General features: G+C 45.5%; 2 protein-coding genes across 6 annotated transcripts; both read right to left on the bottom strand.

The window, feature by feature from the left end:
• Positions 1-21,705: 21,705 nt before the first annotated feature.
• Positions 21,706-47,686, bottom strand: LOC135545763 (centromere-associated protein E-like). Of its 5 annotated transcripts, XM_064973606.1 has the most exons (20): positions 47,469-47,686; positions 46,665-46,880; positions 45,969-46,116; positions 44,750-45,649; positions 42,024-44,474; positions 41,792-41,911; positions 41,557-41,712; positions 41,361-41,477; positions 40,362-40,484; positions 39,920-39,973; positions 39,325-39,591; positions 37,589-37,699; positions 37,182-37,430; positions 36,218-36,797; positions 35,999-36,129; positions 35,804-35,857; positions 35,417-35,647; positions 34,943-35,077; positions 29,427-29,492; positions 21,706-22,622 (listed from the first exon to the last, which is right to left on the bottom strand). In XM_064973606.1, the coding sequence occupies exons 2-20, from the start codon at positions 46,844-46,846 to the stop codon at positions 22,122-22,124; spliced, it is 6,576 nt and encodes a 2,191-aa protein (XP_064829678.1). In that variant the 5' UTR covers positions 46,847-46,880; positions 47,469-47,686; the 3' UTR covers positions 21,706-22,121. The 5 variants fall into 5 exon arrangements, with proteins under 5 accessions (XP_064829678.1, XP_064829679.1, XP_064829681.1 ...); XM_064973607.1 differs by lacking the exon at positions 37,589-37,699; XM_064973609.1 differs by lacking the exon at positions 40,362-40,484.
• Positions 47,687-47,709: 23 nt separating this feature from the next.
• LOC135545764 (janus kinase and microtubule-interacting protein 1-like) lies at positions 47,710-97,972 on the bottom strand. The gene is made up of 23 exons (XM_064973611.1): positions 97,616-97,972; positions 73,483-73,769; positions 72,859-73,191; positions 72,337-72,498; positions 68,934-69,143; positions 67,799-67,915; positions 67,480-67,626; positions 61,501-61,659; positions 60,738-60,800; positions 58,251-58,379; positions 57,933-58,061; positions 57,185-57,268; positions 55,937-55,999; positions 55,735-55,833; positions 51,701-51,802; positions 51,581-51,634; positions 51,359-51,424; positions 50,801-50,869; positions 50,596-50,673; positions 49,556-49,762; positions 48,607-48,672; positions 48,215-48,259; positions 47,710-48,130 (listed from the first exon to the last, which is right to left on the bottom strand). The coding sequence occupies exons 2-23, from the start codon at positions 73,618-73,620 to the stop codon at positions 48,023-48,025; spliced, it is 2,628 nt and encodes an 875-aa protein (XP_064829683.1). The 5' UTR covers positions 73,621-73,769; positions 97,616-97,972; the 3' UTR covers positions 47,710-48,022.
• Positions 97,973-107,081: the final 9,109 nt, after the last annotated feature.

Below are 107,081 nucleotides of genomic sequence, written 5' to 3'. Positions count from 1 at the left end.
ATCAGGACCACAATGTCCTAACAATTCACCAGAGTGTGTGTGTGTGTCTGTGTGTACTGTGTGTGTACTGTGTGGATGTGTTTAAATACGGGACCACTAGTGTCCTCCCACCCACATCACCCCATGGGATAACTAGTGTCCTCCCACCCACACCACCCCAAGGGACCACTAGTGTCCTCCCACCTACACCACCCCAAGGGACCACTAGTGTCCTCCCACCCACACCACCCCAAGAGACCACTAGTGTCCTCCCACCCACACCACCCCAAGGGACCACTAGTGTCCTCCCACCCACACCACCCCAAGGGACCACTATTGTCCTCCCACCCACACCACCCCAAGGGACCACTAGTGTCCTCCCACCCACACCACCCCAGGCTCTCCCAGCCACCATTGGGCCACCATTGGGCCTCCCGTCCTCTCCTAGTGACATCGTCAGGGCTGCTATGGTATGAATCTCTGATCATAGCCGTGGAAAGTATGGGGTGCTGATGGTGCTGCGGCAACCCCCTGAAAAATCACAATGTAAAACAATTACACTTCTATGGAAAGATGAGCTTCTCACAAACACGATGGTGTTCTCCATTTTGGCCTCGCAATTCTCGTCTGAAGTTACTCGGTACCTGTTGGAAAAACGAATAGATGTATATATAGAGACTGTTAAATGCCCAAAATAAGGGGTTAAATGTAAAAAACGTTTAAAAAATACTATTATCCTGATCTTTCTTATATCTCTCAGATATAGGACAGACACTTCAGGACAAACTTCCTTTAGATTTTTTTTTGGGGGGGGGCTGTCTGGTGTTCCATGTAGTATATATCATTTGTATGTGGTAATATCAGTAATGCCAAATAAAAATGCTAATCTAATAATTTTTGTCTTTTTTATATATATATATATACTTCAAGGATCTTAAAATACAAATAGAAAAATGATCTTAAAATAATCTTAAAACAATTCCATATAGCTTGGTAGAACCCCTTCCCCCGGTTTAGACAGGGATTAGACTCTAATGGTGTTAAAGGAGAGGTCCTCAGTGAGACCAAGCATAAAATGGCAGTAATACAGTCATTAGGGCAGCACTCTCATTAAAAACACACTGCTCCCTCAGCACAGGTAGTCAATCAGGACAGGGAGGGAGGGAGGGAGGGACGGAGGGAGGGAGGGAGGGAGGGAGGGAGGGAGGGAGGGAGGGAGGGAGGGAGGGAGGGAGGGAGGGAGGGAGGGACTCGTGTATAATGAAACATGACATTTCCTTCTCTCTCCCTCTGCCCTCCTGGCTCAGTGAAAGTGATATGACAGCATTTTTAGATCTATCCTTATACAGAGGTGCAGCACACCCACACACTGTCTGTCGCTGTCTCCATCTCCCTGGAATACACAGGAGGGGAGTGAGGAATACAAAACAGTATGTTTGATCAGACATGCCAGGCAGGGCAGCAACAACCCTGAAGAGACATCACACCACCAGCCATTCAACACCAGCCATTCAGCACCAGCCATTCAGTACCAGCAGCACCAGACATTCAGCACCAGCCATTCAGCACCAGCCATTCAGTACCAGCAGCACCAGACATTCAGCACCAGCCATTCAGTACCAGTAGCACCAGACATTCAGCACCAGCCATTCAGTACCAGCAGCACCAGACATTCAGCACCAGCCATTCAGTACCAGCAGCACCAGACATTCAGCACCAGCCATTCAGCACCAGCCATTCAGTACCAGCAGCACCAGACATTCAGCACCAGCCATTCAGTACCAGCAGCACCAGACATTCAGCACCAGCCATTCAGCACCAGCCATTCAGTACCAGCAGCACCAGACATTCAGCACCAGCCATTCAGCACCAGCCATTCAGCACCAGCAGCACCAGACATTCAGCACCAGCCATTCAGCACCAGCCATTCAGTACCAGCAGCACCAGACATTCAGCACCAGCCATTCAGTACCAGTAGCACCAGACATTCAGCACCAGCCATTCAGTACCAGCAGCACCAGACATTCAGCACCAGCCATTCAGTACCAGCAGCACCAGACAATCAGCACCAGCCATTCAGCACCAGCCATTCAGCACCAGCCATTCAGTACCAGCAGCACCAGACATTCAGCACCAGCCATTCAGCACCAGCCATTCAGCACCAGACATTCAGCACCAGCCATTCAGCACCAGCCATTCAGTACCAGCCATTCAGTACCAGCAGCACCAGACATTCAGCACCAGCCATTCAGTACCAGTAGCACCAGACATTCAGCACCAGCCATTCAGTACCAGCAGCACCAGACATTCAGCACCAGCCATTCAGTACCAGCAGCACCAGACAATCAGCACCAGCCATTCAGCAACAGCCATTCAGTACCAGCCATTCAGTACCAGCAGCACCAGACATTCAGCACCAGCCATTCAGTACCAGCAGCACCAGACAATCAGCACCAGCCATTCAGCACCAGCCATTCAGCACCAGCCATTCAGTACCAGCAGCACCAGACATTCAGCACCAGCCATTCAGCACCAGCCATTCAACACCAGCCATTCAGCACCAGCCATTCAGCACCAGCCATTCAGCACCAGCCATTCAGCACCAGCTACAACACACATCAGACATCAGGGTCAGCACTGAGCTTTTAAACACACTGAAGTGGAGAGACAAAGCAGTGTGTTGCTGTTTGTTGCTCTCTCTGTTGTCTCCTGGCACTAAAATAGCAAACAGGAACAAAATCAAGTGGTCTTGACCCCCTGCTATTCGGTATACCTGAACATGTCGAAAGCAGAGAAGCAATATACATGTGTTGTGTTCCTAATTGAGGACCGATAAAAACCAGTTTAGCACAGTGAAACACTAAGCCACTGTAGGGTAAGTGGAGAACTGAGTCTGGATGAATCTGGATGGTGTCTGTCACTGGGATGATGGAAACACCAACAGCAAGGTTGACAAATGACCAGAACATTCACATATACTGTACTAGTTCCTTTCTGTCATGTTTTACCACAGGGGCCCAAGAATTACACCGCAATCTCTTTCTAGGCAAGAAGACCAGACAAAACAATGGCTAACCTCTGATAAGGAGACAGGCCAACCTTAGATGGAGACGAGGACAGTGAGAGAGGGAGAGAGAAAGAGACGAGAAAGAGAGACAGAAAGAGAGAGAGTCCAAGCTGAGACAGTGAATAATGCAAACACTTTGTGCATTTGGACGTTGGAGATCCTCCATGGAACACTGTGTCTGTAGTACTGAAAAATGAATGGAAGTAGAAATGGAGAGCGTTAAGTGCCAAAAATAAGAGGTTAAAATACATTATCCTGGTATTTCTTATATCGCTCAGATATAGGACAGACACTTCAGAAAAGTGTTAGATTGCATTTTTATTTGCAGTACTGCTATTAGCCCATACAAACACATTGAATAACAGATTCACTACATGGAACAACAGATAGTCCCCCCAAAAAAAATGGAAAGGAAGTTTGTTCTGAAGTGTCAGTACTACAGACACAGTGTTCAACAGAGGAACTTCAAAGCCCAAATACACAAAGTGGGCTGTTGCCGTGACCGTATTACTGCCATACCAGCGCTCACGAGTCTCCAAGCTCTGATGCTGCTGCTGGTCATTAGTAGCATTCCAAACTTGCTCGCTGCCTGGTACTTTGCACTCTATTGTCCCTCTAATCACTGTGACATCAATGCAAATGTATTCAAAAATCGAATCAAACACTTCATGAGCTCATGTTGCGCAACATTTCTATAGGCAATGCACTTGCACGAGAAAATAGTGATGGCCACTAATAAAAAGATGAGGATCCCATCAGCTTTCTATAGGCTTTAATATACAGCTATTTATTTCTCAACTTTCCTAATATTTAGCACATAGCTTATATTTACAACAGGGGTATCGCCGACCTGGCTGGCATGAAAATAAACCACTGGGATAAGTGTTCTCCATTCCCTATGTAAGTATATAGATGACATGTATTTCTCCCGCTGCCACTGTTTCAATACAGGTGCATAATAATGGTCTAAATCAAAACAAATGTCACACATATATTATTTAGTATATATAAAGACAATATTAAATCAAGAAAAGCTGATCCACCCCCTAAAATAATTATATAATAATAATAAAATATTTGTAAAAACCATTTAAAAATATATATAAATAAATCAAGAAAAGTCTGATGGCTGACAATACTGTCACAGTCGCACACCTCATGTAGCCTAGCCCATAGGCCTATATGTTTTAATAAGGTTTGTATTACAACTAATGTGGCCAAATAACTTCTTAAAATGAAGCACATTAATCCACTTTACAAGGGGCGTAGAGCCTAACTGGCATATATAAGCAATGCGTGAATTTCATGTTTGGGGAAGATCATTTTCACCATTAAAAATGCACCTTTATAATTGAGGTCACTTTTGATAATGGTGTTTTCCGCAAATGGAACATTTGTGCTTATAGTCTACTGCCATGTGCGCATTGCTATGCTTTTAATGTGAAGAAATATCTTAATAGTTTATCAACATTTTAAGCTAAACGTTCTGATCTGTTGCGGCAGCCACATTACATAAAAACGTTTTTTGGATGCTAGTGGTTGTATTCATTTGGGATCAATCGCATCCCACAACTGTCCCAGACTATGTCTGGAATATTTATTTCTCACACAGAAGAGTGGACTTTTGTACCATGGGGGATAGTAGATTGACATAGGCTAGTGCTTTTGCTGTTCGTTAGGCCTACTCATCTTGTTGGTTGACGAAAAGTACATGTGGACAGTTCTTCCAATATCTTCTATATGTACCTAGGAATTGGATAAGGACTCGTGCCGTTGCGTCCCTGATGTGTCTGTCTTAACCTGTAGCCTGTGAGAAGACTGAGAGAAGCTTCGAATTGGCAGTACACTCAGTGAGAAGGGCACAATGCAGCACTCTACAAACATCTGTTTAGTTTGGCAGTTCTGCCACATAGTTGGACCATGTCACAGTCCAGTCCTGGAGTCAGAACAAAGCAAACACAGGGTCCCCTTGCAGGCAGGCAGTCATTTTTCATCTGGGATGAAATACTGTTCCATATGAGTGTTTTACACGCACTAGTTTCTTCCTCCCTCTCTGTGTCTCCACATTGAATACAACAGCACAGCCACCTCTCATTGACTTTATGGAAGGGCAGAGGCAGTTGAATGATGGATTTATTCTGGACATTTTTTATTAGGCACTCTTGCAGAACACCTGAAGCAGAGGACCAAGGAGTGAGGAAGGACCTTGTGAAATTGTTGAATCTATCAATCGGAGTCAATAATGGTTTGGCTGAAATCGCTTTATCAGCAAGTCTTTTGCAATTCTTAGAATCAATGGTGTAAAACACTTAAGTAAGTATACTTTAATGTACCATTTAAGTCGTTTTTGGGAATATCTGTAGATTACTAGTTATATTTTTGACAATTTATACTTTTACTTCACTAGGTTACTAAAAGAAATCATGTCATTTTTACTCCTTATATTTTCTCTGACACCCAAAATTACTCATTATATTTTGAAAATTGTCCAATTCATGCACAAAATCTCTGGTCATCCCTACTGCCTCTGATCTGGCAGACTCACTAAACACATGCTTTGTTTGTAAAAGAAGCCTTAGTGTTGGAGTATGCGACTAGCTATCTGTAAAACAAAATGGTGCCATCCGGGTTTGCTTAATATAAGGAGTTTGAAATTATTTATACTTTTACTTTTCATACTTCAGTATATTTTAGCAATTGCATTTATTAAAGTATATTTACTAAATTTACATATATATTTACTATATTAAAGTATATTTACTTGAGTAATTTCTATTAAGGTATCTTTACTTTGACTCAGGTATGACAATTAGGTACTTTTTCCACAGCTGGTTTGAACATGTGTGTGCACGTGTGTGTGTGTGGGGGGGGGGTTATGGCACAGGGTTGCATTCATGGACCATAGGTAAGGTTTGAATGGATTGGATATTTTCTGTTTAGACCAATTTGGCAAACTGCTTCGAATAAATTGTCCATCAACATTAAAGAGTATGACTTCTTCTATTTTATCAATATGAATCAGTGGACTATCATGAATCAGAATTGGACTTCTATCGCCATCTGCTGTTCACTAGAGGGACAGTTGAGACTAGTGTTGAATGGTGGGAACCTGGTTAACAAGATTTCCTGCCCGAAACCACTCCCTTTTCCTGGGATAAATAACTGTTTTAAAGCAGCCTATCACTGTGACTGCCGAAAACTTCAGAACTAACGTGACTACAAATACAAAGTTGGCAATGTCTTTGCAATTGTTAGAAACCAGCAAAGGAGCATACCTCTGCTGTCTTTCTTCTGAAGCTATGCAGGGTTGATCCTGGTCAGTACCTGGATGGGACACCAGGTGGTGGTGGAGGGCTAGTAGGAGGCACCCGTTCCTCTGTTCTAAAAATAAAGATCCCATGGCACTTATTGTAAGAGTAGGGCTGTTAACCCTGATGTCCTGGCTAAATTCCTAATCTGCCCCTCATACCATCATGGCCACCTAATCATCCCCAGCTTACAATTGGCTCATTAATCTCCTGTAACCATTCCCCAGGTTGTTGCTGTAAATGAGCACGTGTTCTCAGTCAACTTACCTGGTTAAATGAATATAAATGTGGCTCAAAAGAAAAAACGGAGATGACCACAATAAAAGACATGCACAGGTTACATATACCTCAAATACATGTGATGTTAATCGAGTTGTATTTAGCTTTTTTTATACACTACTGTCTAACGTGTGTGCAAATGAATCTTGGTTTAGTGAATTATTATAGGGTGACAATTAGAAAAAGTTCCTCAATACAATATTTGTAGCCATAGGTGATATATCATAGGAGTTGATCCGTCGTCAGTATTGTGGAAAAATTCTAATGTTGAGGTAAGTTTTGAAAGGGAGAACGCTGATCTGAGAGCAGTGCTGCCTGCCTTTCTTTCGATCCTATCAGTGTTGTTGACACATGCCTCATAACGCACTTATAGAGCGTTCTTTCCGAGTCGTGTTTTGGGGAACACATATATCTTGGCCTGAAAGGGTTTTGATGGATGAACAAGTTGTGGGCGTGTCAAGGCTTGGCCCCTCACTGGTCAATCAGAATCAAATCAAATGTTATGTCACATGCGCCGAATACAATAGGTACAGGTACTTACAGTGAAATGCTGACATACAAGCCCTTAACCAACAATGCAGTTAAGTAAAAATAGATGAGTAAAAAAATAAGAAATAAAAGTAACAAATAATTAAAGAACAGCAGGAAAAATAACAATAGCGAGGCTACGTACAGGGGGTACCGAAAAAGATTCAATGTGCGGGGGCACCTGTTAGTTGAGGTAATTGAGGCGATATGTACATGTAGGTAGAGTTATTAAAGTGACTATGCATAGATAACAAACAGAGAATAGCAGCAGCGTAAAAGAGATGGGGGGGGGGCAATGCAAATAGTCTGGATTGCCATTTGATGAGCTGTTCTGGAGTCTTATGGCTTCGGGGTAGAAGCTGTTAAGAAGCATTTTGGACCTAGACTTGGCGCTCCGGTACCGCTTGCCGTGCGATAGCTGAGAAAACAGTCTATGACTAGAGTGGCTGGAGTCTTTCGGGCCTTCCTCTGACACCGCCTGGTGTAGTGCCAGGTGCTCAGATGGGAGGCGTAGAAATATTCCGCAGTTAAAATTCATGACATAACCGACTGAATTACCACTAAAACCAGCTTTTGGTTGGTCTTAAATATCCCTACCAGCGCTGCCTGAAATTAGCCCTTTGGATCATGTGTTTAAGGACACGACTCAAATATTTCCACCCCTCCCATCACAGCACCTACGTGCTGATGTTAGACAGGTAAATGACGGGTAAATTGACACTAGTGCCACCTTAAAGCCAGCCGAAAACAGAGCCCTTTGAGTGCGTCTGAAAGTGGGTGTTGCAAAAGAAGTGGGTGGATCACATCAATGGGTGGATCAACAGCGATGGGTGTAACATCAGCACTCCATTATTAGTTAGACCGGCCATAGCCAGGTGCACCGCAGGTCAGCTTAATGTTTACATAGCAGGTTAAGAGAACTCATGTAGCAGGTTAAGAGAACTCATGTAGCAGGTTAAGAGAACTCATGTAGCAGGTTAAGAGAATTCAGTAGCAGGTTAAGAGAACTCATGTAGCAGGTTAAGAGAACTCATGTAGCACGTTAAGAGAAATCATGTAGCAGGTTAAGAGAACTCATGTAGCAGGTTAAGAGAACTCATGTAGCACGTTAAGAGAACTCATGTAGCAGGTTAAGAGAACTCATGTAGCAGGTTAAGAGAACTCATGTAGCACGTTAAGAGAACTCATGTAGCAGGTTAAGAGAACTCATGTAGCAGGTTAAGAGAATTCAGTAGCAGGTTAAGAGAACTCATGTAGCAGGTTAAGAGAACTCAGTAGCAGGTTAAGAGAACTCATGTAGCAGGTTAAGAGAACTCATGTAGCAGGTTAAGAGAATTCAGTAGCAGGTTAAGAGAACTCATGTAGCAGGTTAAGAGAACTCATGTAGCAGGTTAAGAGAACTCATGTAGCAGGTTAAGAGAATTCGGTAGCAGGTTAAGAGAACTCATGTAGCAGGTTAAGAGAACTCATGTAGCAGGTTAAGATAATTCAGTAGCAGGTTAAGAGAACTCATGTAGCAGGTTAAGAGAACTCATGTGGCAGGTTAAGAAAACTCATGTAGCAGGTTAAGAGAACTCATGTAGCAGGTTAAGAGAACTCATGTAGCAGGTTAAGAGAACTCATGTAGCAGGTTAAGAGAACTCATGTAGCAGGTTAAGAGAATTCAGTAGCAGGTTAAGAGAACTCATGTAGCAGGTTAAGAGAACTCATGTAGCAGGTTAAGAGAACTCATGTAGCAGGTTAAGAGAACTCATGTAGCAGGTTAAGAGAATTCAGTAGCAGGTTAAGAGAACTCATGTAGCAGGTTAGGAGAACTCATGTAGCAGGTTAAGAGAACTCATGTAGCAGGTTAAGAGAACTCATGTAGCAGGTTAGAAGAACTCATGTAGCAGGTTAAGAGAACTCATGTAGCAGGTTAAGAGAACTCATGTAGCAGGTTAAGAGAACTAATGTAGCATGTTAATTAAGAGAACTAATGTAACAGGTTAGGATAATTAATTTAGCAGGTTAAGAGAATTCATATAGCAGGTTAGGATAACTAATTTAGCAGGTTAGGATAACTCATGTAGCAGGTTAAGAGAACTAATGTAGCAGGTTAAGAGAACTAATGTAGCAGGTTAGGAGAACTAATAAAGCAGGTTAGGAGAACTCATGTAGCAGGTTAGGAGAACTCATGTAGCAGGTTAGGAGAACTCATGTAGCAGGTTAGGAGAACTCATATAGCAGGTTAGGAGAACTCATGTAAGCAGGTTAGGAGAACTCATGTAAGCAGGTTAGGAGAACTCATGTAGCAGGTTAGGATAACTTATGTAGCAGGTTAGGAGAACTCATGTAGAAGGTTAAGAGAACTCATGTAAGCAGGTTAGGAGAACTCATGTAAGCAGGTTAGGAGAACTCATGTAGCAGGTTAGGATAACTCATGTAGCAGGTTAGGAGAACTCATGTAGAAGGTTAAGAGAACTCATGTTGCAGGTTAATTTAAGAGAACTCATGTAGTAGGTTAAGAGAACTCGTGTAGCAGGTTAGGAGAATTAACTTGTCAGGGTTAGATGAATTAGCGTAGCAGGTTAGGAGAACTAACGTAGGTAGCCGGTTGAGATAATTAACGCAGTAGGTTAAGAGAATGGTTAGGGAAAAAGTTAGGGTTGTGCTCAGCTAAAATGCTACAGTTGTCAACAATCGACTTGCATGCAGCCCAATCAGCTACGCAAAACAGTCTTGAGTGGCAACAAATTTTCCCAATTAGCTGATCCATTTTCCTTACACCCACTTCTGTCGATCCTTCCCCTTCTGTTGACACTTTCAGACACAGTTCCATACGACCGGCCCTGAGAGTTAAAGCGCATCTCTTACAGTACGGTTTTGGAAACATAAGAAACATCTCACTGGGCACACACTGGTTGAATCAACATTGTTTCCACCTCATTTCAATGAAATGACGTTGAACCAACGTGGAATAGACGTTTAATTGACGTCTCTGCCCAGTGGGGAATCTTTCATATCAGCGAGAAATAATAATTTAAAAGGTTAAATTAATACACACCTTTATACGGTTAAGGTTCCCAAACAGCTCCGTGTTACAGTGCTTGTTTGCGGAAAACAGAAGCGACTACCTGTGCTAATTAGTTATCTGCGTCTCCGAACACCTGTGTGTAAACGGAAGGCAGACGCCACAAACGTGTTGTCACTGAAAAATACTGACGGCTGCAACTGTGTTTAAACAGTCTACAGTAAGTGTATATTTAGCATGTGTACATATTTTTGGTGCGATATGAAAGCAGAGGTCCCCCACAAGTTATTCCTTATTTATCCACATACGTCGCAGGTGCAGAACTTTATTTTGACATGAGGTAAACAGGGCGGGAGTGGGTCAACAACAGACCCACGTTTGGAAAGTCTGTTTAATAGGATGATCCTTGACGTTCTGTCTCAAACCCCCCGTCATAATGACCAACCGTCCTGCCCACCTGCACTAAGTTGAAATGGAATTACTAGTACAAATAACATAAAGCACAGGTGCCTTTGTCCAAAACCAGTTGTTAGTGTCAGAATACTCTACATATATTTTAGTCGTTAATAATTTCCAGTTTGAAACTATGGGAGATGATTGAGAGAGAGTGTCAATTCGTTAGAGGTGAGAAGTGTCCTCCTCGGCTTGATAGCCTCCTCTTGCAAAGGATATTGAAGCGCATTCTGTGTTTTGAAATCGGCTTCAGCCCCTTTGAATCAGCTGTTGTTTACTCAGAGGAGAAAAGCATGCAAACATTTAAAAACGATATGCTACTTATCCTTTTCTTTATAACATGTCTGGCACAACTAACTAAATTCGTTTTTATCCCTTCACACATTTATTAGGATCCACCTCTGTAAATGTCATTTGCCTGATGGCACATGAGTGGAGAAGAGAGGCGATAGGAGTCGAGCAGAACCAATTGAGATTCTCCCAATGACTGTAAGCAATGTTGAGTGTGAACCTCAGCCCAATAGCAAACCAAAGAGGTCCTCTCGTGCAGTGGTTCCCAAACTGTGGGGCGTGCCCCCTAAAGGAACAGTCCGGCTTTAAAATTACTCTTAAAATTTGTAATAGTAGCATGCACCAATTTCGAAATTGGGTAGTGCCTCATCAGTTCCTCTTGTCATGTCAGTCATTGCATACCGTAGAGAGCTATTTATAACCTTTCAGAAATGTCCACATCAACTGGCCCATGTCAGCTAACATTTTTCTATTTCAGTTTTTTAGCCCATAGATATTGTTGTCATTTTTTTGTCACTCAAATATCATAGGAATACACACTAGACATGGCAAAATGTATACAATTGCAAGAAAATGTGCTTTAAAAATGCAACATTTGACAAAATGTGTAGAATTGCAGGAAATAAGCTTTAAAACTGCAAAATTCTCTCCACCAACAAGAGGGGTGTAAACAGTTTGTTTCATGAACAGTGCTTGTGCACATAGAAATAGACGTGGCGCGTGCGCAGGGGGACGCGGGATGCCCCCCAAAGCTGGAAGTGGGGCCCGGGTGAAAAAGTTTGGGAACCCCTGCTCCAGTGGGCATGAAAGGAACGGACAGAGCTACACTGCTACCAGCAGAGGTCAGTGTTACTCTGTCAGTGACTCCTCTGTGAGCCAAAGCCCAGACAGACAGGATTCACTGCTTTCTCTCCACCATTTTAACTGAAATTGGAAGCAATGGGCACTTTCTACCGAAGCATAAAACTCTAATTGGAAAGCAATGTGCAGTAAAAACAAAGTCTAATCAATACATTCTGAAAATATTCAGACCCCTTGAATTTTCCACATTTTGTTACATTACAGCCTTATTCTAAAATGTATTAAATTGTTTCCCCCCTCATCAATCTACACACAATACCCCATATTGACAAAGCAAAAACAGGTCAAAACTTTTTTTTGTACATTTAAAAACAGAAATACCTTATTTACATAAGTATTCAAACCCTTTGCTATGAGACTCAAAATTGAGCTCAGGTGCATCCTGTTTCCATTGATCATCTTTGAGATGTTTCAACAACTTGATTGGAGTCCACCTGTGGTAAATTCAATTGATTGGACATGATTTGGAAAGGCACACACCTATCAATATAAGGTCCCGCAGTCAGAGCAAAAACCAAGCCATGAGGGCGTAGGGATTGTCCTTAGAGTTCTGAGACAGGATTGTGTCGAGGAACAGATCTGGGGAAGGGCACCAAAACATTTCTGCAGCATTTAAGGTCCCCAATAACACAGTGGCCTCCATCATTCTTAAATAGAAGAAGTTTGGAACCACCAAGACTCTTCCTAGAGCTGGTCACCCAGCCAAACTGAGCAATTGGGGGAGAAGCGACTTGGTCAGGGAGGTGACCAAGAACCTGGTGGTCACTGACAGAGCTCCAGAGTTCCTCTATGGAGATGGGAGAACCTTTCAGAAGGACAACTATCTCTGCAACACTCCACCAATCAGCCCTTTATTGTAGAGTGGCCAGATGGAAGCCACTCCTCAGTAAAAGGTACATGACAGCCCACTTGGAGTTTTCCAAAAGGCACCTAAAGACTCTCAGACCATGAGAAACAAGATTCTCTGGTCTGATGAAACCAAGATTGAACTCTTTGGCCTGAATGCCAAGCATCATGCTGTGTGAATGGTTTTCAGCAGCAGGGACTGGGAAACTAGTCAGGAATGAGGGAAAGATGAACGGAGCAAAGTACAGAGAGATCCTTGATGAAAACCTGCTCCAGAGCGCTCAGGATGTAAGGGTTGCGTAACTGGTGGCAGCGAAGTCAGACGCAGGAGAGCAGAACTGGGTAATAACTGGAGCAGTTGAATATATATATATATATATATATATACACACCGGCATCCAGAATAATAAATAATGGGTACAAAACCTGACGCGCACCAGACAACAAATGTGCACAAGCACTTACAACAAACAATACCACACAAAGACATGGGGGGAACAGAGGGTCAAATACACAACACGTAATGAGGGAATGAAAACCAGGTGTGTGGGAAAACAAGACAAAACAAATGGAAAATTAAAAATGGATCGGCGATGGCTAGAAGACCAGTGACGTCGACCGCCGAACGCCGCCCAAACAAGGAGAGGAAGCAACTCCGGTAGAAGTCGTGACACAGGACCTCAGACTGGGGTAAAGGTTCACCTTCCAACGACCCTAAGCACATAGCCAAGACAATGCAGGAGTGGCTTCAGGACAAGTCTCTGAATGTCCTTGAGTGGCCCAGCCAGAGCCCAGACTTGAACTCGATCGAACATCTCTAGAGAACTGCAAATAGCTGTGCAGCAACGTTCCCCATCCAACCTGACATAGCTTGAGAGGATCTGCAGAGAAGAATGGGAGAAACTCCCCAAATACAGGTGTGCCAAGCTTGTAGCGTCCTACTCAAAAAGACTCTAGGCTGTAATTGCTGCCGGAGGTGCTTCATCAAAGTACTGAGTAAAGTGTCTGAATACTTATGTAATATGTGATATTTCAGTTTTACATTTTGTATACATTTGCACAACAAAATAAATGTTTTTTCTTTGTCATTGGGGTATTGTGTGTAGATTGATGAGGGGGAAAAACAATTTAATCCGTTTTAGAATAAGGTTGTAATCTTACAAACATGGAGAAAGTCAAGGGATCTGAATACTTTCCGAAAGCACTGTACCTACAAAGATAAAACTTTCAGATTCTAATGACTGTGTGTGTTTGTATCTTGGCATTAGCCTTTATGACCATTGTGTAATCTGATGTTCTTAGATGTAGCTCTCATTCCCTGTGGAGCACTGAGACCCTGAGACCCCCAGACCCAGAGACTCTGAGACTCCGAGACCCAGGGACTCCGAGACCCAGCGACACTGAGACCCAGGGACACAGAGACCCAGGGACACAGAGACCCAGGGACACAGAGACCCAGGGACACAGAGACCCAGGGACACAGAGACCCAGGGACACAGAGACCCAGGGACACAGAGACCCAGGGACACACAGACTCTGAAACACTGAGACTCTGAGACCCGGGGACACTGAAACTCTGAGACCCTGAGACCATTAGACTCTGCGACCCTGAGACACAGACACTGAGACACTGAGACCCTGAGACAATGAAACTGAGACACTGAGACCATTAGACTCTGAAACACTGAGACAGTGAGACACTGAGACCATTAGACTCTGAAACACTGAGACACTGAGACACTGAGACTTTGAGACACTGAGACTCAGACTCTGAGACTCTGAGACCCTGAGACAGTGAGACACTGAGACCATTAGACCATTAGACTCAGACACTGAGACCCTGAGACTCTGAGAGACTGAAACACTGAGACAGTGAGACAGTGAGACACTGAGACCATTAGACTCTGAAACACTGAGACAATGAGACCCTGAGACTTTGAGACATTGAGACCCTGAGACTTTGAGACACTGAGACTCAGACTCTGAGACCCTGGGACTTTGAGTCAATGAGACCCTGAGACTTTGAGACTTTGAGACTTTGAGACACTGAGACACTGAGACACTGAGACTTTGAGACACTGAGACTTTGAGACACTGAGACTCAGACTCTGAGACAGCCCAGTGAGATTGTGTGTGTGTGTGTATTTGATGTTATGCAGACCCAGATCTCTTATATTTTCCTCTTCATTTCCTTATTACTTTGTGTGTGCCTGTGTGTGTGTGTGTGTGTGTGTGTGTGTGTGTGTGTGTGTGTGTGTGTGTGTGTGTGTGTGTGTGTGTGTGTGTGTGTGTGTGTGTGTGTGTGTGTGTGTGTGTGTGTGTGTGTGCTTTCAGTTTTTAAGGATCCATTCGTTATGCCAAATAACCTCTGCAGGACCCCCTAATAGAGCCCTGGACAGGCATGAATTTTAACACTTACCCGTTGCCCTCAATTTTCAGGCCCTACCCTACCCAGACCCGATTGCTTCTGCCAAATTTAAGGCCCTGCCCGAAACCAGAAATCATAAATAACTTCCTCCGTTAGTAAATCAATTAGCCGGTCCTCTCTGCTCATTGGCGGCTCGGAGTCTGCGAGTAGCCATGGCAATGGATCCGCTTGGGCTGCTCTGCTCAATGACGAGACACGAGAGAGCAGTTAGCTGTTAGCTACATCTGTCACTCTAAACTCTATACATGATTATTTTCTATGAAAGAATCTCTCCAGTCTTATATTTGACGAGGTTGATGCACTTGACACCTTGTTATCATCTTAGTCAGATATGACTGTGTTGTGCAGAAGAGCACGAGTAAATGGCTCAGCTTCAAAATGTTAGTGATCAAATTAGTGATACCCGAGCCCTGCCCGTATCCTATTGATGAAAAACCAGGCCCAACCCCGTAGTATAATGTTGGGCCCCTCAGGCTTGGGTCTGGTGCCAGGGCTCTATCCCCTAACAACACCCGTTTACCCCCTCCACAGAGCCGGCTCTAACACTAGTGTGTGACTGTGCTTCCTTCAAACACAAAGTCAATAGCAGTATGCCTGTGCGTGTGTGTTGGTTTGTGTGCGTACGCTGTATATCCTCCAGTCTCATAATGTACTGTACTGTACTGTACTCAACTCCACTCTACTCTATTTGAGATTCAGCTCATTTTGTTTAATCCTGCACTGCTTTCCTCCAGCAATAGAGGCAATATAATGAAATCATGAATCACACACACACCACACACACACACTAGAAAGCAATGAATCACAACAGTAAAGATTTTCCTTCTATATTGAGAGTTTTTCCCTGTTTTTCCCAGCCACTGAGTTGCCACATATAAATGTTATTACACACATTTATCACACTGTCAAACACATTCTGCTCTCTATCAAGTTTATCACTCCTCTATTACCACACCCTCCCTCCCTCCCTGCATCTCCCCCTGCCTCCCTGCATCCCTTCCTCCCTCCCTGCATCCTTCCCTCCCTGCCTTCCTCCCTCCCTCCCTCCTTCCCTCCCTGCATACATCCCCCCTCCCTCTCTCCCTGCCTGCCTCCCTCCTTCCCTCCCTGCTTACATACCTCCCTCCCTCTCTCCCTGCCTGCCTGCCTGCCTCCCTCCCTCCCTTCTCTCTCTCTAAAGTCAGATAGTGACACACACACACACACACAGCGAGAGAGAGAGAGAGAGAGAGAGAGAGAGAGAGAGAGAGAGAGAGAGAGAGAGAGGGATATACATTGTTTTGGACACTCAGGGCTAGCCTTGTAACTTACGTGTTGGTTCAATAGTTTAGATGGAGCTTTAGATGAGTAGCCAAGCAAACTCTATAAAACTGATACACAAGCACAATGTCATGTAACGATGGGGTGAGGTTCCTACAACGCATACAACTCCACAACAGATAGTCAAACTCAGAGAGAGCAAATCTAACCCTATAGCTACGTACTCCTATACAGTTCACACGCATTCTTCTTTATGCTGTATAAACAGTATGTTCACATGCCCATGCTCAAATTTGTCCTTGGATGCAAACACTCACACACCGCCCAGTGACGTACCTTTGTTGAGAGTCCCTGTGACTAGTTTGTACAAGGACAGGACACATTTCACTAATCCCTGTTTACAGCGCTTAGCACAGCCTGCCATCCTGACTCCAAGCTGGGCCAAAGCAGGCCAAGACGGACCCAAGGGTGCCAATGTGTCTGGAGCTGGAGGTGCAGTCTATGGCACTAGCCTGAGTCAGATGTCTAAGGAGTTGAGAAGATACGTTGTATTAAAGGAGGACCACTCCTGAATCTCTCTTCCTGGGCTGAAAAAAAACTGTGATCTCACCCTCTGTTTCCCAATCTCTCCCTCCCTCCATCGTGTACCCCTCCTCTTTCCCCCTAAATATGTCAAATTCTCTGTCTCAAAGAGAACGAGGGAGCGAGAGAGAGAGCGAGAGAGAGCGCGAGAGAGAGAGCGAGAGAGAGCGCGAGAGAGAGAGCGAGGGAGAGAGCGAGAGAGAGCAAGAGCGAGAGCGAGGGAGAGAGCGAGAGAGAGCGAGGGAGAGAGCGAGGGAGAGAGCGATGGAGAGAGCGAGAGAGAGCAAGAGCGAGAGCGAGGGAGAGAGCGAGAGAGAGCGAGGGAGAGAGCGAGGGAGAGAGCGATGGAGAGAGCGAGGGAGAGAGCGATGGAGAGAGCGAGGGAGAGAGCGAGGGAGAGAGCGAGGGAGAGAGCGAGGAGAGAGCGAGGGAGAGAGCGAGGGAGAGAGCGAGAGAGAGAGCGAGAGAGAGAGCGAGGGAGAGAGCGAGGGAGAGAGCGAGAGAGAGAGCAAGAGAGAGAGAGCGAGAGAGAGAGCGAGAGCGAGGAGAGAGCGAGGGAGAGAGCGAGGAGAGAGCGAGAGAGAGAGCGAGAGAGAGAGCGAGAGAGAGAAAGCGAGGGAGAGAGCGAGGGAGAGAGCGAGAGAGAGAGCGAGAGAGAGAGCGAGGGAGAGTCAGAATTATCACAGATAAAAAAAACTGACACCATTGGTAAGCGATAAAATCCAACTTTTGACAATCATACATCTACTCCCCAAATGACTCCAAACTTCAAGGGGAAACCTTGAGTAGACAGTCCAGTGTGCTCTGAGTGTCCAATAATATCCTGCTTTATTTTAGTCCTCTTTCTTCCATGGTCTCTTTCACCCTTTCTCTCTTCCTCTGAATTAACACAGTGGCAATCCACCTATGCCACCACTACTGGTGGGCAGCTCCCAACAATGCAGGACAACGCAGACATACTGTTCAACCCTTTTGCTTTCTCTCTCCTCCCTCTTCCTCTACCCCTCACACACACAACCCCCTACACTGTGCTCACATATGTTCTGCCTCTGTATAATTCCAGTCCATTATCACACTAACAGCCATGAAGTCAGGGGATGGATGTTCTCCAATCTGTACTTAAGCAACAAATATCATACATACTCAGTCTAAAATCTCACTTCACCTTCAATCGGTCAGCCAATCATAATAGGGTCTAATTAAGCCTGCTCTTACAAGAGATCAGGGACCTTAAAGTGTAGGCTCTGCCTCCTCCTTCTCCACCTCTCAGATTCAGACCCAGTAGCTCTTCTTCCTAAACTAACACACTTCAGCTATATGAGAGAGAGAGAGAAGGACAGAGAGAGACAGAGAGAGAGAGAGAGAGAGAGAAGCGTTCGGGAGCATGGGAGAAAGGATGGAGCAGTAATCTTGTAACATGGAGAGCTTCCATGCCTGTACTATTGAAGCTTCATTATTAATCCCCAGAGGAAAATGATCTCAACACAGCTGAGTCATTAGTCATACAACATTAAAAAAAATAGGAATAGCAGGTGAATGAATATTGAGTGAGGAAATGAGCTCAGGATAGTAGAAGCACCAATGCCGGTGGGGCTGTATAATGTGTCCAATGCTCCATAAACCCCCGTAGTTTATACACACTCAGGCTCGATATCTGCTTATACACAGAACAAGCCCTGACTGTACACTAAAACGAGTTTACTACCTCTGTGACTATCCTGGAGGAGAGGAGAAGAGAGGTGAACATTTAAGGAGAGATCTCATAAGGTTTCAGTTAAAGAGGAGGGGTAAAGACCAGAAAGTGGAGGAGAACAGATGAGTGGAGGAGAACAGATGAGTGGAGGATAACAGATGAGTGGAGGAGAACAGATGAGTGGAGGAGAACAGATGAGTGGAGGAGAACAGATGAGTGGAGGAGAACAGATGAGTGGAGGAGAACAGATGAGTGGAGGAGAACAGATGAGTGGAGGAGAACAGATGAGGGAGGAGAACAGATGAGGGAGGAGAACAGATGAGGGAGGAGAACAGATGAGTGGAGGAGAACAGATGAGTGGAGGAGAACAGATGAGTGGAGGAGAACAGATGAGTGGAGGAGAACAGATGAGTGGAGGAGAACAGATGAGTGGAGGAGAACAGATGAGTGGAGGAGAACAGATGAGGGAGGAGAACAGATGAGGGAGGAGAACAGATGAGTTGAGGAGAACAGATGAGGGAGGAGAACAGATGAGTGGAGGAGAACAGATGAGGGAGGAGACCAGATGAGGGAGGAGGACAGATGAGGGAGGAGGACAGATGAGTAGAGGAGAACAGATGAGTGGAGGAGAACAGATGAGGGAGGAGAACAGATGAGTGGAGGAGAACAGATGAGGGAGGAGAACAGATGAGGGAGGAGAACAGATGAGGGAGGAGAACAGATGAGTGGAGGAGAACAGATGAGGGAGGAGAACAGATGAGTGGAGGAGAACAGATGAGGGAGGAGAACAGATGAGGGAGGAGAACAGATGAGGGAGGAGAACAGATGAGTGGAGGAGAACAGATGAGTGGAAGAGAACAGATGAGTGGAGGAGAACAGATGAGTGGAGGAGAACAGAAGCGTGGAGGAGAACAGATGAGTGGAGGAGAACAGATGAGTGAAAGAGAACAGATGAGGGAGGAGAACAGATGAGGGAGGAGAACAGATGAGGGAGGAGAACAGATGAGTGGAGGAGACCAGATGAGGGAGGAGAACAGATGAGTGGAAGAGAACAGATGCGTGGAGGAGAACAGATGAGTGGAGGAGAACAGATGAGTGGAAGAGAACAGATGAGGTAGGATAACAGATGAGTGGAGGAGACCAGATAAGGGAGGAGAACTGATGAGTGGAGGAGACCAGATGAGTGGAGGAGAACAGATGAGTAGAGGAGAACAGATGAGTGGAGGAGAACAGATGAGTGGAGGAGAACAGATGAGGGAGGAGAACAGATGAGGGAGGAGAACAGATGAGTGGAGGAGAACAGATGAGGGAGGAGGACAGATGAGGGAGGAAGACAGATGAGGGAGGAGGACAGATGAGGGAGGAGAACAGATGCGTGGAGGAGAACAGATGAGGGAGGAGAACAGAACATATGCGTGGAGGAGAACAGATGAGTTGAGGAGAACAGATGAGTTGAGGAGAACAGATGAGGGAGGAGAACAGATGAGGGAGGAGAACAGATGAGTGGAGAAGAACAGATGAGGGAGGAGACCAGATGAGTGGAGGAGAACAGATGAGTGGAAGAGAACAGATGCGTGGAGGAGAACAGATGAGTGGAGGAGAACAGATGAGTGGAAGAGAACAGATGAGGTAGGATAACAGATGAGTGGAGGAGACCAGATAAGGGAGGAGAACTGATGAGTGGAGGAGAACAGATGAGTGGAGGAGAACAGATGAGTAGAGGAGAACAGATGAGTAGAGGAGAACAGATGAGTGGAGGAGAACAGATGAGGGAGGAGAACAGATGAGGGAGGAGAACAGATGAGTGGAGGAGAACAGATGAGGGAGGAGGACAGATGAGGGAGGAAGACAGATGAGGGAGGAGGACAGATGAGGGAGGAGAACAGATGAGGGAGGAGAACAGAACAGATGCGTGGAGGAGAACAGATGAGTTGAGGAGAACAGATGAGTTGAGGAGAACAGATGAGGGAGGAGAACAGATGAGGGAGGAGAACAGATGAGTGGAGAAGAACAGATGAGTGGAGAAGAACAGATGAGGGAGGAGACCAGATGAGTGGAGGAGAACAGATGAGTTGAGGAGAACAGATGAGTTGAGGAGAACAGATGAGGGAGGAGAACAGATGAGGGAGGAGAACAGATGAGTGGAGAAGAACAGATGAGGGAGGAGACCAGATGAGTGGAGGAGAACAGATGAGTTGAGGAGAACAGATGAGTGGAGGAGAACAGATGAGGGAGGAGAACAGATGAGGGAGGAGAACAGAAGAGTGGAGGAGAACAGATGAGTGGAGGAGAACAGATGAGTGGAAGAGAACAGATGAGTGGACTAGAGAAAAGGGGAGGAGTTGTTTACATACAGCTTCTCTGTTTGTGGTTATTAACTGTAGAAATTGTTGACGGGGAATTTGCATAAAATGCATAAACATTTTCTATTACATCCTTAATTAATATTCATTAATTACGATTAAGGATACATTTACATACCAATTCAAGAAATATACATGTTTTTAAACATTTTGTTTAATATTATAATAATAATAAATATATACATAGGCCATTTAGCAGTCACTTTTATCCAAAGCAACTTGCGTGCATTCATTTTTATATATGGGTGGTCCTGGAAATCAAACTGAGGGGGTGGAAGAGGTGCTGAGGGGGTGAGGGGTGGAAGAGGTGCTGAGGTGCTGAGGTGCTGAGGGGGTGGAAGAGGTGCTGAGGGGGTGGAAGAGGTGCTGAGGGGGTGAGGGGGTGGAAGAGGTGCTGAGGGGGTGGAAGAGGTGCTGAGGGGGTGGAAGGTGCTGAGGTGCTGAGGGGGTGGAAGAGGTGCTGAGGTGCTGAGGGGGTGGAAGAGGTGCTGAGGGGGTGAGGGGGTGGAAGAGGTGCTGAGGGGTGGAAGAGGTGCTGAGGGGGTGGAACAGGTGCTGAGGTGCTGGGGGTGGAACAGGTGCTGAGGTGCTGGGGTGGAACAGGTGCTGAGGGGGGGGGTGGAAGAGGTGCTGAGGGGGGGAAGAGGGTGGTGGAACAGGTGCTGAGGGGGTGGAACAGGTGCTGAGGGGGTGGAAGAGGTGCTGAGGGGGTGGAACAGTTGCTGAGGGGGTGGAAGAGGTGCTGAGGGGGTGAGGGGGTGGAACAGGTGCTGAGGGGGTGAGGTGGTGGAACAGGTGCTGAGGGGGTGGATGAGAGGCAAGAAATTGGCTAAGGAATGGTTTGAAGGGGATGGATAAAAACAAAAAGGAGAACAGATAAGTTGGGGGAATGGGTAAGATAAAGATTGGAGAGGGAGGCGAAAAGGGAGAGGAATAGAGAGAGGGAGAGTGGGATCGTTAAACTATATATGGGCGGGAAGGGAATAGAAGGAAAGAGAGGGAGAGAGAGAAGAGATTGCTTTGAATGCAGTTGATCTGTTTGAGCAGAATCACACACAGCTGTAAGCTCCGATAGCATCCTGCCTCTAAATATAACACACGCCAAGATCGACAGTTAAGACTAGAACAAAACAGAGTGAGAGAGGGGGGGGGATGAGGGACCAAGAAATGAAGTCACTGCAAACACACACAAAAATACAAAAGAAGCCCATCACGACAGAAAAGCTTATTTACATTCTCAAAACACATATGGTATCGCACGCACGCACGCACGCACGCACGCACACACACACAGAGATTGACATGAAAAGAAATGATTGCTTGACTGAAAACAACATCAGAAAACCAATTAGCCTTTGATGCCCTACATGGAACCATGTTTATTAACAGTTTTTGTCCAAAAAACAACTTCCATCCAGCTGGGTGGCCCAGACATGCTGCAGGGGGAAGCACATTGTGGGAGCTGGACTGTGGGGTGTGAGCAGCGAGCTCTGCCTGAAGGGTTGGAACTGGAGCTCCAGACACCCAGTCTCCATATCCCCCTTGGGACACATCACTGTGGGTTTGATGGGGTGACAGGGTCCCTGTGGGACCTCCACAATTACTCCTTTCCTCGTACACCTCCCCCTCTTCCCCTCCTGGGGGCACCCTGCTGTCAGCTGTCTGTCTGCACTGCTACACACACACACAAATTGACAAAGATATGCTCTCGTTCATACAAACATATTTTCCAACATGTGCAGATAAACACACACACACTGTGAGGAAGGTTCCAGAGGGGCCTGTCTGCGTTATATAGCATGTCCCAGAATCCCTACTGGGGCCGGGGCCCAGATGTTGCCGTCACTCAGACACACACACACACGCACACGTGTCTTCAGAAAGCATTAATACCCCTGGACTTACTCCACATTTTGTTGTGCTGCAGGCTGAATTCAAAATGGATTCAATTGACACAATACCCCATAATGAAAGTGAAAACATGTTGGAAAGCAGACTGAACCAGGTTTTCCTCTGATTTTTCTGTGCTTAGGTCTATTGCGTTTCTTTTCAACCCAAAAAACTCCCTAATCCTTGCCGATGTCAAGCATACCCATAACATGATGCAGCCACCATCATGCTTGAACAGTGATGTGTTGGATTTGCCCCAAACATTACACTTTGTATTCAGGACATAAAGTTCATTTTTTTGGCCAAATTGTCTGCAGTTTTACATTAGTTCCATATTGCAAACATGATGCATGTTTTGGAATATTTTTATTCTGTAAAGGCTTCCTTCTTTTCACTCTGTCATGTAGGTTAGTATTGTGAAGTAACTACAATGTTGTTGATCCATGCACAGTGTTCTCCTATCACAGCCAATAAACTCTGTAACTGTTTTAAAGTGACCATTGGCCTCGTGGTGAAATCCCTGAGTGGTTTCCTTCCTCTCCGGCAACTGAGTTAGGAAGGATGTCTGTATCTTTGTAGTGACTGGGTGTATTGATACACCATCCAAAGTGTAATTGGTAAGTGTACCATACTCAACGGGATATTCAATGTCTGTTTGTTTTTACCCATATACCAATAGGTGCACTTCTTTGCGAGGCATTGGTAAACATCAACTTGGTGGGTGAGTCTGTGTTTGAAATTCACTGCTCGGCTGAGGGACCTTAAAGATACTTGTATGTGTGGGGTACAGAGATGAGGTAGTCATTCATGTTAAACACTATTATTGCACACAGATTTCATTAATGAAATTTATTCTGTGATGTGTCTAGGCCAGTGACACACAATCTCAAATGAATCAATTTTATATTCAGTCTGTTACAACAACAACATTTGGAAAAGTCAAGGGGTGTGAATACTTTCTGAAGGCACTGGCCATAAAAACACATGCACAAGGTTTTGCAAGAGTAGTGAAGCATACACAACTGACTTCATCCAGATCGCCACCAAATTCTCCTCTTCATCTCTCTCTGCCATCCTCTGACATTAACAAGCATGTCTTCATTAATCAGCCTTCATTAACTCCAGTCGAGGAGGGTTCTACACTGCTCTGTTGTCCCAGGTGTGTTTTATAAGGACAACATGATGACCCTGAGGTTTTCACTACGGGAGTCTCCATACAGAGAGTAAACAGCCTGTAAACAACACCCTTCAAACACACCCTGTGCTAGGAGTGTGGGATGTCTGTGTCACTAGCGTCTCCAGGATCTGGGGTTTCTCCAGGCTGCAACAGTGGAGTGCACAGCTCTACAGACAGCTGCACTAGTCTTGAACTGAGCTCATTAGGTATTTCTAAGTTAACCTCTATAGCAGTGCTTCCCAAACGTTTTATAGTCCCGTACCCCTTCAAACATTCAACCTCCAGCTGCGTACCCCCTCTAGCACCAGGGTCAGCCACTCTTAAATGTTAAATTAAATTAAATGTTTTTTGCCATAATTGTAATCCTGCCACACACACATTTATTAAACACAAGAATGAGTGTGAGTTTTTGTCACAACCCGGCTCGTGGAAAGTGACAAAGAGCTCTTAAAGGACCAGGGCACAAATAATAATATAATAATAATCAATAATTAACTCTTTATTTAGCCATCTTACATATAAAACCTTATTTGATTATCTAAGATGGTGAATAACTCACCACAGGTTAATGAGAAAGGGTGGGCTTGAAAGGATGCACATAACTCTGCAATGTTGGGTTGTATTGGAGAGAGTCTCACTTAAATCATTTCCCCCACACAGTCTGTGGCTGTATTTAGTTTTCATGCCTGTGATGGCAGAGAATCCACTTTCCACTTTCACACGTTCAAAGGCATCAGTGCGATTTGCCAAGGCAAGAAATTCTGAGCGCAGCCCTGTCCAGAAATCTAGCAGTGGCTTCTGATTAAATTCAATTTTCACAGAACCGCTTGCTGCAAGGCTCTATTGAGGCTCTCTTGTTCAGATATTGGTGAGTGTATAACGAATCCAGTTGTTTGTGTCATCCGTTTTGGGAAAGTACCTGCGTAATTGCGAACCCAGCTCACTCAGGTGCTTCGCTATATCACATTTGACATTGTCCGTAGCTGAAGTTCATTTGCAGACCAAAAAATCCAACAATGATGGAAATACCTGTGTGTTGTCCTTGTTAATGCAGACAGAGAAGAGCTCCAACTTAATCATAGCCTCAATTTTGTCCAACACATTGAATATAGTTGCAGAGAGTCCCTGTAATCCTAGATTCAGATCATTCAGGTGAGAAAAAACATCCCTCACCCAAATGTATAGCCCGTTGGAAAATATAAATGTACTGTTTGAAAATTTGAAGAAAAAAACAATATATATATATATATATATATATATATATATATATATATATATATACACAGTTGAAGTTGGAAGTTTACATACACCTTAGCCAAATACATTTAAACTCCGTTTTTCATTATTCCTGACATTTAATCCTCGTAAAAATTCCCTGTCTTAGGTCAGTTAGGATCACCACTTTATCTCAATTATGTGAAATGTCAGAATAATAGTAGAGAGAATGATTTATTTCATGTTTTATTTCTTTCATCACATTCCCAGTGGGTCAGAAGTTTACATACACTCAATTAGTATTTGGTAGCATTGCCTTTAAATTGTTTTACTTGGGTCAAACGTTTCGGGTAGCCTTCCACAAGCTTCCCACAATAAGTTGGGTGAAATTTGGCCCATTCCTCCTGACAGAGCAGATGTAACTGAGTCAGGTTTGTAGGCCTCCTTGCTCGCATACACTTTTTCAGTTCTGCCCACACATCTTCTATAGGATTGAGGTCAGGGCTTTGTGATGGCCACTCCAATACCTTGACTTTGTTGTCCTTAAGCCATTTTGCCACAACTGTGGAAGTATGCTTGGGGTCATTGTCCATGTGGAAGACCAATTTGCGACCAAGCTTTAACTCCCTGACTGATGTCTTGAGATGTTACTTCACTATATCCACGTAATATTCCATCTATTTTGTGAAGTGCACCAGTCCCTCCTGCAGCAAAGTACCCCCACAACATGATGCTGCCACCCCCGTGCTTCACAGTTAGGACAGTGTTCTTCGACTTGCAAGCATCCCTCTTTTTCCTCCAAACATGAAGATGGTCATTATGGCCAAACAGTTCTATTTTTGTTTCATCAGGGCAGAGAACATTTCTCCAAGAGGTACAATCTTTGTCCCCATGTGCAGTTACAAACCATAGTTTGGCTTTTTTATGGCGGCTTTGGAGCAGTGTCTTTTTCCTCGCTGAGCGGCCTTTCAGGTTATGTTAATCTAGGACTTGTTTTTACTGTGGACATAGATACTTTGTACCCGTTTTCTGCAGCATCTTCACAAGGTCCTTTGCTGTTGTTCTGGGATTGATTTGCACTTTCCGCACCTTTTCGCTCAGGTCCTGAGCTACAGGCAGTTAGATTTGGGTATATCATTTTAGGCTAACATTATAAAAAGGGTTCCTTCCTTAAATTATTCAAGAATGAATGGGTATATATCATTTTTTGACTTTATTTTATAACTCAACAAAAATGTATGCTGCAGTTCCTCCACAACCCATACCTCATTCACCAAGTTCTCTCTTTTCTGTTGTCGCCCGGCTGTGTGTGTGTTGGTGTATGGGTTTGAGGATGAGGGTGTACGTGTTCTTATCTCCTCTCCTCTCTGTTTCGGGACTATTGAGCAACTCTCTCCCCAGATGATTGTATATCAAAACTCCCACTGTGTGTTATGGACAAACACTTACATGTAGACGTGTTAGGGAATCCTCACATACACACACTTTCTTTCTGCTGAGCTATGGGGTTTTACACCTCGAGGAGTTCACACAGCAGCAGACCACAGCAGGTGGTTATTAAGGCACTCTTGCCACAGATTTATTTGGTTATTGAGAGTAGCATGTTGGAAAGTTTGCGATGACTGCCCTCTAGTGGTAAAATCAAGATTGTACACCGCAGTATAATCCAGAAAATACAGGACACACTACTACTATATCTGATGTCATCTCAACATGTATTCTCTTAATACAGTCTAAAGAAATCATTAGGAAATCTAATGACATCATATGCACAGAGTGATACAGAAATACATTTGGGGCCCCATGGTCGTTCCCACAATCAGAGGCGGGACAAGTATGTAGTAGTCACGTGTCTCACACAGAATGTATTTTCTCTATTTCAGATCAGAACAGAAAAGTTAAAGGTTATTAACTTCAGTTAGACTGTAGACAGAGACTGAGGAAATGAAAGGAGACGGATACCCACAGCCACAGGCACCCATACAGTACTGTTCATCCCAATGGCATACCTCCAGTTCTTTAATCATCTCAAAAAATATATATCCGTGACAAATTTCTATCCATCTGAATGACGTCTTCATCGAGTGATTAGATTCTACAGTAGAACATCTCAGACCTCAATCAAATTCATGATTCGATGAACAACCATGATTGGCTTTTGTAAATACACTAAACAAAAATAGAAATGCAGCACGCAAAAAATTCTATGCTTTTACTGAGTTACAGTTCATATAAGGAAATCAGTCAATTGAAATAAATAGGTTAGGGCCTAAATCATTTATTTTACATGACCGAGAATATAGATATGCATCTGTGGGTCACAGATACCGTAAAAAAGTATCAGAGTGGATCAGAAAACCAGTGTGACCATTATTTGCCTCATGCAGCGTGACATCTCCTTTGCATAGAGTTGATCAGGCTGTTGATTGTGGCCTGTGAAATGTTGTCCCACTCCTCTTCAATGGCTGTGCAAAGTTGCTGGATATTGGCGAGAACTGGAACACACTGTGGTGCACGTCAATCCAGAGCATCCCAAACATGGTCAACGGGTGGCATGTCTGGTGGGTATGCAGGTCATGTAAGAACTAGGACATTTCCAACTTCCAGGAATTGTGTACAGATCGTTGCGTAATGGGGCTGTGCATTATCATGCTGAAACATGAGGTGATGGCAGCGGATGAATGGCACGACAATGGGCCTCAGGATCTCGTCACGGTATCTCTGTGCATGCAAATTGCCATAGATAAAATGCACTTGTGTTCGTTGTCCGTAGCTTATGCCTGCCCATACCATAATCCCACCGCCATACCATAACCCTCCAACATTGACATCAGCAAACCGCACGCCAAATTCTCTAAAACAATGTTGGAGGCGGCTTATGGTTGAGAAATTAAACATTGAATTCTCTGGAAACAGCTCTGGTGGTCATTCCTGCAGTTCGCATGCCAATTGCACGCTCCCTCAAAACTTGAGACATCTGTGGTATTGCGTTGTGTGACAACACTGCACATTTTAGTGTGGCCTTTTATTGTCCCCAGTACAAGGTGCACCTGTGTAATGACCATGCTGTTTAATCATCTTCTTGATATGCCACACCTGCCAGGTGGATGGATTATCTTGCCAAAAGAGAAATGCTCACTAACAGGGATGTAAAACAAATTTCTGCACCAAATTAGAGAGATATGATTTTTTTATGTGAATGGAACATTTCCGGGATCATTCATTTCAACTCGTGAAACATGGGACCAACACTTTACATTTTGCATTTATATTTATATTTTTGTTCAGTGTATAACGACAAAGAACTGAAATATCCAAGTCCTTGGTATGGACCTCTTTTTATCCTATTTGGCTTGATAAAGGATCCAGTAAAATGGCCGAGCTTTATTACCATGAATGTACCTGATATCAGACAGGTTGTCAGATCCATTAGGCCAACCTTTGACCTTTTTGACACTTGTCACATACAGAATAATCTTGGGTACCCAGAATAAACAATCTTGCATAATTGTGTTAGATACTCAATTATTTTCTGGGAGAAGATTTTGTTTGAAAAGAGACTAGAGCAAGCAGCGGAAGCAGGGCAGTAGCTCCAGCCGCCGTTGCAAGTTACAGGCAAGTCTATGGGCCAAATGTCCCCTCCCCTTCCGAAATTCGAAAGATGTGAAATCGTGATTTGTCCAAAATGGTCAGTGATGAAAAATCACTGATCAAGTTCCTTGATAGTCGTCGCATCCCACAGTCTGTTGACAGACACTACAATACCAGCTATATTACGTGTGTCTGTCCATGAGAGATTACACACAGAACAGTGGGGATTTTGATAGAGGTGATTCGAGATAATTTTGTTAGAGGTGATTCGACAATCTCAGTGAGTATTATGTAGGCTATAAGGAACTGTCCATCGAAGTACAATGTCAAACTGGGCCACACAACTTCTCACATTTAGGCTGATGCTCTACTGTAGCCTTCCATTTCAAATGACTTTGGGCAGCGAGTGGTTATGAACATTTGTGTCACAAGCAGGCAGTGTTTGACGATGTCATTAACTCTGGCCACTATAATCTCTCTGCAGGTAAGCATTCTTTGATTGGCAGCCACAGTGGCCCATCATCTTGTTCTCTCTCTGATTGGCAGGTGCAGTGGCCTATCATCTGCTCCTCTCTCAGGAGAAGATTGGGGAGGGCGGGGCTTACATGTCTGTCTGGAACAGGAACTTCCTCGAGTAACGCCACAGGAGCCAGACCTCGTCTGCCATTCACCTGAAACACATAGTCACTCAGTAAGCTATCTACAGTACAGCTGCACTCATCTGTTTAGATAGCAGTCTGCTAGATAGTCATCTGTTAGATAGCAGTCTGCTAGATAGTCATCTGTTTAGATAGCAGTCTGCTAGATAGTCATCTGTTTAGATAGCAGTCTGCTAGATAGTCATCTGTTAGATAGCAGTCTGCTAGATAGTCATCTGTTTAGATAGCAGTCTGCTAGATAGTCATCTGTTTAGATAGCAGTCTGCTAGATAGTCATCTGTTTAGATAGCAGTCTGCTAGATAGTCATCTGTTTAGATAGCAGTCTGCTAGATAGTCATCTGTTTAGATAGCAGTCTGCTAGATAGTCATCTGTTTAGATATCAGTCTGCTAGATAGTCATCTGTTTAGATAGCAGTCTGTTTGGATAGCAGTCTGTTTGGATAGCAGTCTGTTTGGATAGCAGTCTGTTTGGATAGCAGTCTGTTGGATAGCAGTCGTTTGGATAGCAGTCTGTTGGATAGCAGTCTGTTGGATAGCAGTCTGTTTGGATAGCAGTCTGTTTGGATAGCAGTCTGTTGGATAGCAGTCTGTTGGATAGCAGTCTGTAAGATAGCAGTCTGTAAGATAGCAGTCTGTAAGATAGCAGTCTGTTTGGATAGCAGTCTGTTTGGATAGCAGTCTGTAAGATAGCAGTCTGTAAGATAGCAGTCTGTTTGGATAGCAGTCTGTTTGGATAGCAGTCTGTTTGATAGCAGTCTGTTAGATAGCAGTCTGTTTGGATAGCAGTCTGTTTGGATAGCAGTCTGTTTGGATAGCAGTCTGTAAGATAGCAGTCTGTAAGATAGCAGTCTGTAAGATAGCAGTCTGTTTGGATAGCAGTCTGTTTGGATAGCAGTCTGTAAGATAGCAGTCTGTAAGATAGCAGTCTGTTTGGATAGCAGTCTGTTTGGATAGCAGTCTGTAAGATAGCAGTCTGTTTGGATAGCAGTCTGTAAGATAGCAGTCTGTAAGATAGCAGTCTGTAAGATAGCAGTCTGTTTGGATAGCAGTCTGTAAGATAGCAGTCTGTAAGATAGCAGTCTGTAAGATAGCAGTCTGTTTGGATAGCAGTCTGTTTGGATAGCAGTCTGTTTGGATAGCAGTCTGTTGGATAGCAGTCTGTTTGGATAGCAGTCTGTTTGGATAGCAGTCTGTTTGGATAGCAGTCTGTTGGATAGCAGTCTGTTTGGATAGCAGTCTGTAAGATAGCAGTCTGTAAGATAGCAGTCTGTTTGGATAGCAGTCTGTAAGATAGCAGTCTGTAAGATAGCAGTCTGTTTGGATAGCAGTCTGTAAGATAGCAGTCTGTTTGGATAGCAGTCTGTTTGGATAGCAGTCTGTAAGATAGCAGTCTGTAAGATAGCAGTCTGTAAGATAGCAGTCTGTTTGGATAGCAGTCTGTTTGGATAGCAGTCTGTTTGGATAGCAGTCTGTTGGATAGCAGTCTGTTTGGATAGCAGTCTGTTTGGATAGCAGTCTGTTTGGATAGCAGTCTGTTGGATAGCAGTCTGTTTGGATAGCAGTCTGTAAGATAGCAGTCTGTAAGATAGCAGTCTGTTTGGATAGCAGTCTGTTTGGATAGCAGTCTGTAAGATAGCAGTCTGTAAGATAGCAGTCTGTTAGATAGCAGTCTGTAAGATAGCAGTCTGTTTGGATAGCAGTCTGTATGGATAGCAGTCTGTTTGGATAGCAGTCTGTAAGATAGCAGTCTGTAAGATAGCAGTCTGTTTGGATAGCAGTCTGTTTGGATAGCAGTCTGTTTGGATAGCAGTCTGTTAGATAGCAGTCTGTTTGGATAGCAGTCTGTTTGGATAGCAGTCTGTTTGGATAGCAGTCTGTAAGATAGCAGTCTGTAAGATAGCAGTCTGTTTGGATAGCAGTCTGTTTGGATAGCAGTCTGTAAGATAGCAGTCTGTAAGATAGCAGTCTGTTTGGATAGCAGTCTGTAAGATAGCAGTCTGTTTGGATAGCAGTCTGTTTGGATAGCAGTCTGTAAGATAGCAGTCTGTAAGATAGCAGTCTGTTTGGATAGCAGTCTGTTTGGATAGCAGTCTGTTTGGATAGCAGTCTGTTGGATAGCAGTCTGTTTGGATAGCAGTCTGTAAGATAGCAGTCTGTTTGGATAGCAGTCTGTAAGATAGCAGTCTGTAAGAAAGCAGTCTGTAAGATAGCAGTCTGTTTGGATAGCAGTCTGTTTGGATAGCAGTCTGTTTGGATAGCAGTCTGTTTGGATAGCAGTCTGTAAGATAGCAGTCTGTAAGATAGCAGTCTGTTAGATAGCAGTCTGTAAGATAGCAGTCTGTTTGGATAGCAGTCTGTTTGGATAGCAGTCTGTTTGGATAGCAGTCTGTTTGGATAGCAGTCTGTAAGATAGCAGTCTGTAAGATAGCAGTCTGTTTGGATAGCAGTCTGTTTGGATAGCAGTCTGTTTGGATAGCAGTCTGTTGGATAGCAGTCTGTTTGGATAGCAGTCTGTAAGATAGCAGTCTGTTAGATAGCAGTCTGTTTGGATAGCAGTCTGTAAGACAGCAGTCTGTTTGGATAGCAGTCTGTTTGGATAGCAGTCTGTTTGGATAGCAGTCTGTAAGATAGCAGTCTGTAAGATAGCAGTCTGTTTGGATAGCAGTCTGTTTGGATAGCAGTCTGTAAGATAGCAGTCTGTAAGATAGCAGTCTGTTTGGATAGCAGTCTGTAAGATAGCAGTCTGTTTGGATAGCAGTCTGTTTGGATAGCAGTCTGTAAGATAGCAGTCTGTTTGGATAGCAGTCTGTTTGGATAGCAGTCTGTTTGGATAGCAGTCTGTAAGATAGCAGTCTGTAAGATAGCAGTCTGTTTGGATAGCAGTCTGTTTGGATAGCAGTCTAAGATAGCAGTCTGTAAGATAGCAGTCTGTTAGATAGCAGTCTGTTAGATAGCAGTCTGTTTGGATAGCAGTCTGTTTGGATAGCAGTCTGTTTGGATAGCAGTCTGTTTGGATAGCAGTCTGTAAGATAGCAGTCTGTTTGGATAGCAGTCTGTTTGGATAGCAGTCTGTAAGATAGCAGTCTGTAAGATAGCAGTCTGTAAGATAGCAGTCTGTTTGGATAGCAGTCTGTAAGATAGCAGTCTGTTTGGATAGCAGTCTGTTTGGATAGCAGTCTGTAAGATAGCAGTCTGTTTGGATAGCAGTCTGTTTGGATAGCAGTCTGTAAGATAGCAGTCTGTTTGGATAGCAGTCTGTTTGGATAGCAGTCTGTTTGGATAGCAGTCTGTTAGATAGCAGTCTGTTTGGATAGCAGTCTGTAAGATAGCAGTCTGTTAGATAGCAGTCTGTTTGGATAGCAGTCTGTTTGGATAGCAGTCTGTAAGATAGCAGTCTAATTGGATAGCAGTCTGTAAGATAGCAGTCTGTTTGGATAGCAGTCTGTTTGGATAGCAGTCTGTAAGATAGCAGTCTGTTTGGATAGCAGTCTGTTTGGATAGCAGTCTGTAAGATAGCAGTCTGTTTGGATAGCAGTCTGTTTGGATAGCAGTCTGTAAGATAGCAGTCTGTTTGGATAGCAGTCTGTTTGGATAGCAGTCTGTTTGGATAGCAGTCTGTTTGGATAGCAGTCTGTTAGATAGCAGTCTGTTTGGATAGCAGTCTGTTTGGATAGCAGTCTGTAAGATAGCAGTCTGTAAGATAGCAGTCTGTTTGGATAGCAGTCTGTAAGATAGCAGTCTGTAAGATAGCAGTCTGTTTGGATAGCAGTCTGTTTGGATAGCAGTCTGTAAGATAGCAGTCTGTAAGATAGCAGTCTGTTTGGATAGCAGTCTGTTAGGATAGCAGTCTGTTTGGATAGCAGTCTGTTTGGATAGCAGTCTGTTAGATAGCAGTCTGTTAGATAGCAGTCTGTTTGGATAGCAGTCTGTTTGGATAGCAGTCTGTTTGGATAGCAGTCTGTTTGGATAGCAGTCTGTAAGATAGCAGTCTGGTTAGATAGTAGTCTGTTAGATATCTCAGACACAGATCTGTTCAATTACAGTGCATTCAGAAAGCATTCAGACCCCTCAACCCTTTCCACATTTTGTTACGTTACAACCTTATTCTAAAATGGATTCAATAGTTTTTCTCCTCATCAATCTACACACAATACCCCATAATGATAAAGCAAAACTATTTTTTTTAAATACATTTTTGCATTTATATCACATTTAAATAAGTATTCAGAACTTTTATTCAGTACTTTGTTAAAGCACTTTTGGCAACGACTACAGCCTCATGTCTTCTTGGGTATGACGCTGCAAGCTTGGCACACCTCTGTTTGGGAGGTTTCTCCCCTTCTTCTCTGCAGATCGAGCTCTGTCAGGTTGGATAGGGAACATCGATGCACAGCTATTTTCAGGTCTCTCCAGAGATTTTTGATCGGGTTCAAGTCCGGGCTCTGGCTGGGCCACTCAAGGACATTCAGAGACTTGTCCCGAAGCCACTCCTGCGTTGTCTTGGCTGTGTGCTTAGGGTAGTTGTCCTGTTGGAAGGTGAACCTTCACCCCCAGTCTGAGGTCCTGACGGCTCTGGAGCAGATTGTCATCAAGGATCTCTCTGTACTCTGCTCCGTTCATCTTTCCCTCGATCCTGACTAGTCACTGAAAAAACATCCCCACAGCACCAGGTTTCCTCCAGACGTGACGCTTGGCATTCAGGCCAAAGAGTTCAATCTTGGTTTAATCAGACCAGAGAATCTTATTTCTCATGGTCTGAGTCTTCAGGTGCCTTTTGGTTTGGTCGAGCGGCCAGCTCTAGGAAGAGTCTTGGTGGTTCCAAACTTCTTCCATTTAAGAATGATGGAGGCCACTATGTTCTTGGGGACCTTCAATGCTGCAGACATTTTTTGGTACCATTCCCCAAATCTGTGCCTCGACATAATCCTGTCTCGGAGCTCTACGGACAATTCCTCCAACCTCATGGCTTGGGTTTTCTCTGACATGCACTGTCAACTGTGGGACCTTATATAGACAGGTGTGTGCATTTCCAAATCATGTCCAATCAATTGAATTGACCCTAGGTGGACTCCAATCAAGTTGTAGAAACATCTCAAGGATGATCAATGGAAACAGGATATACCTGAGCTCAATTACAATTCTCATAGCTAATGTCTGAATACTTACGCAAATAAGGTATCTGTTTTTTTTATTTTTAATACATTTGCTAAAATTTCTAAAAACCTGTTTTTCATTATGTCATCATGGAGTATTGTGTGTAGATTGATGAGGAAAAAATGTAATTTAATCAATTTTAAAATAAGGCCGTAACAAAATGTGGAAGAAGTCAAGGGGTCTGAATACTTTCCAGAATGCCCTGTACATAAACATGATGATCCGATATAAAGAGATTCAAGCTACAAGTTAATTCGGCAAGTTGATTGGTAAATGACTGTTGACTGGATGTTGTTGATTGGCCCACCTCGGCCTGACAGAAGCCGTCGTTGCGTGGGTTGCCTAGCAGCATGACGGTGTCTCCCTCTCTCAGGGCCAGCTCTCTGCTGGGGTGGAGGTTAGGACTGTCCTTCAGAGGGTTGTAGTTGTAGATGGCCACAAGCTGAAAGGCACGCCACACACACGCATAGTACACACACAGACACACACACATTAATACACAAGCCAAGAAGAGATGACTGTAAATGTAGATATTTATGAATGCATCACATTTCATTATTTCATACAGATTTCAATGAAACACAGTAACTGAAAAGGAACACATCAAGACCGTTGGACTTGCTGAGTCGGGTGAGTAAGGTTTCAACTAGAGAGTGTGGCTGAAAATATGCAGTAAAAGATTAAAACGTTGGGTCAGGGTAAGTTTCCCAAAATGGTCAGGGCAAAAGTGATTATGTGGTGGGTGTGTCAATTTAGAAGTGGGCATGTCTGTAGAACTCACTGGTTGGGTGGAGCCATTGTGTCGGTGTGTGGGCGGAGTCCTGCAGTCTCGGTAGGCAGGGTCTGTGCAGGGAGCAGCAGAAGCTGTGTTGACACGGATGTGATCTGTCCTAAACTGGGCGTGTTTTCCCCTGTAGATGAGGTGGACCTTCTCCGCATAGAGACCGTTGGAGCCCAGGGTCTGAACACTGATGTGGACCGGGCCGGACAGATCCAGATTCTCCAGAATACACTGAAAGAGAGGACAGATACACACTGTCATCTTCAACCATTCAACTGATGATACGTAGAGACACCACACACAGTGATGAACATTATTGCTTCATTAGAACAGGAAGAGGAGGAGGAAAGGTGGAGCATGTTGTCAAAGGACTGCTTCATACCGTACCTTCGTGCATGCAGAGCTCATGACAGACTTGTGGAACTCCCCTTCTACATAGATCTGTGGAGAGAGAGAGCGAGAGAGAGAGAGAGAGAGAGAGAGAGAGAGAGAGAGATGAGCAAGGCATACACAGAGCACCGAATGAACACCAAAGCCATCCATTTACATTCTAATGTATCCAAGGCGAGAGGAGCAGCCTACCATGTATCCATACACAAAGGTTCCGTTGCTGCAGCCCAGCTCATTCAGTGGCGGTCTCTCCCAACCAATCATGAGGCTGCTCTGTCCCACCGTCCTGATGACCTCAACAGAGCTCACCTCAGCTGGAGGTTCTAAGAGGGGCGGGACCAAAGACAATCAGACACGTATGCTTTCCGTCAAGTGTACAGTCAACAGTGTGTATTGTGTAGGCTACTGCACCTGGTATAGCTCTGGGTTTGGGTGGTTTAGCTTGTTCAGGCTGGAGGTTGGAGAGGGGCTTCTTGATGCAATGGTCCTCATCAGGCAGTCGTGACAACTCAGCAAGGGGAAGAGCAGTAGTGATGGGGGCCATTTTGGTGGGGGCTGTAGTTCCAGCGGTAATAGGTGGAGGGGCAGATTTGGTGGGGGCAGTGTTCCACAAGGCAGTGGTAGTTTGTGCTTTAACAGTCCGGGCCACAGTGGTAGGAGGGGTATTAACAGGGGTTGTAACATTGGAGGTAGCAGCAGCAGAGCCAGTTTTAGAGAGGGGTTCTTTACCACTGCTAAGGGCAGTAGTGGTGGTGGTGGTGTAGACAGGAGGGCTGGTAGTTGGATGTGCTCTGTTTGGGGTCTGCTTAGAAGAGGTAGCACCATCACTGGTAGTTTTAGTGGGGGCAGTGGCAGATAGGAGACTAGTACTAGTAATAATAGGGGTAGTTGCTACAAGGGTATGCTTGGGTCGGTTGGGGGCAGCAGGGTTGGGGTATCCTGGGGAGTACCCCTGTCCTGGAGGGGGACTGGAGTAAACCTGGGGGCTGGTCTTGGAAGGGAAAACGTAGGGAGAGAATAGGTGACATGGTTGTGTAGACTATATTGGGACTTTGTGCATAAACAATATACATGTGCGGTCCTTCAAGCCTGGTTAGCATAGCATTGTGTGTTTTGATACTTAATTCTACTACAACTGAGGTTTCCGTTGAAAACAAGTTACTCAATATTTAATATGTGTCTGTTTTTTATATGAATGTGCAGTTTAAAGTGTTTATTGTATTTTGATGTGTATTGTGGTGCTATACAGGCTCGTCTGGAAAAGAGACCTAGGTCTCAGTCTGACTCCCTGTCTAAATAAAGGTTAAATAAATCTAAAATAACTTGTGTGAAGGTAGGTAGCATAGAGTTTGTTGAAGCTGTACTATAGGCCTACCTGGTAGCTGTTGGAGAGAGTGTTCTGCAACTGCTGGTGAAGGTTGATTATCTTCCCTGGACTGGTCAGCTTCCTAGTCCGACTGGCACATCTCTCTGGCGAGGGGGAAGTCAGGATGAGTGGTCTCCCATTCTCCTCTAAGAAACGGGCAGGGACCAGGCCAGACTCCCCTTTCACCTCGGCATGGTACATCCCATGTCTGTCTGGAAGTCCAGTGACTTGGACTGATTCACCCGCAGAAAGGGGCAGCTGTAACATAAATGTTTGGATAATATAAGCCTACTGTAGAAGACATGCAACAAGATATCATTTGTTGTCATGTATTTATATCAATTAAAACAATGCTCTGTGACGGAATACTGTGTGCCACAGAAACTGAGAGTTGTAATATTTCTAAATCCAACTACCATTGGCAGTAGAGTGTGAGGCATGTTCGGAGAGGGGCAGTAGTCTGCTGTGGCCACACACACTCTGAAGTGTTCCCTCATACTGCCTTCAGACACAGCTTTACTCAGCTCCTAGGGAGAGAGCACAACCCCTCAGAGATGGCCAGGGAAACCCCTTACACAGGTGTGTTATGTTATAAACCCCTTCAGCTGGTGTGAGGTATGTTTCTGTACTACACAGTGGTGGGAAAAGTACCCAATTGTCATACTTGAAAGAGTAAAGTTACGTTAATAGAAAATGACTCAAGTAAAAGTGAAAGTCACCAAGTAAAATACTACTTGAGTAAAAGTCTAAAAGTATTTGGTTTTAAATATACTCATGTATCAAAAGTAAATGTAAAAGTATACATCATTTCAAATGCCTTATATTAAGCCAACCAGACGGCACCATTTTCTTTTATCTTTTTTATTTACAGATAGCCAGAGGCACACTGCAACATTCAGACCTCTTTTCCATTATTGAGTGAGTCCACCAGATCAGAGGCAGTAGGGATGACCAGGGATATTCTCTTGATAAGTGCGTGAATTGGACCAGTTCCCTGAACTGCTAAGCATTCAAAATGGTAGGCCTTAATAACGGAACACTAGTCACTTTAATAAGGTTGACATATTTTTGCTTTACTCATCTCATATCTATACACTGTATTCTATTCTACTGTATTTTAGTCCACGCCACTCCGATATTGCTCATCCTAATATTTATATATTCCTTAAATCCATTATTTTTCTTTTAGGTTGTGTGTATTGTGTGTGTTGTTGTGAATTGTTAGATATTACTACACTGTTGGAGCTAGAAACACTACACCTGCAACAACATCTGCTAAACATGTGTATGTGACAAATAACATTTGATTTGAAATGTAAGGAGTACTTCTGGGTGTCAGGGAAAATGTATGGAGAAAAAGTACATCATTTTCTTTAGTAATGTAGTGAAATAAAAGTTGTCAAAAATATGAATAGTAAAGTACAGATTAACCAAAAAAACTACTTAAGTACTACTTTAAAGTATTTTTACTTTAGTACTTTACACTACTGGTTTCACACTGTACTAAGATGAGTTAGTGGTTCAGTGCAGTGGTATGGTGTCACGGTCGTCATATGGAGGAGACCAAGGCGCAGCGTGGTAGCGTACATACTTCTTTAATGAAAGAACGAACACTGAACAAAGCGAACCGTGAAGCTAATATGGCTCGTGCAGACAGGCAACTAAACATAGAATAACAACCCACAAAATACCCAAGGAATATGGCTACCTAAATATGGTCCCCCAATCAGAGACAACGATAAACAGCTGCCTCTGATTGAGAACCAATCTAGGCAACCATAGACATATAAACACCTAAGACTTACAGAAACCCCTAGACATTCAAAACCCAGAGACAATACAAAAACTAAACAAACCACCCTTGTCACACCCTGACCTCACCAACATAATAAAGAAAACATGGATAACTAAGGTCAGGGCGTGACATATGGTGTGTTACTGTGGTGCGTTTCAAACCTCTCCTCGGGGATCGGAAATTTCACAATTTTGTTGTTGCCCTGCACTAACTCACCTGAATCGAGTAGTTAAGGGCTTGATTAGTTGACAAGTTTAATCCAGTGTACTAGCTGTGGAATAGCTTGAATATATGGAACAGCTGGGAGAGGTTTGGAGAGGAGAGGTTTGAAAACCTCTGTGTTACCACATCTCTTACCTGTGCTGCAGAGGCTGCAGCAGAGGTCTGTGAGCACTCCGGTCGTTCTGAGGCTGCAGGTGGGAGAAGGGTGTTCTCCTGCAGAGCTGTAGTGGATGGGGGTGTGAAGGTGCTGGCGTAGTCCTGCAGTGCTGTGTCATTAAGCAGGTCCTCAGCCTCCTGGGTCAGATTGTAGTCCAGGCAGCCATACCGACGCAGGGCTCGCATCAGCTGCACCAGTAGACTGTTCCTCTGCTGGCACTTCACCACCAGACATGACAGCTTGGCCTGCCATCGGACAGATCATCAGTCAATCAAAACCAAAACCTGGCAGCTTGGCTTGTCATTGGACAGATCATCAGTCAATCAAAACCAAAACCTGGCAGCTTGGCTTGTCATTGGACAGATCATTAGTCAATCAAAACCAAAACCTGGCAGCTTGGCTTGTCATTGGACAGATCATTAGTCAATCAAAACCAAATCGTTACAGCATGGCCTGCCATTGGATACAACAGCTGTCAGTCAAAACAAGTCCAACACCAAATCTTATTTTAGCTTCAAACAGCCATGTATCAAAGCAGACTAACAGGCTACCCCCATTCTCCACCCCCCTCACCTTTAGAGGAGCTATGTCCAGATCCGTCTGACTCTTTCTCAGGAGAACATTGTACTGGAGAAAGTCAGGAGAGACATAGCCATTAGACGAAATACACTGACTGGAAATAACAACAAAGCATTACAGTAAACCAAGAACACTGACCACAAATACATCTCTGTTGATATTGTAAAAGCTCTCTTCCAATACAATTCATTCTGCATGTCTTTGAACAAACATCACTCTAAGCAGAGAGCTGTGGTTTTATCAGACTCGGATGAAGTTGCTCCTTGACACTGATCTCAAGTCAGTTTTTAATTTTCTTCCTAACAGGTAAGGCTCGGGATTCGGGGATGGTAGAGTATTAAACTGATTCTAAATCTGTGCAAAAGGATGCCTTCTACCTAAATTGGTAAACTTAAGGGTAACCTTTACCAATCTTAGCTGACAAAAGGCAGTTTACCTTATTTCTGAGGTCATCATAGCGCACCCTCAGTAAGGTGAGTGTGTTGCTCCAGTCCTCTCTGCTGCCCTGCTCTCCCTTCAGAGATGTGTACTCTGAACTCAGCTCCTTCAGAGCAACACTCTGCGTGAACGATCACAAATTCAGGTAAACAGTACACATATAGAAAGATTTAGTCAACACACACACCTTGGCTTTGAGTTCAGCCTGAAGCAACACAACCTTGGCTTTGAGTTCAGCCTGAAGCAACACAACCTTGGCTTTGAGTTCAGCCTGAAGCAACACACACCTTGGCTTTGAGTTCAGCCTGAAGCAACACACACCTTGGCTTTGAGTTCAGCCTGAAGCAACACACACCTTGGCTTTGAGTTCAGCCTGAAGCAACACAACCTTGGCTTTGAGTTCAGCCTGAAGCAACACACACCTTGGCTTTGAGTTCAGCCTGAAGCAACACACACCTTGGCTTTGAGTTCAGCCTGAAGCAACACAACCTTGGCTTTGAGTTCAGCCTGAAGCAACACACACCTTGGCTTTGAGTTCAGCCTGAAGCAACACACACCTTGGCTTTGAGTTCAGCCTGAAGCAACACACACCTTGGCTTTGAGTTCAGCCTGAAGCAACACACACCTTGGCTTTGAGTTCAGCCTGAAGCAACACACCTTGGCTTTGAGTTCAGCCTGAAGCAACACACACCTTGGCTTTGAGTTCAGCCTGAAGCAACACACACCTTGGCTTTGAGTTCAGCCTGAAGCAACACACACCTTGGCTTTGAGTTCAGCCTGAAGCAACACACACCTTGGCTTTGAGTTCAGCCTGAAGCAACACACACCTTGGCTTTGAGTTCAGCCTGAAGCAACACACACCTTGGCTTTGAGTTCAGCCTGAAGCAACACACACCTTGGCTTTGAGTTCAGCCTGAAGCAACACACACCTTGGCTTTGAGTTCAGCCTGAAGCAACACACACCTTGGCTTTGAGTTCAGCCTGAAGCAACACACACCTTGGCTTTGAGTTCAGCCTGAAGCAAGCTGAACTTCTCTTGGATCTTGATCCTCAGTGAGTGAGCATCGGTCTTCTCTCTCTCCAGACACAATAGTCTGCTCTTCACCTCTCCCAACTAACAACAGACACAGCCAGTGGGTTATCATGACATGACTATGGTGGTTAGTGAGAGGGATACTTTCTCTATTCCATACCTCTGCTCTCAGTGTGTGGTTTTCCCTCTTTGTCTTCTCCACCTCCTTGGTTTCCTCTCTCATCCCCTTCACCTCATTGGCTGCCTTTCCCGCCCTCTTCTCAGCCTCCTCTCGTCTGACCTCAGACACACCCAGCTCACGGTACCACCTTTGAGCCTGCACACACAGATTCTGTTCAGTCATAGTTCTTTACCTCTCCTCTGATTGGCCAAGACAGGAAGAAAGGAGCGCTCACCTCTGATTGGGACTTCTTCAGTACCTCTCGTGAGCTTCTGAGTTCTAACCCCAGTGACTCGATCTCCCTCATCAGTTCACTCTGCTCCAAATCTGTTCCCTCTTTCTCTCCCAAGTGGTCCTGGATACGGGGATATGCTATAACTCACACAACCCTGCGACACGCTACTACTGACAGGAACTCAGTGCCAACATACATAACAACTCACACAAGTACAACGATTCCCTCCTACCTGTGCAGACTGTGCCAGACGGATGGTCTTGTAGGAGTAGACCGTGGCCAGACATCTATGAGTGACATCACCATCATCATGTATTTTTGGCATCTGACCCCCTCTCTCTGTAGCCACAACCTCTGTGCGTGTTGCCTTGCCAACGTGGTTCTCTGAGGGCTGCTGGTTGTGGCTCCGCCCCTGCAACAGCAGCTGATTCCGTAGAGTAGCGACGTCCATCTGCAACTGGTCTCTCTCCTCTGTGAGCTGTTCTCTCTGTTCTCTCAGAACATCCATTGACTGAACTAGCTGCTCTTTCTCTTCTTTTAGATCAGAGACAAACTGGTCCACCTGGTACCGCTCTCGTGTTTGAAGGCTGAGAGATGACAGCTTGTCTCTTTCCTGCTCTAGACGGCTGAGTGTCTGTGTTAGCTGGTCTCTCTGTCCCTTTAAACCACACATTGACTGCATCAACTGGTCTCTCTCATCTTTTTGGCCGAAGAGAGACTGCGAGAGCTGGTCTCTCTCCTCCTGGAGTCCAGACATTGACTGAACTAGCTGGTCTCTCTCCTCCTGGAGTCCAGACATTGACTGAACTGGCTGGTCTCGCTCCTTCTGGAGTCCAGACATTGACTGAACTGGCTGGTCTCGCTCCTTCTGGAGTCCAGACATTGACTGAAGTAGCTGGTCTCTCTCCTCCTGGAGTCCAGACATTGACTGAAGTAGCTGGTCTCTCTCCTCCTGGAGTCCAGACATTGACTGAACTAGCTGGTCTCTCTCCTCCTGGAGTCCAGACATTGACTGAACTAGCTGGTCTCTCTCCTCCTGGAGTCCAGACATTGACTGAACTAGCTGGTCTCTCTCCTCCTGGAGTCCAGACATTGACTGAACTAGCTGGTCTCTCTCCTCCTGGAGTCCAGACATTGACTGAACTAGCTGGTCTCTCTCCTCCTGGAGTCCAGACATTGACTGAACTGGCTGGTCTCTCTCCTTCTGGAGTCCAGACATTGACTGAACTAGCTGGTCTCTCTCCTCCTGGAGTCCAGACATTGACTGAACTGGCTGGTCTCTCTCCTCTTTTAAACCACACATTGACCGCGTCACCTTGTCTCTCTCATCTTTCAGACCACAGAGGGACCTTGTCAGCTGTTCTTTCTCTTCTTTTAAAGCACAGAGTGACTTATGGATCTGGTCACGTTCTTCTTTCAGAACCCACATGGAGCGTGTTAGCTGGTGTTTCTCCTCTGTCTGACTGCTAAGTGAGAGGGCTACCTGATCTCTTTCCTCTTTGAGATCACTGAGATAACCAATCAGCTCGTCCCTCTTCTCTCTAAGCCTGCACGTTGACTCCGTGGTCAAACGGTCCTCCTGCTGACCACACACTGACTCAACCGTGTGGTCAACCTGTGGTACACCACTATTCACTGACCCTGGCTTCTGATCACCTTGTAAACTGGTCACAACCCCTACTGTGGGTTGACGCTGTTGAGCGTGCAATGAGCCGAACGCATGCTCACCCTGTTGACCGCACTCTGACTCTGACTCAGTGGTCAAACCACTGTCACCCTGCTGTAGGCCTAGTTGACCGCTCTCGACCCGTCTTTCCTGCAGCTCTATGATAGTGTTGAGGTCATTCTCAGTCTTCCTGGTCAGCTCAGTGATGAGACCTCCCTGCTCCAGGTTCTCCTGCTCCAGCCTGGTGCTCTCCCTCTCTAGCAGGGACACTTGCAGCCTGAGCTGGACTAGCTCCCTCTCACTCTCCCCCTCCTGGCTCTCTATGTGGGCTAGGAGCTCCTGGATACGCCTGCCCAGGGCCCGGTTCTCCTGGTTCAAGGCTAGAGCTAGGTCATCTTGGGCTAAGGCATACATGGACAGGTCATCCTGGGCTAAGGCTAGGATAGTATCATTCTGATATGGAGTTGCAGTGAGCTCTCTGAAACTCTGGGGTATGAGGTTTTGAGTTGACACCTTATTTTCCTGGACATTTGTCATGCTCTCGCCTATAAGCGAGGACCCCTGCTCCACCTCGCAGGCCCCTGTTTCTCCCTGCGCCCTGAGTTTACATTTCAGTCGGGCGTTCTCCTCGGTCACCCTGTGCAGCTGGTCCTGTGTGTGTTGTAGAGTGCTCTCCAGCTGGTCCCTGTGGTCCCGGAGTGAGTCCATGTCGCCCCCCATGCTCCTGTAAGCCTCTTTCAGGGCCTCAGTCTCCTCGCTTGTTCCCTCCTCCAGGTTGAGAGAGGGGAAGCCCCCAGGACCAGGACACCAGCCCCTCAGGGTCAACTCCCCCAGACCCTCAACGCTCTTAGTACCCAGGGATATGAGGCCGGGGTTCTGGCTACGGTGGCCTGAGAGGTTCAGGAGGTCCGGCTGGGGCAGAGGCAGAGTGGAGTTTTCCTGCGACCTCTCTGTTGCTCCATGGTGTTGAGCAGAGGGGTATGTGTCTAGTGAAGACTGGCCTGGGATCATCTTCACCTGCATAGATGATGAACACTAAACATTAGAGGTTCATCACAAAGCAGATCCCAGTCTCAAACACGCAAGCCGGACACACTCGTTAGTTCCTCTGTAGTTACTCAGATCAACATTCCACTTTGGACCCATGATAATCCCACATTATAATCCATTTTACAATCCTAAAACAAGGTTTGCTTATAATCGTAATCATTCACATTCTTGAGGCTTAACTCTCCAACTCTTACACTGATTTACAGAGTCCCCTCTACATGAACTTTCATCTCATCACTCACCGGGTCAGTGTTGTTCACAGAGCAGGGAACTGCTTGACCCAGGCCAGGGGTGTTTGGCAGGGAGGTAGCCAGGCTGGGGGTAGAGACAGGGCTGGGGTCAGTAGAACCCAGGCTGTGGTTGGTCTGTCTCAGAGTGTGGCTGAGCCTCTGACACAGTCTCTGGTTCTCCTCTTGTAGCTCCTCCACCTCCTCCATCAGGGAGCTCTCTGTCAGCTTCAGTCTGTGGACCACCGTCCTCATCTCCTCCAACGTACAGGACAAGAAGTGGTTGTTCTCCTGCACTTCCTCCAACTGTTCCATCAGCCCCCTCTGCTCCGCCAGCCCCTGCTCCTCCCTCTCCAGCAGAACCCTGAGGTCCTCCTGGAGGCTGAGGATGAAGCTTCTCAGTCTAGCCTCACCCCCCAGACTCTCACCATCTTCCCCTTCCTCCCCTTCTCTTTCTCCCTCTATGTCTCTATCATCCGCTCCCTGCTTCTGCTGGAGCTGTTGTCCGTAGTGTCTCCGCTGTGTCTTCTCCTCACCGTCCTCCTCCTCTCCTTCTCCTTCCTCCCTTGGGTGGGGCAGTCTCTCTGTCTCTGTTCTCTGTTGGCCTGAGGTTGGTACCATGATGGACTTGACATTGTCTGCAGTAACGGAGTTGGTGCTAGCTGTGTTGACAGGGGCTATGTAGGTGGCAGCAGATACGTTCATCTCCAGAACCGGTCGCTCCAGCTGGTAGAGTCTGGTCTGCAGGCCCTGCTCTCTGTCTCTGGCCAGGCCTAGCTTGTGGTGCAGCTGGCTTTTAAAGTGCTCAAAGTACTGAGACTGGCGGCCCATCTCCTCTTCTTTAGCCCTGAGCTGGGCCTGGCAGCGTCGCAGCCTCTCCCTCCACACACAATCCCCACGCTCCTTCTCCTGGGACTGGGACAGAGACAGGGAGATTACAATAAATTACACCTGAGCTACAATAGAGTTATGATACTCACATACTCCCTGCATTCTCCTTCTTCTTACAATTACAATAAATTACCCTACACTACCTGTGTTACAACAGGTTTACACTACACTAATACCTGAGTTACAACAAGCTTACACTACACTACATGAGTTACAACAGGTTTACACTACACTAATACCGGAGTTATAACAGGCTTACACTACATGTACAGTACAGCTTCCAGTACTCATATGTTTGCTATGCCTCATTGAAGCTCATGTAAAGCTCAATTCTGTCTCTCACCATGGAGCGTACTTCCTCCCTCAGCGTGTGGAGCCGCTCATCCAGCCTCTGGCGCTGCAGCATGCTGGGGCAGTGGAGGACTGAGTTGGAAGTAAGGTCCTCCACCTTCTGTAGCAGGCTCTGTTCTGACACTTCCAACTCTCTAATCCTGCACAGGAGGACAACATGACTCATTAGATCACATTACATTTTCATAGCATTACATGATTAGCATAGCATTACATGGTTAGCATAGCATTACATGGTTAGCATAGCATTACACGGTTAGCATAGCATTACATAATAAGCATAGCATTACATGAATAGCATATAATTGCTTGAATAGCATAGCATTACATGATTAGCATAGCATTACATGATTAGCATAGCATTACATGAATAGCATAGCATTACATGATTAGCATAGCATTACATTAGCATTCAACAGAGATGAGACATCCTAGTGTCAAATTGTTTTTGCCTGTTATAAGTCCAAGAGAAAATAGAAGTGTGCACACATACCTTACTGACTGCAATGTTTGAAATAAACCCCACACAGTGATATCATGCTAAGAGGTAACCAACAGTTTGTTACTATGGCAAAATGCTGCTTGGTAAGCTGCATTTGAGTACAGGATGTGCAATGTGATATGGTTGTGGCCATATGTTGTAGCTGTGTGATACATGATCCCTGTCTCTATGTCACCTGCTCCTTACCTGCTGTGCAGAGCGCTCTCAGACACAGTGAAGGAGCTGACGTTGTCTCTCAGGCTGTGCTCTAGAAGCTTCACTCTGTGGGTCAGAACCTGGAGGTCCGGGGTGTCAGTGGGACCTGTTACCATGGTTACAGAGTGAGCTCCGGTTCCGGTCCCCGCTGTTGTAATCATGTTCCCCTCCATGGTTGTTGTTCATGGGTGACCTTCTCTCTAGAACCTGCAAACCAACGGTTTCCATTCAGAAACCTTACTGATAATCTCCCTGCATTCATCCACTGTCCGGAAGCAAACCAACAAACACACTCCTTCTCCAACCTCAGTCACACCCCCCTCTCTTTCTCAAAAACTGCCTCTCCTCTCCTCTTTCTCTATATACCTCTCTGACCTCCCTCTTTCTCTCCCTTCGCTTCTCTCTCTTTGTCCTCTCTTCCATCTCTTTCTTGACCCTTTGCTGTGGTGTAACACACACACACACACAAATTGCATTAATCATGAGAGCAGCAGCTCGGCTGCAGCAAGTAGCTGACTAGCTTCAGACATGCGTCTAAAGTTACCTCACCACCTCCTCTCCCTAACCACAACAAGCCCCTCCCCCTCATCCCATCACCTATCTCTCCCAGTTAGCCAAGTTACTGCGTAACTCTGATTAAGCTAATGAATGAATGCAATGTGAAGCCAATGGATAACTCAGAACTGCAGAACAGAGCTGAAGGAGGAAGTACTTGTGTTGGGTTTGTTTTGTCAAGGTACCTAAAGTTAGTCATAATTGTAAAATACAGTGCTGTGATAATATAAAGTAACTTACATACTGAAGAGTCTTTGTTGTCGTCCACCGTCTAGACTCCTCCCGTCCCCTCAGTCCTCTGGTGTCTCTACTGCGGAACCTACTAAGAGCTTTCAATTCTTACCCTTTCAATGTGGCTGTGACAGACGTTTCCATGGAGACCTTCATGCGCTGAGCTTTCCGGGAATGTCCAGTGCCCAGGACTTGGCTAGTCTGTGTTAGAAAGGCCACCTGCTTTCTTTCCCCCTCCCCATCTTTCCCCCTTCTTCTCCTCCTCCTCTTTCTCCCTCCTCTCCGATTGCACTCTTGCGTTGTGTGGTTCTAAATTCATCTGAGGCACTGTCTCAATCAATGTTGTCCTTATTGACCCGCTTAAGTGTTGCAGCCACGATGTTTATGCTTTTGAGAACTCACGTTAGAGTTTGGCTAATTGTTCCACTTGCATAAATTGTAGGCGAGACTTCCTTTCTATTAAAAAAACACTAATATACCTCTCTTTAAATGTCTCTGGGATTTGTTCACTTTTCAAAGTCATGGTTTTGTTATGTTCTGCATCACAGGTTAAAAGTGCATGATTATAAAAAAAAAGCCATAAGGTTTGTGAACCATCTAAAAAAAAAAAGCATTAAAAAAAAACATGTTGTGTGTTTCTTCCTCACTCTCCACCTGAGCGCCTTAAGCACCTGAGGAAACAGACACATGATGGTCAGCGTCATCATCCTGTTATTACACAGTATGAGGGAGGCTGCGTAGCTCTGTGTCATTACCTGATGTCGGTCCGTGTCAGTGTCATTAAGGCCCAATAATAAAAGCTAGAGAGAAAAACAAAAAGAGGAAGAAGAACTAAACAAATCATAATAATGTTAAAGAATGTTAAAAAAAAGGAGAGAAGAAGACACGTTACTGTTCAGAATTCTAACTGAAGAGTCCTACTGCCTGCTCTCATGACCCACAACCACAGGAGGCTGGTGAAGGGAGGCTTATAATAATAGTTGGAATGAAGTGAATAGAGTGGTACCATGTGTTTGATACCATTCATTTTGTTTCCTTCCAGCCATTACCATGAGCCCAGCCTCCCCAAATTAGGTTCCACTAGCCACCTGTGCCCACAACACATACATAGATGTTTCTTAGACAGAGAGAGAAATTACATATATACCTTTTCTTCAATTTCCTTGACTTGTCTCTTTTGCATGTCAATCATGCCTTCCAACTGTCTTATTCTCTGTAAGGCAAATAGCACAGAACATATGGTTCAGGAGGTCAACTTCCTACTGACCACAGGCTCTGTATTATAGTTTAGAAATAGAATAAATGAATAGTTGTGGTTGTTAAACAGTTGCTAATGAAAGTGACGACAACCCTTTCCACATGTATTCCCAGAAGCTGCCCTACTCCCATGTTACCATGGCAGCTGTTGCAGAGCTTCAAATTTAAGAAATCCTGCTGCCATGACAACGAGCAAGTGGAACAATGGTGAATCTTTGTCCAGACCACATGAGCTGATTTGTTGACCGACCTTTGGTCTTGGCTACACACACGCACACAGACTCAGACAAGCGTGAAATCCAAAACCTTCACTGGAAGCAAACCAGTCCACTGGTAAGTAATCCTGATAGAGTTATGAAACACTGGAACCACACTGATCACATTCTTGTGGCTGACCTGAACCCTAAAAACTGCTTAGATCATAACCACGGGAGGCTGAGTCAGGCAGAGGAGAGGCAGGGTCTGGAAAATAGCTGGTTTTGGGGGACAGGATTAGGTTGAGATCCTGTATTGCACCCAGCATGGCTGGTGGAGGAGAGACCAATGAAGAGAAGACTAGGAAAAATGTCTCAGCTGCAGGTCGGTTATGGAGAATGTTCTATTATAATTGATGTCTTTAGTAAACTCCTATTGTGTTATTGATTAGACAGTTGATGGTTAGTTTCTGAAGCAAGGAGTGTTGAGGTTAGGAGCATAAAGACTAATAGAATAAGGATAGGACTTTTGTGAAATGTTGAGGTTTGGTGGAATACACAAAATACAAGGAAACACAAACACACAAGCAGGAGGGATACTGCATCTTTTCTCTGTGGCGGCTGCAGGTTAAGGCCTTTCCTTACCTGCTGGGCCTGCTGTAGGAGCTCCAGGCGCTCCTGTAAGATCTGACTGTCATACTGGCGGCTCTGCCTGAGTATCTGTCTCCGCAGTTTGTCCACGGCGAGCCCCAGCTCCTCCCTCTGCCTGTCCGACAGAGACTCCGCGACCGCACGCCCCCCCGGCTCCTGCTGCAGAGCGCTATACAGAGTCGCCTCCAGCTCTGCAATCCTCTGCCATACAGCCACATACACAGGTACGCCACTGTGATCATGGCCGAGATGGAAAACACTGTTTCGCTTTATATCTAGTGTCACTATAATGGTGTGTTTTTCATGGTAATTGCATGGTAACTACAGTGTAGGTACTAAGTTCACTTTGTTACATAATACTTACAACTGTTACGCCTATTTACGGCTTATAATGTCAGTGTCGTGACCATGTAAATACATGCCTCTATTGACACTGTATAAATATTCCTGTTGTTACCTGACTCATGGTGGTTGTGACTGTTAAGTTAGAGATGGGAAGAATGTGGGAAGAATGTAAAACATACAGGCTTCTCTGTACTGGGAACATGCACACATCGAGTCTACATTTAGTTCCTCTTGATACACAGTCTCATTAGAATTACACACGTCACTGAGGGAATCACTGGATGTCCTGTCTGAGAGAGTGTTTGGGATGTGTCTGAACAGTTAATGCACAGCCATTCTCCCCAGACAGGAGGGTGTGTCTCTTTCTGTCATTTAGTACCCAGTGCAAACACGGGTTCATTGAGGTAGAAGATGCAGTATCCCAACAACACATGACAAACTCAAATAGCAGGGTTTGGTCTGTGGGTTAGTGATGTTTGATGGGTTTACATAATTTAGAGGGCTGACAGTGGGTCTACATCTCGGTCTAAAACATATACTTTATGAAACTATTGCATGCCATCTTGATAATATAATGGCTATTGTAATATATAATTATAATACAATATATGCCATTTAGCAGACGCTTCCTACAAGCAGGAGACAGCTGTAGAGTAACCCTCCTGTCCCATCATGTTGCTGTGTCGTACCATGTAGGCCTGATCCAGGGCCTGCTTCCTGTAGTCCAGCTCCTCCTCCATGAAACCCTTCTGCTTACTGAACTGGTCCTGGAACAGCCACAGCACAACACAGGATATGAAATCACATCATTGCATCACCATGACAATGGTGTCACGTCAGAGACAGTGAAAAACCACTGATACTTGGTCAGATGTTTTTTGGGGGGTCTCTCACCGTCTCATTCTCCAGGTCGATCATCCTCTGGGTCAAGGCTGCCTCTGTGCTGTCGATCTGCTTTAACCACTATGGAGGGAGGGAGAGAGAGAGAGAGACACTCAACACATACTGTACAGTTAAATACTCAGTAGATCATAGTCCAGTAAATGTAAGAGGCAGGCTCAGAGATAAGGAGGAGGAGAAGAAAAGGGGGAGTAAGACAAGAAGGAGGAGGAGGAGGAGGTGGAAGAAGAAAAGAAGAAGGAGGAGAAGGAGGAATAGTTGAAGAGGCGGACGAGGAGAAGAAGAAAGAGGAGGAGGAGGAAGAGGAGGAGAAGGAAAGGAGGAGAAAGACGAGAAGGAGGAAGACAAGAAGGAGGTGGAAGAGGAAAAGAAGGAGAAGGAGGAATAGTTGAAGGGGAGGAAGAGGAGAAGAAGAAAGAGGAGGAAGAGAATGAGGAAGAGGAAGAGGGGAAGGAGGAGGGAGAGGAGGAGGAGGAGGAAGAGGAGGCAGATGGGTTGCCTCCCACAATGTAACAATGTTCCAATGTTGTTGGAGAAGGAGGAGAGACTGACCTTCTCACACATTGACAGAACCATCCCAGCCTGGATGACAACAATCTGCTCCTCGTTACGCAAGTTCTGGGGATGAAGAAGAGACAGGAAATGGATGTAGATGAGCGGAGAGGGATAAAAGTATTTATTAAGGTTTTAATTGAGGGAGAAAATAGTATTGTGAATTATAGTAAGATCATTTTACTGAGAGTATTAGGAACAGCTGAGAGAATTTAAACTCACCCCATTATCTCCCAGGATATCCAGTTTCTTCATCAGATCTGGAATAACCACATCCTAAAGAGGGATTACACATCCAGTTTACATACGCTGCGAGAGGGAAAATGTGTGTGTTTGTGTTACCTTGATTCCCTCCTGGTGACAGAAGATCTGCAGAGCGCTGTTGCTGTTCTCTGGGAAGGTAGTCATGTGGAATCCCATGGCTGGAAGCCTGTGTTCCCTCTCCTAATGGACAACAAGGACAGTTAACCCAGCCCTCATTCACACCCACATCTACACACTCACAAACAATCCCCCCAGTCTAATTTACAGACCACAACAGCCAGCCCTCTAAAGGGGACAGTACAATATAAACTAATATTCTGGTTGGGTAGACTGGTGTGTGAGACTGATAGGGAATGGGTCAGTGTTGGGAACTGAACTGAATGGGTCAGGGTTGAGAACTGAACTGAACGGGTCAGGGTTGAGAACTGAACTGAACGGGTCAGGGTTGAGAACTGAACTGAACGGGTCAGGGTTGAGAACTGAACTGAATGGGTCGGGAACTGAACGGGTCGGGGTTGAGAACTGATCTGAACAAGTCAGGGTTGGGAACTGAACAGAATGGGTCAGGAACTGAATGGGTCAGGGTTGGGAACTGAACTGAATGGGTCAGGAACTGAACGGGTCAGGGTTGAGAACTGAACTGAATGGGTCGGGAACTGAACGGGTCGGGGTTGAGAACTGATCTGAACAGGTCAGGGTTGGGAACTGAACAGAATGGGTCAGGAACTGAATGGGTCAGGGTTGGGAACTGAACTGAATGGGTCAGGAACTGAATGGGTCAGGTTTGGGAACTGAATTGATCAGGGTTGGGAACTGAACTGAATGGGTCGGGGACTGAACTGGTCAGGGTTGGGAACTGAACTGAATGTGTCGACAACTGAACGGGTTTGGAACTGAACTGAATGGGTCATGGTTGGGAACTGAACTGAATGGGTCATGGTTGGGAACTGAACTGAATGGGTCATGGTTGGGAACTGAACTGAATGGGTCGTGTTTGGGAACTGAACTGAATGGGTCGTGTTTGGGAACTGAACTAAATGGGTCGTGTTTGGGAACTGAACTAAATGGGTCGTGTTTGGGAACTGAACTGAATGAGTCGTGTTTGGGAACTGAACTGAATGAGTCGTGTTTGGGAACTGAACTGAATGAGTCAGGGTTGGGAACTGAACTGAATGAGTCAGGGTTGGGAACTGAACTGAATGGGTCAGGAACTGAATGGGTCAGGTTTGGGAACTGAATTGATCAGGGTTGGAACTGAACTGAATGGGTTGGGAACTGAACGGGTTGGGAACTGAACTGAATGGGTCATGGTTGGGAACTGAACTGAATGGGTCATGGTTGGGAACTGAACGGGTCAGGGTTAGAAACTGAATGGGTCAGGAAATTAACTGAACGGGTCAGGGTTGGGAAATGAACTGAACGAGCCAGGGTTGGGAACTGAACTGAACCAGCCAGGGTGGGAAATGAACTGAACGGGTCATGGTTGAGAACTGAACTGAATGGGTCATGTTTGGGAACTGAACTGAATGGGTCATGTTTGGGAACTGAACTGAATGGGTCAGGGTTGGGAACTGAACTGAATGGGTCAGGAACTGAACTGAACGAGCCAGGGTTGGGAAGTGAACTGAACGAGCCAGGGTTGGGAACTGAACTGAACGGGTCATGGTTGGGAAATGAACTGAACGGGTCATGGTTAGGAGCTGAACTGAATGGGTCATGGTTGGGAGCTAACTGAATGGTTCATGGTCGGGAGCTGAACTGAATGGGTCGGGAACTGAACGGGTTGGGAACTGAACTGAATGGGTCATGGTTGGGAACTGAACTGAACGGGTCATGGTTAGGAGCTGAACTGAATGGGTTATGGTTGGGAACTGAACTGGTCATGGTTGGGAACTGAGCTGAATGGGCCATGCTTAGGAACTGAACTGGTCATGGTTAGGAGCTGAACTGAATGGGTTATGGTTGGGAACTGAACTGGTCATGGTTGGGAACTGAGCTGAATGGGCCATGCTTAGGAACTGAACTGGTCATGGTTAGGAGCTGAATGAGTCATGGTTGGGAACTGAGCTGAATGGGTTGGGAACTGAACTGAACAGGTCATGGTTAGAAACTGAACTGAACGGGTCATGGTTGGGAACTGAGCTGAACGGGTCATGGTTGGGAACTGAGCTGAATGGGTCATGGTTGGGAACTGAACGGGTCATGGTTAGGAGCTGAACTGAATGGGTTATGGTTGGGAACTGAACTGGTCATGGTTGGGAACTGAGCTGAATGGGTTGGGAACTGAACTGAATGTGTCATGGTTGGGAACTGAACTGGTCATGGTTAGGAACTGAACTGAACGGGTCATGGTTGGGAACTGAGCTGAACGGGTCATGGTTGGGAACTGAGCTGAACGGGTCATGGTTGGGAACTGAGCTGAACGGGTCATGTTTGGGAACTGAACTGAACGGGTCATGGTTAGGAACTGAGCTGAATGGGTCATGGTTGGGAACTGAGCTGAATGGGTCATGGTTGGGAACTGAGCTGAATGGGTCATGGTTGGGAACTGAGCTGAATGGGTCATGGTTGGGAACTGAACTGAACAGGTCATGGTTAGGAACTGAGCTGAATGGGTCATGGTTGGGAACTGAGCTGAATGGGTCATGGTTGGGAACTGAGCTGAATGGGTCATGGTTGGGAACTGAGCTGAATGGGTCATGGTTGGGAACTGAGCTGAATGGGTCATGGTTGGGAACTGAGCTGAATGGGTCATGGTTGGGAACTGAGCTGAATGGGTCATGGTTGGGAACTGAGCTGAATGGGTCATGGTTGGGAACTGAGCTGAATGGGTCATGGTTGGGAACTGAGCTGAATGGGTCATGGTTGGGAACTGAGCTGAATGGGTCATGGTTGGGAACTGAGCTGAATGGGTCATGGTTAGGAACTGAACTGAATGGGTCATGGTTGGGAACTGAACTGAATGGGCCATGGTTAGGAACTTAACTGGTCATGGTTAGGAGCTGAATGGGTCATGGTTGGGAGCTGAACTGAATAGTTCATGGTTGGGAGCTGAACTGAATGGGTCATGGTTGGGAGCTGAACTGAACGGGTTGGGAACTGAACTGAATGGGTCATGGTTGGGAACTGAGCTGAATGATGTACAGTACTTACATGATGAGGATAGCATGCTCAGGATCTGTCCAAATGAGTTAGGTGGAGAAACATGATTTAAAACCAAAGTAATAGGGTTTTAAAACATACTCTGGGAGTTCAAAAGGATAAGTTTAAGTGACTGAGTGGCTCTTTGGATCCATTCAACCCATTGTTATGTGCATTAAGAGTTTCTTTGATACCTTCTTGAAGTGATAGAGTATCTCCTATGAAGTCATCATGAAAGATATTCTAAAAAAGTATATGAACGAGCTCATTAAAGATATCCTACATCAGTTATTGGAGGCAGAACCTGAAAGGAGGAACGCCATGCAGTCGATAATCTTCTATTATGGACAACAATCAAGAGATTTCGGACACGTGTACCTGATGATTGGAATGTTTGTGCATACGACTGCCTTTTTAATGAACATAAAGAAACTTAAGAACAATTACATGCAAGGAGGAGACAAATGAACAAAGATGGGTGGATGGTGAACTTGAACACATTTTATTCCATTCAAAATTATATTCATCTTACTAAAGACAACATTCTTGTACATCTTTCAATTTGAAAAAAATACACTTTTCCAGTTCAGTTGGGGATGGTAAGGCGGTCAGAATACAAGGTACATACAATGGGTCGAGGCACAGTAATGGGTGTTTGTGTGCTCGCATGTACTCTGTACTAAGCGCCACAGGAGGCTGTTGGGAGGATCTATAGGAGGATGCGCTCACTGTAATGGCTGGAATGGAATTTATGTACTGGAATCCAACATGTTTTTTTGTGTGTGTGTTTGATACCATTCCATATATTCCATTCCAATGAGCCCATCCTCCTATAGCTCCTCCCACCAGCCTCCACTGCTACGAGCACGCTTGTGTGTGTGTGTGTGTTTTGGTCACTGTATGTAGGTCTTGCGTGGGGACTGGAGACCGGTGTCGCCCCCTGGGGACAGTTTGATGGTGCACTCTCTTACTTCCAGCTCTAGCACTCTGAACTCCAGCAGCTCATTCTGGTCCCTCGAGTCCTGCACCGCCGCCTGCAGCTTCCACTCAGCTTGCTGTAACACACACATCTACACACACACACACACACACACACACATTTTTGTAGTGTCCTTTGCTTCCAGATTGCTCACAGGACGGTGTTGAGTGACAGAGGAGTAGGAGGTACCTTACCTTGTCGTGGAGTTCCTGATTGGTCCTGATGAGGTACTGCTTCTCCTCCACCCACTTAGAGTCCTGGAGAAACATACGGTCACACACACCTCAGAGGAAAACTAAATGATCACAACACAGAATGATAAGGGAGATAAGAGTACCTTGCCACCTATAGGGGATACTGTACAATGTACTTGCATGAGAACATCAACCCAAAGAGATTCAGCCACACCGTGTGAGTCCGAGCCCAAACTGTCCGTTTCTGAACTGAGGCCCACAAGCCCAAAATAAGTGAAATAATGCATTCAAATAGTGAGCACACATGCATGCAACCACAAGTTAAACACAAAATATATTGCTGTAACATGGTTTTATTGAGCCAAAAAGTAACAGAGAAAGTTCACCATCAAAATGACCAGAAATACAGAGAAATGTGCTCGGAAATCTGTATTGGTACAGTGAACAGCATGCTGAACAGAGATTCAGGAATATTGAAGCACCATTGGTGAGAGCAGTGTAACAGAAAGTGCAACAATGCCACAGTGACACAAACAGGCAACATGCAGTAAATGTGAGGCATGCAACAGGTACCAGAGAATGATGGAGGATGCTATGAGTTCTGACCTCTGTGAAACGCTGCTCGGTATTAGATCTATTCAGTCTATTGATATCAGGCTGAGCAATCAACAAGATGATTGAACAATCTATGTGATTTGCATCGTGGTGCATTTGTTTAGTTTTGACCCCAAAATCCATCTACACTTCTCAAAATGGATTTCACTCTGCTTTTACAAATATCATTACTTATACAAGGAAATAATCTAATTGATATATCTTTACAGAGGAACTGATTGAAGATGATTTCCACAGAATGTTACATAATTAAGACATTACAGTGTATATATATTTTCATTAACCTTGTTTCTTCAGTGTCATATTTGTAATTGCTAGGTACAAATTGATGACTGGCTGATTGGTTTAGCATGAGGACGTATCGTTCAATCAGTTTTCTCATGATCACGAGGAGATAAATCCTGATGATCTTTTCCAGAGAAAATAGAGCATATACATTCAAATAATGTCAACGACAGTGGAGCACACACACAGGGCAGAGTTGTGACATCACAGGATCCTGCGGCAGATCCGGTGGGCGTAGCCGTAGCGCCAGGCCAAAAGCAAAGCCCCAAGACAGACAAGCAGCAGGGCCAATGAGAGCGGAGCAGCCAGGGACCTCCCAGTCGTCTCCCCGCCCTTTTCCTCTTTTACCTGCCCCCTCTCAGCCAATGCCTTCTCCAGGTCGGCGATCTTCGCCTGGCACCCAATCAGATCCGCCTGCAGCTGCTCACGGTTCTGTGGGAAGCCGAACGTAGCCAATCAGAGACCAGAGTCAAGTCAGTTCAATCAGGTGAGTTAGTGCTGGAACAAAAGCCTGCACACCCTGCAGCCTGTTAAGATAGAAGAACATTAACCTGCACACCCTGCAGCCTGCTAAGATAGAAGAACATTAACCTGCACACCCTGCAGCCTGCTAAGATAGAAGAACATTAACCTGCACACCCTGCAGCCTGCTAAGATAGAAGAACATTAACCTGCACACCCTGCAGCCTGCTAAGATAGAAGAACATTAACCTGCACACCCTGCAGCCTGCTAAGATAGAAGAACATTAACCTGCACACCCTGCAGCCTGCTAAGATAGAAGAACATTAACCTGCACACCCTGCAGCCTGCTAAGATAGAAGAACATTAACCTGCACACCCTGCAGCCTGCTAAGATAGAAGAACATTAACCTGCACACCCTGCAGCCTGCTAAGATAGAAGAACATTAACCTGCACACCCTGCAGCCTGCTAAGATAGAAGAACATTAACCTGCACACCCTGCAAAGATAGAATAACATTGTTCTTGTACTCCTCTTGGCAAAAGCTCATGTTTTGAGACAGTGATGGGCACATCAGGAGTCTAATGAGGGATATCAGGCGCAGGCTGTAGGGGTTAAAGGTTAAAGCTACTCACCCTGGCCACTCTCTCAGCATCGTGTGACCCCCCAGTCTGTTCCTGTAGGAGGGCGTAGGCCCGCTGGAGAGCCTGGTACTCTCTGGTCAGCTGTCTGAAGCGCAGCTCTGACTCTTCACGAGAGACACCCTGGGGAATGAATACAATACATAACATGCCATATTGCAGACGCTTTTATCCAGAGACTTACAGTCATGCATGTATACATTTTACGCACGGTTGGTCCAGGGAATTTAACCCACTATCCTGGCATTGTAAGAGCCAACTAAACTACAGAGGACTGGGTAGTGACATGGTCAAACACACACACACACTTACGTCCTCCAGGTCCTCCTCGGGCGTGGCAGGGGTGCAGTCTGTGAGGTCAGTGTTGTAAGAGGTCAGAGACGACGTCTCAGAGTCCACAGACTCCTCATCAAATCCAAAATATGTCTCCACAACATGCCTCTGGAGAGATAGAGAGGAGGAGGAGAGAGGGGGAGGGAGGAGGATGGAGAGCGAGAGAAGGAGAGAGAGGAGAAAGAAAAAGGGAGTGATGAGCTGTAATATATTGATTCCCACACACACACACACACACACACACACACACACACACACAAAAACAATAGGAGAGAAGACTATTTGAAACACACACTCGGGGGTTGGTAATAGAGGTGAGGTAGCTGCTGTGACGTTGCCTCCCTCTGCTGGGAGTACACGGGCTGGGCACCCCGACACGGATGGCTCCAAGTAGAGGTAATTAGGGGAACGTGCCAACCAGCCGTGGAGGCCACATAAAAGGAGCACTGTGGCACACAGGGGGAACAGAGAGGCCGACAGAGCAGAAGCTGAGAAGAAGGACCGAGCCAAACCTACATGATTTCGTTATGTTTATTTTATTGCCTAGTAAAGTTGTGTTTGCTGACTAGATCCTTCCTGTCTCTGTGTTCATCTCTGCACGTTCAACCCAACACCCCACAGTTTACCACAACACACACTCCCCCAATCCATGATGCTACAGAACACTCCCCCAATCCATGATGCTACAGAACACTCCCCCAATCCATGATGCTACAGAACACTCCCCCAATCCATGATGCTACAAAACACTCCCCCAATCCATGATGCTACAAAACACTCCCCCAATCCATGATGCTACAAAACACTCCCCCAATCCATGATGCTACAAAACACTCCCCCAATCCATGATGCTACAAAACACTCCCCCAATCCATGATGCTACAAAACACTCCCCCAATCCATGATGCTACAAAACACTCCCCCAATCCATGATGCTACAAAACACTCCCCAATCCATGATGCTACAAAACACTCCCCCAATCCATGATGCTACAAAACACTCCCCCAATCCATGATGCTACAAAACACTCCCCCAATCCATGATGCTACAAAACACTCCCCCAATCCATGATGCTACAAAACACTCCCCCAATCCATGATGCTACAGAACACTCACTGTGACATACTGTGGACTGTCCATCAACCTTGGAACAATCACTTCCCCATTCCTTACCATCCGATTACGAAACACAAATCATCCACAAAAAAGAAATCCCATGGATTTTGTAAACTCAACAGTATTGTCCTTCCCACTGATCTCAGGACCAACCCACGGAGTCAGCTCAATAGTCACTGTACTATAGTAAAGTCCTTACCATCGTGTTTGTAGGTCATCACCTGACACCCAGAAAAGGAGAGACAGACCATAAAACACAGATGAAGCAGGAGAAGGAGAGACAGACCATAGCACACAGACAGATGAAGCAGGAGAAGGAGAGACAGATCATAGTACACAGACCGATGAAGCAGGAGAAGGAGAGACAGACCATAGCACACAGACAGATGAAGCAGGAGAAGGAGACAGACCATAGCACACAGACAGATGAAGCAGGAGAAGGAGAGACAGACCATAGTACACAGACCGATGAAGCGGGAGATGGAGACAGACCATAGCACACAGACAGATGAAGCAGGAGGAGACAGGCCATAGTACACAGACAGATGAAGCAGGAGGAGACAGACCATAGTACACAGACAGATGAAGCAGGAGGAGACAGACCATAGCACACAGACAGATGAAGCGGAAATGGAGAGGACGAGCTGGACATACTCATACATACTGGTGCTATACTATAAACCTCCTGACAAAGCTAGTATCCTCGAAGGTGAACTATACTGTCCTCTGGCACTGAGCTCTGAGGCCGGGCTGTCTTAGTCACCCACTTACCAGACACAGACAGAGAGGTGTGTTAACTAGCATCCACCAATCCTCTTTAAGATAGTTACCAGGCCTGTGAGGTAGCAGCACTGTACTTTTCCAGTCAGACTCTCCCAGTAAGTGTGTTCTGTTCCATTCCCAGTTAGTCCCAGTAACCAGCTCCAGTTATAGATGCAGAGTGTGTTAAATCTCTTAGCAACATACATCACGGACTCTGCTAACTCTCTCGAGGACCCAGTCCAATTGTTAGAATCACTCCTCCTCTCCTGATCATCAACACCTCATCTACCTATCCTTCTGACTGAGTTTGGAAGAGATTACCAAACAGGTGTCATTGTTCCCCCATCTGAGCCCAATTAAACAGTCACACACACTTAGGAACCTATGCATGCACACGCGCGCCCACCACACGCCCCATCTGACCCCAATTAGACAGAACCAGCCCATCAGCATCATGAGGAGAGGCTATTGCTTATTGACAACACCGCTGGACCAGCAGTGTGTGACAGGAAACATAGAACACAACAAAGAAACACTATAAAAACACACACAACCACACAGAACGGTAGAGGGAGAAGTAGTCTTACTTTAGGTGGGAGCTTGAGGGGTTTTCTCCGGGTCTTTTTGCAGAGCATCAGTCTGTCACATTCCTGCGCAGAAAGGAGCAACTTGGGATTTCTAGCCTTTTGAGTTGACAACATGCATCGTTTCTGTATGAGAAGGCTCTGATTGATGTGGGACTGATCTTTAACCTGACAATCTAAATTGTACTAATCTCGGCCATCGACCGTCCCATGTGTGGAATCCTAGGGACAGAATCTGGATACTATTTGATTTAGGCTTGTCAAAATGCAGCCACGGTAAAATAAGTGAGACGGGTAGGATTCTTTATGGGAACAACCAGGGTTGGAGAAGGTAAACAGAGTTGTGTATCCAACACCTGCTCCCAGATCCAAACATGTTGGGGTGAATTAGGATCAGCAGCAAGGAGCCAGGAGAACATCACCGTGCTAATGAGTAAATTAGCAACAGGCTCTGATTAAAAGTGAATAGAGCAGAGAGAGTGGGTGGTGAGTGGCTGGCTGGCGAGAGGGTCTGGAAGGCAGGGCCAACATGTTACCCATCAGTACACTCACCCTAACGGCAGCAATTTTATTCCACTGTTTCATTGTACTGCAGTAAAGTACAAGAAAATGTCTGCCTGTTTGTTAAAGAACCCATGAGCTCGGCGGGTTCCACCATTCACTCATCTCACTACAATAAGGATCTGTCAATGAGCTGTTGTTTGGAAGTTCTGGTGATTTAAAGACCAGGTAAAGTGCAATGTTGATGTTAGAGTGTCTCCCTGACCTGCGTGAGCTCATCAATGATGCCTTGTTGCTCGGCAACCTGCAGCTTAAGGAACTCTACTTCCTGTTCCTCGTGGGCCTGACTTAGGTCTGTCAGTGAGGTAGGCCTCTTCAGCTGCTGGGGGTGAGGCTGCTGGGAACGAGTGCGAACATTCTCCTTCTGAGAGAGAAAGAAAGAGAGGGAGGTGAGGAGAGATACATTCTCAGGGGTCAGCGATTCAAGTGTGAGGTCGAGAGAGAGACAGAGAGAGAGAGAGAGAGACACAGAGAGAGACAGAGAGAGAGACACAGAGAGAGACAGAGAGAGAGAGAGAGACAGAGAGAAAGACAGAGAGAGAGAGAGAGAGAGACAGAGAGAGAGACAGAGAGAGAGACAGAGAGAGAGAGAGAGAGAGACAGAGAGAGAGAGATGCTTTGTTGACTTCAAAAAAGCTTTAGACTCAATTTGGCGTGAGGGTCTGCTATACAAATTGATGGAAAGTGGTGTTTCAGGAAAAACATACAACATTATAAAATCCATGTACGGTTCAAATTGGCAAAAACCACATACACATTTTTCCACAGGGCCGTGGGGTGAGACATGGATGTATCAATGAATTGGCGCGGGCACTAGAACAGTCTGCAGCACACAGCCTCACCCCACTAGAATCTGAAGTCAAACGTCTACTGCTTCTGTCCCCAACCAAGGAGGGCCTACAGCAGCACCGAGATCTTCTGCACAGATTCTGTCAGACCTGAACCCTGACAGTAAATCTCAGTAAGAAAAAATAAAAGGTCCAAATCAAATCAAATATTATTTGTCACATACACATGGTTAGCAGATGTTAATGCGAGTGTAGCGAAATGCTTGTGCTTCTAGTTCCGACAATGCAGTAATAACCAACAAGTAATCTAACTAACAATTCCAAAATTACTGTCTTATACACAGTGTAAGGGCATGGTGCAGAGCAGCATAGACAAGATACAGTAGATGGTATCGAGTACAGTATATACATATGAGATGAGTATGTAAACAAAGTGGCATAGTTAAAGTGGCTAGTGATACATGTATTACATAAGGACGCATTAGATGATATAGAGTACAGTGTATACATATAAGATTAATAATGTAGGGTATGTAAACATTATATTAGGTAGCATTGTTTAAAGTGGCTAGTGATATATTTTACATCATTTCCCATCAATTCCCATTATTAAAGTGGCTGGAGTTGAGTCAGTGTGTTGGCAGCAGCCACTCAATGTTAGTGGTTGCTGTTTAACTGTTTGATGGCCTTGAGATAGAAGCTGTTTTTCAGTCTCTCGGTCCCAGCTTTGATGCATCTGTACTGACCTCGCCTTCTGGATGATAGCGGGGTGAACAGGCAGTGGCTCGGGTGGTTGTTGTCCTTGATGATCTTTATGGCCTTCCTGTAACATTGGGTGGTGTAGGTGTCCTGGAGGGCAGGTAGTTTGCCCACGGTGATGCGTTGTGCAGACCTCACTACCCTCTGGAGAGCCTTACGGTTGTGGGCGGAGCAGTTGCCGTGCCAGGCGGTGATACAGCCCGCCAGGATGCTCTCGATTGTGCATCTGTAGAAGTTTGTGAGTGCTTTTGGTAACAAGCCGAATTTCTTCAGCCTCCTGAGGTTGAAGAGGCGCTGCTGCGCCTTCTTAACGATGCTGTCCGTGTGAGTGGACCAATTCAGTTTGTCTGTGATGTGTATGCCGAGGAACTTAAAACTTACTACCCTCTCCACTACTGTTCCATCGATGTGGATAGGGGGGTGTTCCCTCTGCTGTTTCCTGAAGTCCACAATCATCTCCTTAGTTTTGTTGACGTTGAGTGTGAGGTTATTTTCCTGACACCACACTCAGAGGGCCCTCACCTCCTCCCTGTAGGCCGTCTTGTCGTTGTTGGTAATCAAGCCTACCACTGTTGTGTCATCCGCAAACTTGATGATTGAGTTGGAGGCGTGCGTGGCCACGCAGTCGTGGGTGAACAGGGAGTACAGGAGAGGGCTCAGAACGCACCCTTGTGGGGCTCCAGTGTTGAGGATCAGCGGGGTGGAGATGTTGTTGCCTACCCATACCACCTGGGGGCGGCCCGTCAGGAAGTCCAGTACTCAGTTGCACAGGGCGGGGTCGAGACCCAGGGTCTCGAGCTTGATGACGAGCTTGGAGGGTACTATGGTGTTAAATGCCGAGCTGTCGTCGATTAACAGCATTCTCACATAGGTATTCCTCTTGTCCAGATGGGTTAGGGCAGTGTGCAGTGTGGTTGAGATTGCATCGTCTGTGGACCTATTTGGGCGGTAAGCAAATTGGAGTGGGCCTAGGGTGTCAGGTAGGGTGGAGGTGATATGGTCCTTGACTAGTCTCTCAAAGCACTTCATGATGACGGAAGTGAGTGCTACGGGGCGGTAGTCGTTTAGCTCAGTTACCTTAGCTTTCTTGGGAACAGGAACAATGGTGGCACCCTTGAAGCATGTGGGAACAGCAGACTGGTATAGAGATTGATTGAATATGTCCGTAAACACACCAGCCAGATGGTCTGCGCATGCTCTGAGGGCGCGTCTGGGGATGCCGTCTGGGCCAGCAGCCTTGCGAGGGTTAACACGTTTAAATGTTTTACTCACCTCGGCTGCAGTGAAGGAGAGTCCGCATGTTTTCGTTGCAGGCCGTGACAGTGGCACTGTATTGTCTTCAAAGCGGGCAAAAAAGTTATTTAGTCTGCCTGGGAGCAAGACATCCTGGTCCGTGACTGGGCTGGTTTTCTTCTTGTAGTCTGTGATTGACTGTAGACCCTGCCACATGCCTCTTGTGTCTGAGCTGTTGAATTGAGATTCTACTTTGTCTCTATACTGACGCTTAGCTTGTTTGATAGCCTTGCGGAGGGAATAGCTGCACTGTTTGTATTCGGTCATGTTACCAGTCACCTTGCCCTGATTAAAAGCAGTGGTTTGCGCTTTCAGTTTCACGCGAATGCTGCCATCAATCCACGGTTTCGTTGCTATGGGAACGACATCTTCAACGCACGTTCTAATGAACTCGCACACCGAATCAGCGTATTCGTCAATGTTGTTGTCTGACGCAATAGGAAACATATCCCAGTCCACATGATGGAAGCAGTCTTGGATTGTGGAATCAGCTTGGTCGGACCAGCGTTGGACAGACCTCAGCGTGGGAGCTTCTTGTTTTAGTTTCTGTCTGTAGGCAGGGATCAGCAAAATGGAGTCGTGGTCAGCTTTTCCGAAAGGAGGGCGGGGCAGGGCCTTATATGCGTCGCGGAAGTTAGAATAACAATGATCCAAGGTTTTGCCAGCCCTGGTTGCGCAATCGATATGCTGATACAATTTAAAGAGTCAAATAAAGTTCGTTCAGAGCCATCGATGTGTCTGCTTGGGGGGGAATATATATACGGCTGTGATTATAATCGAAGAGTATTCTCTTGGTAGATAATGCGGTCGACATTTGATTGTGAGGAATTCTAAAATCAGGTGAACAGAAGAATTTGAGTTCCTGTATGTTTCTGTGATCACACCACGTCTCGTTAGCCATAAGGCATACGCCCCCGCCCCTCTTCTTACCAGAAAGGTGTTTGTTTCTGTCGGCGCGATGCGTGGAGAAACCCGCTTGCTGCACCGCCTCCGATAGCGTCTCTCCAGTGAGCCATGTTTCTATGAAGCAAAGAACGTTACAGTCTCTGATGTCCCTCTGGAATGCTACCCTTGCTCGGATTTCATCAACCTTGTTGTCAAGAGACTGGACATTGGCGAGAAGAATGCTAGGGAGTGGTGCACGATGTGCCCGTCTCCGGAGTCTGACCAGAAGACCGCCTTGTTTCCTTGTTTTCTCTTTTACGGAGTCGTTTTTTTGGGTCGCCGGCTGGGATCCATTCCGTTGTCCTGGTTGAAAGGCAGAACACAGGATCTGCTTCGCGAAAGTCATATTCTTGGTCGTACTGATGGTGAGTTGACGCTGATCTTATATTCAGTAGTTCTTCTCGACTGTATGTAATGAAACCTAAGATGACCTGGTGTACTAATGTCAGAAATAACACGTAAAAAAAACAAAAAACTGCATAGTTGCCAGGACCACGAATACAAACTCCATATCTAGACACCGTTGACCTAGAGCACACAAAAAATGATGCATACCTCAGCCTAAACATGAGTGCCAAAGGGAACTTCCACAAAGCTGTGAACGATCTGAGAGACAAGGCAAGAAGGGCCTTCTATGCCATCAAAAGGAACATCAAATTCGACATAATAATTAGGATCTGGCAAAAAATGATTGAATCAGTTATAGAACACATTGCCCTTTATGGTTGAGAAGTCTGGGGTTCGCTCACCAACGAAGAATTCACTAAATGGACAAACACCAAATTGAGACTCTGCATGCAGAATTCTGCAAAAATATCCTCAGTGTACAACGTAAAAACCCAAATAATGCATGAAGAGCAGAATTAGGCCGATACCCGCTAATGATCCAAATCCAGAAAAGAGACTGTAAATTGTACAACCACCTAAAAGGAAACGATTCCAAAACCTTCCATAACAAAGCCATTACCTACAGTGGGATCTTGTTTTTGTATTGTTTTTATTTTTATTTATTTATTTCCCCTTTATTTAACCAGGTAGGCTAGTTGAGAACAAGTTCTCATTTGCAACTGCGACCTGGCCAAGATAAAGCTTAGCAGTGTGAGCAGACAACACAGAGTTACACATGGAGTAAACAATTAACAAGTCAATAACACAGTACAAAAAAGGCGAGTCTATATACATTGTGTGCAAAAGGCATGAGGAGGTAGGCGAATAATTACAACCTTGCAGATTAGCACTGGAGTGATAAATGATCAGATGGTCATGTACAGGTAGAGATACTGGTGTGCAAAAAAGCAGAAAAGTAAATAAATAAAAACAGTGTGGGGATGAGGTAGGTGAAAATGGGTGGGTTATTTACCAATAGACTATGTACAGCTGCAGCGATCGGTTAGCTGCTCAGATAGCACATGTTTGAAGTTGGTGAGGGAGATAAAAGTCTCCAACTTCAGGGATTTTTGCAATTCGTTCCAGTCACAGGCAGCAGAGTACTGGAACGAAAGGCGGCCAAATGAGGTGTTGGCTTTAGGGATGATCAGTGAGATACACCTGCTGGAGCGCGTGCTACGGATGGGTGTTGCCATCGTGACCAGTGAACTGAGATAAGGCGGAGCTTTACCTAGCATGGACTTGTAGATGACCTGGAGCCAGTGGGTCTGGCGACGAATATGTAGCGAGGGCCAGCCGACTAGAGCATACAAGTCGCAGTGGTGGGTGGTATAAGGTGATTTAGTGACAAAACGGATGGCACTGTGATAAACTGCATCCAGTTTGCTGAGTAGAGTGTTGGAGGCAATTTTGCAGATGACATCGCCGAAGTCGAGGATCGGTAGGATAGTCAGTTTTACTAGGGTAAGTTTGGCGGCGTGAGTGAAGGAGGCTTTGTTGCGGAATAGAAAGCCGACTCTTGATTTGATTTTCGATTGGAGATGTTTGATATGAGTCTGGAAGGAGAGTTTACAGTCTAGCCAGACACTTAGGTACTTATAGGTGTCCACATATTCAAGGTCGGAACCATCCAGGGTGGTGATGCTCGTCGGGCATGCGGGTGCAGGCAGCGATCGGTTGAAAAGCATGCATTTGGTTTTACTACTGAATGGCACAGATACCGATCGACAGAGATACTGAATGGCACAGATACCGATCGACAGAGATACTGAATGGCACAGATACTGAATGGCACAGATACTGCTTAACATCTCTTGTAGGGCTCTTGCACTTTCCTTAGATGACCTCCATTTCACATGTTCCCTACAATGTGGTTCCTCTTAATCCAGTCATAAACATCAAATCATAGCCCATACTACACTTATCAACGTCCTCCCTTAGTCATGAAGGAGATGAGACAAGGAAAGGAGAAAAGCAAAGCAGACCAAAAAGGTTATGTCTGGTTCCCTCACCATCTCTGCGTTCTCTCTGCTGAGGTTCTTGAGTTTCTCCTCCATGCGCTGCAGAGTCTGAAGGAGATCATTGTTCTTCTTCGACATCCTCTTATATTTATCTAAGAGTGGCTTCATCTGACTCTCTGACTCACGCACCCGCTTTAACTGACAGATGAAGGGAGGATGGAAGGAGAGAGCGAGAGAGATGGAAGGAGAAAGAGAAACAGTTATTTTCACATACCTGTATATTTCCACAACATCCCTTAAATGTTCTCATAATGTCCCTACAATGTTCTGTTATCCACCAAGTTATTTTAATTAGGTGTGTGTTACTCACCAGTTCATTCCTCTCATCTGCCAGCAGGGTGTTTCTGTCCTCCAGCTTCCTGGTAACAGAGTGGAGCTCAGCTATCTTCAGCTGGGACCTCCTCGCATCCCGAATATCTTCCACATCCTGAGAGAGTGAGAGAGAGAGCGAGAGGGGGAAGAGAGAGCGAGGGGGGGTAGAGAGAGCGAGGGGTGGGTAGAGAGAGCGAGGGGGAGAGAGAGCGAGGGGGAGAGAGAGCGAGGGGGAGATATATATTGAGAGAGAGAGCGAGAGAGAGAGCGAGGGGAGAGAGGGGAGGAGATATATATAAAGAGAGAGAGCGAGAACGAGGGGGTAGAGAGAGCGAGGGGAGAGGAGATATATATAGAGAGAGAGTGAGAGAGAGAACGAGGGGGGGTAGAGCGAGCGAGAGAGAGGGGAGGAGATATATATAGAGAGAAAGCGAGAGAAAACAAGGGGGTAGAGCGAGGGGGTAGAGAGAGAGAGAGAGAGAGATAGAGCGCAAGAGAGAACGAGGGGGGAGGTAGAGAGAACGGGGGGGGGGGGTAGAGAGAGCGAGAAATGGAGGAGATAATCATGCATAAAGACAGTGTGTGAATAAGTTGACCACCAGGTGTTTTGGAAAATGCCACGCCAGTCAAATGTGTGTGTGTGTACAAGTGTACTTAAAAAAAAAAAAGTTTTATTTAACCTTTATTTAACCAGGTAAAACCCATTGAGGTTAAAAAAAAACTATTTTGCGAGGGAGAGCTGGCGAAGAAGGCAAAACAGGGAAATAGCAGCGTGTCCATAAAACATTACAGAACAATACAGAATACACACAAGACAAAGTGTCACAAGTTAATGATACAATTGAAGATAAGAAACAACTGCAGTTGTCACAAACAGTGTTGTCAATCAGAGTCTTAACAGGCAAAGACACCAACTCCCCTCACTTTAAAATCTTCTGAAGCATGTAATCAAGATGAAGGGGCATTATGGGAAAAATATTTTTCCCCTTCTCAGTTCTAGCCTTAGGAACAGACAATAACAGCAGCGACTGTGAACGAAGACTATATTGAGTGACTGATCTGTGTGTGTGTGTGTGCTTGTGTTTGTGAGTAATTGCATGCGTGTGTGTGTATTTTCATGGGGCTGCCCTCACCTGGTTGTTGAGGTAGTCAGAGGTGTCCCCCAGGGCAGGGACCACCTCTCTCTTGGGGCTACTGTGATGCCTCTCTGCCTCCCTGACATGACCCAGCTGCTCATCCAGAGCCTCCTTCTGCAGCTGGAGCTTCTGGGCATAACCAGCCTGCACCCCCAGCTCCCTCTCCAACGCTGACACCACACGGTCCTTCCCCTTCAGCTCATCCATCTAGTGAGAGGACAGATGGGAGAGAGACAAATATAGTGAGGAGAGATGGGAGGATGGAGAGAAGGAGAAAGAGAGAGAGACAAATATAGTGAGGAGAGATGGGAGGATGGAGAGAAGGAGAGAGACAAATATAGTGAGGAGAGAGGGGAGGATGGAGAGAAGGAGAAAGAGAGAGAGACAAATATAGTGAGGAGAGATGGGACGATGGAGAGAAGGAGAAAGAGAGAGAGACAAATATAGTGAGGAGAGATGGGAGGATGGAGAGAAGGAGAGAGAGAGAGACAAATATAGTGAGGAGAGATGGGAGGATGAAGAGAAGGAGAGAGACAAATATAGTGAGGAGAGATGGGAGACAAATATGAAGAGAAGAGAGACAAATATAGTGAGAGAGAGACAAATAGTGAGGAGAGATGGGAGAATGAAGAGAAGAAGAGAGAGAGACAAATATAGTGAGGTGAGATGGGGGGGATGGAGAGAAGAAGAGAGAGAGACAAATATAGTTAGGAGAGATGGGAGGATGGAGAGAAGGAGAGAAGGAGAGAGAGAGAGACAAATATAGTGAGGAGAGATGGGAGGATGGAGAGAAGGAGAGAGAGAGACAAATATAGCGAGGAGAGATGGGAGGATGGAGAGAAGAAGAGAGAGAGACAAATATAGTGAGGAGAGATGGGAGGATGGAGAGAAGGAGAGAAGGAGAGAGAGAGAGACAAATATAGTGAGGAGAGATGGGAGGATGGAGAGAAGGAGAGAGAGAGAGACAAATATAGCGAGGAGAGATGGGAGAATGAAGAGAAGAAGAGAGAGACAAATAGTGAGGAGAGATGGGAGAATGAAGAGAAGAAGAGAGAGAGACAAATATAGTGAGGAGAGATGGGAGGATGGAGAGAAGAAGAGAGAGAGACAAATATAGTGAGGAGAGATGGGAGGATGAAGAGAAGGAGAGAGAGAGAGAAATATAGTGAGGAGAGATGGGAGGATGAAGAGAAGGAGAGAGAGAGAAATAGTGAGGAGAGATGGGAGGATGGAGAGAAGGAGAAAGAGAGAGAGACAAATATAGTGAGGAGAGATGGGAGGATGGAGAGAAGGAGAAAGAGAGAGAGACAAATATAGTGAGGAGAGATGGGAGGATGGAGAGAAGGAGAGAGACAAATATAGTGAGGAGAGATGGGAGGATGAAGAGAAGGAGAAAGAGAGAGAGACAAATATAGTGAGGAGAGATGGGAGGATGAAGAGAAGGAGAGAGAGAGAGACAAATATAGTGAGGAGAGATGGGAGGATGGAGAGAAGAAGAGAGAGAGACAAATATAGTTAGGAGAGATGGGAGGATGGAGAGAAGGAGAGAGAAGAAGGAGAGAGAGAGAGAGAGAGAGACAAATATAGTGAGGAGAGATGGGAGGATGGAGAGAAGGAGAGAGAGAGACAAATATAGTGAGGAGAGATGGGAGAATGAAGAGAAGAAGAGAGAGAGACAAATATAGTGAGGAGAGATGGGAGGATGGAGAGAAGGAGAGAAGGAGAGAGAGAGACAAATATAGTGAGGAGAGATGGGAGGATGGAGAGAAGGAGAGAGAGAGAGAAATATAGCGAGGAGAGATGGGAGAATGAAGAGAAGAAGAGAGAGACAAATATAGTGAGGAGAGATGGGAGGATGAAGAGAAGGAGAGAGAGAGAGAAATATAGTGAGGAGAGATGGGAGGATGAAGAGAAGGAGAGAGAGAGAAAAATAGTGAGGAGAGATGGGAGGATGAAGAGAAGGAGAGAGAGAGAAATAGTGAGGAGAGATGGGAGGATGAAGAGAAGGAGAGAGAGAGAGAAATAGTGAGGAGAGATGGGAGGATGGAGAGAAGAAGAGAGACAAATATAGTGAGGAGAGATGGGAGGATGGAGAGAAGAGAGACAAAAATAGTGAGGAGAGATGGGAGGATGGAGAGAAGAAGGAGAGAGACAAATATAGTGAGGAGAGATGGGAGGATGAAGAGAAGGAGAGAGAGAGACAAATAGAGTGAGGAGAGATGGGAGGATGGAGAGAAGAAGGAGAGAGAGAGTGAGAGTGAGACAGAGAGAAAATGTAACATCTTCACTCTGGAACTCTTTCGCCTCATCTCCAGCTGTTCTCCCTCTCATTCTCCAACCCATTACTCTCCTCCTTCCAAACCAGCTCATTATTCTCCAACCCATTACTCTCCTCCTTCCAAACCAGCTCATCATTCTCCAACCCATTACTCTCCTCCTTCCAAACCAGCTCATCATTCTCCAACCCATTACTCTCCTCCTTCCAAACCAGCTCATTATTCTCCAACCCATTACTCTCCTCCTTCCAAACCAGCTCATTATTCTCCAACCCATTACTCTCCTCCTTCCAAACCAGCTCATTATTCTCCAACCCATTGCTCTCCTCCTTCCAAACTAGCTCATTATTCTCCAACCCATTGCTCTCCTCCTTCCAATCCAGCTCATTATTCTCCAACCCATTGCTCTCCTCCTTCCAAACCAGCTCATTATTCTCCAACCCATTGCTCTCCTCCTTCCAAACCAGCTCATTATTCTCCAACTACAGACTAAGGCTCCAACAAATTATACGACACCAACATTGTTGAGAGAAATTCATTCATGAATCTTCGTTCACACTCCCCCCGTTCTTCTCTCAGCCTGTCCTCATCTCACTCCCTTCTCTCATCCCTCTCTCATCCCTCTCTCTTCCTTTACCTCTTCCCATCCCCCTTTCGGTTTTCTTGTGAAATAATATAGCCATGGCTGTAAACTTTTACAGCTGCAGAGATCTCTTTTATGGCCCTGTTTGTCCACTGTTCTTCTGTGCTGTAGTTAATCAGTCTCTCTGTTCAATACAACTGGAGATCAACATAGTGCAATTCAAGCTCTCCGTCAGATTACTACAATAAGTTAAAGATAAACTTCAGTAGAAGTGCATACGCGGAACAGAATGAGAGAACGAGATCTATTGTTAGAGTGGTTCCCATTTCAGTTTGCTGTGGTTAATGATTTATATGGTTTATGGTCCTGATTTGGTTTGAAGTTTGGTTCACTTTCAGGTCCCTCACCAGACCAGACACTCCAGTCTCACACATGGACTTTGTGTGATGTGGGTTAGGATCGATCAGGAGTTATGATTTGTGGCCGGGGTTACGGTTTGCAGACAGGCACGTGGTGTGTGATCACGTTACGGTCGACTCACCACCCGGCGGATGTCTCTCTCGCAGTCTCTCTTGATGCGATTGATCTCATCCTGGTGCTGCTGGTAGGCTGTTCGGAGGTCGGCTGCTTTGGCCTTGTCTGCCTGCAGCGCGTTAGACAGAGCCTCCTCAACCTGCTTCCGTGCTGTCTCCTGCTTCAGGACCTGGGGGGAACACACACACACAGCTAGCATGTGTAGCGTTACACTTTCTATCTAGTATACACTTCAAGTATACGCCCCCTGAAGCAATTAAGATGATTGGGGACATAGTAATGTCACATGACTTTTAGAAACAAAGAAGATGCTCTGAACAACAACTTTCAAGACCAGACTAAACACAGGCTTGAAGCTTCTTATTCTGAAAACAAGGCCTGTGAGGGGAGTCTAGCTGGATGTAGAAGGAATTAACAGTAGCATGACCCGCACCAGGCTAGGATTCTGATTGGCCATGGGGAAGAAAAAAAACCTGTGTAAATACCACAATGCAGGTTGGATTCGAATTGAGCCCCCAGGCCAGCCTACCTCCTGCTGTAGTCTGAGTCTCTCCCCATCAAAGGACCTCCTGGCCTCCTCCCGGGCCTCCCCTAGCAGGGCACTCTTCAGCTTGTCCGCAGCCCCGTCCCTCAGTGCGTGGACCAGCCCCTGCAGCCGGTGTACTTCTCCGTCGCGGATCTTAATGGTACGCGCCAGCTCCAACTCGTGTTGACGTGCCAACGCCTCGCGGGCAGCGGCCAGCTCGCGGAGCTTCTCCTCGTGCAGTTTGGCACGGAGGTCGGTGAGGACCACCGTGTGTTTGTGTTGTTCTAGTTCCCTGGCTTGCCTCTGCTCCTGGAGACGCTCTCTCAGCTTAGAGACCTACCCAGGGGAGGAGAGGGGAGGGAGGGAGGGACAGAGGAGAGGGGAGGGAGAGGAGCGTGGGACAGAGGAGAGGGGAGGGAGAGGAGGGTGGGATAGAGGATAGGGGAGGAGCGAGACAAACGGGAGGAAGAGGAGGAGAGAAAGAGTGACGTTTGTAAGGGAATAGGAAAAAGAGAGATAATGATTCTTAATAGTATCATTAACAGTAGATCACAAAAGACCAACAGATAATGATATCATTATCATCAATTGCATCCTTATCATCATCATCAGAGGGGAGGGGCCTACCTTGCCCTTCTCCTGCTGAATTTCTATCTGGAGGTCCATCAGCTTGTTCCGAAACTCCTCATTGGCTGTCTGCGCAAAGTCACCCATGACCTCAGTCCTCTCCTTCCCGCGCGTCTTCTTGGGATGCGGGGCTGACATTGTGCTCCGTCCACCCAATTAGACGGTACGGCTCAGAGTGGTTGAGGAAGTGGAGGAGAGTCAGGCGCTGCTCTTCCTCCCCACACAGCCTTCCCTATGTACCTTCATCATCCTCATCTACATCATTGACTGGGGGATCCCTGTCTGTCCTGCAGACAGGCAAAAAGAGAGCGGGAGAGCGAGCGAAAGAGAGAGAGCGAGAGCATCATAATTATTATCATCATCATTCCCAGAAATAACTACATTTATTCCAAATTTGAACTTATTAAACCCAGAAGAAAAAGAAAAAATACTCATGGGCGAAGGAGCAATGTACTTAAATATGTATTTGCCTGCCATAGTCTGAGGGACACTGAATAATAACATCTGCATAGTAAGCAGTAACTTATTTATTATTACTATTATTGTTATTGCTATTATTATTATTGTTGTTTATCATTCCAAATAGTAGTGGTATGGGTGGTAATGGTAATGATAACAGTGTAGTGATGGTGGTGGTAGTAGTAGTAATGATAACAGTGTAGTGATGGTGGTGGTAGTAGTAGTAATGGTAATGATAACAGTGTAGTGGTGGTGGTAGTAGTAGTGTAATGATAGCAGTTTAGTGATGGTGGTGGTAGTAGTAGTGGTAATGGTAATGATAGAAGTGTAGTGATGGTGGTGGTGGTTGTGGTAATGATAGAAGTGTAGTGATGGTAGTAGTAGTGGTAATTTAATTTTAATTTTTTAACTTTACCTTTATTTTACTAGGCAAGTCAGTTAAGAACAAATTCTTATTTTCAATGACGGCCAAGGAACGGTGGGTTAACTGCCTGTTCAGGGGCAGAACAACAGATGTCAGCTAGGGGATTCGAACTTGCAACCTTTCGGTTACTTGTCCAACGCTCTAACCACTAGGCTACCCTGCCGCCCCGGCAATGGTAATGATAGAAGTGTAGTGATGGTGGTGGTGGTGGTAGTAGTGGTAATGGTAATGATAGCAGTTTAGTGGTGGTGGTGGTGGTGGTAGTGGTAATGGTAATGATAGCAGTTTAGTGGTGGTAGTAGTAGTGGTAATGGTAATGATAGCAGTTTAGTGGTGGTGGTGGTAGTAGTAGTGGTAATGGTAATGATAGCAGTTTAGTGGTGGTGGTGGTAGTAGTAGTGGTAATGGTAATGATAGCAGTTTAGTGGTGGTGGTGGTAGTAGTAGTGGTAATGGTAATGATAGAAGTGTAGTGATGGTGGTGGTAGTAGTAGTAGTGGTAATGATAGCAGTTTAGTGATGGTGGTGGTAGTAGTAGTAGTGGTAATGGTAATGACAGCTGTTTAGTGATGGTGGTGGTAGTAGTGGTAATGGTAATGACAGCAGTTTAGTGATGGTGGCGGTAGTGGTATGGGTGGTAATGATAAAAGTGTAGTGATGGTGGTGGTAGTAGTAGTGGTATGGGTGGTAATGGTAATGATAATGATAGAAGTGTAGTGGTGGTAGTAGTAGTGGTATGGGTGGTAATGGTAATGATAACAGTTTAGTGATCATTTAAGTAGCCATTTCCCTTTGGTGTTTGTGGGTTCTTGTCTACGTGTTGTTGCCTGTCAGCACTCATTTGTATAGTTTCGTGTCATTTAGTTATTTTGGTTAGTTTGTTCAGTGTTCATTTTTAATATAATGAAGAATGTACACATACCCATGCCCAGATAGGTTCCCAATGTCCCAACCTCATAATTAGCTACCAAAAGGCAATTTCTAATCAAGTTCGAGTAGCTAGCTTGTTCTAACTATCTTAGCAGGCATTCTTGCTGGCAAGGTTGGTAGACTTTAGAAAAGCAAGCAATTAGTAAATGTACTGAATTAGACACACATTCCTGTCAATATTTTACCCAGATTTTAGTATATTTAGTTTCTTAAAAAAATAACCACCAGTCAGGAGGATACAGACAGCACAAGAGACATGCTTAGATATGCAGAAAATGATATATATATTTTTACATAGAATTAAGCACAATGATAATGGCTCGAGATTGCAGGAAAAAGCTGTTTCAGGTGTTTGAAAAATTAGAAATTCTCCAACTTCAGGAAAGGGGTCCTAGCGTTGCATCGGACCATCCCCCAGCCATCCTCACGTACATTGTGCCCCCCACACACACACTCACACAGAAAACACAAACACAGCTCCACTTCAAATCAAATCAAATGTTATTGGTCACATACACATGGTTAGCAGCTGTTATTGTGAGTGTAGCTAAATGCTTGTGATTTTAGATCTAACAGTGCAGCAGTATCTAACAGGTAATATCTAACAAATTCCACAACCAAACCTAATATCTAACAATTCCACAACAAAACATAATACACACAATCTAGTAAAGGAATGGGATAGGAATATATAAGTATAAAATATATGGATGAGCAGTGACCGAGTAGCTAAGATGCAATAGATAGTATAGAATAGATAGTGTAGTATACAGTATACACTACATACTCTATGAGATAAGTAATATGAGATATGTAAACATTCTTAAAGTGGCATTATTAAAGTGACTAGTCTTTATTAAAGTAGTCAATGATGTCAAGTCTGTCGGTGGGCAGCCGCCTCTCTGTGCTAGTGATGGCTGTTTTACAAAAACACACGCTTTCAAACACCCACAGAGAGCACACTGGAAAATCTCCGGCCATTCATCATAATCCAATTCCTCTCCCTGGGATCCGCTAGAGACCCCATTGTGCATGAAAATCTGTTTGGCCAGGACAGTCTAGATGTGGGGCTACTACAGGCAAGAGAACCCTCTACTAACAGCCAATAGAACCCTCTACTACTACAGCAAAGAAAACCCTCTACTAACAGCCAAGAGAACCCTCTACTAACAGCCAAGAGAACCCTCTACTAACAGCCAAGAGAACCCTCTACTAACAGCCAAGAGAACCCTCTACTAACAGCCAAGAGAACCCTCTACTAACAGCCAAGAGAACCCTGCAGCCAAGAGAACCCTGCAGCCAAGATAACTGTCCACCACTACAGCCAAGAGAACCCTACACTACTACCGACAAGAGAACCCTCAACTACTACCGACAAGAGAACCATCTACTACTACTACAGCCAAGAGAACCCTACAGCCAAGAGAACCCTACAGCCAAGAGAAACCTCTACTAATACAGCAAAGAGAAACCCTACAGCCAAGAGAAACCTCTACTAATACAGCAAAGAGAAACCCTACAGCCAAGAGAACCCTACAGCCAAGAGAAACCCTACAGCCAAGAGAAACCCTACAGCCAAGAGAAACCCTACAGCCAAGAGAAACCCTACAGCCAAGAGAAACCCTACAGCCAAGAGAAACCTCTACTAATACAGCAAAGAGAAACCCTACAGCCAAGAGAACCCTACAGCCAAGAGAACCCCTACAGCCAAGAGAAACCCTACAGCCAAGAGAAACCTCTACTAATACAGCCAAGATAAACCCTACAGTCAAGAGAAACCCTACAGCCAAGAGAAACCTCTACTAATACAGCAAAGAGAAACCCTACAGCCAAGAGAAACCTCTACTAATACAGCAAAGAGAAACCCTACAGCCAAGGGAAACCCTACAGTCAAGAGAAACCCTACAGTCAAGAGAAACCCTACAGTCAAGAGAAACCTCTACTAATACAGCAAAGAGAAACCCTACAGCCAAGAGAAACCTATACTAATACAGCAAAGAGAAACCCTACAGCCAAGAGGAACCTCTACTAATACAGCAAAGAGAACCCCTACAGCCAAGATAACCCCTACAGCCAAGAGGACCCTCTACAGCCAAGAGAACCCCCTACAGCCAAGAGAAACCTCTACTAATACAGCCAAGAAAAACCCCTACTAATACAGCCAAGAGAAACCCCTACAGCCAAGAGAAACCCCTACAGCCAAGAGAAACCCCTACAGCCAAGAGAAACCCCTACAGCCAAGAGAAACCCCTACAGCCAAGAGAAACCCCTACAGCCAAGAGAAACTCCTACAGCCAAGAGAAACCCCTACAGCCAAGAGAAACCCCTACAGCCAAGAGAAACCCCTACAGCCAAGAGAAACTTCTACTAATACAGCCAAGATAAACCCTACAGTCAAGAGAAACCCTACAGTCAAGGGAAACCTCTACTAATACAGCCAAGAGAAACCCTACAGTCAAGAGAAACCCTACAGTCAAGAGAAACCTCTACTAATACAGCAGAGGAACCCTACAACCAAGAGAAACCTCTACTAATACAGCCAAGAGAAACCCTACAGCCAAGAGAAACCTCTACTAATACAGCAAAGAGAAACCCTACAGCCAAGAGAAACCTCTACTAATACAGCAAAGAGAAACACTACAGCCAAGAGAAATCAATCTCTACTAATACAGTCAAGAGAAACCTCTACTAATACAGCAAAGATAACCCTACAGCCAAGAGAACCCTCCACTACTACCGCCAAGAGAAGCCTACAGCAAAGAGAACCCCTACAGCCAAGAGAAACCTCTACTAATACAGCCAAGAGAAACCTCTACTAATACAGCCAAGAAAAACCTCTACTAATACAGCCAAGAAAAACCTCTACTAATACAGCCAAGAAAAACCTCTACTAATACAGCCAAGAAAAACCTCTACTAATACAGCCAAGAAAAACCTCTACTAATACAGCCAAGAGAAACCTCTACTAATACAGCCAAGAGAAACCTCTACTAATACAGCCAAGAGAAACCCCTACAGCCAAGAGAAACCCCTACAGCCAAGAGAAACCCCTACAGCCAAGAGAAACCCCTACAGCCAAGAGAAACCCCTACAGCCAAGAGAAACCCCTACAGCCAAGAGAAACCCCTACAGCCAAGAGAAACCTCTACAGCCAAGAGAAACCTCTACAGCCAAGAGAAACCTCTACAGCCAAGAGAAACCTCTACAGCCAAGAGAAACCTCTACAGCCAAGAGAAACCTCTACAGCCAAGAGAAAGCTCTACTAATACAGCAAAGAGAACCCCTAGAGCCAAAAGAAACCTCTACTAATACAGCCAAGAGAAACCCTACAGTCAAGAGAAACCTCTACTAATACAGCCAAGAGAAACCCTACAGTCAAGAGAAACCCTACAGTCAAGAGAAACCCTACAGTCAAGAGAAACCTCTACTAATACAGCAGAGGAACCCTACAACCAAGAGAAACCTCTACTAATACAGCAAAGAGAAACCCTACAGCCAAGAGAAACCTCTACTAATACAGCCAAGAGAAACCCTACAGTCAAGAGAAACCTCTACTAATACAGCCAAGAGAAACCCTACAGTCAAGAGAAACCTCTACTAATACAGCAGAGGAACCCTACAACCAAGAGAAACCTCTACTAATACAGCAAAGAGAAACCCTACAGCCAAGAGAAACCTCTACTAATACAGCAAAGAGAAACCCTACAGCCAAGAGAAATCAATCTCTACTAATACAGTCAAGAGAAACCTCTACTAATACAGCAAAGATAACCCTACAGCCAAGAGAACCCTCCACTACTACCGCCAAGAGAAGCCTACAGCCAAGAGAACCCTCTACAGCCAAGAGAACCCTCTACTACTACAGCCAAGAGAGCCCTAAAGCCAGGAGAACCCAACTGCCAGGAGAACCCTCTACAACCAAGAGAATCTTACAGCCAAGAGAACCCTCTACTACCACAGCCAAGAGAAGCCGAGAGAGCCCTACAGCCAAGAGGACACCAAAGCCGAGAGAGCCCTATGGCAAAGAGAGAGCCATACAGCCAAGAGAGAGCCCTACGGCCAAGAGAGAGCCCTACGGCCAAGAGACAGCCCTACGGCCAAGAGAACCCTCTACTACTACAGCCAAGAGAAGCCGAGAGAGCCCTACAGCCAAGAGAGAGCCCTACAGCCAAGAGAGAACCCTACAGCCAAGAGAGAACCCTACAGCCAAGAGGACACCAAAGCCGAGAGAGCCCTACAGCCAAGAGAGAGCCCTACAGCCAAGAGAGAGCCCTACAGCCAAGAGAGAGCCCTACAGCCAAGAGAGAACCCTACAGCCAAGAGGACACCAAAGCCGAGAGAGCCCTACAGCCAAGAGAGAGCCCTACAGCCAAGAGAGAGCCCTACAGCCAAGAGAGAGCCCTACAGCCAAGAGAGAGCCCTACAGCCAAGAGAGAGCCCTACAGCCAAGAGGACACCAAAGCCGAGAGAGCCCTACGGCAAAGAGAGAGCCCTACAGCCAAGAGAGAGCCCTACAGCCAAGAGAGAGCCCTACAGCCAAGAGAGAGCCCTACAGCCAAGAGAGAGCCCTACAACCAAGAGGACACCAAAGCCGAGAGAGCCCTACGGCAAAGAGAGAGCCCTACAGCCAAGAGAGAGCCCTACAGCCAAGAGAGAGCCCTACAGCCAAGAGAGAGCCCTACAGCCAAGAGAGAGCCCTACAGCCAAGAGGACACCAAAGCCGAGAGAGCCCTACGGCAAAGAGAGAGCCCTATAGCCACTCTACTCCCCTCTCCCGGCCCCACTCTACTCCCCTCTCCCGGCCCCACTCTACTCCCCTCTCCCGGCCCCACTCTACTCCCCTCTCCCGGCCCCACTCTACTCCCCTCTCCCGGCCCCACTCTACTCCCCTCTCCCGGCCTCACTCTACTCCCCTCTCCCGGCCCCACTCTACTCCCCTCTCCCGGCCCCACTCTACTCCCCTCTCCCGGCCCCACTCTACTCCCCTCTCCCGGCCCCACTCTACTCCCCTCTCCCGGCCCCACTCTACTCCCCTCTCCCGGCCCCACTCTACTCCTCTCTCCTGGGCCCACTCCACTCCTCTCTCCTGGGCCCACTCTACTCCTCTCTCCTGGCCCCACTCTACTCCTCTCTCCTGGCCCCACTCTACTCCTCTCTCCCGGCCCTTCTCTTTACATTGTTTGTCATTTAGCAGACGCTCTTATCCAGAGCGACTTACAGTAATGAGTTAATATATTTGATCAAACCCACAACCCTAGTGTTGTGAGCCACACGGAACCGACTGTGTAGTTCTAATGAGGTTCTTGTAGGGAGTCATGTTGTCTAAGTGTTGGACTGCAGACAGGAGAGGTTTTATTATACAGTATGACAGAATATAGCAACAGTGCCCTCCTGTCCTGGAATGTCCACGTAGAGAATGGACTGAAGTGTCTCTTACTAGATTCATAATGCTGTGGAAGTGTTCCAGTGTAACCCAGTAACCTTCCCTTTCTGCTGAGTATTAAATAAATAATTCAACATTTAGTTGAATGAAGCATTAAGCCCGCAGGCTGCTCCTCCATCCTTTCACACACTCACTCACTACTCACACAGATGGCAGCAATTGCTACCAAGACTACCCTTGCTCTTAAACTTCACTCATCCCACAGCAAATTACCCAAATTACCCTGGGAAGGAGAAAGAGCCTCCCGGAGGATTTCAGACCTCTCGACACACACACACACACACACACAGACACACACACACCTGTGTTGCACTCACACTAAACACACACAGATGACATGATTTCTTTATCTAAAGACCATCTCTCAGACGAGGTTGACTGAGAGTCAGAAATGCATTGCTGGGGGGTAGGGGAGCTCTCTACCACACACCGACAGACAGAATGAACAGGCACGCACTGGGCGAATACAAGGGAGGAAGAGATGGAGAGGGGGGGGGAGCTGGAGAGGGAGGGAGAAGTGGAGATAGAGATTTGAAGATAGAAAGAGTGAGAAAGTTGTCTGTTGTAACAGCTTGCAAAGGCCAGGACACACTGAACCCCCTCCTCCTTCTCTCCCCACTCTGCCCTACATTTCCTACCTCCCATCCCTTCCGTTGCTATGATCATGTCACGGAGCAGAGTGGAGGGGAAAGCAGGGATCTCATTCTCCCATTCACACACAGAGAGAAAGAGAGAGGACCACAAATACAAATTCAATATAGACATCATTGCACTAGAGAGACAGGTGTTAGTCATTGTCTCTGATTGGGAACCATATTTAGGTAGCCTGTTTGGTGGGTGATTGTTCCTGTCTCTGTGTTTGCACCAGATAGGGCTGTTTTAGGTTTTCACATTTCTTGTTTTGTTAGTCTATTCATGTATAGTTTTCTTTATTAAAGAACCATGAATAGAAACCACGCTGCATTTTGGTCCGCCTCTCCTTCACCACAAGAAAACCGTTACAGATATACTCAAATATTTACTAAACTGTGAGGGGTGTACTCACTTTTGTGATATACTATATTAACACTAGCATCTATTCAGACTAGCATCTATTCAGACTAGCATCTATTAACACTAGCATCTATTAACACTAGAATCTATTAACACTAGCATCTATTACAACTAGCATTGAATTACACTAACACAAATACATTCATTCATTCATTCCTCACCAGAATGAGTCCAGAAGCTAAGCTCATATTTCAAGGGAAGGGGCATCCTATGTTTGTTGAATCAATTGTTTGCGCAATCAATACCAACAGGAAGAGAAGCATGCCTCAGCCGGTAGCTCAATGTGTGTTTATGGGTGTACTTTAATTAGCGGCCAATTGCAGGGTGGGATTTGTCGATATGAATTCCAAGCACATTTCCTAATCTATGTTTTGGAATGTGAATGACAAGGCTCAAGTAGTGACTGTCTCTTTGTTGGCAGCTTTACTCGTCCCCTCGTCTCAACCCCTCCCTCTGGGAATGACCCTACATGCTCTTTAAAAAACACAAGACAACAAACAACAGACAACAATAGGAAGCCTTCAATAGGTTGCTGTCCACTATACTAAGTCAAAGGAAAAGGGCAAACAAATTTCATAATGGAATCCAGCCCAAGTTTTAGACGGAACTTAAACCCAGTAACACATGGGGGAGGGGTTCCCCTCCTTGGTAAACCTAGTAAAACATCAAAGACATACACCTCACATCCCTGGAACAGATGTTCCCTTCCTCATCCCCACTGACTATATGTGTGTGTGGGTTTTTTTTTAAGGTCCCGTGAAAAGCAGGAATGTAATATTGGAAGCTGTGTTGTTTTATGAGGGTAAAGGACAAACACTAAATACCACTCATAGTAGCAGAACTCTCTCAAACCTACCCATGAGGGTTAACGTTTACATAGTGTCACGGATTCCCCCGGTACTGCTGCTCATTCCGTTCACCAGCTCCGAAGGTCTACGTCACCCACCTTCTAGGCATTACTAAACTGGATGATTACCCCCAACCCAGGACTGTCTTGTCTCATTACGCACATTCTCCCTGATTAGTATGTGTATATATGTGCCCTCTGTTCCCCATTGTCCTTGCTGATTATTGTTCCATGTCCGTTGGTCTTGTGAGTACCTGTGCTCTCTTGTATCGGCTTGCGTGTTACCGTGTTAGTGTGCACTTGTTATTACGGGTCTCGTCCCGTGTATTTATTAGAGGTTTACACCTCACTCTGTTTGGGTTCCAGCCATGTGTCATATAAACTCAGAAGAAAAAAACATCCTCTCACTGTCAACTGCGTTTTTTTTCAGCAAACTTAACATGTGTAAAAATGTGTATGAATATAGTAAGATTCAACAACTGAGACAAACTGAACATGTTCCACAGAAATAACAGAAATTGAATAATGTGTCCCTAAACAAAGGGGGGGGGGGTCAAAATCAGAAGTCAGTCAGTATCTGGTGTATTAAGTACTGCATTAAGTACTGCAGTGCATCTCCTCATGGACTGCACCAGACTTGCCAGGTCTTGCTGAGAGATGTTACCCCACTCTTCCACCAAGGCACCTGCAAGTTCCCAGACATTTCTGGAGGGAATGCACCTTGCCCTCACACTCCAATCCAACAAGTCCCAGACATGCTCAATGGGATTGAGATCTGGGCTCTTTGCTGGCCATGACAGAACACTGACATTCCTGTCTTGAGGGAAATCATGCACAGAACGAGCAGTATGGCTGGTGGCATTGTCCTGCTGGAGGGTCATGTCAGGATGAGGACGATCAGCTGTCTGTCCTGTCTTCCTGTAGTGCTGTGTTAGGTGTCTCACAGCACGGACATTGCAATTTATTGCCCTGGCCACATCTGCAGGCCCCATGCCTCCTTGCAGCATGCCTAAGGCACATTCACACAGATGAGCAGGGACCTTGGGTATCTTTCTTTTGGTGTTTTTCCAGAGTAAGTAGAAAGGCCTCTTTAGTGTCCTAAGTTTTCATAATTGGGACCTTAATTGCCTACCGTCTGTAAGCTCTTAGTGTCTTAACGACCGTTCCACGGTTGCATGTTCATTAATTAATCAAGCCTAGTGGTTAGAGCGTTGGGCTAGTAACCGGAAGGTTGCAAGTTCAAATCCCCGAGCTGACAAGGTACAAACCTGTCGTTCTGCCCCTGAACAGGCAGTTAACCCACTGTTCCTAGGCCGTCATTGAAAATAAGAATTTGTTCTTAACTGACTTGCCTAGTTAAATAAAAGGTTAAAAAAAATGTAAAAATGATTATGGTTCATTGAACACGCATGGGAAACAGTGTTTAAACCCTTTACAATGATGATCTGTGAAGTTATTTGGGTTTTACGAATTATCTTTGAAAGACAGGGTCCTGAAAAAGGGACGTTTATTTTTTGCTGATTTTATAGTAGAGGTCAACCGATTAATCGGCATGGCCAATTTTAAGTTTTCATAACAATCGGTAATAGCCATTTTTGGACACCGATCATGGCCGATTACATTGCACTCCACGAGGAGACTGCGTGGCAGACTGACTACCTGTTATGTGAGTGCAGCAAGGAGCCAAGTTAAGGCGCTAGCTAGCATTAAACATATCTTATAAAAAACAATCAATCTTAACATAAATCACTAGTTAACTACACATGGTTGATGATATTATTAGTTTATCTAGCTTGTCCTGCGTTGCATATAATCGATGCGGTGCCTGTTAATTGATCATTGAATCACAGCCTACTTCGCCAAACGGGTGATTTAGCAAGTGCATTCACGAAAAAAGCACTATCAATTGCACCAATGTGTACCTAACCATAAACATCAACACCTTTCTTAAAATCAATACATATGTATATATTTTTAAACATGCATATTTAGTTAATATTGCCTGCTAACAATTTCTTTTAACTAGGGAAATTGTAACTTATCTTGCAATCATTGCATGCAGAGTCAGGGTATATGCAACATTTTGGGCAGCCTGTCTCGTTGCGAACTAATTTGCCAGAACTTTACGTAATTATGACATAACATTGAAGGTGGTGCAATGTAACAGCAATATTTAGACTTAGGGATGCCACACGTTAGGTAAAATACAGAACGGTTCTGTATTTCACTGAAAGAATAAACGTTTTGTTTTCGAAATGATAGTTTCCGGATTTGACCATATTAATGACATAAGGCTCGTATTCCTATGTTATTATATTATAGTTAAGTCTATGATTTGATATAGCAGTCTGACTGAGCGGTGGTAGGCAGCAGCAGGCTCGTATTTCTGTGTTATTATATTATAGTTAAGTCTATGATTTGATATAGCAGTCTGACTGAGGTGGTAGTCACCAGCAGGCTCGTATTTCTGTGTTATTATATTATAGTTAAGTCTATGATTTGATATAGCAGTCTGACTGAGCGATGGTAGGCAGCAGCAGGCTCGTATTTCTGTGTTATTATATTATAGTTAAGTCTATGATTTGATATAGCAGTCTGACTGAGCGGTGGTAGGCAGCAGCAGGCTCGTATTTCTGTGTTATTATATTATAGTTAAGTCTATGATTTGATATAGCAGTCTGAGCGGTGGTAGGCAGCAGCAGGCTCGTATTTCTGTGTTATTATATTATAGTTAAGTCTATGATTTGATATAGCAGTCTGACTGAGGTGGTAGTCACCAGCAGGCTCGTTTTTCTGTGTGTTATTATATTATAGTTAAGTCTATGATTTGACAGAGCAGTCTGACAGAGGTGGTAGTCACCAGCAGGCTCATAAGCATTCATTCAAACAGCACTTTACTGTGTTTGCCAGCAGTTCATCGCTGTGCTTCAAGCATTGCGCTGTTTATTGCGCTTTATTATCCAGGGGGCCTGGTTGTGCACGATTGTTTGGCGTCAGGGGGTGGGGGGTTTATTATCACGACTCCTATCGAAGGTGGCTCCCCTTCCTGTTCGGGTGGTGCTCGGCGGTCGTTGTCACCGGCCTACAAGCTGCCACTGATCCCTTTTCCCCCTTTCCCCGCCTACTGGCTGTGCTGGATTGTTTGGTCTTTATTATCCAGCAGGCCTACTGGTTGTGAGGGATTGTTTGGTCTTTATTATCCAGCAGGCCTACTGGTTGTGAGGGATTGTTTGGTCTTTATTATCCAGCAGGCCCGCCTACTGGTTGTGAGGGATTGTTTGGTCTTTATTATCCAGCAGGCCCGCCTACTGGTTGTGCAGGATTGTTTGGTCTTTATTATCCAGCAGGCCCACCTACTGGTTGTGAGGGATTGTTTGGTCTTTATTATACAGCAGGCCCGCCTACTGGTTGTGCACGATTGTTTGGTCTTTATTATCCAGCAGGCCTACTGGTTGTGCAGGATTTTTTGGTCTTTATTATTCCAGCAGGCAGGCCTACTGGTTGTGAGGGATTGTTTGGTCTTTATTATCCAGCAGGCCCGCCTACTGGTTGTGCGGGATTGTTTGATGTACGTGTGTACACGTCTGTGTGTAACGGTTTTCCAAGTTTCTTGGGTTTTGCTGGACTGTTTAAGTCCCCCGTGTTTGGGGCATTTGTTTTGGTGTGCGCCCTGTGTTCCGTGGGGTTGGTGTATGTTCACCGGTTTTGTGCATTAAAAGTATAGCACTACCCTGAACTCTGTGCTTCCTGCGCCTGACTTCTCAGCCACTACACCCCGGACGTTACAGTTAAAAATAAGTGTTCATTCAGTATGGTTGTAATTGTCATTACAAATATATATATTGCTCAAAAAAATAAAGGGAACACTAAAATAACACATCCTAGATCTGAATGAAGGAAATATTCTTATTAAATACTTTTTTCTTTACATAGTTGAATGTGCTGACAACAAAATCACACAAATATTATCAATGGAAATCAAATTTATCAACCCATGGAGGTCTGGAATTGGAGTCACACTCAAAATTAAAGTGGAAAACCACACTACAGGCTGATCCAACTTTGATGTAATGTCCTTAAAACAAGTCAAAATGAGTGTGTGTGGGCTCCACGTGCCTGTATGACCTCCCTACAACGCCTGGGCATGCTCCTGATGAGGTGGCGGATGGTCTCCTGAGGGATCTCCTCCCAGACCTGGACTAAAGCATCCGCCAAGTCTTGGACAGTCTGTGGTGCAATGTGGCATTGGTGGATGGAGCGAGACATGTTGTCCCAGATGTGCTCAATTGGATTCAGGTCTGGGGAACGGGCGGGCCAGCCCATAGCATCAATGCCTTCCTCTTGCAGGAACTGCTGACACACTCCAGCCACATGAGGTCTTGCATTGTCTTGCATTAGGCGGAACCCAGGGCCAACCGCACCAGCATATGGTCTCACAAGGGGTCTGAGGATCTCATCTCGGTACCTAATGGCAGTCAGGCTACCTCTGGCGAGCACATGGAGGGCTGTACAGCCCCCCAAAGAAATGCCACCCCACACCATGACTGACCCACCGCCAAACCGGTCATGCTGGAGGATGTTGCAGGCAGCAGAACGTTCTCCACGGCATCTCCAGACTCTGTCACGTGCTCAGTGTGAACCTGCTTTCATCTGTGAAGAGCACAGGGCGCCAGTGGCGAATTTGCCAATCTTGGTGTTCTCTGGCAAATGCCAAACGTCCTGCACAGTATTGGGCTGTAAGCACAACACCCACCTGTGGATGTCGGGCCCTCATACCACCCTCATGGAGTCTGTTTTTGAGCAGACACATGCACATTTGTGGCCTGCTGGAGGTCATTTTGCAGGGCTCTGACAGTGCACCTCCTTGCACAAAGGCAGAGGAAGCGGTCCTGCTGCTGAGTTGTTTCCCTCCTACCGCCTCCTCCACGTCTCCTGATGTGGCCTGTCTCCTGGTAGCGCCTCCATGCTCTGGACACTACGCTGACAGACACAGCAAACCTTCTTGCCACAGCTCGCATTGATGTGCCATCCTGGATGAGCTGCACTACCTGAGCCACTTGTGTGGGTTGTAGACTCCGTCTCATGCTACCACTAGAGTGAAAGCACCGCCAGCATTCAAAAGTGACCAAAACATCAGCCAGGAAGCATAGGACCTGAGAAGTGGCCTGTGGCCCCCACCTGCAGAACCACTCCATTATTGGGGGTGTCTTGCTAATTGCCTATAATTTCCACCTGTTATCTATTCCATTTGCACAACAGCATGTAACATTTATTGTCAGTGTTGCTTCCTAAGTGGACAGTTTGATTTCACAGAAGTGTGATTGACTTAGAGTTACATTGTGTTGTTTAAGTGTTCCCTTTATTTTTTGGAGCAGTATATACATAAATAAAAATCCGTCGATTAAACGGTTTCGGCTTTTTTTGGTCCTCCAATCATCGGTATCAGCGTTAAAAAATCATAATGGGTCGACATCTAGTTTATATGTACGTGTTTGTTTTGGGCTTCGTCCCCGTCATGTTCATGACGTACACTATTTTGGGTAGAGAAAAAAAATGTTTTAGTATTCCGGCACCTGTCTTTATACAACGTGACACATAGACAGACCTCATCCAACCATATGGAATTATTTGACTTCGATTTGAATAGGTCTCTAAAAACCTATTCCATGAGAGAGACTACCTGTAATATAGAACAATTACCATCAAATCCTCTGCATTAACAGGGCCATAACTCTCACTGGTCTACACAACTAATTCATACACCCACTAGTGTATACACACACTCTATTTATAGCAATCATGTGATCATGGTTCCATGTTTAATCAGTCGGTCGTATGAAAGGAAGCCAGTGCGAAAGACGGAACAGCTCCTCTGAGGTCTAGCTAGTTAAATGAGACAATCTGCTTATCAAACACAAGAAAGGGCTTAATTACACAACAGAGTTGGAGAAGGTGACTTAATGAGGAAATACTGAGGAGGACTTACACAACACAGAGCGAGAGCACTACTACTTGGCCCTAAACAGAGTACACAGTGGCAGAATACTGCTCTTTTTTTCTCCATTTTTTTCCCACAAGAGGCTTCCCTTTTGAACTCGCCCAAATGCTCCAAACAGTCAAGCATCACACAGAAGCAATACCCAAAACACTAGGAACTGACAGAATAAATTCCCAAAACACTACCATCAGAAGTTCAGATGCGAGTCCCAGACACTGCCTCTCAGTCTCACCAACAACTGAAGCTATGCCTCAGTACTGAAGCTCACCACACAGGAGAACCCAGAACCCGAGCAGAACCGGCTGGGCCAAACGACCAACCTGAACCTACGCCAGACAATGTGGTATTATTTAGAACACACCTTCCTTCCGGAGCCTTCCACCCCTGAGGCCTATACTTTGGTTAACACTACATTGTACTGAGTGAGCCTTTAATGTGGTACCATAATTGACATAGTGTACTCTGTACTACATTGTAGTAAAGGTGGTATTTCCACACTACAGAAATGACTGTAGCAGCTATAATCTGATAAGTTCAGTGCAACAGTAGTGCAGCAGTGAAGGCAGATGCCTTTAGACTGGCCTGGAGCTGAGAGCTCATGACCAAACACAGATGGCCAGCCTGCAGAACAGAGCCCACAGACATACACAGACAGAGATGGGTTAAACATTAACTTAGCCAAAGTGACTGAAGTGAGACAGCAAGAGAAAATCCAATAAGTACACATAACACAACCCCTTATACACAAATACTACACCCCATACTGTCTGGGCTGGGAATGAGCCTATAAGAGGGAGGGGAGAAGGGAGGGAGGGAAGGAAGGATGCACACTCAACACATACTGTACATTACTTCCCAACAGGATTGTTACACGTACACTAGTCTGTGGTCTCAGCAGGTTGTACTGTGATAAAAGCTGCAGCAGAGAGCGAGAGAACGAGCAGACTGTGGATTTACAGAACATGTCCGGCCAGACTCCAGGCCCCAGTTCATTGGCTGGGAGGTTGGGTAACGATAGGCCTACGGTTCAGTGGCTGGAAGATTGGGTAACGATAGGCCTACGGTTGGGTAACGATAGGCCTACGGTTGGGTAACGATAGGCCTACGGTTCAGTGGCTGGAAGATTGGGTAACGATAGGCCTACGGTTGGGTAACGATAGGCCTACGGTTGGGTAACGATAGGCCTACGGTTCAGTGGCTGGAAGATTGGGTAACAATAAGCCTACAGTTCAGTGGCTGGAAGGTTGGGTAACGATAGGCCTACGGTTGGGTAACGATAGGCCTACGGTTCAGTGGCTGGAAGATTGGGTAACGATAGGCCTACGGTTGGGTAACGATAGGCCTACGGTTGGGTAACGATAGGCCTACGGTTCAGTGGCTGGAAGATTGGGTAACGATAAGCCTACGGTTGGGTAACGATAGGCCTACGGTTCAGTGGCTGGAAGATTGGGTAAAAATAAGCCTACAGTTCAGTGGCTGGAAGGTTGGGTAACGATAGGCCTACGGTTGGGTAACGATAGGCCTACGGTTCAGTGGCTGGAAGATTGGGTAACGATAGGCCTACAGTTGGGTAACGATAGGCCTACGGTTCAGTGGCTGGGAGGTTGGGTAACGATAGACCTACGGTTGGGTAACGATAGGTCTACAGTTCAGTGGCTAGAAGATTGGGTAACAATAAGCCTACAGTTCAGTGGCTGGAAGATTGGGTAACGATAAGCCTACAGTTCAGTGGCTGGAAGGTTGGGTAACGATAGGCCTACGGTTGGGTAACAATAAGCCTACGGTTGGGTAACGATAAGCCTACAGTTCAGTGGCTGGAAGATTGGGTAACAATAAGCCTACAGTTCAGTGGCTGGAAGATTGGGTAACAATAAGCCTACAGTTCAGTGGCTGGAAGATTGGGTAACAATAAGCCTACAGTTCAGTGGCTGGAAGATTGGGTAACAATAAGCCTACAGTTCAGTGGCTAGAAGATTGGGTAACAATAAGCCTACAGTTCAGTGGCTAGAAGATTGGGTAACAATAAGCCTACAGTTCAGTGGCTAGAAGATTGGGTAACGATAAGCCTACAGTTCAGTGGCTAGAAGATTGGGTAACGATAAGCCTACAGTTCAGTGGCTAGAAGATTGGGTAACAATAAGCCTACAGTTCAGTGGCTAGAAGATTGGGTAACAATAAGCCTACAGTTCAGTGGCTAGAAGATTGGGTAACAATAAGCCTACAGTTCAGTGGCTAGAAGATTGGGTAACGATAAGCCTACAGTTCAGTGGCTAGAAGATTGGGTAACAATAAGCCTACAGTTCAGTGGCTGGAAGATTGGGTAACGATAAGCCTACAGTTCAGTGGCTGGAAGATTGGGTAACAATAAGCCTACAGTTCAGTGGCTGGAAGATTGGGTAACGATAAGCCTACAGTTCAGTGGCTAGAAGATTGGGTAACAATAAGCCTACAGTTCAGTGGCTAGAAGATTGGGTAACGATAGGCCTACAGTTCAGTGGCTAGAAGATTGGGTAACAATAAGCCTACAGTTCAGTGGCTAGAAGATTGGGTAACAATAAGCCTACAGTTCAGTGGCTGGAAGATTGGGTAACTACAGGGCTATGGTCAGAGGTGGAAAAGGACTCAATTGTCATACTTGAGTAAAGGTAAAGATACCTTAATATAAAATGACTCAAGTAAAAGTGAAAGTCACCCAGTAAAATATTACTTGAGTAAAATGTACTTCAGTACAGTGGTAGAAAAAGTACTCAATTGTCATACTTGAGTAAAAGTACAAAGTAAAAGCTAACTTTTTTGACAGCCAGGGGAACACTCCAACACTCCTTTTTACTGTCCTGCTAAGCATTCAAATTGTAACTAATACTAATAGTCAGGGAAAATGTATGGAGTAAAAAGTACATGATTTTCTTTAGGAATGTAGTGAAGTAAATGTAGTCAAAAATATAAAGTACAAAAAAAATACTTAAGTAAAAATACTTTAAAGTACTACATAAGTGCTTTACACCACTGACTATGGTTAAGTGGCTGGGAGGTTGGGTCACTGCAGAGCAGGGTAACGTGGCAAAAAAACATAACAGCAATCCAATTCACACACACCACACCGAAACCCAACTACACTATAATTGCAATGCTACTCACTCAAAACAACAAACAACCATAATACTGTCAAAACCACACAATACTCTCATAAAATGATCCCGTAACCATACACCACACTAACAGCCATGTTCACACACAATGACTGGACCAATACAAACACATAACTACCGTCTCGTCATTCACACACAGCAACCATGAATACAAACAACTCTATATTCACAACAGTCCAAGTCATGATGGGCGCTGCAGTGTTTGGTGAAGGGAGGGGGCGCAGGGCTCAACACTAACCATGCAGTCTATTTAAAGTACTACTATGCTGAATGTGATGCAGCAATGGATGGGACTTATATAGGAGAGGGTGCGATCGTACAGCAGAGGTGTGGCTGTTCTGTGTTAATAGGCAGCGGTTGGGTGCTCATTGGTAGGACCATCATGTGACTGTCTGTCTATCTGTGTCTGTGTGTGTGTGTTTGTCTGTCTGTGTGTGTCAGCAGTAGCCGCCCCTCCTCATCCCCTCACACACAGATGATAGAGCATCCAGTAATCTCGTTAAGCCTCGCCCTCTCTCTCATTCTCTCTCTCTCCATCTCCCCCTTCTCATCCCCCCCTCTCTCCATCTCACAATCTGAATGCACTGGGCTAAATGTCCCCTCCACACTGCTGCCTGACTGTCTGTGGGTGTGAAACCCCACCACTGCTTTCATTAGACTACTTCTAGGAGGGTCTCTCTTACCACTAACCCTTCTCAAGGCTAAGGAGAGAGGGCTAGGAGGTCAGAGGTGAGGAACAGGGATACAGACCCAGCATTGAAAGCAAGGAGAGAGTACTTATCCGTATGAAAAGTGAGGGAGGGAAGGCGGAGCAGGGCAATACTAAATGTATTAGAAGGGCAGGGATAACAGGGAAGGGGGACTACTGTTAGGAGCTTGAGGGTTAGAGGAGAAGGGGTGAGTTAGGGCAGGAGGAAAGAGCAAACAGTCTAGGGCAGGCAGATGTTGCCCTAAAGATGTTGCCCTAAAGACGTTGCTCTATTCTAGGTCGATGTTTCCGTACCACAATCCAATTAGGAAAAAGTCAACCTGATGGCACATTTGGGTTCATCACCATGTGCACACACACACCCAAAGCACCTGCGATCCTCCATCAATAATGATGTAAGCACGCCACATATGTAGTGTGTACACTTGGAGAAATCATCAGTGGCATAAACTCATGGATGCCAAGAGAAGCCAGGCTTCCAAGAAAAAAATAAAACATTAAATAATGTATGTTTTCATAATTTCCTTCAATTTGCATCACTGGAGAAAGCATGCGAGCTAGCGAAACAGCGCCCCTCTGTCTAAGTATGTGTAGGCCATATATCTGACCCTATCTGGTTATAAAGAGTATGACATTGTTGCTGCTCGTAGCATTGAATCCAACCGGAAGCCCGCGAGCATTTGGCCTATAAGATAATAGCCCGTCGGCATTGAGCTAAACGGAGCGAGCTCAACTGTGGAAAACAGTGAAAACAGTTAGATTTTCTTTTTACCAGATCGGATTTGGCTTCACTCCTATCACAGAGAAATACGTCATCGATAGAAACAACTTGAACTGTTGCATCTCGTTGTGTTGTTGTACTCTGGTGGCTGGCTAGCTAAAATGGTCATTTTCCTAAATTAGCCATGGATGGATTTATGGTTTTACTTAATTATCTGTACTGGCCAATGATTAAAATGGCGATTCTTTCGGCCAACTCATCCAACCATAAAATACATTACGGGACGCACGTTCAATATGTAGTTAGATGTAGAAGGCTAATGTAAACTTGCTAACTTTGCCCATGAAAGGAAGTTAGGCTAGCGAGCAAGCTTTTTAGCAGCCTACAGTAGGTCAACAAAAATAAATGTGTGTACTGTATGACAGTCATAGACATTTCATAAACATGAAAGAGAGGAGGGCATTGGCGTTTCCCTACAAGTACACTTGTGTGTATAAGGTAGTTGTTGTGAAATTGTTAGATTACTTATATATTACTGCATGGTCGGAACTAGAAGCACAAGCATTTCACTACACTCGCATTAACATCTGCTAACCATGTGTATGTGACCAATAAAATTTGATTTGAAGTAGAGCGAGTCAATATGTATTTTCCTCTTGCATGAACACACACACAAATCAGAACCATGGAAGCCACATTATATTTAGTTTACATTGATTGGACTAAATTGTTTCTGGTATATTTTAGTTGTGACTGTATTAGACTAAGCAGAAGTGAGGCTGGAATAGTGGAGGCTGCTCCTGTTCTTTGCAACTTGCAGTAATTCTCCATGGTTCTAAATCAATAGTTATTTAGTTGTCTGAAAATGTCAGAAACATTAACTTTCTTTACCATGCTGCAGGTCATGTAACTGTTTGTTAAATGCAATATGTGTTGTGGACTTCACCAGACAGGCTGCTCTCCCGTTTTGTAATGAAACAAAGGTGTGGTTAAATTTATTCTGCCACTGTCTTCATTTTGACTCGGCTTTAGCCTTTAGGCATATATCACGGCCGCAAGGCATATGAATAAGTTATAGAGCAAACAACGCAATTATCACACCTCATATTGTTGTAATGTGTCTTTTTTTCTGGCTTGGCTTCCCCGGTGATTTTACCAATGCACCGTTACTGGAATGGCTGTGCATCCAGCTGCTTTGTGCAATATACACTACTGTAGTGTAGGTACAGTAGTGTAGGTACAGTGTAGTGTAGTGTAGGTACAGTAGTGTAGTGTAGGTACAGTCGTGTAGGTACAGTCGTGTAGGTACAGTCGTGTAGGTACTGTCGTGTAGGTACAGTAGTGTAGGTACAGTCGTGTAGGTACAGTAGAGTAGGTACAGTAGTGTAGTGTAGTGTAGGTACAGTAGTGTAGGTACAGTAGTGTAGGTACAGTCGTGTAGTGTAGGTACAGTCGTGTAGGTACAGTCGTGTAGGTACAGTAGAGTAGGTACAGTAGAGTAGGTACAGTAGTGTAGTGTAGTGTAGGTACAGTAGTGTAGGTACAGTAGTGTAGGTACAGTCGTGTAGTGTAGGTACAGTAGTGTAGGTACTGTAGTGTAGTGTAGGTACTGTAGTGTAGGTACAGTCGTGTAGGTACAGTCGTGTAGGTACAGTCGTGTAGGTACAGTAGAGTAGGTACAGTAGAGTAGGTACAGTAGAGTAGGTACAGTAGTGTAGTGTAGTGTAGGTACAGTAGTGTAGGTACAGTAGTGTAGGTACAGTCGTGTAGGTACAGTCGTGTAGTGTAGGTACAGTAGTGTAGGTACAGTAGTGTAGGTACTGTAGTGTAGGTACTGTAGTGTAGTGTAGGTACTGTAGTGTATGTACAGTAGTGTAGTGTAGTGTAGGTACAGTAGTGTAGTGTAGGTACAGTCGTGTAGGTACAGTCGTGTAGGTACAGTCGTGTAGGTACAGTCGTGTAGGTACAGTAGAGTAGGTACAGTAGAGTAGGTACAGTAGTGTAGTGTAGGTACAGTAGTGTAGGTACAGTAGTGTAGGTACTGTAGTGTAGTGTAGGTACAGTAGTGTAGGTAGTGTAGGTACAGTAGTGTAGGTACAGTAGTGTAGGTACAGTAGTGTAGTATAGGTACAGTACTGTAGTGGAGGTACAGTCGTGTAGGTACAGTCGTGTAGGTACAGTTGTGTAGTGTAGGTACTGTACTGTAGGTGCAGTAGTGTAGGTACTGTAGTGTAGTGTAGGTACAGTAGTGTAGTGTAGGTACTGTAGTGTAGTGTAGGTACTGTACTGTAGTGTAAGTAATGTAGTGTAAGTACAGTAGTGTAGTGTAGGTACTGTAGTGTAGGTACAGTAGTGTAGGTAGTGTAGTGTAGGTAGTGTAGTGTAGGTAGTGTAGTGTAGATACAGTCGTGTAGGTACAGTCGTGTAGGTACAGTCGTGTAGTGTAGGTACTGTACTGTAGGTACTGTAGTGTAGGTACAGTAGTGTAGTGTAGGTACTGTAGTGTAGGTACTGTAGTGTAGGTACTGTAGTGTAGTGTAGGTAAAGTAGTGTAGGTACTGTAGTGTAGTGTAGGTACAGTAGTGTAGTGTAGGTACAGTAGTGTAGTGTAGGTACAGTAGTGTAGGTACTGTAGTGTAGGTACAGTAGTGTAGTGTAGGTACAGTAGTGTAGGTACTGTAGTGAAGGAACAGTAGTGTAGTGTAGGTACTGTAGTGTAGGTACTGTAGTGTAGGTACTGTAGTGTAGGTACTGTAGTGTAGGTACTGTAGTGTAGTGTAGGTACTGTAGTGTAGGTACTGTAGTGTAGGTACTGTAGTGTAGGTAAAGTAGTGTAGGTACTGTAGTGTAGGTACAGTAGTGTAGTGTAGGTACAGTAGTGTAGGTACTGTAGTGTAGTGTAGGTACAGTAGTGTAGGTACTGTAGGTGCAGTAGTGTAGGTACAGTACTGTAGTGTAGGTACAGTAGTGTATGTACAGTAGTGTAGGTACAGTAGTGTAGTGTTGGAACAGTAGTGTAGTTACTGTAGTGTAGGTACAGTAGTGTAGTGTAGGTACAGTAGTGTAGGTACAGTAGTGTAGGTACAGTAGTGTAGGTACAGTAGTGTAGTGTAGGTACAGTGGTGTCGGTACTGTAGTGTAGTGTAGGTACAGTAGTGTAGGTACTGTAGGTGCAGTAGTGTAGTGTAGGTACAGTACTGTAGTGTAGGTACAGTAGTGTATGTACAGTAGTGTAGGTACAGTAGTGTAGTGTTGGAACAGTAGTGTAGTTACTGTAGTGTAGGTACAGTAGTGTAGGTACAGTAGTGTAGTGTATGTACAGTAGTGTAGGTACTGTAGTGTAGTGTAGGTACAGTAGTGTAGTGTAGGTACAGTAGTGTAGTGTAGGTAGAGTACTGTAGTGTAGGTACTGTAGTGTAGGTACTGTTGTGTAGGCTAGTCTCACTCTCGACAAACACTAAACCTGTTCGACAGCATGGTGGAGGGGTGCAGGCTACTGTCAGGGACCAGGCAGAGACGTTCTTTTCTTTCGGCCAACTATAATGAGCTGTCAAATCATCCCGAAAGCCTGGGAGATTTGGGGGGGTTATGCCTCTGGTCTGACAGGCTAGCTGGGATGTGTGTCCAACCACACCCTCGGCTGTGTGGAGCTCTGTACAAACCCACCATCAGTCCGGTGTCCACATCAGTCAGTAGTAGGCTGTCATTCTGATAAAAACACAATGTTCCACCATTGGCCATGGATGGGTGCCATGATGAAGAGCACAGCCCACGACGTGCAAATAAGCACATGCAAAATACCAGTCTTGAGCGTGCTGCCCGGTCTGAGGATCACGCCCCACGGGTGCTCGTGTCATTTCCACCCTGTAGCTAACCGACTGTGGCTGGTGATCAATGGGCAACATAACAAACATGTTAAAGCCTAACTAATGATCGGGTGTATTTTGCCTTGCTACCATATGCCATGCACCAATGTCATATAGGCTTCTAGCCATTGTAATACACAACTTTAACACGCCGTTGTTGGCTACAGTCCAGACCCATAAATCACAACTTATTTTTCAACATCTGTAGCTGGAGATGGACATGTCACCAGCACATCAGCTATTAACCGCCACCGACTGCAGACCACAGCATCATGACCGATATGCCGGTCTCTAAAAAGTTGTAGAACAGTATATTATACTATTATGGTCGTGTTGCAACATCCGCAGCCTAGACTGATTTTCACGGACTCACAATGTAAACGCATGTATCCATACAGCGAGGCGATGCCAGCACTACCTCGATATCAGAGGACGTCGCTCTCCGTAGAATCCAGTCTGCCTGCCTGTCAAGAGTTTGCGCAGGTAGCACACATTTATAAGCCGGCAGAGCTGTGGGGCCAACATATACACTTACTTAAATGTTGTCTGTCATCAAGTGGGAGGTAGCCTTGTCTGTTTGGGGCTCCGACAGAGATGTCAAACGTTTCTGGTTGACTGGTTCTCATCCACTACGGCAGCGGAGCCTCGGCATCCGTCCGAGAGAGAGCGCACCCCTCACCTCGATTTCAGAGATGCTGTGCAGCTGGGCGTTCTCTTTTTTTCGCAGTCGGGCAGGTAAATTACAAACTTATCTTCTCAAATAGCCTGCAATTAATTAACCCCTTTTTAACCAGCAGCAGAGAGTAACGTTCAGCAAAATGCAGGCTAAATTCCACTAAAACGTTAACGTGGTGGCCAGACTGGATTTACTGTACTGCTGTGGGTTTCTCGAGGCACACCCGGCACACTGTCACACGCCACGCCTACACATGACGTTGGCTTTCAAAACGTTTCATCCAGCGTCCCAAGGCCACGTTCAGTTGCCAAACGTTTTCGAACGTTGCAGATAGAAATGCCGTGAATAGAGCTAACGTGATTCCTTATATCGGAGAGGCATATTTGTTCTACAAAGAACCAACATACGTATATCTGAACGTTCAAAACGTCCTGCTGAACGCTCCCCAGCTATTAAGACTGGATAGAAGCCTATATGATGTCGGGTTCATGTGTTAGTCAGAACTAGGAATTGTGCGATTTGTTTTATTTATTATTATAATTTATTTTACCTTTTAACTCGGCAAGTCAGTTAAGAACAAATTACAATTTTCAATGACGGCCCCTGGACAGTGGGTTAACTGCCTTGTTCAGGGGCAGAACGACATATTTTTACTTTATCAACTCCGGGATTCGAGGGCGGATTTCAAAAACGGTAACTAATCCGTTACATTACCAGCTAAAATATTGTAATCGGATTACAGATACTTTTGAAATACTTCGAGGATTACTTTTAAATTCAGAAAGGATCAGGGGCGAAAATCTGATATCAACTTTGGAGGGGACAATTACATGAAATTTTCTCAAGAGCAATTCATGAGGGGGACACCAAAAGTAGTGCTGTAACACATAGCCTAAATTGTAATATGTTAAATGTATATTGAGGATCCATAATTACTACTACTGGATAATTGATAGGTACAGTAGTTCAATGAAGGGTTGTCCCAACTTGTTAAAATGTTTAAATCATTATAATACTCCTACTAATAATAGTTATAGCAGTGTTCCTTATCAGTCCAGTATGTATGCAGGTATTTGTATTTACAACCAGCAATACCAAGCAAGGCCAGTAGGTGGACCATCACAAAGTTGGTCTCCGCACTGAACTGACCTTTTTATTTAACTTTTTCTGATTCATTTATATTATCATTAAATATGTGCCGCTGGTTTGAGTCTATTACAACATCTTTACAAGAACAAAACTCTCAGAATAAGTACAGTTCTAGAAGTGAAATAACTACTTCAATGAAAAACCCAAACAAATCAACCAAAATATCCTTCAGAAATACTTAGTTATTGTTCAGTCAGTGTCTCAACTCTACAAATAACAGCTATGGACAAGTATGTCACACAAAGTATGCAATTTTAAATTAAATAAATAATTAGTAAGTGTACTGTCATGTACTAAAAACTACTCAACAAAATAAATAGGATCAAATCAAATTTTATTTGTCACATACACATGGTTAGCAGATGTTAATGCGAGTGTAGCGAAATGCTTGTGCTTCCAGTTCCGACAATGCAGTAATAACCAACAAGTAATCTAACAAACAATTCCAAAACTAATATCTTATACACAGTGTAAGGGGAAAAAGAATATGTACATAAAGATATGAATGAGTGATGGTGCAGAGCAGCATAGACAAGATACAGTAGATGGTATCGAGTACAGTATATACATATGATATGAGTATGTAAACAAAGTGGCATAGTTAAAGTGGCTAGTGATACATGTATTACATAAGGATGCAGTAGATGATAGAGTACAGTATATACGTATACATATGAGATGAATAATGTAGGGTATGTAAACCTTATATTAGGTAGCATTGTTTAAAGTGGCTAGTGATATATTTTACATCCTTTCCCATCAATTCCCATTATTGAAGTGGCTGGAGTTGAGTCAGTGTGTTGGCAGCAGCCACTCAATGTTAGTGGTGGCTGTTTAACAGTCTGATGGCCTTGAGATAGAAGCTGTTTTTCAGTCTCTCGGTCCCAGCTTTGATGCACCTGTACTGACCTCGCCTTCTGGATGATAGCGGGGTGAACAGGCAGTGGCTCGGGTGGGTGTTGTCCTTGATGATCTTTATGGCCTTCCTGTAACATTGGGTGGTGTAGGTGTCCTGGAGGGCAGGTAGTTTGCCCTCGGTGATACGTTGTGCAGACCTCACTACCCTCTGGAGAGCCTTACGGTTGTGGGCGGAGCAGTTGCCTTACCAGGCGGTGATACAGCCCGCCAGGATGCTCTCGATTGTGCATCTGTAGAAGTTTGTGAGTGTTTTTGGTGACAAGCCTAATTTCTTCAGCCTCCTGAGGTTGAAGAGGCGCTGCTGCGCCTTCTTCACGATGCTGTCTGTGTGAGTGGACCAATTTAGTTTGTCTGTGATGTGTATGCCGAGGAACTTAAAACTGACTACCCTCTCCACTACTGTTCCATCGATGTGGATAGGGGGGTGGTCCCTCTGCTGTTTCCTGAAGTCCACAATCATCTCCTTAGTTTTGTTGACGTTGAGTGTGAGGTTATTGTCCTGACACCACACTCCGAGGGCCCTCACCTCCTCCCTGTAGGCTGTCTTGTCGTTGTTGGTAATCAAGCCTACCACTGTTGTGTCGTCCGCAAACTTGATGATTGAGTTTGAGGCGTGCGTTGCCGCGCAGTCGTGGGTGAACAGGGAGTACAGGAGAGGGCTCAGAACGCACCCTTGTGGGGCCCCAGTGTTGAGGATCAGCGGGGTGAGATGTTGTTGCCTACCCTCACCACCTGGGGGCGGCCCGTCAGAAAGTCCAGTACCCAGTTGCACAGGGCGGGGTCGAGACCCAGGGTCTCGAGCTTGATGATGAGCTTGGAGGGTACTATGGTGTTAAATGCCGAGCTGTCGTCGATGAACAGCATTCTCACATAGGTATTCCTCTTGTCCAGATGGGTTAGGGCAGTGTGCAGTGTGGTTGAGATTGCGTCGTCTGTGGACCTATTTGGGCGGTAAGCAAATTTGGAGTGGGTCTAGGGTGTCAGGTAGGGTGGAGGTGATATGGTCCTTGACTAGTCTCTCAAAGCACTTCATGATGACGGAAGTGAGTGCTACAGGGCGGTAGTCGTTTAGCTCAGTTACCTTAGCTTTCTTGGGAACAGGAACAATGGTGGCCCTCTTGAAGCATGTGGGAACAGCAGACTGGTATAGGGATTGATTGAATATGTCCGTAAACACGCCAGCCAGCTGGTCTGCGAATGCTCTGAGGGCGCGGCTGGGGATGCCGTCTGGGCCTGCAGCCTTGCGAGGGTTAACACGTTTAAATATTTTACTCACCTCGGCTGCAGTGAAGGAGAGAACGCATGTTTACGTTGCAGGCCGTGCCAGTGGCATCGTATTGTCCTCAAAGAGGACAAAAAAGTTATTTATGCTGCCTGGGAGCAAGACATCCTGGTCCGTGACTGAGCTGGATTTCATCTTGTAATCCGTGATTGACTGTAGACCCTGCCACATACCTCTTGTGTCTGAGCCGTTGAATTGAGATTCTACTTTGTCTCTATACTGACGCTTAGCTTGTTTGATAGCCTTACGGAGGGAATAGCTGCACTGTTTGTATTCGGTCATGTTACCAGTCACCTTGCTCTGATTAAAAGCAGTGGGTCGCGCTTTCAGTTTCACGCGAATGCTGCCATCAATCCACGGTTTCTGGTTAGGGAATGTTTTAATCGTTGCTATGGGAACGACATCTTCAACGCACGTTCTAATGAACTCGAACACACCGAATCAGCGTATTCGTCAATGTTGTTGCCTGATGCAATACGAAACATGTCCCATTCCACGTGATGGAAGCAGTCTTGGAGTGTGGAATCAGCTTGGTTGGATCAGCGTTGGACAGACCTCAGCGTGGGAGCTTCTTGTTTTAGTTTCTGTCTGTTGGCAGGGATCAGCAAAATGGAGTCGTGGTCAGCTTTTCCGAAAGGGGGGCGGGGCAGGGCCTTATATGCGTCGCGGAAGTTAGAATAACAGTGATCCAAGGTTTTGCCAGCCCTGGTGGCGCAATCGATATGCTGATACATTTTAGGGAGTCTTGTTTTCAGATTAGCCTTGCTAAAATCCCCAGCAACAATGAATGCAGCCTCAGGATGTATGGATTCCAGTTTGCAAAGAGTCAAATAAAGTTCGTTCAGAGCCATCGATGTGTCTGCTTGGGGGGGAATATATACGGCTGTGATTATAATCGAAGAGAATTCTCTTGGTAGATAATGCGGTCTACATTTGATTGTGAGGAATTCTAAATCAGGTGAACAGAAGGATTTGAGTTCCTGTATGTTTCTGGGATCACACCACGTCTCGTTAGCCATAAGGCATACGCCCCCGCCCCTCTTCTTACCAGAAAGGTGTTTGTTTCTGTCGGCGCGATGTGTGGAGAAACCCGCTGGCTGCACCGCCTCCGATAGCGTCTCTCCAGTGAGCCATGTTTCCGTGAAGCGAAGAACGTTACAGTCTCTGATGTCCCTCTGGAATGCTACCCTTGCTCGGATTTCATCAACCTTGTTGTCAAGAGACTGGACATTGGCGAGAAGAATGCTAGGAAGTGGGGCACGATGTGCCCGTCTCCGTAGTCTGACCAGAAGACCGCCTCATTTCCCTCTTTTACAAAGACGTTTTTTTGGGTCGCCGGCTGGGATCCATTCCGTTGTCCTGGTTGAAAGGCAGAACACAGGATCCGCTTCGCGAAAGTCATATTCTTGGTCGTACTGATGGTGAGTTGACGCTGATCTTATATTCAGTAGTTCTTCTCGACTGTATGTAATGAAACCTAAAATGACCTGTGGTACTAATGTAAGAAATAACACGTAAAAAAAACAAAAAACTGCATAGTTTCCTAGGAACGCGAAGCGAGGCGGCCATCTCTGTCGGCGCCAGAAGTACATCTCCCCCAAGGGTCCCTGGTGTAATGGCAAGGGGTCCATGAAATAAAAAAAGTGTAATGTACGTATTCAGCAGCACAAGGATTCCAGTAACTTTACCTATAATATAGAGGGGTGGAGGTCCCTGAGGACCACTCAAAACCTTGCCTCAAAATATGCAGGGGTTGCAGTATCGAAAAAAGGTTGAGAACCACTGCTATACACACGACTGAACAAAACAACCGAACATATGTTTGAGGGTTTCAATGGATCCATCACATTGCTGGTAGATATTTTCCCTCAAGATTGTCCAGCCTGTCTTTATGTACATTACAGACAAAATTCTGATCAGCACCTCAACTTGGTCAACCAACCCCCGCAACTCCACTGGAAGCCTCCTGAGGACCTCTGCTGCCTCTCCACTGCTGCTACAGGGATATTTGTTGCGAAAGAGAGGCAACTGCACTGAAAGAGAATTTATGTTCAGCTCAGGGTACTGATCTAGAGACTCATCCATCTCCCCTGTGAGAAGCACTCTTTCCAACTCTTACAGAATGTTTAGACTGTCCTGGTCAAACTGAACCTCCACACCATCCAACACTTAAAAAGATTCTGCCCTATAGTGATCCACTGCTTTGCCAGCAAATTGTCTTGAGTGTGTCTCAATGGATTCAATCAATGTTGTTGCTTTCTCATACAGTGCAAGGTAGCTTTCGTCATTTCTGCTGTTTACCCCAAGCACTGGATAACTGGGGACTGATTGGATTTAGCTGGTGTGCTGTTACAGTTGCACAGTGGCGGTGGGTTTGGTAGTTTTTAATTTTTCAATGGCTTTTCTCCAGTTCCTAAATCCTGCACTAATGAAGGCAGCATCCGCTCTTTGGCCAAAAGATGGCTGGCTTGAAAACCCTTGGCTACAGTGAAAACAACACTCCTTTTATTGATAGATTATAATGTAGCTCCAGATTCAACTGTTCTGCCTTATTATTATTCGACCATGCTGGTCATTTATGAACATTTGAACATCTTGGCCATGTTCTGTTATAATCTCCACCCGGCACAGCCGGAAGAGGACTGGCCACCCCACATATACTCTCTCTAATTCTCTTTCTTTCTCTCTCTCGGAGGACCTGAGCCCTAGGATCATGCCCCAGGACTACCTGACATGATGACTCCTTGCTGTCCCCAGTCCACCTGGCCGTGCTGCTGCTCCAGTTTCAACTGTTCTGCCTTATTATTATTCGACCATGCTGGTCATTTATGAACATTTGAACATCTTGGCCATGTTCTGTTATAATCTCTACCCGGCACAGCCAGAAGAGGACTGGCCACCCCACATAGCCTGGTTCCTCTCTAGGTTTCTTCCTAGGTTTTGGCCTTTTGAGGGAGTTTTTCCTAACCACCGTGCTTCTACACCTGCATTGCTTTCTGTTTGGGGTTTTAGGCTGGGTTTCTGTACAGCACTTTGAGATATCAGCTGATGTACAAAGGGCTATATAAATAAATTTGATTTGATTTAGCCAGGGGAAATCACCAAACCATCTCTCTTGAAACGTCAATACTCGGTTGGCAAGAGTTTGCGGTTCTATAAATTGTGGGTGTGGCTGATATGGTTTTGTGCCATCACTGAGGTAACTGGACAATGCTGTGCCACTGTCCCCTATACTGGTGCTGCTGGCAACAAGGTTGACACCTCATCCTGCCGTGGCTGTGCCACTGTCCCCTATACTGGTGCAGCTGGCAACAAGGTTGACGCCTGGTCCTGCCGTGGCTGTGCCACTGTACCCTATACTGGTGCTGCTGGCAACAAGGTTGACACCTGGTCCTGCCGTGGCTGTGACACTGTCCCCTATACTGGTGCTGCTGGCAACAAGGTTGACACCTGATCCTGCCGTGGCTGTGACACTGTCCCCTATACTGGTGCTGCTGGCAACAAGGTTGACACCTGGTCCTGCCGTGGCTGTGACACTGTCCCCTATACTGGTGCTGCTGGCAACAAGGTTGACACCTGGTTCTATAGTGGCTATGACACTGTCCCCTATACTGGTGCTGCTGGCAACAAGGTTGAGTTTAAGTTGAGAGTGGGGGCATCCATGCCATTTTCCAATTATGTCCCTATTTTACAAGTCTAAAAAAAAAGAGAACTGTTCATAATGTTGCCAAAAAAAAGACTCAACAATCTTACCTGAGACTGTCTCTGTCAGTCTGTCCCTGCCTATCAGTCCCCGTCAGTCTGTCCCTGCCTATCAGTCTCTGTCTTTCTGTCCCTGCCTATCAGTCTCTGTCAGTCTGTCCCTGCCTATCAGTCTCTGTCAGTCTGTCCCTGCCTATCAGTCCCCGTCAGTCTGTCCCTGCCTATCAGTCTCTGCGTCTGTCCCTGCCTATCAGTCTCTGTCAGTCTGTCCCTGCCTATCAGTCTCTGTCAGTCTGTCCCTGCCTATCAGTCTCTGCCAGTCTGTCCCTGCCTATCAGTCTCTGTCAGTCTGTCCCTGCCTATCAGTCTCTGTCAGTCTGTCCCTGCCTATCAGTCTCTGTCAGTCTGTCCCTGCATATCAGTCTGTGTCAGTCTGTCCCTGCCTATCAGTCTCTGCCAGTCTGTCCCTGCCTATCAGTCTCTGTCAGTCTGTCCCTGCCTATCAGTCTCTGTCAGTCTGTCCCTGCCTATCAGTCTCTGTCAGTCTGTCCCTGCCTATCAGTCTCTGTCAGTCTGTCCCTGCCTATCAGTCTCTGCCTATCAGTCTCTGTCAGTCTGTCCCTGCCTATCAGTCTCTGCCAGTCTGTCCCTGCCTATCAGTCTCTGTCAGTCTGTCCCTGCCTATCAGTCTCTGCCAGTCTGTCACTGCCTATCAGTCTCTGCCAGTCTGTCCCTGCCTATCAGTCTCTGTCAGTCTGTCCCTGCCTATCAGTCTCTGTCAGTCTGTCCCTGCCTATCAGTCTCTGCCAGTCTGTCCCTGCCCATCTGTCCCCAGCTCTGATGTCTGTGTGCCCTCTGTTGCCTGATCTGCCTAATGACATCACTGTGAAATGTTACCATTATCATTTCACTTCTTTCTAATGAACATTTTATCAACTAGTCTTAGGCTACTAGGGTTCTTGCTTTGCGTTTTGGTGTACTGAAAAATACTCTGATGTCTGTCTTTTTACGTTTTTCTACCTGGCAGGCTGGCTAGCTGCACACACACACACAGTGTGTGTAGGTTATTTACAGTATGAGATGGGCTTCTATCATCTTATCTTCTATCATTCTATATGGGCTTCGATCTAAAAGGCAGCTTGCAAATGTGAAATGGATTGCAGTGACAAGTGTTGACAGCTGTGTGATTTCACCATTTACACAACATATGCTGCAACGTTGTCATTTTAATATAGTATGTTTCATATTGGCTGGCTTCCAACAATAGCTGAATTTGCAGAGCTGGCGAGCACCAATTCCGTTTCTGTGGTGTGGCTATAATCTTTGCTATTGTCAGTTTACTCCAAGATCAGCACAAGTGCTTCAAAGTCCCATAGCGACAATTTCGTTTTTGCAACGAGACCATTGAAGATATTTAAGACAACGGTGGAAGAGAGTGTAGTTCTGTTCAGTTGGGAGTTCAGTTTATCTCTAACCTGATTACAGGGACGTTGAAGCACTACAGCAGCATGTTGATCTTGGAATAAACTGACGATAGCAATGATTCCATTATTGACGACGCCACATAAATGGAATAGGTGCTAGCTAGCTTAATAGTTAATGTTTGCCCGCTAGCTCTGCAAATTCAGCTAGTGTGTGTGTAAACTCTGCCAACATAAAAAAAACATTGCTATGGCGCGATTGACTGGAATAACCTCACGTCAGCTACGTGCATTGAGTGCCTTTCAGACAGTAGATACGAACCCTCTGTTACCTGCCAGATAAAGAACTGGCAGTGGATCAAACCATTGTGAGGCAAAGGGCGGGGGGCCGCAATCTTTTGTAACTTAAAAACGCGCTATTAAGTGTCTATAATCAGCACAAGTGCTTTCATTGCGCATATTAATATTATTGAAATTACATAGTTATGTTTACAGTGATATATTGGTGGGGGGAAAATCATATTTTTCCCAGGATGGGGGTCGTGTCCCCCTGGGATTTCCGCCTATGGAAAGGATGTTTACGAAAAAAATATTTGACACTTCTCTGTTTTCTCAATGACATTAAAATCAGCATTGAAAAAAGGCGCACATTTAAATGTGTTCCACCTGAGTGAGTCTGACCACAAATCAGAGACTTGTCTCCACAATGTCTGTGCGACAGTCACTCCCTCCTTTGGCATTGGGGGATGTGTGTGGTAGTGTCTGGAACCATTGTGTGTCATCTCTGATGTTGCCTTTATCCTGTGATAGTGTATGACCTAGAGGCTCACTCCCCTCAGTGAGTTTGTCCAGG

This window comes from Oncorhynchus masou, chromosome 9 (genome assembly GCF_036934945.1).
Source record: "Oncorhynchus masou masou isolate Uvic2021 chromosome 9, UVic_Omas_1.1, whole genome shotgun sequence".
Classification (NCBI taxonomy): domain Eukaryota; kingdom Metazoa; phylum Chordata; class Actinopteri; order Salmoniformes; family Salmonidae; genus Oncorhynchus; species Oncorhynchus masou.
Note: the sequence above shows the minus strand (reverse complement) of the source record. Positions and strands in the feature narration are given on the sequence as shown.

Coding starts and splice junctions, on each gene's coding strand:
- LOC135545763 (XM_064973606.1), bottom strand. CDS start 46,846: ATGGAGGGGAACATGATTACAACAGCGGGGACCGGAACCGGAGCTCAC. Junction 41,912..42,023: donor GTCTGGCACAGTCTGCACAG/GTAGGAGGGAAT, acceptor CCCCGTATCCAG/GACCACTTGGGAGAGAAAGA. Junction 29,493..34,942: donor ACGGCTTCTGTCAGGCCGAG/GTGGGCCAATCA, acceptor TATGTGTTTCAG/GTGAATGGCAGACGAGGTCT.
- LOC135545764 (XM_064973611.1), bottom strand. CDS start 73,620: ATGTCAGCCCCGCATCCCAAGAAGACGCGCGGGAAGGAGAGGACTGAG. Junction 69,144..72,336: donor AGAGAGACATCCGCCGGGTG/GTGAGTCGACCG, acceptor TCCTCTCACTAG/ATGGATGAGCTGAAGGGGAA. Junction 58,380..60,737: donor CCCTCAAGCTCCCACCTAAA/GTAAGACTACTT, acceptor CTATCTCTCCAG/AGGCATGTTGTGGAGACATA.